The 144,179-nt window shown below is 44.1% G+C and overlaps 2 protein-coding genes across 2 annotated transcripts; both read right to left on the reverse strand.

Annotated features, from left to right (window-relative positions):
- Positions 1 to 7,538: 7,538 nt before the first annotated feature.
- Positions 7,539 to 61,172, reverse strand: sp4 (sp4 transcription factor; the record flags this gene model as incomplete). Its single annotated transcript, XM_079522949.1, has 17 exons — positions 61,074 to 61,172; positions 60,546 to 60,628; positions 58,244 to 58,642; positions 50,340 to 50,537; positions 49,472 to 49,703; positions 48,568 to 48,845; positions 48,368 to 48,433; positions 45,075 to 45,125; positions 41,292 to 41,655; positions 39,952 to 40,153; positions 24,654 to 24,853; positions 23,769 to 24,022; positions 22,831 to 23,173; positions 22,252 to 22,332; positions 8,726 to 9,851; positions 8,242 to 8,344; positions 7,539 to 7,691 (listed from the first exon to the last, which is right to left on the reverse strand). The coding sequence occupies exons 1-17, from the start codon at positions 61,078 to 61,080 to the stop codon at positions 7,539 to 7,541; spliced, it is 4,140 nt and encodes a 1,379-aa protein (XP_079379075.1). The 5' UTR covers positions 61,081 to 61,172.
- A 13,528-nt stretch (positions 61,173 to 74,700) lies between these two features.
- LOC306938684 (protein transport protein Sec24B-like) lies at positions 74,701 to 77,907 on the reverse strand (the record flags this gene model as incomplete). The annotated part of the gene is made up of 1 exon (XM_079522950.1): positions 74,701 to 77,907. One exon carries the CDS (start codon positions 77,905 to 77,907, stop codon positions 74,701 to 74,703), a length of 3,207 nt encoding a protein of 1,068 aa, XP_079379076.1.
- Positions 77,908 to 144,179: the final 66,272 nt, after the last annotated feature.

The following is a 144,179-nucleotide window of genomic DNA, read 5'->3' on the forward strand; positions in this document are numbered from 1 at the left end:
TCTGCCTCAGGGCCACGCACGGTAGAGTGGATTTAGAGAGCCGAATCTTTGTGATGCTCGGAGCGCGTTCAAAGCCTCTTCAAAGGAGCTGAGCGACGCGCCTGTGAAGGTATGCTTTGCGTCTGGAGAGAGCTAGACTTTGAAGGTATTGTAATGCGTCGAACACTCGCTGATCCCGTGACCTCCTATGTAGGCCACGAATGTGCTTCAGAAGTCCCACATTTTGAAACCTGTTGGATAATCGATGGCATGCATTTTTTTTATGTCTTTCCGTGGTCGCATCAAACGTCTTCATCCACTGAAGTCGCTGGTATGTGTGGCCGTTTATATAAGACATGAAGATTTGGAAGACATTTTTAGAATCGGCAGTTTTAAGTAAGACCTATGTTTCTATATATATATATATTCGTGGTTCTCAAACCTTTTTATGTCAAGGACTTCCAAAATTATATATAGTATTTGGTCGCGGACCCCCATCGGACCCCCATCAGACCCCACATCGGACCCCGCATCTCAAAATCCGGTATTTTGTTCCAGGGACCCCCAGAAGCAAAAAAAAACGATAAATATAATCTTTAAAAAAAATACACATCGAAAGATTTGCAAAATGTTCACAAAAAAAGAAGAACCGGATCTACAAGCTCGTATAGCATGGCACGAAGTGATGCTCTATGAGCTTGTAGATCTGCTATTTTTGTATAGCCAAAGTATACGGTAAAATAATGCTTTTTTGATAAAAATCTAAAATGACACGGATGCATTCCCGGTCTAAATGACACGGATGCATTCCCGGGTCTAAATGACACGGATGCATTCCTGGGTCTAAATGACACGGATGCATTCCTGGGTCTAAATGACAAGGATGCATTCCTGGTCTAAATGACACGGATGCATTCCTGGGTCTAAATGACACGGATGCATTCCTGGGTCTAAATGACACGGATGCATTCCTGGGTCTAAATGACACGGATGCATTCCTGGTCTAAATGACACGGATGCATTCCTGGTCTAAATGACACGTTTGCATTCCCGGTCTAAATGATACGGATGCATTCCCGGTCTAAATGACACGGATGCATTCCCGGTCTAAATGACACGGATGCATTCCCGGTCTAAATGACACGGATGCATTCCCGGTCTAAATGACACGGATGCATTCCCGGTCTAAATGACACGGATGCATTCCTGGGTCTAAATGACACGGATGCATTCCTGGTCTAAATGACACGGATGCATTCCTGGGTCTAAATGACACGGATGCATTCCTGGGTCTAAATGACACGGATGCATTCCTGGGTCTAAATGACACGGATGCATTCCTGGTCTAAATGACACGGATGCATTCCTGGTCTAAATGACACGGATGCATTCCTGGGTCTAAATGACATGGATGCATTCCCGGTCTAAATGACACGGATGCATTCCCGGTCTAAATGACACGGATGCATTCCCGGTCTAAATGACACGGATGCATTCCTGGTCTAAATGACACGGATGCATTCCTGGTCTAAATGACACGGATGCATTCCTGGGTCTAAATGACACGGATGCATTCCTGGGTCTAAATGACACGGATGCATTCCTGGGTCTAAATGACACGGATGCATTCCTGGTCTAAATGACACGGATGCATTCCTGGTCTAAATGACACGGATGCATTCCTGGTCTAAATGACACGGATGCATTCCTGGGTCTAAATGACACGGATGCATTCCTGGGTCTAAATGACACGGATGCATTCCTGGGTCTAAATGACACGGATGCATTCCTGGTCTAAATGACACGGATGCATTCCTGGTCTAAATTACACGGATGCATTCCTGGTCTAAATGACACGGATGCATTCCTGGGTCTAAATGACATGGATGCATTCCCGGTCTAAATGACACGGATGCATTCCCGGTCTAAATGACACGGATGCATTCCCGGTCTAAATGACACGGATGCATTCCTGGTCTAAATGACACGGATGCATTCCTGGTCTAAATGACACGGATGCATTCCTGGGTCTAAATGACACGGATGCATTCCTGGGTCTAAATGACACGGATGCATTCCTGGGTCTAAATGACACGGATGCATTCCTGGGTCTAAATGACACGGATGCATTCCTGGTCGAAATGACACGGATGCATTCCTGGTTCAAATGACACGGATGCATTCCCGGTCTAAATGACACGGATGCATTCCCGGTCTAAATGACACGGATGCATTCCTGGTCTAAATGACACGGATGCATTCCTGGTCTAAATGATACGGATGCATTCCCGGTCTAAATGACACGGATGCATTCCCGGTCTAAATGACACGGATGCATTCCTGGGTCTAAATGACACGGATGCATTCCCGGTCTAAATGACACGGATGCATTCCTGGGTCTAAATGATACGGATGCGGTCCCTAAATGTATAAATACTGGGACTGAATCACAATGCAAGGTGATGCAGTTTCAATCACTTTATTGTCAATAGTGCGGCGGTTAAGCTCATATATGGAAGGTATTGTGCATTTTATGACTAAAGCATGAAACTTTCAGAATATCATCTACACACCCCAAGGTTTGATTTCAGACGTGGAACCACTTTCTGACTGACCTCTGGTGACCTTGAGGGGTAATTGACCTCAGAATTGCATTTTTGCACGTTTTGCTCCATTATTTTCCACTATAATAATTATTTATGTTTGTTAAATGGAAGTTTTGTTCTAATGAATGACAACTTAAACCCCAATAGTCTACAGAGATGGTGAATCATGTCAACTTTTATCATATAAATGCTATGACATTGTTATAACATTAAAAACATCTAGGAGAGCAGTTAAGCTCATATGGAAGGTATTGTGCATTTTACGACTAAAGCATGACACTTTCTACAGTGAAAGCCCAATAAAATAAAGATGCAGCTCTTCACACAGCTACAAAAAGGACTGTATGAAGAGGTATAAGGAGATGGTCAAAGCCAAGAAAGCTGCACAGGAGCTTGTGGCAGCGAAGAGTAAAAAATGACAAGAACCACAGAAGAGATAGTTGTCGTTATTTTAACATTATTGTATTGGTCTTAATTTTTTTTAATGAAGTTATGGAAGAAACAAATACAGAAAGACTTGATTGATGAGTTTGTTTGGTTTTTATATCCAATGAATATCGTTACAGTATATTCAAAGGTGCTATAGGGCATAGCAGTGGTGGCCATGTTCTGGTTCCATCGCTCTGGATTAAGAGCGTCTGCTAAATGCCTAAATTGTAAATTGTAATCCAGACTCAATTGTAATTCCATCCATCCAGACCCCATTCATTTCATTTCATTTCACATATAGAGATTTCCAAACAATATATATATCAATCATTCTAAGCCTATGTAATCAAGCCATCCAGGATCCTGGTAATTAATGACCATAAATTATGTGAAAAAACAAATGAGAAAACCTCAAAACAAATGCTATTATAAAGGCTAATAGTATATTATATAATTAAATATTTAAAAATAAATCACAGAATCAAATGTTTTATCGTCATGATTCAGTAGGGTCCTGGATGGCTTGATTCTATAGGCTTATTCATTTTTTATATAAATATTCGTAGAAATCTCTATGGGAAAAAAACAATGGGGTCTGGAACGATGGAACCCGAAAATGGCTGCCAATGCTACTGTACGCCCTATTCATCTCATGATTTTGGTTTTGGGGGCAGTATATGGCGAGCGTTCAGGGTTCATACGTTTTGGGGGAAGTAACTGTTGGATACTCTTAAACCTCCTACTAGGTGGCAGGAATTTAAGGAGATGTTGGGAGATAATATGGTACCATTTCTGTCATAACACTTGCTACCAGTGACATCGATGGAGAATCCAAGCTAATATAAACTGAAGACTTTATATTTTTGGAAAGTTAGCTATTCTAGAAGTCATTGTTCTCACATTAATACAAAATCAAATTAAAACTTTTAAATGTTCGAAATGAACAAACCTGCCTACCGACAATATCACCGGTAGGCAAGTCTCTGAACTGTCCACAGCCCTACTCTGAGACACAGACTGAGTGGATAAAAATTGTACCATAATGAGCACTTGTGAGTTCACTTAGAACCACAACCTCACACTCAATGGTCTTTTACCACTATCTTCATCATCTCTCTCCTCATTTGGAGATGAGGAGAGTCCCAGGTTCACTGGAATTGAACCTGGGACCTTCTGTTTCCCAGGTGGCTCATTCAGCTATGGCCATCCTTCTTGTGAATGGGTTGTAGAAGTTCCAACAGGAACTGTATTGAGAGACTAGGTAGGCATGGTACTTTCTCACGGGGTAGGAGAGTAAGGAGACAGTATCACATTGACATCCTAACAGGAAGGAGGACAAGCACAAGCATCTGATAACACTCGATGCCTGCTTTTATCACAGACATGTTCATCAATGTTCCAATGCAGCCAATGCATGACATCAGCGTGTGCATCATGCCGTGCTTTCAGATTCCAAGACGTCCGATCTACCTCATGAGCCACTGCTGCCCCGTCACTCCACTGGATTAGACATGTCATAAAATAGGCCGAAAGACGAATTATTATATACTTTATGCAAATTATGCAAATGAGGAACAATTTCATAATTTAGTTATGGCAAGAGATTAATTTATGTAACATAATATAGATGTAGACTCTAAAACAATCTTGATATGTTGACTAAAAGCAATAACACTGTATAGCTAATTCCTAATTTGTACCTATGTTTTACATACTTTATGCCAATTATGCTAATGAAGAAAGGGTGTATGACTTCACCATAACGACAGATGAATTTCTGGATATCACAAACATAGACTTTGACTCTTAAGTCACCTTTCAAAGTTAAATAGATGCAAAATGATAGCCATTTCCAGTTAATTTGCTCATTAAGCAATTGATTTGCTCATTATGCTAATTACTCAAATTGTCCAACATTTTGCAAACAATCATCATCTGCTAGCATATAGATGACATTTTAATCATAAAAGGAAAGAACATGTATGGGTTTAACATGGGCCCTATGGCGGTTTATAGCATGGTTTGACAGCCCGAAATGTGTACAGCCTCTGACAAGTTCCAGATGTAAATTCAGAAGTGTTTCCATGTCTAAAAACAAACTTCATGATATATAGAAACACTGTAGAAAGTGTCATGCTTTAGTCATAACATGCACAATACCTTCCATATATGAGCTTAACCGCCGCACTCTCTCTCTCTCCGCACTCTCTCTCTCCTAGATGTTTTTAATGTTATAACAATGTCATAACATTTATATCATAAAAGTTTATGTAGCGCCCCCTATCCCACCCCGATGTCAGAGAACAAGAGGCGCCAGACATCTACCTAGGTCCGTTTAGTGGTTACCCTTAAATAAGAGTTGAATGTTTAGTTGAGTTGAACAGTATTGACAGCATTTATTGCCTCAGCATAGTATCTGTCAATTAAACAACAATACACAACATACAGTTGCAGCGCTGCAATATAGAAAATAAGAAAGAGAGCTCTTGAAATAAAAGGAATGATGAAATGTTCTTTAGGGTGTTAAAACCCAAACCCTTGTTCCCTTTTGTTAAGGATGTATGGATCCACTAGTGTGTGTTAGTTTCTCAGTTTCTCAGTTCAAGGTGTGTGTGCGTAGAGACCTCGGGAAGAGGTGTCAGTATACGTGGGTGTATGTAGATAGACCTCGGCGGAGGTATCAGTATACGTGAGTGAGGGGACTGCTGCTCGGGCAGAGACAGCAGTGGTTCTTATCTGTATCTGTCGATGAAACTGTGAACAGACGGATCCTCTGTAGCTGGTCCTGCGGTTGGCCACACCGCTCCACAACCATGCACAGACGTCGATCACTTCACTGGACTAAGCTCGCCATCAGAATTCAGACTGGGGTTTCTCTGGGTTGTCAAAAAACCAATCTACACGAAGTGCAGAATAGCAAATTACTCTGTGTTCTTATGAGACCTCATTAATTTCTCCCAATATCTTTTAGTATACAGTATAACCAATAAGGATATACTTCAAATACAATTAAATGTAATAATGTACAGTATAGCTATTGATCATAGTAATACATACATTGAATGAAATGAAATAGCATACAATGCAAAAACATAAATAACATGACACATTAATTATATACACAATGAATTTCTTATCTTCCCCTTTTAAATGTAACATAACCATTTTTAGGCTTTTTAACCTTTTTAATACTCCATTGTTTATAAATTGTATCATCAACTTTACTGTACTCCAAGAGTGACTTGAACCATTGAAACCAAATGGTTGTAATGTAAACACCATACTGTACAAACTAGTGCTTCTACATGCTACTGCATCACCACAGTCCATGCAGTTAGCTTAATGCTAATTTCCGATTAGCATAGTTAGCTCCTTATTATCCATGCTACTGCATGGTGGATGCAGTTAGCTTAATGCTAATCGCGATTAGCATAGTTAGCTTCTTATACATAATACAATGATACAGAGTGCACCAAAGTATACTCAAACATTAGACACAATAGTTCCAAATCCCTGATTGGTTTTTAAGGAATGCATCTGGACTCAAAAAGAAAGGGAAGTATGGCTAACATGGCTAGCAAGTTTATAGCAACAGGCAGCAGGCTTGAAGCCTGTGTGGCTTCACTCACCAGGGATTTCAACACACTTCACACAATACTTCACTGAATTCTCTCCTTCAGGATCACAGTTGGGACTCAAGAGTTGTCTCTGTAGATTATCATCAAACCATCTTTTTCCAAGAAAACGAGTGGAATGTTCTGGAAGTACCAGGATGTAGCTTTAGTACCAGGATGTAGCTTCTTCTACTAGACTACCACTGCAGGGACAGGGTATAGTGCCCCCTAGTGGAAACGGAATGCAACTACACCTAAACTACATAAATAGGATTATTCTTAGTAGCCCTATAATCCACATGGGTTACACCCTCCCCCCTTGACTCTGCATGAGTCCCTTCATGCACTGCTCCATGGTCCATGGAGGAACCATCATACTCAGTTAGGGTCTCTAGAGCTAGATTAAAACTCTGCAAGAGACTCTGTGCAAAGAAAGCTAAGGGTTTACCCAACTGAAGGTAGTGAAAACGGTCAGGGGGTTTCCGTGTTCGGTCAGATTTACGGTTAGAGTCGTTTGTTTCCCCATCTGTAACGTTTACACTTCCATCTTCTTCTGTGTTTGTTGTTTCAGAGGTTTGTTCAACTTCCACTTCAGTGTTTTGTTGAACTTCGACTTCTCCATCTTCAGGGATAGAAGATACATCATTGTCGTCCTCAGCATCAGCTGGAGTTTCATCAGTTGATTGATCATTGTTGTCCTCAGCAGGAGCTGGGATTTCATTTGTCACATCCGGTAAAGTCACATCCTCTTCCTGACTGTTAGGAAGTTGATTGACCATAATCTCTGGCTCTTCTCCATCAACTGTTTCAGGAGGAGCTTTATCGGCTTCAATAGACAACTCAGCAGAACTGCCCACATCTGGCTCGTCCTGAGGCTGGGGAGTTACAGTGGGTTGCTGTCGTTTTGGCATCAGATACGTTTCAACAAGCATTTCCTCAGGAACATCAGGACAGGAACATGAGTCATCCTCCGAATCAGAGTGTTCCTCAGGAGGATGAGGATGACTACGCCTGGTTCTTGGCCGGGAAACCTTTGGCTTGGCTTGTTCAGTATCCTCTGGTTCTATTAGTTCACCGCAAGGGAGTAAGAGATCCCTATGTAGGGTTCGGTTGGGACCATCCCCGTTCATGGGCTGTACTGTGTACACAGGTAATTCTCCCAACCTTCTCAGGACTTTGTAGATAGTAGATTCCCACTTATCTGCAAGCTTGTGTTTGTTTCGCAAGCGCAAGCTCCTTACTAGCACTTGGTCACCTTCCTCTAGTGTTGACTCTCTGACATTCTTGTCAAAACGGCGTTTGTTTCGGTCAGCTACCTTTTTGGAATTCCTTGTGGCAATCTCATAACTCTCTTGAAGACGGGCTTTCAGGCTTTTCACATACTGGGAGTGAGATTTATGAGAACCGCTTTTAACAGGTAGGCAGAACACAATGTCCACTGGTAGCCTAGGCTGGCGCCCAAACAACAACTCATACGGGCTAAACCCGGTGACCTCGTTCTTGGTGCAGTTATAGGCATGGGCGAGGGGTTTTACATAATCACGCCAATGACTTTTCTGCTTTTCTCTTAGGGTTCCTAACATGCCTAGAAGAGTCCGATTGAACCTTTCAACCGGGTTCCCTCTTGGGTGGTAGGGACTGGTGCGGACTTTGGTGATACCGGCAAGGACGCAGAGCTCTTTGATGAGTTGGGACTCGAAGTCCCGGCCCTGATCACTTAAAAGACGCTCCGGAAACCCGTAATGCACGAAGAACTGCTCCCAAAGACTCTTTGCGACTGTCGTAGCCTTCTGATCTTTTGTTGGTATAGCAACCGCATACTTGGTAAAGTGATCAGTTATGACCAAGATGTCTTTGGTATTATGACTGTCGGGCTCCAGGGAAAGATAATCCATGCATACCAGTTCCATGGGACGAGTTGTGTTGATATTCACAAGTGGTGCTGACTTTTCAGGTGGCGTTTTTCTTCGGACACAACGTCCACATGACTTGATCTTTTTCTCCACTTCTGCAGCCATTTTAGGCCAGTAAAATCTTGTCCTGACTAAGTCGAGAGTTCGTTCCAAACCCATATGCCCCATATCATCGTGGAGGCACCTGAGAATGGTGGATCGTAGAGACTTAGGAGCAACGAACTGGTAGGTGATTTCATCTTCCGATTTGCGTGTTCTATAGAGAAGACCATCTCTCAACTCCAGACGTTTCCATTCTTTGAGCATCAACTTCAACTCTAAGGAGTTGGGATTGAGGTTGGGATTGGCCTCATCTCCAGCCTTCAACAAGTTAATAACATATCCAATGTCTGGGTCAGACCTCTGATGTTGTTGGAGTTCTTCCTCGCTGAAGGTAGGTATTGTAGAACAACCTTGTGCCTCCTCATCGCCATAGATGTCTGGTACCGCATCAGCGGTAAGAGCAAGGGACTCTACCAAGGTGATAGAAGGTAGGTTGTCGTCTGCTTCACCTAAGAGATGGCGGTGGCACAGGACATTAATGGGGTCAGCTGGTAGATCATGTTGGTCGGGAGATGAAGATAGATGGTGAGAGGCAAATCGTTGTATTCGCTCCTGTTCCTCAAGAGAGACATCATCATCGGTGAGAGGATCATGAGGCCGTCTTGAAAGGCCGTCTGCGTCCTGGTTGCTTTTGCCAGCACGGTACTTGATGTTAAAGTCGAAGGTGGAAAGAGCAGCCAACCACCGGTAACTAGCAGCATCCAGTTTGGCGGTCGTCAAGACGTATGTCAATGGGTTGTTATCGGTTACTACCGTGAATGTGTTTCCGTAAAGGTAGTCTTGAAATTTCTCCACAATGGACCACTTCATGGCTAGAAACTCTAGCTTATGTGCTGGGTACCGCTTTTCACTGGACGAGAGCCCTCGGCTAGCATAGGCGATAACTCGCATCTCGCCATCCTGTTCTTGATATAGGGCAGCCCCTAGACCAAATGTGCTTGCATCCGTGTGGAGAATATACGGTAACGCTGCATTAGCGAATCCAAGTACTGGTGCTGTGGTGAGTTTGTCTATGATTGCCTCAAAGGCTTCTTGGCAGGCAGGGGTCCACCGTTCGGTAAGGGGTTCTTTGGGGTTAAAGTACTTTCCGGGGCAAGGTGGTACTTTCCGACCTTTCCTGTACGGTGGGTAGCCTCCGGTTAGATCATTCAAGGGCTTTACTATCTTGGAGTAGTTCTTCACGTACCGGCGATAGTACCCGGCGAAACCTAAGAATGATTTAAGATCACTGAGAGTTTGGGGTACTGGCCAGGTGCGGAGGGCACTAACCTTCTCATGGTCTGTTTGTACACCTTTGCTAGAAACAATATGGCCTAGATAACGGACTGAGCTTTGGAAGAAACGACACTTGGATGGGGAGAGTTTCAACCCATATTCTCTCAACTGCTGGAGGACATGGAGAAGCCTGGTTTCGTGCTCTTCTAACGTACTTGAGAAAACGATGACATCATCCAAAAAGACCAGTACTTCCTTAAGATTAAGACTGCCCATACATCGCTCCATTAATCGCTGGAAAGTACTGGGTGCATTGGTAATGCCCTGGGGCATGCGATTGAACTCGTAGAACCCCAAGGGACATACGAAGGCGGTCTTAGGCTTGTCACGTTCCTCCATCTCTATCTGGTAATAACCAGACTTTAGGTCCATTACTGAGAACCACTTGGATCCCGCAAGGGCTGAGAAAGTTTCTTCCAAATTGGGAAGTGCATATGCGTCGCGTATTGTCAGTGCATTAAGCTTGCGATAGTCGACGCATAGACGGACGTCACCATTTTTCTTTTTAACCACCACGATTGGTGAAGAGTAAGGTGATTCTGATTCGCGAATCACTCCTGCCTCCAGGAGTGTTTGCAGATGTTTCCTAACTGCTTCATAATCTTTTGGGTGAATTGGTCTTGACCTTTGTTTGAAGGGGGTTTCATCCTTTACGTTTATGTGATGTTTCACTTTGGATGCATGCCCAAATTCCAGATCATGCAGGGCAAAAACATCGGAATAAGCATTTAGACTTTTTGTTACTCTGTCTTGCCATTCTTTTGGAAGAAGGGAATCACTGAAGTCGAATGTCAGGTTGGACTTGGCTGACTGAGCAGTGACAGGGCAACATTTCACAGGATCAGCCATTTTGGTTGAGGCAGTTAAATTGTCATAGATTTCATCGGGAGTGTGAAGCTCGGCAATGACACAGGTTGGAGGAAGTGTTATGTCATGCTCAGTTTCATTCCTGACCCATACAGGTAACTTATAAGGACACTGCTTAGGCAGGGTGACAAGGCAGCACTCTACAAGGATTCCACCAGGCAAGGTTGATGTTGTTGGCTGTTCAACAACTGCACATTCGCTGGTGGTGTCAGCATTAACATAGCCCTCCAGGAGGACTCTCTCCTTAGCAGGTACTACTTGCTGCACTTTGCTTTTGAGAGTCATTAAGCCCATCTTCCCTGTAGAACTGACCTCATTTCGGAGCTTAAGCGTACGGAGTATCTGTCTATAGCCATAGACAGAAGACAAGTCGTTTGGATTTTTACCATGACAGTGTTCATCGTACAACACATCAAGTGCATTGGTTCCAATCAGTACAGGTAGGTCACAGCTACTGCGTAAGTCTGGGACTACTAACGCTAAGGTAGAAACTTCAGGCTCTGTTTCGATAAAGTTTTTGGGAAACTTAAGACTGAGGGGCACATAGCCTAAGTATGGGACATTTTGGCCATTAGCGCCTTCAACCTCTAGGGTATCGATGGGTTGGATGGGTGTCTCTGAGAGATTAGTCTTGTAGAACGAAGCAGAGATGGTGGTCACTTGTGAACCGGTGTCAAGGAGACAATTACAATTAACCCCTGCCACCGTGACATTAGCTGTATACTTCTGTCCTACAAGCCCCTTAGGTAGTTTAATCTGGTGTACTGCATCATGAGATTGAATGGATGCCTTAGTCTGAGTTTTAGTTTTGGGACATCCCTTCGGTTCAGTTCCTGGCTGTCCCTCGTCAGGAACTGATGTCAGTTTAAATATTGCTGATTTTGTTCCTCCCAGGCCTTTTGTTTTTGTTTGAACTCTGTGCGCTTCACTGCGACTAGTTCGGGGTTTGCTTCGTTGGGGCAAGAGGGTGCGATATGGCCATCTTCGCCACAGCTGAAACAATACCATGGTCGAGGCTTCTTTGTGACTTTGGCCCAGCCGGTGGATGAACCCTTTTCCTCAGTGAAGGCCTTGGCTGTAGACTTTGTTTTTTTATTTGGCTTAGCAGATGTCTGGTTTGAACCTTTATCAAATGCTGCTTTCAGGGAAGCCATTTGGGATTGTAACTTTGCAAGTTGCTTTTCCAATTTCTGGGCATTTAGAGGAGATGCGCCATCTGCAGCAGTTGCCGTGTCAGTATCATCAGTGTCATACTCTTCCACTCTAAGAGAGTTTGACTGGGCTTTGGTTTTATGGATGCCTAAATGCTGTTTCATCCGGCTGGACTTAGCAGCTTGCCTGTCCTCTTCAGTGCGTAACATGAGGAGAAACTCGGCGAATGACGGTGGATCAAGTTTGATTTTATGCTCAAGCTGGAGGTTGGTAATCAAGTCGTTATTCCAACAACCTCTGCAGAATTGTTTAAGCAGCTGGCGTTCTGAATCACTGGCAACGATGCCACCTCTTTTAACAACTTTACTGAGGGCTGTCTGTAATCGTTGTAAATATGCTGAAGGCTTTTCGGCAAGGTCCTGATTCATATGCAAGAATTTAGCAAAAAGCTCGTCTCCGTCATCCACAGTGCCATACGCTGAGTCGAGTAGGTGGAGATAGTCATGGGTAGTAGACTTAGATCCAAGGTGCTTTACAATGTTAGCAGCAGGTGGAAGAAGACTTTCTACTATTCTTCGGACTGCGTGTTTGTCAGACACTGTAGCATCTGTGAGCTGGAACTCTACATTACTGCGCCATGTATCATAATCAGACTCGTATTGGGGACATGGGCTTTTTCCTGAGAACGGTCTAAGCTTAGAATGACCATGCCACTGTGAAGACATTTCATTGCTCTTAATGATGTGTTCAACCACTACCTTTTGGACATCAGGTGTGGTGAGTTGTTCAGGGGATAAGTACAGGGCGTGCTTCCTATGTAGGGAGGATGCTTCTGCAGCTACAGCGGATGGGAGTGAGTCGGATGAGTCGGAGCCTATATTAATAGGAGTTTGTTTGTCAGTAGTTATTGATTCAGTTTGGGCTGTGCTGCTAGCAGACTGTTTTTCCTGGTTAATTGTTGCACCAAGTTCTGATTCAGTTGTGCTACTTTTAGTTGACTTTTGAATTTTAGCCAGCTCTTCTAGCAAAACCTTCTCAAAATCTGCTCCACTTAGTTTAGCAATACCTTTAAGATCAGTTAAGTAACTATCAGTTAAGCTTGCGCTTCTGTTAGCAGTATACCACTCTGACAAAAGCTGAATGTCGTAAATCACATTTGGTTGACGACCAGGTGTTTTGCAGGGCAATTCATCTTTTAGTAGCTCGATGGGAGCACCTGTTTTGAATTCCACAATGAGTGTGGTTCTATCCTTCCCTGTGACACTGGGCACATCAATTACCCTCTCAACAGAACCAAATTGCGATAAATGTTCAACAACTTCAGAATCGTCACCAATTACACCGCTTACTATGACAGAATTGGGTATTTTTACGTTTTCAGCCTGAATCACATCCATGGCTATGGTAACAGTATTCACCAAAGAGTGCAATAAAAGTGTCAATCTGTTCAACTTTCAAGTGGAAATCAATTAAAACCAGTCCTGGCTGGCTCGCCACTTTTGTGTAGCGCCCCCTATCCCACCCCGATGTCAGAGAACAAGAGGCGCCAGACATCTACCTAGGTCCGTTTAGTGGTTACCCTTAAATAAGAGTTGAATGTTTAGTTGAGTTGAACAGTATTGACAGCATTTATTGCCTCAGCATAGTATCTGTCAATTAAACAACAATACACAACATACAGTTGCAGCGCTGCAATATAGAAAATAAGAAAGAGAGCTCTTGAAATAAAATGGATGATGAAATGTTCTTTAGGGTGTTAAAACCCAAACCCTTGTTCCCTTTTGTTAAGGATGTATGGATCCACTAGTGTGTGTTAGTTTCTCAGTTTCTCAGTTCAAGGTGTGTGTGCGTAGAGACCTCGGGAAGAGGTGTCAGTATACGTGGGTGTATGTAGATAGACCTCGGCGGAGGTATCAGTATACGTGAGTGAGGGGACTGCTGCTCGGGCAGAGACAGCAGTGGTTCTTATCTGTATCTGTCGATGAAACTGTGAACAGACGGATCCTCTGTAGCTGGTCCTGCGGTTGGCCACACCGCTCCACAACCATGCACAGACGTCGATCACTTCACTGGACTAAGCTCGCCATCAGAATTCAGACTGGGGTTTCTCTGGGTTGTCAAAAAACCAATCTACACGAAGTGCAGAATAGCAAATTACTCTGTGTTCTTATGAGACCTCATTAATTTCTCCCAATATCTTTTAGTATACAGTATAACCAATAAGGATATACTTCAAATACAATTAAATGTAATAATGTACAGTATAGCTATTGATCATAGTAATACATACATTGAATGAAATGAAATAGCATACAATGCAAAAACATAAATAACATGACACATTAATTATATACACAATGAATTTCTTATCTTCCCCTTTTAAATGTAACATAACCATTTTTAGGCTTTTTAACCTTTTTAATACTCCATTGTTTATAAATTGTATCATCAACTTTACTGTACTCCAAGAGTGACTTGAACCATTGAAACCAAATGGTTGTAATGTAAACACCATACTGTACAAACTAGTGCTTCTACATGCTACTGCATCACCACAGTCCATGCAGTTAGCTTAATGCTAATTTCCGATTAGCATAGTTAGCTCCTTATTATCCATGCTACTGCATGGTGGATGCAGTTAGCTTAATGCTAATCGCGATTAGCATAGTTAGCTTCTTATACATAATACAATGATACAGAGTGCACCAAAGTATACTCAAACATTAGACACAATAGTTCCAAATCCCTGATTGGTTTTTAAGGAATGCATCTGGACTCAAAAAGAAAGGGAAGTATGGCTAACATGGCTAGCAAGTTTATAGCAACAGGCAGCAGGCTTGAAGCCTGTGTGGCTTCACTCACCAGGGATTTCAACACACTTCACACAATACTTCACTGAATTCTCTCCTTCAGGATCACAGTTGGGACTCAAGAGTTGTCTCTGTAGATTATCATCAAACCATCTTTTTCCAAGAAAACGAGTGGAATGTTCTGGAAGTACCAGGATGTAGCTTTAGTACCAGGATGTAGCTTCTTCTACTAGACTACCACTGCAGGGACAGGGTATAGTGCCCCCTAGTGGAAACGGAATGCAACTACACCTAAACTACATAAATAGGATTATTCTTAGTAGCCCTATAATCCACATGGGTTACATTTACATGATTCACCATCTCTGTAGACTATTGGGGTTTAAGTTGTCATTCATTAGAACAAAACTTCCATTTAACAAACATAAATCATTATTATAGTGGAAAATAATGGAGCAAAACGTGCAAAAATGCAATTTTGAGGTCAATGACCCCTCAAGGTCACCAGATGTCAGTCAGAAAGTGGTTCCACGTCTGAAATCAAACCTTGGGGTGTGTAGATGATATTCTGAAAGTTTCATGCTTTAGTCATAAAATGCACAATTGGTTTGGTTATCCGCCGCACTACAAGTGTTATGCAGGAAAATCATCTTTTCCATTTTGAAGTGTTTTATTTTCAGGCAAATCATCTTTTCCATTTTGAAGTGTTTTATTTTCAGGCAAATCATCTTTTCCATTTTGAAGTGTTTTATTTTTTATTCTCTTCTCGTTGACACATTTTGTACAAACTGTCTTTTCTTTTTAAAAATATCAACCAGAGCCTTTGAGGCCAACCTGGCAAAAAACATGATCAAATGTCATGGAGACCAACAAACATCTTAGAAAAAGATTTACAAATGAGATGTCACTAGAAAATATCAAAGAAAAGGTAAAAGTCGGTTTGTCACCACAAAATATTACCGAAAAACATCTAAATTCATTTGGTATCAACCATTTTTCATTTTGTGAACAATAATCTTCATTATTATTATTACATTTTTTGTATTTATATTTTCAAAGCTTTCTTCTTGTTACTTTTATTTTTTTAATGTTTTGAAACGTTATGGCGCAAAGAGAAAGAAGAAAAGGAACGGCGTTGGGCAGACGTAGAAAAAAATAAATGAAAACTAGCACCAGGGTTCCCACTTCCCCAGGGTTCACCAGGGTTCCCCAGGGTTCACCAGGGTTCACCCCCCAGCACCAGGGTTCCCACTTCCCCAGGGTTCCCCAGGGTTTCCCAGGGTTCACCAGGGTTCACCAGGGTTCCCACTCACACTTAATGTTTAAACTTGTAACCATAACTTTTCCAAAGTATTTTATCCCCTCTCCAGGCCTATTATAATCGCTAAGCCCCAAACCACACAAAACAGTTTTAAGGACATGTCACACCAGTGCAACTCCTTGCAACAAAACAGTTTTAAGGACATGTCACACCAATGCAACTTCTTGTAACAAAACAGTTTTAAGGACATGTCACACCAGTGCAACTCCTTGCAACAAAACAGTTTTAAGGACATGTCACACCAATGCAACTCCTTGCAACAAAACAGTTTTAAGGACATGTCACACCAATGCAACTCCTTGCAACAAAACTGAGCAGCGACTCTACTCTCAGTAGAGTTCAGTCACGCGAGTCTCTCTCGCGTGACTGAACTTCTCACCCGATCTCTTAAGGGAAATGGGGCCAGCCACCCGTCGAAGAAAACAAATTTTGGCCGCTTGTATTCGTGACCTTATTCTTTCGGTCATGACCCAAGGCATGAGAGTAGGAACGAAGATTGCTCGGTAGACTGAGAGCCTTTCCTTCTGGCTCGACTTGACTGTTTTGGTGTCACACCAAATGCAAGTCCTTGCAACTGCCATCGGGATAATGGTTTCGTGCAACTACATGCAACTACTCGCAGCCGTTTCGTTGCAAGGAGTTGTATGGCGATTCATTGGTGTGGTTCGGGCCTTAGACCAGTGTGCTATCAATGCACCCAAGACAGATTCATTGGTGTGGTTCGGGCCTTAGACCAGTCTGCTATCAATGCACCCAAGACAGATTCATTGGTGTGGTTCGGGCCTTAGACCAGTGTGCTATCAATGCACCCAAGACAGATTCATTGGTGTGGTTCGGGCCTTAGACCAGTGTGCTATCAATGCACCCAAGACAGATTCATTGGTGTGGTTCGGGCCTTAGACCAGTGTGCTATCAATGCACCCAAGACAGATTCATTGGTGTGGTTCGGGCCTTAGACCAGTGTGCTATCAATGCACCCAAGACAGATTCATTGGTGTGGTTCAGGCCTTAGACCAGTCTGCTATCTATGCACCCAAGACAGATTCATTGGTGTGGTTCGGGCCTTAGACCAGTCTGCTATCAATGCACCCAAGACAGATTCATTGGTGTGGTTCGGGCCTTAGACCAGTCTGCTATCAATGCACCGAGACAGACTCGAGCGAAGGCGTCGGGTCTCTCGTGACGAAAAGATCTACAACAAGCTAACGTATAATTAATTATACCATGTTTTCACGTAATATTGGATAAAAACAATGTATTTTGTCGCTTCTGAGCAGAACCCTATTATCTCCATTTTCTTTTTTTTTTAACAGCCGTAATTTGATCGCGATACCGGGGCACATAAAAGTATCAAAAGTAGCAGATCCGCAATCTCGGAACGCGGATCTGAGCTTGTAGATCTGGGCTTTTAGATCTGAGCTTGTAGATCTGAGCTTTTAGATCTGAGCTTGTAGATCTGAGCTTGTAGATCTGAGCTTGTAGATCTGCAACTTTTGCTATTTTTTTTTATTTGAATGTTGAAAAGTAACCGTTTTTGGACATATGTGGTTTCCACCTGACCGAGACGATAAGTGACCAGATTTGACTGAGAGACGCCATCGCACAAATTCCAGCTTTTCAACAGAGAAACTTTGTTTTCTTTTTTTTTTAAATGAGTTAATAGCACAGGCTCTTCACATACTAGAGCATGTCTGAAATAAGTGTCAGAGGTGAAATCGACATGTAAATATGAAATAAATGTAGCTAGGTGTAATGTTAGAGACCACAGAAGACATGTAAATATGAAATACATGCTTAAACATGTAGCTAGGTGTAATGTTAAGAGTCCACAGAAGTGAACCTTTCAACCCTGTTTTCTCAACTCGCTGTTTCTCTGCAAGACATTACTCTATAAGCCATATCTCCTAAACTGGTGGGTCAAACTGAACAACCAAAATGTCAAATTGAAGCTATGATTCCCTGCTTTCATATGACATGAAAAAACGAAAATTCTAAAAAAAAATCCAATGGCAGACCCTCAGTCAAATTTGGACACAGTAAATATACAGACATTTTCCAAAACATTTGATTGATTAATTTCCAAACCTTTTTTCCAGGACTATAGGACTTCTAGGACCTTCATGAGGGGAACCCTGAAGCACGGAAAGTTAAAACAATATAAAATAAAAATAACGCAGCAACTACGGCAAAAATAACACATGCTGTACACGATCAATCAAATGCGCACGAATAACAACTCCAGCAAAAACAAAAGAAGGCAAATATTAACAAGTCATGGATAAATAATAAATTAGCTGTACTGTACGTACTGTTGGTACGCAGACTGTGGGCCCTGTGCGGTAATAATAATAATTAATAACGTACTCGTCGGGAGGGGCCATAATAAAAAAAACAATTCAACGAAATATAACAATCAAATCAAAATTAAAATTAAACCGAAGTATATTTTAATAATAAACATATTATGCACTGAACTAACACGGAGCAACACCAGCAGAACACGTCATAACATCGACATAGCTAAACGGGACCCCCCCCCCCCATGCTCCCCCCCCCCCCCCCCTTTATGTTCCCCATTCCAGCTCTCGTTGCTATGGCCTGCCCTCCAGAGTCGTTCCCCCCCCCCCCCTGACACCACATAGAACGGTCGTTCTCAAACTTTTTCCATGTCAAGGACCCCCTAAATTAAATTCATATGCATTTGGCCGCGGCAGACCCCCACCTGAAAATAGGTTTTGTGCCAGGGACCCCCCCCCCCGCCCCAAAGGGAGATTTTTGAGATTAAGAAAATATAATCTTTAAAAAATAGCAGATGTATGAGCTTGCGGCAAGAACTGACGAGCTGTGAGCTTGTAGATCTTTGAATAGCCAATAAATTAATAAGGTGGTTAAAATGATTCTGATGCTATGCTATGGATACGCCTAGGGGGCTGTGACTCTGGGACGATATTGGATTTGGAAGTGTCTAGCCTCTTGTTTTGAGCGTGAGTCACACTGGGCCGTGCACTGGAAATTTGGCAAATTTTGGTGCAAGACACCGGCGCCACACACTGATGTGGTCGTCCCAATATCATAAATACAGTGCTACCTCGCACCTATGCACACACGCACGCACATGCGTGCGTGCGTGCGTGTGCACGCACGCACGCATTCCCCTTTCTCAATCCACTCCGACACCCCTTCCCCATGGGACACTGTAGTACGGCAGCTTGTGTTAAGGCATTGCAGCACATCGGTCACGTCCCACAGATAGGTGGAGCATGGTGGGGAGAGGGGAGGAGGGGGGTTGCGAGTTGAGGGTGACGGGTGGTGGGATGGGGCGGGGGGGCGTCTCTGGAGAATTCGCCATAGCAACAACATCGCAGACATGGAACAAGAGCCAGGCGGGTTGTGTGACCTATCAAAATACCATGCAATGGTAACCAACTTACTATAAACCACTCATATTATAAACCTTACCCCCCCGTCCCCCCAAAAAAAAATAGTTTACAGACTCGTATTTCACGTACAGATGACAAAAATAGATTCTGAGCCAGTTAACGGTGGGCTCAAAGCCCGGGACACAGGAGGAAGCCACCCTAGGGTGGTGGTTTTAGTATTTTTTTGGGGAGAACAGATAAAGCGTGCGTTCAGAGTAGACCATATTAGCACTTGTTTCGGGGGACGTTCGACCCCGCCTTAACCTTTTCCCCTCGAACCTGTGGACAGCTATAAACTGGCTTTTTTTTTTCTTTTTTTCCATTTCGTTTTTAGTATCGAAACAACAAACTAAAGATCTCCCCCTCCCTCCCCCAGACTAAAGATCTCCCCCTCCCTCCCCCAGCAATGATCTCCCCCTCCCTCCCCCAGCAATGTAAAGATCTCCCCCTCCCTCCCCCAGCAGGGATCTCCCCCTCCCTCCCCCAGCAATGTAAACATGGTTTCACTAGGATTGTCGTTAATTATAGTATTGCTTTCACTACACAAACCAAGTTGTAGAAAGCTAAGATTGTATCGTTCTATTAGAAACCTTTTTTTTTAAACCCCCCCACCCCAACACACGTACAAACATACACGACCGCTGCGTCTCAATAGGAATGCATCATTTACGTAGAAATCCTTTCGGTTTTTTTAATATGTGCTTTTTTCCCCCCCGCAACTTAGTCCCCTCCCCCCCTCCCTCCCTCCTCCTTCTTCTTCGTCTTCTTCTTCTTCTTCTTAGATTTATCCCATTGTTTTGTTATTGTCTTCTTCTCAGTCCTTCAATAACAGTTTAATGCATTTTCTGGTCTCTTAAGAAAACGTCAACAACAACAACAACCTGAAACTGAACCTGAACGGTGGTGGGCACACAGTTTCTTCTGGACCACTTCGCTGCAGCGCCAGGACGCTCTCTCTCTCTCTCTCTCTCTCTCTCTCTCTCTCTGTCGATCGATCACATGTATTTTTTTTGCCCGCAGAGAAACCATATTAATGTACGGTATTACATAATCGCTTTAATCCAGTGGTCCCCAAGGACCCCCAAATTGACACTTATCAGCCCGCGGACCCCCTATTTGAAAAGATATGCCCCTCATAAGAGAAGATTTGTAACGGCTCTAGCGGTGATTTTCAACCCGTTTTATTTCAAGGACCCCCAGTTTGACATGCATTAGTCTACGGACCCCCCCATTTAATGGCATTTCTATCTCTGGGGTCGACCCCCAATTTATATTGTAAAATCAATGTTAATTTAACTCAGAGAGTTACAGACCCATAAGGGTCCATCCCCACTGTAACTCAGAGTGTACACTCTGAGAGTTACAGACCCATAAGGGTCCATCCCCACTGTAACTCTGAGAGTGTACACTCTCAGAGTTACAGACCCATAAGGGTCCATCCCCACTGTAACTCTGAGAGTGTTCACTCTCAGAGTTACAGACCCATAAGGGTCCATCCCCACTGTAACTCTGAGAGTGTTCACTCTCAGAGTTACAGACCCATAAGGGTCCATCCCCACTGTAACTCTGAGAGTGTACACTCTCAGAGTTACAGACCCATAAGGGTCCATCCCCACTTTGGGAACCACTGCTTTAATCATATATGGATCATAATCGATCATAATCGATTTCAAATGTTTGAGATCATCGGGGGCAGAAACCTCTTCTCCATGTTTTTGTAGTTTGTTGAAATGAAATGATTACTATATTTACCCAGGGTATCTGGGCTAAGCTCAAGAACTTGTTTCCAGCCAGGCCCTGCTCATAGAACACATTTCATCGTAGTGGTTCAATGCCTTGTTCAAGGGCACTTCAGCGGTGGTAATTTTAACGTGTCGGACCGCTGATTCGAACTGGCGACCTTCCGGTATCAAGACCGCTCCGCAATCCGTTCGGCCACCGCTGCCACGGTTTCGTAAACAAAATGTGATTACAAGATTATTTAGGGATGTCCCGATACACCTTTTTTCGTCCCCGATCCGATCCCGATACCACAATGTCTGTGTCAGCCGATACCGAGACTGAACAAAGAATTATTTTTATCTCATGTTGTTTATAGCAGACTCATCACTCTAATGTGCACTTGTAGTTTGGGGCAACTCCAAAGCAAACTCCACATGCCCCCAACATTTTATTTACCTGCCATAGTGTCAACCCCCTTACCTACCCCTGTGTCGGATCGGTGGTTAGACTGGCTTATTCACCGATACCCGATATGACAAAAAGGGCCGATACCGATACTTTTCCGATACAGTATCGGGACATCTCTAATGATTATACTACAGCGTCATAGCAGCGTGTTTTTTGCTTGTGGATCTGCGATTTCTTTTTTTATCTGAATGCCGACGAGGTACAGATTTGGACATGAGAGGTTTCCACGCGACGATAATCGTGTTTCCACTCTCTCTGTTGACAAAAATGTTCCACACATTTTCAAACGTTGTCAAAATCAGGCAGAAATATGATCTATTAGATCTAACGGATCAGCCGTTTCCACTATTGTAAAACATTTAAAAAATATATATATATTTAAATTATTATGAAGTGACTTTCTTTCTATATTTGGCACATCTTCCCCCGTGCAGTTATTGTTTAAAAAAGCCTTAAAGACTAGACCGGAAATGTTATTTGGAATTTTGTGATCGTGACAGGCACACACACACACACGCACACACACACACACACACAGACACACACAAACACGCACGCACACACACACACACACCGTCCCAGCGCTGCCGCCTCTGTCCCCTTGCCTGATCAGCGCCGCCAAGCCTCTCCAGCATGATTGACCGTTCAGCGCCGACTGTCCCAAACAGGAATATGTCATTGTGCATAGAGAGAGAACGCTTCAATTAAGGTCTGGTAAAACAAACAAACAAAAGAAAGAAATCATCTCTGTGTGTGTGTTGGGTTTGTTTCCTTTTTAGCCCCGAATGTATACTCTTGTCTGTAGCACGCCCGTGTCTGTAGCACGCCCGTGTCTGTAGCACGCCCGTGTCTGTAGCACGCCCGTGTCTGTAGCACGCCCGTGTCTGTAGCACGCCCGTGTCTGTAGCACGCCCGTGTCGGGCACCGAAAACAGGAGAACTTAAAGCTGCTATAAGCAATAATATGTCACATTTTTAACACAATCGGTGCTGACCGTAGTCTGACCGATTTCGATATTATACAGAGGACCACAATGGAAACAAGCCTATAGGCCCTATTTATCTTGGCCCAAAAAGCCTGTTAACACTATCGGTGCCGGGGATGCCTTCAAAATAGGAGCTCTGGGGTGCCGGAAAGACATGTCCGCTTTTACTCATATTATTGCTTCTAGCAGCTTTATCAAGCTGGAGCCTGTAGAACTGCTGTTCCCGGGACGCCACGCCCACGTGGAGCCTGTAGAACTGCTGTTCCCGGGACGCCACGCCCACGTGGAGCCTGTAGAACTGCTGTTCCCGGGACGCCACGCCCACGTGGAGCCTGTAGAACTGCTGTTCCCGGGACGCCACGCCCACGTGGAGCCTGTAGAACTGCTGTTCCCGGGACGCCACGCCCACGTGGAGCCTGTAGAACTGCTGTTCCCGGGACGCCACGCCCACGTGGAGCCTGTAGAACTGCTGTTCCCGGTACGCCACGCCCACGTGGAGCCTGTAGAACTGCTGTTCCCGGGACGCCACGCCCACGTGAAACGCTACGTATAATTTGGGGCTTTCATGAAACCAGCAGGAACCCCTTCGACTTATTGTGCTAGTCTACAACATTGTTGCCCCTCCCCCCACTTCGTGTTTCTGTTATCATTGATTGATTTATTCTCATAAATGCCGAGCTAATCTTTCATGGTACGCGTAGTTAGGCTAGATCTCTGCTGTTATGTATATGTTAGTCCTATTCATTTATTTACTTAGATTCTGAAGTGTATTATATATATATATATATTTATATATATATATATATATATATTTTTTTTTTAAAGATTTCAGTTCAGAACGAGTCTCTCTGTCTCTGTCTCCGCTCTCGTCAAAGAACGGCAAAAAAAAAAAAAAATCAAATCAAATCAACCTGTCCTTGCGGTGTTGCCACGGCGATTTCACGAGCGCAACAAACAAACAAACAAAAGAAATGCGCCTTCCGGACAACCAATCAAAATCTCTACTCAAACTCCTCTGGCTCCTCCTCCTCCTCCTCTTCCCCCTCCCCCTCCAGGTGATTGGAGGAGGCGGCGGCGGTGGGTGTGGGCGTGGCTGGGCCGGACACCTCCCCCTCCTCGCCCTCCTCCCCCTCCTCGCGGGACAGGGTCGCCACGGTGATGATGCGGGGGGAGGAGCTTAGAGGGTCGTCGTCGTTGACCACGTCGTCGTCGTCCACGTCCTCCTCCAGGTCGTCGGTGGTGATGATGGCCACGGAGGCTCCGCCCCCCTTCTTGTTCTGGTGCGTCTTGATGTGCTTGGAGAGATGGTCGCTGCGCATGAAGCGTTTGGAGCACTCGGGACACTCGAAGCGCTTCTCCCCTGGGGGGGGGGGGGGGGGGGGGGGAGAGAGAGAGAGAGAGAGAGACGTTATGAACATGAAGCACTTCTCCCCTGGGGGGGGGGGGGAGAGACATTATGAACATGAAGCACTTCTCCCCTCCCTAGTACCTGTGTGTGTGTTGTGCTGTGTGTGTGTGTGTGTGTGTGTGTGTTGTGCTCTCTCCACAGCTCCCTCCCTACCTGTGTGTGTGTGTGTGTGTGTTGTGCTCTCTCCACAGCTCCCTCCCTACCTGTGTGTGTGTGTGTGTGTGTGTTGTGCTCTCTCCACAGCTCCCTCCCTACCTGTGTGTGTGTGTGTGTGTGTTGTGCTCTCTCCACAGCTCCCTCCCTACCTGTGTGTGTGTGTGTGTTGTGCTCTCTCCACAGCTCCCTCCCTACCTGTGTGTGTGTGTGTGTTGTGCTCTCTCCACAGCTCCCTCCCTACCTGTGTGTGTGTGTGTGTTGTGCTCTCTCCACAGCTCCCTCCCTACCTGTGTGTGTGTGTGTTGTGCTCTCTCCACAGCTCCCTCCCTACCTGTGTGTGTGTGTTGTGCTCTCTCCACAGCTCCCTCCCTACCTGTGTGTGTGTGTGTGTATGTGTGTTGTGCTCTCTCCACAGCTCCCTCCCTACCCGTGTGTGTCCTGCGGTGTCTCTGCAGCTCGTCGCTGCGCGTGAATCGCTTGCCGCAGAAGATCCAGTTGCAGACGAAGGGCCGCTCCCCGGTGTGCCAGCGCAGGTGCGCCCTCAGGTGGGACGTCTTGCCGTAGACCTTCCCGCAGCCCTCCATGTGGCAGATGTGCTGCTTCTTCTTGGACGGGTCGCCACTGTTCCTGCAACCAGGTCGTTATAGTCAACTGTCTGATAGGGCGTTAAGCCATTCTGGGGCGGGAACCCCTTTTGGTGTTTTAAAGCATTACGTTATACTTTAGGTATTGAAAAATAGCAGATCTACAAGCTCGTAGCGCGGCACCGAGTGGCGCGCTATGAGCTTGTAGATCTGCTATTTTTGAAATATCGTGAAAATGAGGAACACATCTTTGAAAATATATTCTTTCAGAAGAATAAATGGGATAAGGAACTATTCGACTATTAAATCCACTAGTCAACCTTGTTCGAAATTTAAAAAATGTCTTCAAAATCCTGGCAGTTTTGTCAAGGGCCCCAAAAATGATATGTAATATGCCTCCGCCCCCCCATCTGAAAATATGTTGTTCCAGGGACCTCCCCAGAAGCAAAGATTTGAGTTAAAATGTTCACTCTGTAACAATATATATTCAAAGATTTGAGGCACATTTTCATGATTTTTCAAAAATAGCAGACCTACAAGTTGTACTACTGAACTTGTAAATCTGCTATTTTTCAATAGCTAAAGTATAACAATGCTTAAAAACACCAAAAGGGGTTCGCGCCCAAAATGGGTTAAACAACTAGTCAACTCGTCGACTAGTAAACTATAGGCAACTAGTAAACATGACTAGAAGTGAAACCCTACTGTCTGAAACTAAACGAAATAACGACACGCGTTTCTTCTTCTTCTGTTCCAGTGTTGTTTTGGGCAGCAAATTTAGACTTTTTAGTTTTAGTCATTAGTCTCTTGAATATAGTTTTCATTTAGTTTGTCATATTTTAGTCACCTGGAATGCATGTCTTAGTGTTAGTGTTTTGCGGCCTTGATGCCGTCGTAATGATGTTTTTTTTCACTTGGTGAAAATAGCCGATCTACAAGGCTATTTTCGGCTATTTTCAGCATGCAACTAATTGTAAAATGACGAAATTGTCAGTATATCTGGTCAAAGTTTTAGTCATCATAGCTTAGTTTTTATTTAGTTTCCATTTAGTTTTCGTCAGTGGAAAAAGGTAGTCGACGAACATTTTTGCGTCTTAGTTTTTAGTCGACGAAATCAACACTGCACTGTTCCTGCAACTGTTCTCTAAATCAACACTGCACTGTTCCTGCAACTGTTCTCTAAATCAACACTGCACTGTTCCTGCAACTGTTCTCTCATAAATGTTCGCTTATAAACAGTGGCGTGCACAGACATTTAGAGGGGCAGGTGCTCAAGTTAAAAAAGGGCACCTTGTGCAGCGCGTGGAACCGGCCGGATGCCTTAATCTATTTTGGGCGGGAACCCCTTTTGGTGTTAGCATTATGTTATGCTTTAGCTATTGAAAAATAGCAGATCTACAAGCTCATAGCGCGCCACCGAGTGGCGCGCTATGAGCTTGTAGGTCTGCTATTTTTGAAAAATCAAAAAAAAAAAAGAAATAAAAAAGTTTTTTTCTTTTTTTCAAAAGGGCACATTGCCAAAAGGGCAGGGGGTGCTCTAGCACCCCCTAGTGTCTATCTGTGCACGCCACTGCTTATAAATGCACGTAGGTTGGAGCTATAGCGCACTGTCCGGGGTGTACAGGATTAGCATAGCGTTGCACGCTAATATAAGATGCTTTGTACTCTGTCCACCCGTTTCGACTGGTATCAATGGACAAGACCGCAGCTATCAGTTAGGATCAGGACGATTGTTTCCGACGAGTATGGGCATGCCTGAGTATGGGCATGCCCGAGTATGGGCATGCCCGAGTATGGGCATGCCCGAGTATGGGCATGCCCGAGTATGGGCATGCCCGAGTATGGGCATGCCCGAGTATGGGCATGCCCGAGTATGGGCATGCCCGAGTATGGGCATGCCCGAGTATGGGCATGCCCGAGTATGGGCATGCCCGAGTATGGGCATGCCCGAGCATGGGCATGCCCGAGTATGGGCATGCCCGAGTATGGGCATGCCCGAGTATGGGCATGGGCATGCCTGAGTATGGGCATGCCTGAGTATGGGCATGGGCATGCCCGAGTATGGGCATGCCTGAGTATGGGCATGCCCATACTCGGGCATACTGCATACTGCTGACTGAAAAGGTTGGCGTACATGCGTCAATATTAGGACCGCGCTGCGACATGCTTGCGCTTAAGTTTAGGGGAGGGTATGAGGAGGCTTGTCGTTTTCAGTAGGCTCCCAGCATGTCCAGTAGACCTGAATAGACCGATAAGATCGGTTAACGTGTCATCAACGCCAGTAGGCCCCAGACGAGCCGATCGGCTAGATAAGATCGGCGTAATAAGTAACCTACTGGGAATTATCGCTTGATTTTCGGTCGAACCGGCTACTCTGTCCCTAGTCTCACGGACCACACTGTTGCCTCCCACCATTCAAATGCTTCCGTCATACTGACAACAGACAACATGATCGAGCGATAAATCGCATGTGACGCCTCCTCTCCGCTTCCGTTTAGTCTTTACCGTGGCGCAAATCATGTATCGGAATATGAATCAAAATCTATCTATATAGCTTGCTTCTGCTTAGCAGAAATTGTAATAATTATTAAAAAAATATATATGTAAAGAGATGTTAACCCATTTTGACCTGAGATCAGATTCTAAAAATGTCTTCTACATCCTGACAGTTTTCTGAAAAAGCTATGTTTCTATGTCAGTCGTTCTAAGATTTTTCAAAAAATAGCAGACCTACAAGCTTGTAGCGCGCCACTCGGTGGCGCGCTATGAGCTTGTAGATCTGCTATTTTTCAATAGCTAAAGCATAACATAATGCTAACACCAAAAGGGGTTCCCGCCCAAAATGGGTTAAGACGTATTTTCATTAACGGAAATGATGGAGCAGATGTCGGCTTCCGGTCTCGGGAGGTGTAGTATACCAGGCTCTATATATAGCATTCAGAGATTGTGGAGTGTAGTTGTCTGTCCCTAAAACTCCTCTTTACGATGTCTGGATAGATTGTGGAGTGTAGTTGTCTGTCCCTAAAACTCCTCTTTACGATGTCTGGATAGATTGTGGAGTGTAGTTGTCTGTCCCTAAAACTCCTCTTTACGATGTCTGGATAGATTGTGGAGTGTAGTTGTCTGTCCCTAAAACTCCTCTTTACGATGTCTGGATAGATTGTGGAGTGTAGTTGTCTGTCCCTAAAACTCCTCTTTGCGATGTCTGGATAGATTGTGGAGTGTAGTTGTCTGTCCCTAAAACTCCTCTTTACGATGTCTGGATAGATTGTGGAGTGTAGTTGTCTGTCCCTAAAACTCCTCTTTACGATGTCTGGATAGCTTGTGGAGTGTAGTTGTCTGTCCCTAAAACTTCTCTTTACGATGTCTGGATAGATTGTGGAGTGTAGTTGTCTGTCCCTAAAACTCCTCTTTACGATGTCTGGATAGATTTTGGAGTGTAGTTGTCTGTCCCTAAAACTCCTCTTTGCGATGTCTGGATAGATTGTGGAATGTAGTTGTCTGTCCCTAAAACTCCTCTTTACGATGTCTGGATAGATTGTGGAGTGTAGTTGTCTGTCCCTAAACTCCTCTTTACGATGTCTGGATAGATTGTGGAGTGTAGTTGTCTGTCCCTAAAACTCCTCTTTACGATGTCTGGATAGATTGTGGAGTGTAGTTGTCTGTCCCTAAAACTCCTCTTTACGATGTCTGGATAGATTGTGGAGTGTAGTTGTCTGTCCCTAAAACTCCTCTTTACGATGTCTGGATAGATTGTGGAGTGTAGTTGTCTGTCCCTAAAACTCCTCTTTACGATGTCTGGATAGATTGTGGAGTGTAGTTGTCTGTCCCTAAAACTCCTCTTTACGATGTCTGGATAGATTGTGGAGTGTAGTTGTCTGTCCCTAAAACTCCTCTTTACGATGTCTGGATAGATTGTGGAGTGTAGTTGTCTGTCCCTAAAACTCCTCTTTACGATGTCTGGATAGATTGTGGAGTGTAGTTGTCTGTCCCTAAAACTCCTCTTTGCGATGTCTGGATAGATTGTGGAGTGTAGTTGTCTGTCCCTAAAACTCCTCTTTACGATGTCTGGATAGATTGTGGAGTGTAGTTGTCTGTCCCTAAAACTCCTCTTTGCGATGTCTGGATAGATTGTGGAGTGTAGTTGTCTGTCCCTAAAACTCCTCTTTACGATGTCTGGATAGATTGTGGAGTGTAGTTGTCTGTCCCTAAAACTCCTCTTTACGATGTCTGGATAGATTGTGGAGTGTAGTTGTCTGTCCCTAAAACTCCTCTTTACGATGTCTGGATAGATTGTGGAGTGTAGTTGTCTGTCCCTAAAACTCCTCTTTGCGATGTCTGGATAGATTGTGGAGTGTAGTTGTCTGTCCCTAAAACTCCTCTTTACGATGTCTGGATAGATTGTGGAGTGTAGTTGTCTGTCCCTAAAACTCCTCTTTACGATGTCTGGATAGATTGTGGAGTGTAGTTGTCTGTCCCTAAAACTCCTCTTTACGATGTCTGGATAGCTTGTGGAGTGTAGTTGTCTGTCCCTAAAACTTCTCTTTACGATGTCTGGATAGATTGTGGAGTGTAGTTGTCTGTCCCTAAAACTCCTCTTTACGATGTCTGGATAGATTTTGGAGTGTAGTTGTCTGTCCCTAAAACTCCTCTTTGCGATGTCTGGATAGATTGTGGAATGTAGTTGTCTGTCCCTAAAACTCCTCTTTACGATGTCTGGATAGATTGTGGAGTGTAGTTGTCTGTCCCTAAACTCCTCTTTACGATGTCTGGATAGATTGTGGAGTGTAGTTGTCTGTCCCTAAAACTCCTCTTTACGATGTCTGGATAGATTGTGGAGTGTAGTTGTCTGTCCCTAAAACTCCTCTTTACGATGTCTGGATAGATTGTGGAGTGTAGTTGTCTGTCCCTAAAACTCCTCTTTACGATGTCTGGATAGATTGTGGAGTGTAGTTGTCTGTCCCTAAAACTCCTCTTTACGATGTCTGGATAGATTGTGGAGTGTAGTTGTCTGTCCCTAAAACTCCTCTTTACGATGTCTGGATAGATTGTGGAGTGTAGTTGTCTGTCCCTAAAACTCCTCTTTACGATGTCTGGATAGATTGTGGAGTGTAGTTGTCTGTCCCTAAAACTCCTCTTTACGATGTCTGGATAGATTGTGGAGTGTAGTTGTCTGTCCCTAAAACTCCTCTTTGCGATGTCTGGATAGATTGTGGAGTGTAGTTGTCTGTCCCTAAAACTCCTCTTTACGATGTCTGGATAGATTGTGGAGTGTAGTTGTCTGTCCCTAAAACTCCTCTTTGCGATGTCTGGATAGATTGTGGAGTGTAGTTGTCTGTCCCTAAAACTCCTCTTTACGATGTCTGGATAGATTGTGGAGTGTAGTTGTCTGTCCCTAAAACTCCTCTTTACGATGTCTGGATAGATTGTGGAGTGTAGTTGTCTGTCCCTAAAACTCCTCTTTACGATGTCTGGATAGATTGTGGAGTGTAGTTGTCTGTCCCTAAAACTCCTCTTTGCGATGTCTGGATAGCTTTAGGGCGATGCAGCCACTGCCTCGAGGCCAGCCAAGAGAGCTTTCCACTGCAGGAACAGGTGATCTGTAGTGTGTCAGTGTGTTGCAAACCAGTTGATGTGCCAACACTAGATTAGTAGAAAGTTATTAGTGTACAGGTGCCTCTAGAGGGCACTGTGGGACTGTGGGGGTTTTGGGAGACAGAATGAGAATGACTTGTTCAGATGACGTTTGTCAATAAAGTTGTATGTGATCCTGACGTGGTTGTCTCTATACATGATCACAAGAATAGAGTAACTACACATGGTGACAGAAGTGATATACTCACGGCAGATAAGAGTCTAAAGCCAGTGATGACCAGTTCAACCACTCGGGAAAAGTTTGGTGAATGAAGGTGAATATCACGAAGCTAAAAAGACGAGAGGCTAACAGTTAGCACGGAGGCTACGTCTACTCTACAGAGTCAACACTGTAAACATGGAGCAGGCGTTTGCTGTCACGCCACCGGGACCATTCGATTTCGAACCTAGCTCATGGCCCGCCTGGATCAGAAGATTTGAACGCTTCAGGATGGTCTCAGGACTGGTGGCAAAAGAAGGAGAATACCAGGTAAACTCTCTAATCTACACAATGGGAGACAAGGCGGACGACATATTGAGCTCACTGCGTCTGACTGCAGATGAGTTGAAAGACTATAAAAAAGTGAAAGAAGCTTTCGATGTGCACTTTGTTGGAGTACATAATGTCATATTTGAACGTGCAAAGTTTAACAGAAGATGCCAGGAAGCAGGAGAGACTGCAGAGCAGTTTATCACTGATGTGCATAAGTTGGCGGAGCATTGCAAATATGAGGAATTACATGACCCGAAATCCGAAATGATCCGAGATAGGATTGTTGTTGGCATACGTGATGCTAGACTGTCAGAGAGGTTACAGTTGGACTCCAAACTGAATCTAGCCTCATGCATTGCACAAGTCAGACAGCATGAAGAAGTAAAAAAACAACAAGCTGTTTTACGACCAGAGCAAGAGGATTCCCCTGCCCACATGGATGCGGTGGGTTATCAAAAATCCAAGAAAAACTTTGTGAAGCAGAGAACAAATCAGCGGTATGCTCAGGCCACACATCAGTTTTCCCCGAATACAGCCATGCCCTGTGGAAAGTGTGGCAGGACCCCAAATCACTCATGGAGTGAATGCCCAGCGAAAGATGTTGAATGCAGGAAGTGCCACAAAAAGGGACACTTTGCTGTTGTCTGCAGGTCAGCTCAAACCCTTAATGCTATAGAGACAGAGTCAGAGGCAGCATATTTGGGAATATTGACACTGCAGAATCCCCAGATGTCCGTATGGAAGGAAATGGTGACTGTGAATGGTGGATCTCTGTGTTTCAAAGTGGACACAGGGGCATCTGTAACTGCACTGCCTGAAACGGAGTACATGGAGGACAGAGATGGTCCACTCTCACCCCCTAGCAGACCGTTGTTTGGCCCTGATAATCAGCCACTGGATGCCATGGGTCAAATAGATGCTGTGCTCCAGAAGGGAAACACAGCGATTGAGGATCAAGTTTTCATTGTCAGAGGATTAACTACACCGTTGCTGGGCCTCCCTGCAATACTAAGGCTACACATGATTCCCCAGCTCCATAACATTGAAGATGCTGGGACACATTTCCGTGGAAAATACCCAGAGGTGTTTACGGGCTTGGGCCTACTGAAGGGAGAATACAAAATTAAGCTTAAAACGTCAGCACTGCCATATGCCCTCTCTGTCCCCAGACGGGTGGCCATTCCTCTTAGGAGCAAAGTGAAGGAGGAGCTGGCTCGGATGGAGGAGATGGGAGTTATAGCCCGTGTGGAGGAGCCAACAGAATGGTGTGCGGGTATGGTACCAATTGTGAAACCTTCAGGCAAAATACGCATCTGTGTGGATTTAACACGTCTCAATGAATGCGTGGAAAGAGAGCGACTCATCTTACCAGCAGTGGATGAGACACTGGCGAGATTGGAAGGAGCAAGGATCTTCACAAAACTTGATGCAACGTCAGGGTTTTGGCAGGTGCCACTACACGAAGACTCCATGCCTCTCACAACATTCATTACCCCAGAAGGCAGGTACTACTTCAAAAGACTGCCATTTGGAATAGCATCAGCACCAGAGCATTTCCAGAAGAGGATCTCTCAGCTCGTTGAAGGAATGGAAGGAGTGCTCTGTCATGCTGATGATGTCCTGGTGACTGGAAGAGACCGTGCAGAACACGACACCAGGCTGTACAGTGTGCTGACACGATTCAAAGAGGCGGGACTTACTCTTAATGAGAAGTGTCAGTTTGCCATGACAGAAATCAAGTTCCTCGGACATGTCATCAATGCACAAGGTATCAGGGCGGATCCTGATAAAATCAGGGCAATTGTGGACATGCCAGAACCAAAGGATGTGGCTGATGTTCGCCGTTTCATGGGCCTAGTGAATTTTGTAGGGAAATTTTCCCCACACTTACCGGACCTGACAAAGCCTATCAGGGACCTGCTGAAAAGTGACAGCAGCTGCATATGGGACACACCGCAAAGAAAAGCGTTTCAAGACACAAAGAAAGAGCTCAGCTCAGAGACTGTTTTGGCTCAGTATAGCCCAACACGAGAGACAGTCGTATCGGCAGATGCTTCCTCCTATGGGCTGGGAGGAGTTTTGACGCAGAAACAGCCAGATGGCGCGTGGAGACCAGTCGTCTTCATCTCCAGGAGTCTCACTAAAACGGAGTCAAGATATGCACAAATTGAAAAAGAAGCCCTTGCAGTGACTTGGGCATGTGAGCGGCTCACTGGATATTTATGTGGCATGGACTTCTTAATACGAACAGATCACAAACCGCTCATTACGCTCCTCAAATCAAGGGCGTTAGATGACCTACCTCCCAGGATACTCCGATTCAGACTGCGGCTTCTCAGGTTCACCTTTGACATCATACACGTGCCAGGCAAGAACCTGGTAGCAGCAGATGCGCTGTCAAGAGCACCCCTGCCGGAGAAACTCACCAGGGCTGAGGAAGAACTGGAGAGAGAATGCAAAGCATACGTTGCCAGTGTGATAGCTCATCTGCCAGCATCACAAGCAAAACTGGAGCACATTGAGGTGGCACAAAACAGTGACGACACATGCATACGCCTAAGAAACCTCATGAAAAGGGGCTGGCCTGCTAACAGAAGAGAAGTCCATGAAACGCTGCTTCCCTATTGGCCAGAACGGGCAGACTTGCATGAGGGGGAAGGCCTGATTATGAAAGGAGAGAGAATGGTTATCCCAGACCACCTGAGGCCAGAGATTCTACAAAAGATCCACCAGGGGCATCAAGGGATCAACAAATGCCTCGCTAGAGCAAGAGAATCTGTCTGGTGGCCAGGTATCACATCTCAGATTAAACAGATGGTGGAAAGGTGTGAGACCTGTGCACGTGAAACCCCGACACCAGTCGAACCACTAATCACAACAGAGTTGCCGAGCGGACCATGGCAGAGAGTGGGCGCTGACCTTTTCCATTGGAATAATGGTGATTATCTAGTCCTGGTTGATTATTTCTCCAGATATATAGAAGTTTGCAACCTACCTAGTAGCACTGCAGCAAAACAGGTTATTGAGAGGTGCAAGGCTGTCTTCTCCAGGTTTGGCAGCCCTCATTATTTTTTTAGCGACAATGGGCCCCCGTTCTCCAGCCATGAGTTTGCCCAGTTTGCTAAAGACTTTGATTTCACGCATGTGACGAGCAGCCCCAGATATCCCCGTAGCAACGGGGAGGCGGAAAGAGCGGTTCAGACTGTCAAGTCGCTCCTCGCAAAGGGAGGGGACTTCCACGCGGCTCTGATGGCATACAGGGCCACACCACTTGTTCACGGGAGTTCCCCAGCACAGCTGCTGATGGGGAGGAGGATCAGGACACCGGTGCCCGTTTCATCAGGACAGCTACGACCACAATGGCCGGATCTCGAGGACTTCAGGGAGAAGGACGCTGCTCTGAAAGTACAGCAACAGCAAACCTACAATCGCAGACACCGCACGCAGACTCTGCCACCTTTACCAGTGGGACAGAAGGTATGGGTCATGCCAACAAAGACACAAGGGACTGTTCTGGGTCCTGCACCCACACCACGCTCCTATGTGGTGGACACGCCTGGAGGACAGCTTCGCCGCAACCGTTCTCATCTGAGGGTGGTGCCTATACCGCAAGTATCCACAAACACTACCAAGTCAGGGCGAGTGTCTAAGCCTCCAGATAGACTTGACCTTTGAAAGAGGGGTAGGGTCAGATAGACAGGGGGAAATGACAATGGACAGCTTTGCATGTGAAAAAAAAAAAGGAAATAGGTACTTGTGTGTTTATTTGTGTAAAAAGAAAAGAAAAAAGAAAATATGAATGGAAAAGAAAAGGTGGTGCAACACAAGAGTGATATCTTATTGCAGTTTAAATGCATGTTCAAGAAAAGTATATAATGTTGCTTTTGAGTAATAGATTATAATGCTCTGTTGATGTTGTTCTAAATGTGCAAATCATAAAATGCAACATGTTCTGTTGACAGTTCCAAAGAGTCTAACCTTCAGCTACAAGGGGGAGATGTACAGGTGCCTCTAGAGGGCACTGTGGGACTGTGGGGGTTTTGGGAGACAGAATGAGAATGACTTGTTCAGATGACGTTTGTCAATAAAGTTGTATGTGATCCTGACGTGGTTGTCTCTATACATGATCACAAGAATAGAGTAACTACACAATTAGTATAACCCGTTTAGGCCCCGTGGACGATTATACAAATGTCTTCTAAAATCATGACATTTTTCTGAAAAACCCTCATGTTTCTACGTTGGTGGTTCTCAAACATTTTCAATGTCAAGGACCCCCAAACATTACATGAAATTGGGCCGCCCCAATTGGGCCCCCCCACCCCGGGCCCCCCCACCCCGGGCCCCCGGGGTGTCGTTCTTGGGACCCCCCCGCCCTCAGAAGCAAAGATATGAGTTAAAAACGTTCACTCAGAAAAATAAATAAAAACGTGCGCCACATTTTCACGATGTGTCAAAAAATAGCAGATCTACAAGCTCATAGCGCGGCATGAGCTTGTAGATCTGCTATTTTTTGTAGATCTGCTATTTTTCAATAGCTAAAGTATAACGCTCTAAAACACAAAAAAAGCGGGTTCCCGTCCTGGATGGGATAATGGAGCTGGAACGCTCACTAACTGATTGATTTGGGTACAGCATTTGATACAACAGACTTGTTTGTCTTTGCCCCCCCCCCCCGTTGGTAAGAACCAGAGGTCATCTATACTAGCCAGGGGCTTTCACTGTCTCCTACCATAATCAGCATGGCGTTTTGAAACACTCGGACCATTCATGTCTGATGACGTTGTAATGTCTACGGTCTATGAGGTTGAAACCGGGGCGAAGGATATCAGCATACCGTCTGGGGTGGTTCTAAATGTGGCACAGTGACTGCAGGGGAAAACATTCGTAGTAGCTCAGGAAAAAAGGCTTTTTGATTTTTAGTTCAGCATTTGTGACCAAATTTGACTGAGGGACTGCCATTGGATTTTTTTTTTCATGTCATATGAACGCGGGGAATCGTAGCTTCAAATTGACATATTGGTTGTTCAGTTTGACCCACCAGTTTAGGAGATATGGCTTATAGAGTAATGTCTTGCAGAGAAACGGCGAGTTGAGAAAACAGGCTTGAAAGGTTCACTTCTGTGGTCTCTAACATTACACCTATAGCTACATGTTTAAGCATTTATTTCATATTTAAATGTCGATTTCAGCTCTGACACTTATTTCAGACATGCTCTAATCGTACAAATGTGGCTCAAATCTTTGAATATATATATTCTTTCACAGTGAAGGTTTTTGAGTGGTACAAGCAATGAACCACCACTCCAAGGAACAGCTTTGTCCTATGGGACTATGTTACTATGTTTAGAGTACCAATAGGGGGTGCTGTTGCACCGCTCGCTTCATACTGGTCTGATTTTTAACTCATATCTTTGCTTCTGGGGGGTCCCTGGAACAACATATTTTCAGATGGGGGTCGACAGCCAAATACATACAATTCTGGGGGTCCTTAACGTGAAAAAGGTTGAGAACCACTGACATAGAAACATGAGGTTTTTCAGAAAACTGTCAGGATTTAGAAGACATTTATGAGTGGTGTAAACCACTCCTACAACTGGCTTTGTTAGTTTACGTGTCTGTCTGTCTGTCTGTCTGTCTGTCTGTCTGTCTGTCTGTCTGTTCGTACCAAAAAATGAGCATGGTTGCTATGGTCACCCAGTTCACACGGGTGTGATTTCATTACGTCAGACATTACGTCAGACCACAGCTGATCAGTCTATATAAGACCTTACACCACTCAGTTCACACGGGTGTGATTTTTTAAATATCGACGTCTAATCGAGGTCTAATTGATTCACATGGGTTAAATGGGTTAAACATGGGTTAACCCATTCTGGGCGGGAACCCCTTTTGGTGTTAGCATCATGTTATGCTTTAGCTATTGAAAAATAGCAGATCTACAAGCTCGTAGCGTGCCACCGAGTGGCGCGCTACGAGCTTGTAGGTCTGCTATTTTTGAAAAATCGAAGAACGGCTGACATATAAAAACATAGCTTTTTCAGAAAACTGTCAGGATTTAGAAGACTTTTATTTATTTATTTCAACGTCAGGTCTAAATGGGTTAAACAAACAAAACTTAGAAAACATGTTTCAGGGATTCTCTCTCTCTACCTCTCTCTCTCTACCTCTCTCTACCTCTCTCTACCTCTCTCTCTCTACCTCTCTCTCTCTACCTCTCTCTACCTCTCTCTACCTCTCTCTCTCTACCGCCCTCTCTCTACATCTCTCTCTACCTCTCTCTCTACCTCTCTCTACCTCTCTCTCTACCTCTCTCTACCTCTCTCTACATCTCTCTCTACCTCCCTCTCTCTACATCTCTCTCTACCTCTCTCTCTCTACCTCTCTCTCTACCTCTCTCTACCTCTCTCTACATCTCTCTCTACCTCCCTCTCTCTACATCTCTCTCTACCTCTCTCTCTCTACCTCTCTCTCTCTACCTCTCTCTCTCTACCTCCCTCTCTCTACATCTCTCTCTACCTCTCTACCTCTCTCTCTCTACCTCTCTCTCTCTACCTCTCTCTCTCTCTACCTCTCTCTCTCTACCTCTCTCTCTACCTCTCTCTCTCTACCTCTCTCTACCTCTCTCTCTCTACCTCTCTCTCTCTACCTCCCTCTCTCTACATCTCTCTCTACCTCTCTCTCTACCTCTCTCTACCTCTCTCTCTCTACCTCTCTCTACCTCCCTCTCTCTACCTCTCTCCACCTCCCTCTCTCTACCTCTCTCCACCTCCCTCTCTCTACCTCTCTCTACCTCCCTCTCTCTACCTCTCTACCTCCCTCTCTCTACCTCCCTCTCTCTACCTCTCTCTACCTCTCTCTCTCTACCTCCCTCTCTCTACCTCCCTCTCTCTACCTCTCTCTCTCTACCTCTCTCTACCTCTCTCTACCTCCCTCTCTCTACCTCCCTCTCTCTACCTCTCTCTCTCTCTACCTCTCTCTCTACCTCTACCTCTCTCTCTCTACCTCCCTCTCTCTACCTCTCTCTACCTCTCTCTCTCTACCTCTCTCTCTCTCTACCTCCCTCTCTCTCTCTACCTCTCTCTCTCTACCTCCCTCTCTCTACCTCTCTCTACCTCTCTCTCTCTACCTCTCTCTCTCTACCTCTCTCTACCTCTGTCTCTACCTCTCTCTCTCTACCTCTCTCTACCTCTGTCTCTACCTCTCTCTCTCTACCTCTCTCTCTCTACCTCTCTCTCTACCTCTCTCTCTCTACCTCTCTCTCTACCTCTCTCTACCTCCCTCTCTCTACCTCTCTCTACCTCTCTCTCTCTACCTCTCTCTACCTCTCTCTACCTCTCTCTCTACCTCCCTCTCTCTACCTCTCTCTCTACCTCTCTCTCTACCTCTCTCTCTCTACCTCTCTCTACCTCCCTCTCTCTACCTCTCTCTCTCTACCTCCCTCTCTCTACCTCTCTCTCTCTACCTCTCTCTCTACCTCTCTCTACCTCCCTCTCTCTACCTCTCTCTACCTCTCTCTCTCTACCTCTCTCTACCTCTCTCTACCTCTCTCTCTAGCTCTCTCTCTCTCTACCTCTCTCTCTCTACCTCTCTCTCTCTACCTCTCTCTACCTCTCTCTCTCTACCTCTCTCTCTCTACCTCTCTCTACCTCTCTCTCTCTACCTCTCTCTCTACCTCTTTGACGGAGCAGCCGTGGTTTGATACAGTAAACGCGCCAGAGGTGTAACATCACGGTGATCACGGCCCCGGTTCAAATTTAATTTGTTGAACCCATTTAGGCCTGAGGACGATTCTGCAAAATGTCTTTTATGAAAAACCCTATGTTTCTATGTCAGTCATTCTCAAACATTTTCATGTCAAGGACCCCCAAGAATATAATGTAATTGACCATCTGATAATATGTTGTTCCAGGGAACCCCTCAGAAGCAAAGATTTTGAGTTAAAAACGGTCGCTCTGAAAGAATATATATTCAAAGATTCACATGTTCACGATCTTTCAAAAATAGCAGATCTACAAGATCTACAAGCTCGTAGCAGATCTACAAGATCTACAAGCTCGTAGCGCGGCACCGAGTGCCGCGCTACGAGCTTGTAGATCTGCTATGGTATTTTTCAACGGCTAAAGTATAACAATGGTTAAAACACCAACAGGGCCTGAATGGGGTTTTTCTGAAAACTCATGATTTAGAACAGGGGTTCTCAACGTTTTTGGCCGGGGACCCCCGGAAATGCTTTGGCAACGTCTCGGGACCCCCGCCCCGCCCCCTCCCGACCCCCAATATAAATTGACTGCTACAATAACCTTAAACCATTTTGGGCGGGAACCCCTTTTGGTGTTTTAAGCATTGTTATAATTTAGCTATTGAAAAATAGCAGACCTACAAGCTCGTAGCGCGCCACCGAGTGGCGCGCTACGAGCTTGTAGGTCTGCTATTTTTGAAAAATCGTGAAAAAAAAATTAAAAAAAAAAAAATATATATATATATATATATTTTTTGAAAATAATTTGGGGACCCCCTAAAATAATTTGGCGACCCCCCCGAGGGGTCGCGACCCACGGGTTGAGAACCCCTGATTTAGAAGACATGGTAGAATCATCCTCGGGTCTAAATGGGTTAACCTCGGGGGAGATGTTAGACTTTTGAGTCCATCAGGCAGAGGCTCTGAGCCACTCTGCTGCGAGCGTGTGTCCATACCTTCCCTCTCAGGCAGAGGCTCTGAGCCACTCTGCTGCGAGCGTGTGTCCATACCTTCCCTCTCCTCTGAGGCTCTGAGCCACTCTGCTATGAGCGTGTGTCCATACCTTCCCTCTCTGAGGCTCTGAGCCACTCTGCTGCGAGGTGTCCATACCTTCCCTCTCCCCATCAGGCTGAGGCTCTGAGCCACTCTGCTGCGAGCGTGTGTCCATACCTTCCCTCTCTGAGGCTCTGAGCCACTCTGCTGCGAGCGTGTGTCCATACCTTCCCTCTCCTCTGAGGCTCTGAGCCACTCTGCTGCGAGCGTGTGTCCATACCTTCCCTCTCCGTCGCGGCAGTTGGGACAGGAGCAGGCCACCCTGCGGAGCCTCTTGCTGGGAGGTCCCTCCTGGTCCGAGGAGCTCTGGACCGAGCCCAGCTGGTCGGGACTCAGCGACGAGCCCGGAGCCACCACGTTGCCCAGGGTGACGGTGACCGGCGACGACTGGACTTTGACCCCGTCCTGACCCTGCGGCTGACCTGAAGGACGGAGGGCAGCGGGTGAACACAACTGAACTTTGACCCCGTCCTGACCCTGCGGTTGACCTGAAGGACGGAGGGCAGCGGGTGAACACAACTGAACTTTGACCCCGTCCTGACCCTGCGGTTGACCTGAAGGACGGAGGGCAGTGGGTGAACACTTAACCTCTCACACTTTTACTGTACATCGTTTTGGTCAATGGTTATTGTTTGTCTCCACCAGGCCGAGAGTATGTTTTGCACTCCGTCCGTGTGTGTGTGCGTGCGTGCGTCCGTCCGTCCGTCCGTGTACAGCTAATCTCCGGCACCGTTAACCCGGTCGGTGCCAAACTTTGCACACACACTCCCTGGATGCCAACGATGAACCTCTGCCCCACATTTTTCAGAGCGGCCTGTTATAGCGCCACCAGGTGGCAGACTTTTGTAAAACACGTTATTTTTTATATTACTCCTCCATATTTTGTCCAAAACAAGATCCCGCAAATCGTTACACACTATCTCTATAGTCATGTGTTCAAGACGGATCTGTCCGATATTTCATATTCCATCCTGATTGGCTAACATTGGCTTTCAAAGTTTACAGGATTGCCCCGTTTTGAACAAAAAGCCTCAAATCATGAACGCAGCGTGTAATTTACGTGCAATCTTTCATGGACGTTCCTACTAAGCTGAGGAATATATCCCACCCTTTTCACATTGGCCTGTTATAGCACCACCAACAGGTGGAGTTTTGCAAAAACACATATTTGGAACAAAATGCCTCAAATCATCCACTTGCCATCCAAGGCGTAAGAAGTAATGGCACCCTTTTCACATTGGCCTATTATAGCGCCACCAGGAGGCCACAACCTGACCTGCCCTGGTGGAGACGTCAGGTGGACACCTCATATGTATTGGTTGCATGCTGCAAATAGCCGATCTACAAGCTCTGCCACGCGTTGTGAGCTTGTAGATCGGCTATTTTCAGCAAGTGTAAAATCAGTCATTACGACGGCATCAAGGCCCGCCAAAATGCATTTTAGTCGGCTAAATCAACCGTAGATTTAGTCGACTAAAATCGCATGAAAATTGCTTACCCTGTAGACTGGTGATGGTGTATAGACTGTCTGTCTGCGTCACGCTGACAGTGTGACCTTACCCTGTAGACTGGTGATGGTGAGCGGAACGCCTTGCATCTGGACCGTGCCGCCCGCGCCCAGGCCCGCGATGCTGACCGTCTGCACGCCCGAGCCCGGGTTGATCTGGGCGGCGCTCAGCGTGAGCGGCGTCCCGCCCAGGGAGAGCAGCTGGCCGCCCCCCAAGCCGCCGACGCCCCCCAACGTGGCCGTGCCCCCGATCCCCATGGGCGCGGCGGACAGGGTGAGCTGCTGGGGCAGACCGGCGGTGGTGTGGTGGCCCTGCAGGGACATGCCGCCCGGCAGCTGCAGCGTCTGCCAGGTGATGGCGCCGGAGGGCGACAGGGTGGGCGTGCGGATGAGGACCTGCGCCGGGTTCTGGAACGCCTGGATGTTTGGGTGTGGTGGGGGGGGAGGGGGAGGGGGAGGGGGGAGATATGGACAAATATAATATCACAATGTTTTTTACAAGCAGTATCACGATACACTATGGACATCATTTATCACCGCGGCGTACGCTAGGGCACTAACCCATTCTGACCTGAGATCAGATTCTAAAAATGTCTTCTACATCCTGACAGTTTTCTGATAAAGCTATGTTTCTATGTCAGTCGTTCTTCCATTTTTCAAAAATAGCAGACCTACAAGCTCGTAGCGCGCCACTCGGTGGCGCACTACGAGCTTGTAGATCTGATATTTTTCAATAGCTAAAGCATAACATAATGCTAACACCAAAAAGGGGTTCCCACCCAAAATGGGTTAAGCGACTAGTCGACTAGTAAATCCACTAGTCGACATTGTTGGTAGTAGTTGACTAGTTGATTTATTTTTATTTATTTTCCGATTGTTTTTTAGGCCTCAAGATCAGGTAGATTATAGTTATAGTCACCAATGTACACGTTCTTTTTAGAAAAACAAAATAAATACATAAATATATATATTTTTTTTACATAATTAAACTAGTCCACTATAAACTAGTCAACTAGTCAAGTTATGCCGGAATCACCGCAATTTTATCTGCATTCATTATTCCCGCGAGAGGGGGGGGGGGGTGAGGCGAGGCGAGCAACAAGGCAAGCGGGGGAAACTTTTTTTTATTGGCTTTTTCCATCATGTAACTATGGTTTCCATATACGTTGTTTGGTCGTATTGCAAACTTGTTCATGTCGCAAAAAACGAGGGTGAGGCTTGATTTCATAGGGCGTCACATTTATTAACGCTCGTAAACAAAATTAAGGAAGGATCAGCTGTTTGGGATCACGTCATAAATGCCGTGCCATGTTTAAACCGACGCTCGAATTTGAGGCAGATTTTACACTAATATAGGCCCTCATTGATAAATGAGGGCCTATATTATCACAATATTGTTTTCATGCAGTTTTTATGGTTGGTTTTACGGTACAAGCACCTACAAGGTAACAACAAACTAAAAGAACAAGGAATTAGAGACCATTGAAGACCAAAATGCGTATTATTATTTTTTTGGGCGAACAACTGAAAAATCATTAGGATGTCACGATTTAGACGATATCTCCGCAAAGACATATCCTGGGTGTTGTCACGGGAACGTTTGACAGCGTGACGTTAGGCCATATATGGCGTCACGTCGATATACTGTATAAAGTATGGCACATGGAAGCAGTGTTTAATACTATAACTAAGTATCTCATACTACAGGTCTGTATTTGGAATTATATAAGAAGGAGGTACCTAGCTAAGCTAATACTGGGCTAAAGCTACTGACTAGTTCATACAGCTCCCTCCCCCTAGCATCTAAAACTACAAGGTCTCCTTAACCCATACTGGGCGGGAACCCCTTTTGGTGTTTTAAGCATTATGTTACACTTTAGCTATTGAAAAATAGCAGATCTACAAGCTCATAGCGTGGCACCGAGTGCCGCGCTACGAGCTTGTAGGTGAAAATGTGGCGCAAATCTTTGAATGTATATTCTTTCAGAGTGAACGTTTTTAACTGAAATCTTTGCTTCTGAGGGTGTTCCTGGAACAACATATTTTCAGATGGGGGGTCGGCGGCCAATTACATATCATTTTTGGGGTCCTTGTCTTGACATGAAATGTTGAGCACCACTGATATAGAAACATTTCTTTTTTAATTTCGACGTCATGCCTGACCTGAGAACAGATTCTAATGTCTTTTAAATCACAACAGTTTTCAGAAAAAAATCTATGTTTCTATGTCGAGCGGTTCTCAAACAACTTCATGTCAAGGAGCCCCAGAATTAGATGTATTCGGCCGCCGACCCCCATCTGAAAATATGTTGTTCCAGGCACTCATATTATATAGAATATAGAAGCAAATATTTGAGTTCAAAACGTTCAAATCTCTGAAATAATATACAGTCAAAGATGTTTGCCACATTTTCACGATTTTTCAAAAAAATAGCAGACCTACAAGCTCGTAGCGCGGCACTCGGTGCCGCGCTACGAGCTTGTAGATCTGCTATTTTTATTCAATAGCCAAAAGGGGTTCCCCAATCCCCGCCCCCTGAATGGGGTTAAATAGGAGCCTCTCTCTATATAGACTTCACTGACAGCTCTCCGCTAGTACGGGGAATCTCGGTTACAGTGGAGACATTGTATCGTCTGGAGTCAGGGGTGCCCAAAATAAGGTAGATCGGACGCGCAGGTAGATCACATGACATGCCCCTAAAGAATAGTTAATTTAACCCATTTAGGCCTGATGTCGACATTTTTAAAATGTCTTCTAAATGCTGACAGTTTTCTGAAATACCTCATGTTTCTGTATCAGTGGTGCTCAATATTTCATGTCAAGGACCCCAAAAAGTATATGTAATATGCCTCCAACCCCCATCTGAAAATATGTTGTTCCAGGGACCTCCTCCCCAGTAGCAAAGATTGGAGTTAAAAACTCGCACTGTAACGATATATATTCAAAGATTTCAGGCACATTTTCACGATTTTTCAAAAATAGCAGACCTACAAGAGTGCCGCGCTATGAGCTTGTAGATCTGCTATTTTTCAATAGCTAAAGTATAACATAATGGTTAAATATAAACTATTTTTGGCATCTGCCACTTGAATTAAGTTGACTTGATTCATTGACATAAAAAAAGCCAGCTGTCAGCTCAAACCCACAACAATACTTTATTTTCAAGAGTGTTGCGCCCAAATGTCAGAATTACAAAAGTAAATACAAAATCTCTACCTATTCCATTTCTCCCTTATTCCCATTCCAATTGTATTTGTTTTACATGTAATGCCAGCGATTCCAAAGCCATTTTCAGCAATTAACCCATTCTAGACGGGAACCCCTTTTTGTGTTTTAACTAAGCGTTGTTATACTTTAGCTATTGAAAAACAGCAGATCTACAAGCTCATAGCGCGGCACCGAGTGGCGCGCTACGAGCTTGTAGATCTGCTATTTTTGAAAAATCGTGAAAATGTGCCTCAAATCTTTGAATATATATTCTTTCAGAATACTTTTGTTTTTTATTTGGGTTAAATGGTATTGTAATTTTTTCGGTGGGTAGATCTTGTTGAGTTTGGTCATTTTGAAAGTAGCTCTCAAGTCAAAAAAAAAAATCACACTTGTGTGAACTGAGTGGTGTAAGGTCTTATATAGCCTGATCAGCTGTGGTCTGACGTAATGTCTGACGTAATGAAATCACACCCGTGTGAACTGGGTTACCATAGCAACCATGCTCATTTTTTTACGGACAGACACGTAAACTAACAAAGCCAGTTGTAGGAGTGGTTTACACCACTCAAAAAAGTGTGGTAACCCCTGGTCTGGATGATATTTATCACCGTATGGCCCCCCTTACCTGGATGGGCTGCAGCGTCTGGCCCGGGCCCAGCTGGAAGGTCTGGATGTGCTGCTGGCCTGTGTTGGCCTGAGTTTAGTGGTGCACAATTATTAATCGGGGAAAAGAAAGATTGAGATCTAGATTCAAAGACACATATGCAATCTCATTTCTAAAAGAATTGTGCAGCACTAGTTGGCTGTCCAGTCCAATTAGCCCTTCACTAAATCCCACCCCAAAAAGCGATTGTCCAATGCCAATCCAAATAGCTTAGCAACAGTTGCTATGCAGGTCAAGCTTTCTTGGCTGCTAACGTGCCTATTGGACAAGGATGGGTTGGGGAGGGACTTAGTGAAGGGCTAATTAATTTAAATGTTATTGCTACGAGAGAGGATTTTAAGAGGTTTAAGTCAAGCACTTTGATGTCTGTTTAAAGCTGCTATAAGCAATAATATGTCAAATTTTTAATTACCTTTTTTTTTTTAATTAATCTTTTTGGTATTCAGACAGCCAGCAATGGGTAGAACGCTCCCGAAACAAATGTAGTCTCTGTGACACATCTAGGGGCCGCAATCTGCATTCAAAGATGTTCCTAGAAGCTTTGTCATTGGTCGAGAAAAAAACCCTGGGTTGCAATGACTAACCAATCAGGATGTAGACAGGCAAATCGACCGATGACAAAGCTTCTAGGAACATCTTTGAATGCAGATTGTTGTCACAGAGACAACATTTTATTTTGGGAGCGTTCTACCCATTGCTGGCTGTCATTAACATTTTGACATATTAATGCTTATAGCAGCTTTTAAAGCCACAGTAGTTATGGCGCCAGGTGACACATTTTGAAAGTAGTAATGTTCAGCAACTGAAGACAATAAATATGTTCATGGGAAAGACATGAGAATGGTGTGAGAATGAGAATGAGAACATGAGAATGAGACATGAGAATGAGACATGAGAATGAGACATGAGAATGAGACATGAGACATGAGAATGAGACATGAGAATGAGACATGAGAATGAGACATGAGAATGAGAATGAGAACATGAGAACATGAGAATGGTGTGAGAATGAGAACATGAGAATGAGAACATGAGAATGAGACATGAGAATGGTGTGAGAATGAGAATGAGACATGAGAATGAGACATGAGAATGGTGTGAGAATGAGAATGAGAACATGAGAATGAGACATGAGAATGGTGTGAGAATGAGAATGAGAACATGAGAATGGTGTGAGAATGAGAATGAGAATGAGACATGAGAATGAGACATGAGAATGAGACATGAGAATGAGAACATGAGAATGAGAACATGAGAATGAGACATGAGAATGAGACATGAGAATGAGAACATGAGAATGAGACATGAGAATGAGAACATGAGAATGAGAACATGAGAATGAGAACATGAGAATGAGACATGAGAATGAGAACATGAGAATGAGACATGAGAACATGAGAATGAGAACATGAGAATGAGACATGAGAATGGTGTGAGAATGAGACATGAGAATGAGAATGAGACATGAGAATGAGACATGAGAATGAGACATGAGAATGAGAACATGAGAATGAGACATGAGAATGAGACATGAGAATGAGAACATGAGAATGAGAATGGTGTGAGAATGAGAATGAGAACATGAGAATGAGAATGGTGTGAGAATGAGAATGAGAACATGAGAATGAGAACATGAGAATGAGACATGAGAATGGTGTGAGAATGAGAATGAGACATGAGAATGAGAATGAGACATGAGAATGAGACATGAGAATGAGACATGAGAATGAGAACATGAGAATGAGACATGAGAATGAGACATGAGAATGAGAACATGAGAATGAGAACATGAGAATGAGAATGGTGTGAGAATGAGAATGAGAACATGAGAATGAGAACATGAGAATGAGAACATGAGAATGAGAATGAGAACATGAGAATGAGAACATGAGAATGAGAACATGAGAATGAGAACATGAGAATGAGAATGAGAACATGAGAATGAGACATGAGAACATGAGAATGAGACATGAGAATGAGAACATGAGAATGAGAATGAGAACATGAGAATGAGAACATGAGAATGAGAACATGAGAATGAGAATGAGAACATGAGAATGAGAACATGAGAATGAGAACATGAGAATGAGAATGGTGTGAGAATGAGAATGAGAATGAGAACATGAGAATGAGAACATGAGAATGAGACATGAGAACATGAGAATGAGACATGAGAATGAGAACATGAGAATGAGAACATGAGAATGAGAACATGAGAATGAGAATGGTGTGAGAATGAGAATGAGAACATGAGAATGAGACATGAGAACATGAGAATGAGAATGAGAACATGAGAATGAGAACATGAGAATGAGAATGAGAACATGAGAATGAGAACATGAGAATGAGAACATGAGAATGAGAACATGAGAATGAGAATGAGAACATGAGAATGAGAACATGAGAATGAGAACATGAGAATGAGAACATGAGAATGAGAATGAGAACATGAGAATGAGAACATGAGAATGAGAACATGAGAATGAGAATGAGAACATGAGAATGAGAATGAGAACATGAGAATGAGAACATGAGAATGGTGTAAGACGTGATCTCAGCAATTATTGTGGAGGAAATAGTCCGGCAGCCGACAGGCTTCTTTGGTTTAAAGTGGGACATTTGGTATATAGTCTTTTTTTATTGGCCTAAAAATATTGTTTATATACATACATTCATGAATACACTTGCTGACCGGCTGTTAGTATTGGGCAATTTTTTTGTCATTAACATCCTACGGCAGGCGAAATTGTCAAACTTTCCTTATGCTTTAAGTAGCATGTTAGTCTGTGACGTGTCAAACTATAGGGGTTTTCATGATTCTGAATCCATTCCAAGCATTAGTTTTGCACAAAAAAGCACTACTTGGGCTAAAAAAACGGCCATAGACCTCATGACAAAAGTAATGAGGTCAGCACATTTTGGGCAAGTGGCTATGGCTGTTTTTAGCCCAAGGAGTGTATTTTGTGCAAAACTAATGCTAAACTAAAGTTTGACATTGTTGCCTGCCATAGGATGTTAATGGTAGGGTCACAAGAAACCCCTATAAAAATGTGCCCAATACCGACAGCCGGTCCGCAAGTTGATTCATGAATATATGTATATAGACAATATTTTAGGCCAATACAAAAATACTATATACCAAATGTCCCACCCGTCCACCTCGACTGCCGGACTAAAACATTATTGACCAGGAATGGTGCAGCGCTACCTGGTTCTGGTTAAAACATTATTGAACAGGAATGGTGCAGCGCTACCTGGTTCTGGTTCTGCTGGATCTGGATCTGTTGCACCACCTGGTGCCCCATCTGGCCCACGATCACCTAGACGGCAAGTTGTTTCATTTAGTTTTATAGTATCATGAGTCAAATTTAAAATAGTTTCAGTCATATCTTGTGAAAGGTTTTTAGTAAACTAGTCAACTAGTAAAAGTGACTAGAAGTGAAAGCCCGGTCACCTGCTGTATGGTGCCGGCCGGGTCATTCTGACCCTGCAGCCCGTTGGCCTGGTTGTGGGAGGAGTCCGCCTCGCCACCCTGGGCCTCGGCCCCGCCCTGCTCCGCCGAGCCCGCCTGCTGCGTCCCGTCCAAGGACGACAGGCCGATGTCGCCGCCCGTCGTCATCGTGGCGACGGTGGTCACCGGCGTGGTGGTGGTGGCGGTGGTCATCAGCTGGTTGCCGTTGGCGATGGAGAAGGTTCCGTCCGCCGCCTGGATGAGCTGCACGGCTCCGCCTCCTAGTGCTGGGCACCGGTATTACAACGTTTAAGTTGACGATTAGTTTTCACAAAAATTATTAGCGATTAATGATTTAACTGTTATTTTTTTTTATTTTTTAACACTTTAATTGCCCAGGGTTATTTAATCCATTACATTATAGCGCCCATTCGATTTATAAACACGGACCCCTTTTCCGGACGGACCGGCGGAAGTTGTTGATGTGTGTGTAGCAGCTAACAATAGCCACACCACTCTAGAGTCGATCGACGGGAGACAAGAATAAATCTATCGAGACTAGCGACTGGTCTAACACAGGATCTTTTTTCATGAAAAGACGGGATGATTTAGATCGCGAGTTATGAACGTTTTAAGATTTTCGTTTTCATCAGCTAAACAGGGGAGGGAGTTTTTCGATGACGTCTCACGCAGCTCTCTGCCTGCCTGCCTGCCTCAGTACGGACAATACGCCTGCCTGCCTGCCTGCCTGCCTGCCTGCCTGCCTCACTAAGTGACGTGTTGTAAGCTTGTAGATCAGCTGTTTTTTTTTCAGCTATTTCTGCTATTTAAAAAACAATGTATGGACATTTCTCAAAAACGATTATGCAAATTGCGATCAGACGTAACAATTGCGACAATGGCCTACCCCCGCCGCCGATGCTGTTGATGACGGGCAGCGCCAGCGTCATGCCGCCGAGGTTTATGGGTACTGTAGTCATGCCCTGCAGCGTCTGCAGCTGCATGGGGAAGGACTGGGCGGGGCGGATCTGCAGCGGGACGCCCTGATTGGCCGAGCTGGTCAGGATGGCCTGCTGCTGGTTGGCCTGCTGGAGGACGGCCTGCGTCTGGCCCTGGTTTGACGTCTGGATGAGCTGGACCTGATCCCATCGGTGGAAAGGAAACCAAGTACATTTACTGGACCTGATCCCATTGGTGGAAAGGAAACCAAGTACATTTACTGGACCTGATCCCATTGGTGGAAAGGAAACCCAAGTACATTTACTGGACCTTCTCCCATTGGTGGAAAGGAAACCCAAGTACATTTACTGGACCTTCTCCCATTGGTGGAAAGGAAACCAAGTACATTTACTGGACCTTCTCCCATTGGTGGAAAGGAAACCAAGTACATTTACTGGACCTTCTCCCATTGGTGGAAAGGAAACCAAGTACATTTACTGGACCTTCTCCCATTGGTGGAAAAGAAACCAAGTACATTTACTGGACCTTCTCCCATTGGTGGAAAGGAAACCAAGTACATTTACTGGACCTGATCCCATTGGTGGAAAGGAAACCGAGTACATTTACTGGACCTGATCCCATCGGTGGAGAGGAAACCGAGTACATTTACTGGACCTGATCCCATCGGTGGAAAGGAAACCAAGTACATTTACTGGACCTGATCCCATTGGTGGAAAGGAACTAAGTACATTTACTCGTACTGTATATAAGCTGTTATGTCTAACCAATGACTAGTCTAAACTCTAAACTAAGTATTCACCCTGTCTTATACTGACCTGCTCCGACAGACCCCCGATGGAGGCGGTCCCGGCGGGGCTGATGTGGATCTGCTGTCCGTCTGCGGTCTGCAGGTGGGGGATGACCTGGTACTGGACCCCCCCGGCCCCGGCGCTGGGCATGTTCTGGACCTGGATGATCTGGAACTGCTGCTGCTGCTGGTGGTGGTTGAGGTTAGTCCCGCCCACCATCTTCACCTGGCGGGACACAAGGACACGGGGGGGGGGGGGGGGGGGGTAAAGATTTACTGTTACATCAAATCAAGCGTTATTTGGGGCCACGGTGGCACAGTCGATAGTGCTGTCGCCTCACAGCTAGAAGGTCCTGGGTTCGATTCCCGCTCGGGACGCTGGCGGCGTGTCCTCTCCTCCGCGTCATCAGTGCCCATACCCGAGGTGGGGTTGGCGAAAGGGCCTTTCTGTGTGGAGTTTGCATGTTCTCCCGTGCCCCCTAGGGTATAGGTACCCTCACAAAAAAACATGCAGTAATCCTGGTCTCTAAACTGCCTCCCCTGGCCAGCCGGGGCGATGGAGGGGAAAGGAACTGGTTGGGATAACGTGTTCCTTCCACGCACTGGATGTTTTTTGTGAGGGTACCTACTCTAGGGGGACACGGGGAGAACATGTGAGGGTACCTACCCTAGGGGACACGGGGAGACCATGTGAGGGTACCTACCCTAGGGGACACGGGGAGAACATGTGAGGGTACCTACCCTAGGGGACACGGGGAGAACATGTGAGGGTACCTACTCTAGGGGGACACGGGGAGAACATGTGAGGGTACCTACCCTAGGGGACACATGGAGAACATGTGAGGGTACCTACTCTAGGGGACACATGGAGAACATGTGAGGGTACCTACTCTAGGGGGACACGGGGAGAACATGTGAGGGTACCTACCCTAGGGGACACGGGGAGAACATGTGAGGGTACCTACCCTAGGGGACACGGGGAGAACATGTGAGGGTACCTACCCTAGGGGACACGGGGAGAACATGTGAGGGTACCTACTCTAGGGGGACACGGGGAGAACATGTGAGGGTACCTACTCTAGGGGACACATGGAGAACATGTGAGGGTACCTACTCTAGGGGACACGGGGAGAACATGTGAGGGTACCTACTCTAGGGGACACGGGGAGAACATGTGAGGGTACCTACTCTAGGGGACACGGGGAGAACATGTGAGGGTACCTACCCTAGGGGACACGGGGAGAACATGTGAGGGTACCTACTCTAGGGGGACACGGGGAGAACATGTGAGGGTACCTACCCTAGGGGACACGGGGAGAACATGTGAGGGTACCTACTCTAGGGGGACACGGGGAGAACATGTGAGGGTACCTACTCTAGGGGGACACGGGGAGAACATGTGAGGGTACCTACCCTAGGGGACACGGGGAGAACATGTGAGGGTACCTACCCTAGGGGACACGGGGAGAACATGTGAGGGTACCTACTCTAGGGGGACACGGGGAGAACATGTGAGGGTAACTACCCTAGGGGACACGGGGAGAACATGTGAGGGTACCTACCCTAGGGGACACGGGGAGAACATGCAAACTCCACACAGAAAGGAAATCAAATTTCACAAGTAAGGGTTTGCAAACGTTTGCCCAACGCATATTATTGTGTGTTCCGCCCGTGACGGCATGAATATGGCCAAGTCTATGGACTTTTTGTTCGGAATTTGTTCCGTACTAACCTTCAGGCCAGGTCGATGGCAAATGACGTCACGTGACGTCTTTGTGTGGTGTCATAATAATAATAATAATAAAACTTTATTTGTATAGCACCTTTCAAGTGCTTTACAGAGCAATGGAGAAAAACAAAGAAAAGGAAAGCAAGGCATAAACATTAAAAAACAAGAGCAGTAATGCAATACAGTGAGGACATGAATAACAAAAAATTAAAAGATCAATTAAAAGCAAGAGTGTAGAAGTGGGTCTTGAGCTGCGCTTTAAAAATGTCTACAGAGGCTGCCTGTCGAAGGTACAGTGGGAGTTTGTTCCACGCCGTCGGCCCGTAGAAGCAAAACGCTGCTTCCCCGTATTTTTTAGTTGCCATTTTTTTAGGCAAAGCGAGCAGGCCAGCAGTGGAAGACCTTAGGGGGCGTTTTGGGACATATTTAGGCAGGCAGTCATGTAGGTAGGAAGGTGTGAGACCTTTGAGAGCTTTATAAAACGCAAATCAGATTTTTATAAAGCACATATAAACGCAACTCCCTGTTGACTTAACCCATTTTGGGCGGGAACCCCTTTTGGTGTTTATGTTATACTTTAGCTATGAAAAAATAGCAGACCTACAAGTTCATAGCGCGGCACTTGGTGCCGCGCTATGAGCTTGTAGGTCTGCACATTTTTTGAAAAATCGTGAAAATTCTGCCTCAATTCTTTGAATATATATTATTACAGAGTGAACATTTTAACTCAAATCTTTGCTTCTGGGGGGGGGGGGGGGGGTCCGTGGAACAACTTATTTTCAGATGGGGGTCGGCGGCCAATTACAGATATTTCTAGGGGTCCTTGACATGAACATGTTTGAGCATCACTGACACAGAAACGATTTAGAAGACATTTGTAGAATCGAGCTCAGGTCGAAATTACTTTTAGTGCTGTACAGAAGAACATGACGTAATAGTCATGGTCATAAACGAGACTTAACAAAGGGCACAAATAAAACAATCATTAATAAAAACGCAAATAAAGCATAAAATGATCCATATCGGGGGAAGTGGAAGGCTGGCTTGGATACGAGACTCTTGGGGGAAATCTCTCACTAACCACCATTACAAACAAATGCTTGTGCATTTCCATTATGGTAAACTGAGCCTGATGCATGCTCCAGTGACAATGTGTCAGCCTGAGCCCACACGGCTTTGGCAGCAAAACGTCTCCGTTCACAAAAAAACAAAAACAAACCGAGCAGGCCTAGTAGTAAGCTAAGCATCGTTGCCATAGCAACATAGCTGGCCAGGGGGAGGTCGTTTAGAGACCAGGCAGGGCTCCATTTTCGTCACCGCTAAACCCCTTATCCCTAAACTTCTTTGCAAAAACATTTTTGAATAGTTAAAATGGCCAGTATACAAGCTCACAACGTGTCAATGTAGATTGGCTAGTTGAACTATTCAAATATGTTTTTCAAAATAGTAAAACAAAAAGGGCAAACGCGGACAAAGCCATGCTTACGCCGCGGACAAAGCCAACTGGAGTTGTGACAAATCATGACAACAAACGCAATGTTTTGGGCCGATCAAATAATTTGTAAGAAGAAAAACAAAACAAAAAGTGTTGTAACCTGCCTTTTTTTCTTCTTCTTTCTAATTATTCGATCGGCCCCAAAACATTGTGTTTACTGTCATGATTTGTCACAACTCGAGTTGTCTTTGTCCGCAGCGTAAGCGTCTTTCAATAAATACTTTTTGAAAAGTCTGAGGAAAATGAACGGGGGGATTTTTTTCCGGGTCTCTCGTTGTCATGAATGGGGGCGGGACTGCGGCGCTCTATGGGCACTGATGACGCGGAGGAGAGAACACGCCCCCCCAGCGCCCACAGCGTCCCCAGCGGGAGTCGAACCCAGGACCTTCTAGCTGTGAGGAGACAGCGCTATACCGACTGCACCACCGTGCCCCTCACAGATTGAGGATTTAATGTAACCTTTGCGTTGATATGAAATATCCCAGACTATTAAGATTTTATGGAAGATGCTTCTGAACATGTTGCTAGTTTGACCACTTTGAATATGCTCCAATCGTAAAATAACAAGCTGTCACGCATCGACAGCTTGTAGATCGGCTACAACATTGTTCCGTAGACCAGTGGTTCCATCGACAGCTTGTAGATCGGCTACAACATTGTTCCGTAGACCAGTGGTTCCATCGACAGCTTGTAGATCGGCTACAACATTGTTCCGTAGACCAGTGGTTCCATCGACAGCTTGTAGATCGGCTACAACATTGTTCCATAGACCAGTGGTTCCATCGACAGCTTGTAGATCGGCTACAACATTGTTCCATAGACCAGTGGTTCCATCGACAGCTTGTAGATCGGCTACAACATTGTTCCATAGACCAGGGGTTCTATAGACCAGGGGTTCCATAGACCAGGGGTTCCATAGACCAGGGGTTCCATAGACCAGGGGTTCCATAGACCAGTGGTTCCATCGAGAGCTTGTAGATCGGCTACAACATTGTTCCATAGACCAGGGGTTCCATAGACCAGGGGTTCCATAGACCAGGGGTTCCATAGACCAGTGGTTCCATAGACCAGGGGTTCCATAGACCAGGGGTTCCATAGACCAGGGGTTCCATAGACCAGGGGTTCCCAAACTTTTTCATGTCAAGGACCCCAAAATTGACACTAATTATCCCGCGGACCCCCGTTTGAAAAGACATGCCATACAGGGACCCCCATAAGAGAAGATCTTTACGGCTCTAGCAGTGATTCATTTCAAGGACCCCCAGTTTGACATGCATTAGGCTACAGACCCCCATTTAATGGAATTCCTATCTCTGGGACCACAATTTATATTATGTTAATTTAACTCTTGAGAGTGTACAAATGGAACCAAATGGACCCGTTAGGATCCATTTGGTTCCATTTGTACACTCTCAGAGTTACAGACCCATAAGGGTCCATTTGGTTCCATTTGTACACTCTCAGAGTTACAGACCCATAAGGGTCAATTTGGTTCTATTTGTACACTCTTCAGAGTTACAGACCCATAAGGGTCCATTTGGTTCCATTTGTACTCTCAGAGTTACAGACCCATAAGGGTCCATTTGGTTCCATTTGTACACTCTCAGAGTTACAGACCCATAAGGGTCCATTTGGTTCCATTTGTACACTCTCAGAGTTACAGACCCATAAGGGTCCATTTGGTTCCATTTTTACACTCTCAGAGTTACAGACCCATAAGGGTCCATTTGGTTCCATTTGTACCCTCTCAGAGTTACAGACCCATAAGGGTCCATTTGGTTCCATTTGTACACTCTCAGAGTTACAGACCCATAAGGGTCCATTTGGTTCCATTTGTACACTCTCAGAGTTACAGACCCATAAGGGTCAATTTGGTTCCATTTGTACACTCTTCAGAGTTACAGACCCATAAGGGTCCATTAGGTTCCATTTGTACACTCTCAGAGTTACAGACCCATAAGGGTCCATTTGGTTCCATTTGTACACTCTCAGAGTTACAGACCCATAAGGGTCCATTTGGTTCCATTTGTACACTCTCAGAGTTACAGACCCATAAGGGTCCATTTGGTTCCATTTGTACACTCTCTGAGTTACAGACCCATAAGGGTCCATTTGGTTCCATTTGTACACTCTCAGAGTTACAGACCCATAAGGGTCCATTTGGTTCCATTTGTACACTCTCAGAGTTACATACCCATAAGGGTCCATTTGGTTCCATTTGTACACTCTCAGAGTGACAGACCCATAAGGGTCCATTTGGTTCCATTTGTACACTCTCAGAGTTACAGACCCATAAGGGTCCATTTGTACACTCTCAGAGTTACAGACCCATAAGGGTCCATTTGGTTCCATTTGTACACTCTCAGAGTTACAGACCCATAAGGGTCCATTTGTACACTCTCAGAGTTACAGACCCATAAGGGTCCATTTGGTTCCATTTGTAGACTTTCATAGTTACAGACCCATAAGGGTCCATTTGGTTCCATTTGTACACTCTCAGAGTTACAGACCCATAAGGGTCCATTTGTACACTCTCAGAGTTACAGACCCATAAGGGTCCATTTGGTTCCATGTGTACACTCTCTGAGTTACAGACCCATAAGGGTCCATTTGTACACTCTCAGAGTTACAGACCCATAAGGGTCCATTTGGTTCCAAACTATCATTTAGCTGGGGACCCCCTGGAACTTCCTCAAGGACCCCCTGGGGGTCCCTGGACCCCACTTTGAGAACCACTGCCATAGAAGACACTAGTGTTGTTTTTGGCAGCAAGTTTTAGTTTTAGTCGTAGTTTTAATTTAGTTTTAGTCGTAGTCTCTTACTCTCTTGAATATTTTTAATTTAGTTTTAGTCACATTTTAGTCACCTGGAATGTCTTAGTGTTAGTCTGGTTTTAGTCGACTAAATATCATAGGATTTTAGTCGACTAAATCTACAGTTGATTTAGTCGGCTAAAATGTATTTTGGCAGGCCTTAGTTAGTAATGATTGTTTTTCCACTTGCTGAAAATATCCGATCTACAAGCTCACAACGCGTCGCAGCGCGACGCGTTGTGAGCTTGTAGATCTGCTATTTTCAGCATGCAACCAAGTGTAAAATGACTTATACTGGATCTCTTGTCCACTAGTCCCTTCCTAACATTTTTGTCTAGTTTTTATTTGTTGACAAAATTGTCAGTATATTTAGTCTTCGTTTTAGTCATCATAGCTTAGTTTTCATTTAGTTTCCATTTAGTTTTCGTCAGTGGAAAAAGGTAGTCGACGAACATTTTTCGTCTTAGTTTTAGTCGACGAAAACAACACTGGAAGACACTAGAAGCTTCTATGGAATGAATCCACATGACTGAAATCTGTCTGAGAACTTTAATCCATGCGTCTCGCTCCAGTCTCACCTCGCCTTAGGGTGACCAGATCCAAACTGTTCGTTTGAGGGACAGAAGTATCGCTTGTGACGGGGTGGTTAGAAACGTATTACTCACTGACGTCGACCCCCATTTGAAAATATGTTGTTCCAGGAACCCCCACCCCCCCAGATTTGAGTTAAAAACGTTCACTCTGAAAGAATATATATTCAAAGATTTGAGGCACATTTTCACGATTTTTCAAAAATAGCAGACCGAGTGCCGTGCTATGAGCTTGTATGTAGATCTTGTAGATCTGCTATTTTTCAATAGCTAAAGTATAACGTAATGCTTGAAACACCAAAAGGGGTTCCCGCCCAGAATGTGTTAAGCATGTGACATGTCAAACTAGGGGCTTTTCATGATTCTGAATCCATTCCAAGCATTAGTTTTGCACAAAAAACACTCCTTGGGCTAAAAACGGCCATATAGATGTCATGACAAATGTGATGAGGTCACCACATTTTGGGCAAGTGGCTATGGCTGTGGAGGAATGTATTTTGTGCAAAACTAATGCTTGCATGAATTCAGAATAATGAAAAGCCCCTAGTTTGACATGTCACATGCTATACTTAAAGCAAAAGGAAGGACATTTTTGCCTGCCATAGGATGTTAATGGTAGTGTAGGGTCACAAGAAACCCCTATAAAATAAATTGCCCAATACTAACAGCCCGTCAGCAAGTGGATTCATGAATATATACATGTATATAGACAATATTTTCGGCCAATAAAAAAAGACTATATACCAAATTTCCCACCCGTGCCGGACTATATAATTTAGTTGTTAAACCCCTCTGGTGTCTAACATAACAGCAGCGCAAATATCTGCGAGTAACCAAAGGGCTTTGATGCCGTCGTAATGGCTGATTTTACACTTGCTGAAAATAGCAGATCTACAAGCTCGCTGCAACCAAGTGTAAAGTGACTTACACTGGATCTCTTGTCCACTATAGTCACTTCCTAACCTTTTAGTCTAGTTTTTATTTCTTGACGAAATTGTCGATATATCTAGTCTTAGTTTTAGTCGCCATAGCTTAGTTTTCATTTAGTTTCTATTTGGTTTTCATCAGTGAAAAAAGGTAGTCGACGAACATTTTTCGTCTTAGTTTTAGTCGAACGAAAACAACACTGGAGAATTGTGCCGGGGGGGAGGGGAGGGGGAGAACAAGCCGGGGGGGAAAATGAGGCCAGCATACCAGGTGGTATTTACCACCCGGTGAAGCCGGTTTTGTCTTTTACACGATGGGACGGAGTCCTGTGCAAAAAGGGGGTGACGGACGGACATCTGCGGTCACCCTATATATTACCTTGCGTCCGCCCGGCGAGCCGTCGTTGGCCACGCTGGAGGTGGCGGCGGCGACGGAGACGGTCACGGGCTGGTTGGCGTTGTTCTCCTTGGCCATGACGGTGGCGGTGGGCGGCGCCGATGTGGTGATGATCTGCCAGCCGTTGCCCGTGAACTGGGCCGGCACCAGCTCCAGCTGCTGGGACTGCAAATGCAGCGCCTGGCCCCCCGACGTGTCCACCACAAACTGACCCCCCTGGAACTGCAGCTGCCCCGCCTGGACCTGGATCTGCTGCTGCTGCTGCTGCTGGGCCCCCCCTCCTACGCCACCACCGGACACCTGGAGGCCCCCCTCGGTGGCGCCGCCCTGCTGCCCTCCGATCTTACTGCAGGTGGCCGCTAGCAGGGCCAGTGGAGAGGGCTGGGAGGAGTCCTACAGATGAGAGGGCAGAGAGGTGGACGGGGTGAAGAGGAGGAGGGGGGGGGGGGGGGGGGGGGGGCAGGCGGAAGCAGCGTGCACGCACGCACACACACGTGCGCATGCACGCACACAAGAGAGAGAGATCACATGTGCACAAATAGAGAACAGCATGACATGCAAGGGGAAAGAGCCCAGTGGAGGACACACACACACACACACACACACACACACACACACACACACACACGCCCACAGGTCACATTATGCACACATACAAGTACGCGCGCGCACGCACGCACGCACGCACGTCACACACGTCACGCTTACACACACACACACACACGCACGCGCACACAATATACATTCAAAGTCAGGAAAAGCAAGAGAGAGAGAGAGAGAGAGGGGGGGAGGGGGAGAGGGCGAGAGAGAGAGAGAGAGAGCTAGCTGTCAGTGTAAGTGGGCGGTGAAACAGGAAGCGAGTGGGTGGGTGTGTGAGAACCACATTTTCTGTGTTCTCAGAGAGAGAGCGCGCTAAGAAGAGAAAATGCCTCCTCTCTCTCTCCCTCTCTCCCTCTCTCTCTCTCTCCCTCTCTCCCTCTCTCTCTCTCTCTCTCCCTCTCTCCCTCTCTCTCCCTCCCTCTCTCTGTCTGTCTCTTTCACTCCTTCTCGGTAACCTCCCTTTTCAAAAGAAGTAGGTCGCAGGCAAATATTTAATGCCCCACACCTCTCTCAGCGGCGCGCCGTATTTAATGCCCCACACCTCTCTCAGCGGCGCGCCGTATCTAATGCCCCACACCTCTCTCAGCGGCACGCCGTATCTAATGCCCCACACCTCTCTCAGCGGCGCGCCGTATCTCGGCACGCCGACGTGGAACACCACCAGGCAAAACACGGGAAACCATCAGGTGTAGCAGCTATTGGGGGGGGGGGGGGGGGGGGGGGGGGAAATTCAGACTCAATCGTACACGCGGCGTGGGCGCCAGACCCTGAGAATTAAATCTCAAAGCTTGTGTGTGTGTGTGTGTGTGTGTGTGTGTGTGTGTGTGTGTGTGTGTGTGTGTGTGTGTGTGTGTGTGTGTGTGTGTGTGTGTGTGTGTGTGTGTGTGTGTGTGTGTGTGTGTGTGTGTGTGTGTGTGTGTGTGTGTGTGTGTGTGCAATCGTTGGAACAGGATAATGCCATTGTCGTGTTTTATTTATTTAAAAGGACATATACCAAAGCCGCTGTGGGCCTTTCCTCTTTAGCATAGATTCATGAGGCGAAAGAAAAAGGGAAACGTTCTCTTAACGCAAGCTAAGATTCACAGTATACAGTGACAGCCGTGTATAACCCATCTTGACATCTTCTACAAATGTCTTCTAAATCCGTCGTTCTCAAACATTTTCATGTCAAGGACCCCCAAGATTATATGTAATTGGCCGCCGACCGTCCCCCATCTGAATATATGTAGTTCCAGGAACCCCCCCCCAGCTCATAGCGCGGCACTCGGTGCCGCGCTATGAGCTTGTAGATCTGCTATTTTTCAATAGCTAAAGTATAACATAATGCTTAGAACACCAAAAAGGGATTCCCGCCCAGAATGGGATAAAGTAAAGCCCCAGCATGCATTCACAACGACACACAGCGACCGGGGGCTGGCTTTCTCAGTCAGTCAGTCAGTCAGTCAGTCAGTCAGTCAGCCAGCCAGTCAGTCAGTCAGTCAGTCAGTCGGTCTCAGCTGGCCTGCAACAGAAGCAGGAAGTGGAATTCACCAGAGAAACGCCCCCCCCCCCCCCCCCAGTGCCCGCCCGCCCGCCCGCCCGGGAGGGAGGGAGGCAGTAACATGTTTGGCCTATACAGGCAAAGCAGGCGCATGCAGGGCAGAACGACTGTAGGGAAAGGGAACCCCTTTTTCTTCCCATCTACCTGCTGCTGCTGCTGCGATCCAGAACTTTTCCCCTTTTTAGATGCTTTCCCTCCTTCGGTTCCTGATGAGTCCTTCTTCGAGTCTGCGAAGAAGAAGAATGAAGAAAACAAACCCAAACATGTCAATGTTGTCATTACGTCTAGTTATAGTAAGGCTCCTTATTGCCCATTACGTCTAGTTATAGTAAGGCTCCTTATTGCCCAGTGTCGTCATGTCAACACAATGTGTGTCTTTTAATAGCAGCAGGTGGAAGTAAATAGCAAAATATAACAACATTATGACCATGCATGCGAGGTACACTTAAGTGGACTGAGGGGGCAAAAAAGGGGTTACATTACAACGCAGATATTAAACAAAGGTGATCGATAAGGGAGATATAATAAGAAAAAACCTCCCAATAATAAACTCATTGATCATCATAATCGGCATCAATTAGAGGGCTTGCCCTGAAGACAAGTCTTATCTGTCACAACACGGGTTCGAGAGGGGTGGAGACCACGGGGGGGAGGGGGGAGGGGGGTACCTACCACTCATAACGCATTCATACACCGGGGAGGAGAGGTGTTGTAGTTCAACCGTACGGTAGGAAACAGGGAAGGCCGGCCCGGGCGGGTATAGCTAGCGACGATATGATGACGGGAGGACGGCCTATATATTTTTCCGCGAATGGTTGGCGCTGGGGGTATATCCGTGGCGTATCTTCCCCGCTCGACGACACCACCCACCCGCCAGGAAGGGCGGTGCTATACCAAAAAGGCAGGCAGCCCCACAATCACACACACACACACTCACTCACACACACACACAAGCCTTTAGTTGAAGAATATAACGGCGGTGTTGGAGATCGAGAAAGAAAGACAAAAAAACCGTTACGCCTCACTCACACACACACGCACACATACACACACACGCAGCCCCGGCGAGGATCGTTTGGTCGTCGTTAGAGAGCGACAGAGCGTCCATGTTAAGGCGACACCTTTTTGCGTTTTGCAGAATTATTATTAAATCCACAGCGGCGGCGGAGTTGTTGGCAATGTGCGATGAGCACAGGCCCACCCACTTCCATTTAAGCACCACCAGGCCAACACCCCTATAGTCCTCCTCGACTCCCTCTCTCTCTCTCTCTCCTTAATGTCGACAGTGTCTCTCTCTCCCTCCTCCAGTCGGGACAGTCCGCCGTCGCTGCCCCTTCATGCAAAAACCAAAAAAGCCGTTTATCAATATCTCTCACTTCATGCGTATGGTTTTATTCTTGCAACAATTTCATTTGGAAGCTAACAGAGAGAGTAAGATAGCTGTGGCTTTTTTTTTTTTTTTTTTGTGGGCGGACTCTGCTCCTCCCACATATTCAGATTGGACAGGCAGCGTTCAGCGTGCGAGGGTCGAGATGGGAGTTGTATTCTGGCGAAGCCTCGCCTTCACCGAGTGCGCTCCGGTCGGCCGGGACTACGAGTCCCAGGGTGCACCGCGGCGGGTCGCTTTTAGAACGGTGGAGAGGTGTAGTCATGTTGGGCTGAGAGGGAGACAGAGACAGAGAGGGAGGGGTATGGAGAAGGGCGGTGACTAGTGTGTTGTGGGGGTTGGGCTGAACGCGCACGGGAGGCGCGTGTGTGCGTGCGCGCGCGCCCTCTTGGCGGGCTCTTCATCACGAGGGTCAGTCTCTCTAGGAGCCTTTATAAACAGAGCACTGTCTAAAACTAATCATAATCACTGATTATGATTAGTTTGTGAGATTAATGAATTAATCGTAGATATTAACCTGTTTTAATTTTACGGTAACTTCTCATGTCGGGTAGCCTATACAGCTCAGAGGGCCCCAGTCCCAGAGAACACCAAAGCAATTATATTTTATAATTTATATTTTGATTTAATGTATATGTTTATTTTCCAAATGAGTGGCCAAATACGTATACATCTTATTAGTGTGGTTGCAACCAGAATATAGAGCGTCGCAGTCAGAGGCGTATCTACAATAAGGCGAGGGCAGGCGTCCGCCTGTCCAAATCCATTTCTGCCTGTTGGCCAAAATCCATACAATGAGAAAAAAAATCACACCCGTGTGAACTGAGTGGTGCAAGGTCATATAGTCTGATCTGATCAGCTATGTCAGTGACGTCACACACTAACCATAGCAACCATTCTCGTTTTTTTGGTACGAACAAACACGGGTACATGGGGCCACGGGTACAAAGCCAGTTGTTGGAGTGGTTTGCACCACTCAAAAAGATGACAAAAACAAGACGTGAGAACTTTTAATGGACAGCTGATTGGCCGTCGCGGTAGAGCGCAACCCTCAATCACCCATTGGAATGTAAATGCAAGCCTTTCAGCCTTTGTATCCTACTCGTCTGGCAGGTATATCTCTTTGAAAACCTTTAGTGCTACGATTGTGTGCGGGGAGACGACAATTAACACATCTTGCCTGTCCAAAATATAATTATTGCCTGCCCAAAATGTAATTCCTGGAAACGCCACTGGTCGCAGTCCCGCCCCCTGTCATGACGACGCCAGGGCCCACGAAATGAATCCCAATGCATTTTTCCTCATAGACATTTCAAAAAGTATTTATTTAAAGACGGTTACGCCGCGGACAAAGCCAACTCGAGTCGTGACAAATCATGACGATAAACACAATATTTTGGACCAAACAAATAATTTAAATTACAAAGATGAAAAAAATTGTGTTGGTTGTCATGATTTGTCACGACAAGAGTTGGCTTTGTACGAGGCTTAAAAGGTCTTTAAATAAATACTTTTTGAAAAGTCTATGAGGAAAATGAACGGAGAATCATTTCCTGGGCCCTGATGGTAGGGGGCGCTACTCCCACCGTTTTGACGGTACGCACTTGAGCCATATCTCAAATTGACCGGCTTCACCGGGAATGGTGTGCTGGCTCGTTGCTAAGAGAAATGTTGTATAGTTTAATTGATATGAATTAATTGTCGTCAATGGAAATCTCATGTTAACGAAAAAGTGTCAGGGTCGCTCCGAAACTTTTTCTACCCCCCATAACAGGCCACTGCGAACCCATGTAGTAACCTTCGTTTTTCTCTAAAATGCCCAGAAGGGGGCGCAACAGTGAACGAACTGTTTGTTTCCTGATTACGGGGCGATAAGGGGGCGTGGCAAACCTGAAATGACCACGCCTATCCCCCCTAAGTCAAGGCTTCCGCATCTTTTGGTATATAAAGCTCGTTGTCTGTACGACCTCGGGGAGTGGTACTTTGGATGGTGGGCGGAGCCACGGGTTTAAAGGACATTTACAAAACAATTCCGACTCACTAACGCTGGTCCCGTCTCTCTACCAGTGTTGTTTTTGGCAGAGAAAAATTATTTTAGTCTCTTCAATAGTTTTCATTTAGTTTAAGTCACGTTTTAGTCACCTCAAATGTTTTAGTGTTTAGTCTAGTTTTAGTCGACTAAATCTAGAGTTGATTTAGTCGAACAAAATGTATTTTGGCGGGCCTTGATGCCGTCGTAATGACGTATTTTTTTCACTTGCTGAAAATAGCTGATCTACAAGCTACAAGATCACAAGCGACGTGTTGTGATCTTGTAGATCTTCTATTTTCAGCATGCAACCAAGTGTAAAATGACGTATACTGGATCTCTTGTCCACTAGTCCTTTCCTAACATGTTAACGACATTGTAAGAAAGAAAATCACACCCGTGTGAACTGAGTGGTGCAGTGACGTCACACACTAACCATAGCAACCATGCTCACCTGTACATGGCCCCATGTACACACACCTGGTACACAGGTACAGACACGGGTACAGACAAAGCTGGTTATTGGAGTGGTTTGCACCACTCAAAAAACAAACTAATAAATTAAACTAAACTTAGGCCCGCTTAAAGACCAGAGGCGACCAAGCCTTCTCTGTTGTAGCCCCCAAATGATGGAATTTGCATTCCCCTCCCACGTCAAATTGGCCCCTTCTATCGAGACGTTTACATCTCGCCTAAAGACCCACCTCTATTGAGCGTCGCAATCCCGCCCCTTTCATGACGACGCCAGGCCCAGGAAATGATTCCCAATGCATTTTTCCCATAGACATTTCTATTAGTATTTATTTAAAGACGGTTACGCCGCGGACAAAGCCAACTCGAGTCGTGACAACTCATGACAACAAACACAATATTTTGGACCAAACAAATAATTACAAAGAAGAAAAACAACAAAAAAACCTGCCGTTTTTTTCTTCTTTCTAATTATTTGTTCGGCCCAAAAGATTGTGTTTGTTGTCATGAGTTGCCACGACTCGAGTTGGCTTTGTCCGCGGCGTAAACGTCTTTAAATAAATACTTTCTGAAATGTCTGAGGAAAATGAACGGAGAATCATTTCCTGGGCCCTGGTAGGGGGCGGGACTGGGCCCTGGTAGGGGGCGGGACTGGGCCCTGGTAGGGGGCGGGACTGGGCCCTGGTAGGGGGCGGGACTGGGCCCTGGTAGGGGGCGGGACTGGGCCCTGGTAGGGGGCGGGACTGCGACGCTCTATATAGCTTGGCTTTTAACCCCACTTGAGTTTCTTTGGTCCTTGTTATTAGGGACTTTAACCCTTAGACAGATTACTACTGGAAAACACGTGGAGTTTTGCATTAGTCTTTTCTGCCCTGTACGTGATTTTCCGTAGTTCTCTTTTTTTATTAATACCAATATATTAATTCGGTCCGCACCTCTGTATATAGTATTGAGCATAAATATCAACTACATTTCCCAGAATTCCCGTGTCACGTGACACACGTGTATGCTTTCCTATTGGAAACTGACGCCCAGCCCCCAGTGAACAGGGGGGTTGGTTGACTCCTCCGAGGTGGGCACTGGAGGAAGAGTTTTTCAGCCAGGTTTGCAGTCGCCGCAAAAAAAACAATCTGAAAAATGATCCATCCGTGTCCAGTGGCATTCTCCAGTCCCAGACCGTTGGCCGGGCTGCAACATCCACCCTCGCGGATTACACGTGTGCAATGTTTTTTCTTCTCCCCACCGGAGTTACCACCAAGGCTGATGCCTTCGCTAAAAGGTAATTTTATTGTATTCGAAAATGCCCTAATATGACATGTCTAGTAAGACGATCCCTATATTTGGCCCGAGCCGACCTAGTGCTGATATCAGATAGATGTGGTAGAACCATATATGGATAGATCTAACTGGTTTAGTCATCGTGACATGCATAGTCGGAGAATATATAACAAGGGTCGGTACTATAGGTGATCGACGTAGCTAACAAAAACATCTGATCAAATGAATGTATTGTACTGTGTCTTTGTGGGCCGAATCGTGGCATCGTGGCATACAAATAGATGTTTGTATAATTAGTATCACGATAAAATAATATGGCGACGTTAGAATGACACCACCAATGAGTGATCGCGTGTAATGTAGCTGCCCAGCGTATATCCAGCACCATCATAGGTGATCGACGTAGCTAACAAAAACATCTGATCAAATGAATGTATTGTACTGTGTCTTTGTGGGCCGAATCGTGGCATCGTGGCATACAAATAGATGTTTGTATAATTAGTATCACGATAAAATAATATGGCGACGTTAGAATGACACCACCAATGAGTGATCGCGTGTAATGTAGCTGCCCAGCGTATATCCAGCACCATCACGTCACCACATTCCACTGGCTGTTGGCTAGTAGTAGTTGCTAACAAACACTGCACAAATGGTACTGGCTATTGGCCGGGCCACAAGCCCGGGCAATAGCCAGTACCAATGTTGCTGGATGATTGCGACGCAATGGTGCTGGATATACCCTGGGCAGCTAGCTACATTACCACCGATCACTCATTGGTGTTTCATTCTAACGTTGCCATATTATTTTATCGTGATACTACTTATACAAGCATCTATTTGTATTTGTCATGCCACGACTCGGCCCACAAAGACACTGCACAATAAAATCATTGATCGCCAGCAGCCGGGTAAAACGCCATGTAATAGTAGCGTGCACTGACTACAGCTAAAATGTTTATTTCTTTTTATATATTTAGAACTGGCATCAGATGAGGAGGAGGAGGAGGAGGATGAAGAGTCAAGACTGCGATGGCGTTCTCCGACACTGAACCGGATTCATTCATTCATTCATTTCAGGGGGGGCAGTTTTTGGGTGTTTTTTTTATTTAGCCTACTCACACATAACCTGACTCCGCCAGATGGGGCAGCAGAGAGTACACTGGGTTCCCCCCTCCTGCTCCCATCTGGGAACTCTCAGGCAGACTTGATGCCCGGCCACAAAACGGCCTGGCCAATCAGCAGCAGCTAGAAGCGAAGTTGCTCACAAAACGGCCTGGCCAATCAGCAGCAGCTAGTAGAAGCTAGAAGCTGCTGCTAGAAGTTGCTAGAAGCTGCTGCTGATTGGCCAGGCCGTTTTGTGGCCGGGCATCAAGTCTGCCTGAGAGTTCCCAGATGGGAGCAGGAGGGGGGAACACAGTGTACACTCTGCTGCCCCATATGGCGGAGTCAGGTTAACTCACACACACACACCGTCAAGGACTGGGTTTGGGGACATTTGGGAGGAGTAGCTCTGATCCATAGCTCTAAATGCGCATTTAGAGCTATGGATCAGAGCTAGGGGAGGAGTAACTGTTTTGTATATTGTAGGCCTATTTATTTTCTGTAATATTTATCATTTTATTATGTTAGTAGTCGTAAAAAATAAAAGACGCTTTTACAATGAGTTAGACCTGTCATGACTATTTTGTTCACTATTGTGAGGTTTATTGTATATGACTAAGCAAGTTTCAACTGTGATTTACTCTGTAACGGTAGATGGTAATAACTCAATTTCTTTTTTATAATACAGTATACATTCAAGTCTATATTTTGATACATATCATGGGCACCAAGTCATATCAAAACAATGTCCTTGGATGTGTTTTTTATCAAAACTGTGTTTCTTCATAACAGGTTTTTGAGATACATGCATGAATAGACAAGGTACTGGTAAGACTATGTAAACATGGTATATATCAAAATGTGCGTTAGAATGTCTAATTTTACCCCAAAAAAGAATTGAGTTTATATGATGTTCCAATTTCAGAGCTATGGGGACTTTTAGCTGGATAGGTCAGATTGATCATGACTGACCATGCTATTTATAGATGGCAAAATATCTACAGTGGTACATGTGAGAAACTTTTTATTTTATTTTAATTGAACTAGACAACTCACCCTTTAAAATGAGATATTGCATGGCTATGTATGCCCAGCAGAAAAAAAGTTATTTAGAAAATAAAACTTCAACCGGGCATAACTTTTTTTGGTTGTCCTAGAAACAGAAACAGTGTAAATGCAGGCTCTTTTAAATGGCTTCCAACACAAGAACTAAACATTTTATCAACTCAGTTCATTTTTTTCCTGGAAGCAGACAAGTCAAGCTTTCTCTGAAGGTCTTTCGTTGTCACACATTCACAACAGAGAATTTTCAATAAATCATTCAAAAACGCCATTCTGGCCATAGAGAAGTCTACCTACTATATAGAAATCCTTGAAACGCTCAAAGAGTTAAGCAACGACTGTTTCAGGACGGCGACGCTATGCGGAAGTACGGCGGCTATGACGCCGTCGCCGTAGCTCTCAAAATCGTTAAGCAAACAGCCGTCGGCGACGGCGACATTGGTTCCCATGGTGACGCGTCTATGCAGCATGTGTCAAACATAAACACTTTTTTTTAAAACACCCCGTCGCGCGTCAGCTAACTTGCCGATATTGCTTAATTCTTACATGCGCTGGACATGATCAGCAGTGGAAAGAGGAAGGTGTTGGAGCAATCTGTGTTGTTCTAAAACCGTTTTAATAAACGTGGTTAATATGACATATGGTATTAGTGTTATTTCTTCATTCAGAGCATGTCAACACACAGCATAAGAGAGGTGATGGAGCAATCGGTGTAAATGTATGACAGCTATAATTTCAATAAACATGGTTATGACATGGCGTTGTAGACACTACGTGTAAGTGTAGGTTCTGCCGTAGTAGAAAGGGCTGTGACGGAGAGCAGGTTTATGTATCGAGCACTGATCCATTTCCGGTCGTCGTAGCCGACTGCCGTATCCGTCGTCGCTTAAAGTCACTATTGTCTGACGCTGCTGCGTCTTGTACTTTTCAGTCACGAGTTGTTTCAGTGTTTTGTACTGTGTTTTTCTGTATTTCAGCTATAGTGTAATCCGTAGTTGAGGAGCGCCAGCCCCTCTTATATACATGGTTTAATGTTTGTCTTTAGTTCAATGTTTGTTTTGTAAACGCCATTGACAATGAAGGGAAAATTTACGTCATAATGTGCCATTTACGTCACATTGTCTCTTTATTGTTAATGGCGTTTAATGTTTGTGTTGGCACCGTTTGTTTTACATCACCAGACCTAATCAACATGAGTTAGACTTTAATATATTTGCGCCCCTCACTTCACACGGGTGTGATTTTTATTTTCCTGTACAGCACTTTGTAAACCTTGCTATATAAGCGTGCTATATAAATAATGTGTATTGGATTGCATTGGATTGACATTATCATCATACATCATGCAGATGTATGATGATAAGAGCGCCCCTCACTTCACACAGGTGTGATTTTTTTTAACTGATTCTCTTATCAAGTAATATTTAACATGGTACCACAACGTGGCTGGCATCTCCCTTAGAGACCTGCCCGTCCTTGCCTCATCTGAAACATTTTCATCATAGTTTTGTGGTGGTATATCTTCTGAAGTTAGGCAACTTTTAATGACGGGGCTTGCCCACCACACCACATGCCTCATTTTGGTTCATTCGGGTGGCATCAAACGTGTTCTGCACACCTACATACAGTCTTTGTTACATGTGTGTTGGTGGAGTACAGTATACACGTACACAGAGATCAAATGATAATAACAAAAAAAACACAGCACACTTCTCTTCACTTGGTCAATAAAGAAATAATTTCGGTCAAGAACCTTTCTTGATAAACAGTAAATGAAAGACTGTCTAGACGTCTGTTGACAAGTGGGGAGATAGTCAGTTGGGCCCTATTTTCACTGGTGCTTCACCCCTATCCCTCTTTGCCTTTAGTTTTTACTTTTTACTATATTTTTTGAGTGGTGCAAACCACTCCAACAACCAGCTTTGTCTGTATCTATGTGTCTATGTATGTGTGCACCTGTACGTGTGTGTACCTGTACGTGGGACCCAATAAAATGAGCATGGTTACTATGGTCACTGACATTACGTCAGACCACAGCTGATCAGGCTATATATAAGACCTTGCACCACTCAGTTCACACGGGTGTGATTTTTAACTATGTTGATAAACATTTCTGAGTGGTGTAAACCACTCCTACAACTGGCTTTGTTAGTTTACGTGTCTGTCTGTCTGTTCGTACCAAAAAATGAGCATGGTTGCTATGGTCACCCAGTTCACACGGGTGTGATTTCATTACGTCAGACATTACGTCAGACCACAGCTGATCTGAGTGGTGACCTTACACCACTCAGTTCACACGGGTGTGATTTTTACTATATTTCTTAACTATGTTGATAAACATTTTTAAATAGTTCAAATAGCCAATCTACAAGCTCACGGCTATTTGAAGTGTTGTAAAACGTTCTTTCAAAATGGTAAAAGGCAAAGACGTTCAGGGGTCCCTTAGGCGGATAACCAAACCAATTGTGCATTTTATGACTAAAGCATGAAACTTTCAGAATATCATCTACACACCCCAAGGTTTGATTTCAGACGTGGAACCACTTTCTGACTGACCTCTGGTGACCTTGAGGGGTCATTGACCTCAGAATTTCATTTTTGCACGTTTTGCTCCATTATTTTCCACTATAATAATTATTTATGTTTGTTAAATGGAAGTTTTGTTCTAATGAATGACAACTTAAACCCCAATATTCTACATAAATGGTGAATCATGTCAACTTTTATGATATAAATGTTATGACATTGTTATAACATTAAAAACATCTAGGAGAGAGATAGTGCGGAGAGAGAGAGTGCGGCGGTTAAGCTCATATATGGAAGGTATTGTGCATGTTATGACTAAAGCATGGCACTTTCTACAGTGTTTCTATATACCATTAAGTTTGTTTTTAGACGTGGAAACACTTCTGAATTTACATCTGGAAATTGTCAGAGGCTGTACACATTTCGGGCTGTCAAACCATGCTGTAAACTGCCCATGTTAAACCCAGAAATGTTTTTTCCTTTAAACTTTTATGATTAAAATGTCATCTATAGGCTGGCAGATGATGATTGTTTGCTAAAAGTTATATGTTGGACAATTTGAGTAATTAGCATAATGAGCAAATCAATTGCTTAATGAGCAAATTAACTGGAAATGGCTATCATTTTGCATCCATTTAACTTTGAAAGGTGACTTAAGAGTCAAAGTCTATGTTTGTGATATCCAGAAATGCATCTGTTATTATGGTGAAGTCATACACCCTTTCTTCATTAGCATAATTGGCATAAATTATGTAAAACATAGGTACAAATTAGGAATTAGCTATAGTGTTATTGCTTTTAGTCAACATATCAAGGTTGTTTTAGAGTCTACATCTATATTATGTTACATAAATTAATCTCTTGCCATAACTAAATTATGAAATTGTTCCCCATTTGCATAATTTGCATAAAGTATATAATAATTCGTCTTTCGGTCAATTTTATGACATGTCTAATCCAGTGGAGTGACGGGGCAGCAGTGGCTCATGAGGTAGATGATCGGACGTCTTGGAATCTGAAAGCACGGCATGATGCACACTCTGCATTGGAACATTGATGAACATGTCTGTGATAAAAGCAGGCATCGAGTGTTATCAGATGCTTGTGCTTGTGATACTGTCTCCTTACTCTCCTACCCTGTGAGAAAGTACCATGCCTAGTCTCTCAATACAGTTCCTGTTGGAACTTCTACAACCCATTCACAAGAAGGATGGCCATAGCTGAATGAGCCACCTGGGAAACAGATGGTCCCAGGTTCAATTCCAGGCCCCGGCAATGTGTCGAGGTATACATAAGCAAGACCCTTAATCCCCAACTACCCCTGACCTCAAAGGTCTGACGGCCTTGAGCAGCAATAACCTAATTGAAGCAGAAAACAGAATTTTCCAATATGGTTAATATAAGGTCTAATACACAAAGATGAAGACAAAGAAGATGTAGAGGCTGAAGGGAATGAGGAGAGAGATGATGAAGATAGTGGAAAAAGACCATTGAGTGTGAGGTTGTGGTTCTAAGTGAACTCACTAGTGCTCATTATGGTACATTTTTTGTCCACTCAGTCTGTCTCTCAGAGTAGGGCTGTGGACAGTTCAGAGACTTGCCTACCGGTGACATTGTCGGTAGGCAGGTTTTTCATTTCGAACATTTAAATGTTTTAATTTGATTTTGTATTAATGTGAGAACAATGACTTCTATAATAGCTAACTTTCCAAAAATATAGTCTTCAGTTTATATTAGCTTGGATTCTCCATCGATGTCACTGGTAGCAAGTGTTATGACAGAAATGGTACCATATTATCTCCCAACATCTCCTTAAATTCCTGCCACCTGGTATAGAAGGCTTAAGAGTATCCAACAGTTACTTCCCCCAAAACGTATGAACCCTGAAAGCTCGCCATGCTGCCCCCAAAACCAAAATCATGAGATGAATAGGGCATACAATAGCAGTGGCAGCCATTTTCGGGTTCCATCGTTCCAGACCCCATTGTTTTTTCCCCCATAGAGATTTCTACGAATATTTATATACAAAAAATAATAAGCCTATAGAATCAAGCCATCCAGGACCGTACTGAATCATGACGTTAAAACATTTGATTCTGTGATTTATTTTTAAATATTTAATTATATAATATACAATAGCCTTTGTTTTTCACAGCATTTATGGATCCTGGATTGATATATATATTGTTTGGAAATCTCTATATGTGAAAAATGAATGGAGTCTGGATGGATGGAACCATAAAATAGCCACCACTGCTATGCCCTATAGCACCTTTGAATATACTGTAACGATATTCATTGGATATAAAAACCAAAAAAAATCATCAATCAAGTCTTTCTGTATTTTTTTCTTCCATAACTTCATTAAAAAAGATTAAGACCAATACAATAATGTTAAAATAACAACAACTATCTCTTCTGTGGTTCTTGTCATTTTTTACTCTTCGCTGCCACAAGCTCCTGTGCAGCTTTCTTGGCTTTGACCATCTCCTTATACCTCTTCATACAGTCCTTTTTGTAGCTCTATGAAGAGCTGCATCTTTATTTTATTTTGCTAGCACTGTAGAAAGTGTCATGCTTTAGTCATAAAATGCACAATACCTTCCATATATGAGCTTAACCGCTCTCTATAGATGTTTTTAATGTTATTACAATGTCATAACATTTATATCATAAAAGTTGACATGATTCACCATCTCTGTAGACTATTGGGCTTTAAGTTGTCATTCATTAGAACAAAACTTCCATTTAACAAACATAAATAATTATTATAGTGGAAAATAATGGAGCAAAACGTGCAAAAATGCAATTCTGAGGTCAATGAACCCTCAAGGTCACCAGAGGTCAGTCAGAAAGTGGTTCCACGTCTGAAATCAAACCTTGGGGTGTGTAGATGATATTCTGAAAGTTTCATGCTTTAGTCATAAAATGCACAATACTTTCCATATATGAGCTTAACCGCCGCACTATGTGTAAAATAGGGCCCGGCGTTGTCTCTTCATGCCTCAAAGCTTAAAGGGATAGTTCAGATTTTTTTAACTTAAGTTGTATGAAATACTTGCCATTAATATAGTGGTTGCAACTGTATTAATTGATTGCCCGAATCCCGTGGTGGGAATTCTGCTCTGGTTTTGGTCAATATTAAGTAGTTCCAGTCATTTTGTGGGGGGCACTGGGGTCACGCAGTAAAAGTAAATGAATCCACAAAACGAACGTAATTTGTATTGTTGACCTATTTCTAAAATATTAGCGCGACTTTCGTTCAACTTTGACCCCTCTATCACATGGAACTATTTTTTGGGCGTAGTGATATGGACACAAAAAACATAGTTCTGTGTGATAGAGGGGTAAAAAAAGAACAGAAGTTGCACTAATATTTTAGAAATAGGTCAACAATACAAATGACGTTAGTTTTGTGGATTCATTTACTTTTACTGCGTGGCCCCCAGTGCACCCCACAAAATGACCAAAACCAGAGCAGAACTCCCACCACAGGACTCGGGCAATCAATTAATACAGTTGCAACCACTATATTAATGGCAAGTATTTCATACAACTTAAGTTAAAAAAATCTGAACTATCCCTTTAATTGTGCGTACTGTACATGAAAGCAATCAAACGCTATGCGACGTTTTTGATAGATCACTTTATGAAGGTTAATCATTCGTTATTCCTGCAGCCCGTAACCAACATTCTGTCTATGTTTTGTGGCGTTGCATGAATATGTCTGTAAGTTATGCACCTTTTTGTGATAGGCCACGTCGTACGGCCTCCCCTTTGGCCAACAATGTCATCAGTTCTTTGGTCTTATATGTCTGAGAAACCTTTCCACAACAGCCTGTGTAAATCCATCAACCCATCGAATATATATATATATATATATATATATATATATATATATATATATATATATATATATATAATTTATTTATTTTTTGAGTGGTGCAAACCACTCCAATAACCAGCTTTGTCTGTATCTATGTGTCTATGTATGTGTGTACAGGGCCACGTACAGGTGAGCATGGTTGCTATGGTTAGTGTGTGACGTAGTGTGTGAACAGTTGCACCACTCGGTTCACACGGTTGTGATTTTTTTTATATGGGTTGATATATATATATATATATATATATATATATATAGTATATATATATATATATATATATATATATATATATATATATATATATATATATATCTTTTTGTGGAATGCCACAGCCAAATCAAACAAGTTCTTCCATAGAGCGTCGCAGTCCCGCCACCCTTTCATGACGACAAAATAATTCCCCATGCAAGCGTTTTTATTTCTAATTATTTGTTCGGGGTTCGGCCCAGAATATTGTGTTTGTTGTCATGTTGGCTTTGTTCGAGGCTTACAGATCTTTAAATAAATACTTTACTTTACGGGACTGCGACGCTCTACATTCCCACGTTAAAATGTATCCTATTTGGATATTTGCCTCTCGATGTGCTGGAGGAACTCGAGGTAGGAGAAGGTTGCCTCAGAGCGGTCCTCCACCAGGTGTTGGAGGAACACGGTCTTGGCCGAAGCGCCGTCCTTGATGACGTGGAGCGTGGAGCTGAACGCTCTGCGCTCCTGCAGCCAGCCGAGGAACGCACGCACCCTCGCGGACGGAGCGGTGCGTAACTCGGGAAGGTGGCTCATGGCGGGGGGTATGGAAGCGTAGTCGGGGCACCCGAGCACGTCTCTGATGAACGTCTCGTTGCAGCATTTGCCGATCCACAGGTAGAACACGTCCCCGCAGTCCATGAGGAAGGCTCCGTCTCTGCTCAGCCACTCCGCCGACAGGCGCAGCGGGCGGGGCTGAGGAACCACCGCACGGCCATTCAGACGGAACGCCCCCTGGTCGGACATGTCGTCGTCCAGGCGGTACAGGTCGGGGTGAACCGTGTCGTCGTCCAGGCGGTACAGGTCGGGGTGAACCGTGCGCATCGTCTGCTGCAGCGGCTGCGTCTTCAAGTCGCACATGGCGAAGACCCTCTCGTCCAGCCGCACGCCGGAGCCCGCCCGCAGGGCTTTCTGTTTGAGGAGCGCGAGGACGTAGAGGGGGAAGAGGCGGAGGGACGCGGGGGCGACGAGTCCCGACTGCTGCGTCGTGTTGGACATGGAGACCCTGTAGGCGTCCAGGAAGTCCACCACCGCGTTCACCAGGCCGTCCCGCGCGTCCGACAGGCCAGAAGACACTGACCGTTCGACGGCCATGTTGGCCAGCAGACAGGTGATGGCCTGGACGTCGGCTCCAGCGTACACGTCACTCAGCTGGCTCACCACGGGCAGACACAGCGTGTGGACGCGGATGCGCCTCGTCCCTTTGCTACACGTATAGAGCAGCGCAGCCTGGAAGCAGGCCTGTGAGTAGTCTGCCAGGCTGTCGTCGAGCGATACCTGGACGGCGAGGGCAGAGTCTGGGTTCACGTTGGCGAGGGACAGCCGGTCGGTGGAACGCACAAAGAAGTTCCCGTGGAATGTGTGGACGGACAGACCTTTGGTGCAGCGCACTCTTATGTCGGCTTCAAAGCCGATGGCTCTGGTGAGGTAGTGCGCCACGTCCTTCTGGAACTTCTCCAGCTGGACCGCATTCTGGACGTGGTGGAAGGACGGGTAGTAGAAGATACTGCCGGCCGAGTACTTGGACACGCACGCCAGAGAGGCCAGGTCGGCGTACTGGGAGCTGAGCAGGAAGAGGTCCACGCATATCTGTTGACCGGAGCAATCCAGGGCCAAGTTCTTATAGAAGTCTGTGGCTGGACCCAGGTGCTGAACACTGCTGGTGCCGGACCCCTGTTCTCTGGACCGCAGCAGGCCGGCCCCCAGCGCCGGCAGCTGGGTCTGGAACACGGACACTCGCCCCCCGGTGGAGTACATGAGTTTGTAGGCCGCCTGCAACGCCGGGCCGAGGGCGCTGTGGGTCTCCCTGTTGTGACCGAACGTGGACGGGAGGGATTTCAGCAGGTCTCTCACAAGCTCCTTGCTTTCCTTCAGATTGACCATTAGGCCGTCGTGCGACGGAACGAACACGTCGTCGATGTCCGAGACCACCAGCATCTGCGGCCGCGACAGGCCCTCCTGGAAGTGGTAGAAGTGGATGGTGCTGTCGAACGTCACGAATCCCACCCTCGTCCGCGTGTCCCCGGGCAGCTTGTCGAGGTTTTCCAGCAGCGATTCACAGACGTACGTCAGATAACCGACCTCCGCCGCGTTGTGGGACACGTCGAGCACAAACAGGTAGACCGCCGGCTGTGGGGGCCTCGACACGAAGCCCGGCGTGGCGATGAACTCCACAGTGGAGCTCAGCACCTCGGGTCTCTTGCGCAGCTCGCCGTACGAGGAGCGAGTCTCTGGGTTGTACTGATGCACCACCTCGTCTTGAACACAGTTTACACGGCTGCAGATGTTACACTTCCACCTGCGCTCGTCCAGGAAGGAGACAAACGGATTGAGGTAAGTTAAGCACGAGAGACAGCGGACTATTGTGTTTGACGTCGGTACCTGCTGCTGGACATCCCTGAAGGGCTGGAGGAGGAGCCCCAGGGGAAGGCCGGCCTTGCTGAGCAGGGCCTGGTTCTGGGGAACCCCGGTCAGGGTGCACCTGAACGTCTGTGGGCTGCAGTTGGCCGCCTTGAGCTCAGGGCTGAGGTTGGGCTCGGGAGCCTCCAGGGGCCTGGGGGGCAGCAGGCTCCTCTCCTGCTGCAGGTTCACTGGCCTCAAGACATCCGACACCGAGGGCTGGGACAGGTTAGGTAATGGCTGGGAATGCTGCTGGTAGCCGGATTGGTCATAACCTCCAGAAGAAGGGGAGGAGTCAACGCGGGTGACCGGATGCTGCTGATAGGTCACCTGCATATTCTGGTAGCCATGGTTACTACACGGCAGGGCCTGGCTTGCCATGCCATTGGAGGGAGGCATGGAGTCTGGGTAGCCGCCTCGTTCTAAAGAATTGTAGCTGTTGGGCATCCAGGGGGCACTAGTCGTAGAGGAGGAAGTATCACCAGCATCATCAGTGTTGGGTGATGAGGGGGCTGATGATGCTGCTGCTACCTGGACAGAGGGGCTGGTGGCAATGCCTGAGCTAGCTCCAACATTAGCAACATGTCCGTGGAGTGGGGTATTCATTAGGTTGGGAATGGTCCTGGCAACAGTGGTCTTGGAAGCCTTCAACGTACCATACTGGCTACTTCCCGGAGCTGATGGGTAGGAAACGATGGGGTGGACAGGAGCGCCAGGACAACTGTGTGGTGCTGGAGCCATACTCGGATGCTGCTGTGGGTGCTGTGTTTGGGAAGCATGGTGTTGTTGCTGTCCACAGTAAGGAGTGCCATTGGGGTGCGGCTGCTGGAATGACTGTGGGTTACCATGAGCATTGTCTGTTGGCGGTGGGGGAGCAGAACCATGGAAGGTGGCTGGGATGGTACCATACAGATTGGTGGTGAAGCTTAGGGGTTCCCCAGAGGGTGCTGTTGGTGCTACTTGGTGCTGAGCTAGGTGACGGTGTTGCTGGTTGTTATGGTCGTAGTTAGCAATGTAGACATTGTTTGTGAAAGGCGCTTTGTTGGGGGCAGGGGTACAGAGCGCAGGGAAGGCGGGCTGGCTTTGCTGCAGCGGCTGTATTTTATAGAAGCCTGGATACATGGATGAGTACAGTCTCTGTAACCGAGAGCGGTGCGCTGGTTTGTAACACCCGGCGGTGGTGATATGTCGAGGGATTGTTCCGTTCCTTTATAGCCACCGATGCACGTTTGCAAAAAGACACATCCGAGGCTGCATGAGGTTGAATTCCCAAAGATGTGTTGGACGATTTATTGAAAGAAACCTCTACTACAGGGAGCCCCTTCCCTTGTGTCGCAGTTGGCTTAAGGTGACTCGGATGTTGAGGAGCGTTGAGAGTGTGCATGAATGATTGTGTCTACCGTATCTCTGCTGAAACAGGACTGCCAGGCCGCTCTGGTCTCCGTCTTGCTAATGATTCTCACGCTCTGTGTAGGCAGCTTTCAAGCCTCCAATCTCATATTATTATTATATATATAGATATATATATATATGACGCAACCCTTACCCCAATATGGAGTTCCACAGGCTTTCAGGCTGTACCACACGGGGACGTATGACATCATCAACTTGCGACAGTAGCAGCCTCTATTTAGTGACAAACAGATTATTTCTAAGATAAATGAAACATTAAAGGTGGTTTTTAAGCTTTGAGTGGTGCAGCCGCTCCAATGTACAGCTATGAAAAACTGCAAAACCTGTCAGTCAGTCATTCAGTCCATCCTCCGTCACACCTCGTGACACGCTCCATACAGTATCTCACGAAAGTGAGTACACACTCCTCGCATTTCTGCAAATATTTCATTATATCTCTTCATGAGACAACACTGACTACTTTACATTGTATCAGTGTGTCATTTCTTCATAGTTTTATCCTGTAGTTTTATCCTATAGTTTTATCCTGTAGTTTTATCCTATGGTCAGTTTTATCCTGTAGTTTTATCCTATGGTCAGTTTTATCCTGTAGTTTTATCCTGTAGTTTTATCCTATAGTTTTATCCTGTAGTTTTATCCTGTAGTCAGTTTTATCCTGTAGTTTTATCCTATAGTTTTATCCTGTAGTTTTATCCTGTAGTCAGTTTTATCCTGTAGTTTTATCCTATAGTTTTATCCTGTAGTTTTATCCTGTAGTCAGTTTTATCCTGTAGTTTTATCCTATAGTTGTATCCTGTAGTTTTATCCTATAGTTTTATCCTGTAGTTTTATCCTGTAGTTTTATCCTTTAGTTTTATCCTATAGTCAGTTTTATCCTATAGTCAGTTTTATCCTGTAGTTTTATCCTAGAGTTTTATTAGAGTTTTATCCTATAGTTTTATCCTATAGTTTTATTAGAGTTTTATCATATAGTTTTAATAGAGTTTTATCCTATAGTTTTATTAGTTTTATTAGAGTTTTATCCTAAAGTTGCATTAGAGTTTTATTAGAGTTTTATCCTATAGTTTTATTAGAGTTTTATCCTAGAGTTTTATTATAGTTTTATCCTATAGTTTTATTAGAGTTTTATCCTATAGTTTTATTAGAGTTGTATTAGTTTTATTAGAGTTTTATCCTAGAGTTTTATTAGAGTTTTATCCTATAGTTTTATCCTATAGTTTTATTAGAGTTTTATCATATAGTTTTATTAGAGTTTTATCCTAGAGTTGTATTAGAGTTTTATTAGAGTTTTATCCTATAGTTTTATTAGAGTTTTATCCTAGAGTTTTATTAGAGTTTTATAAGAGTTTTATCCTAGAGTTTCATCCTGTAGTTTTATAACTACGACTCCTCTAGCATTATGAGAACCAGGTACTGTATTATAACTGTAACTATGACTCCTCTAGCATTATGAGAACCAGGTACTGTATTATAACTGTAACTACGACTCCTCTAGCATTATGAGAACCAGGTACTGTATTATAACTGTAACTACGACTCCTCTAGCATTATGAGAACCAGGTACTGTATTATAACTGTAACTACGACTCCTCTAGCATTATGAGATCCAGGTACTGTATTATAACTGTAACTATGACTCCTCTAGCATTATGAGAACCAGGTACTGTATTATAACTGTAACTACGACTCCTCTAGCATTATGAGAACCAGGTACTGTATTATAACTGTAACTATGACTCCTCTAGCATTATGAGAACCAGGTACTGTATTATAACTGTAACTACGACTCCTCTAGCATTATGAGATCCAGGTACTGTATTATAACTGTAACTATGACTCCTCTAGCATTATGAGAACCAGGTACTGTATTATAACTGTAACTACGACTCCTCTAGCATTATGAGAACCAGGTACTGTATTATAACTGTAACTATGACTCCTCTAGCATTATGAGAACCAGGTACTGTATTATAACTGTAACTACGACTCCTCTAGCATTATGAGAACCAGGTACTGTATTATAACTGTAACTACGACTCCTCTAGCATTATGAGATCCAGGTACTGTATTATAACTGTAACTATGACTCCTCTAGCATTATGAGAACCAGGTACTGTATTATAACTGTAACTAAGACTCCTCTAGTATTATGAGAACCAGGTACTGTATTATAACTGTAACTATGACTCCTCTAGCATTATGAGAACCAGGTACTGTATTATAACTGTAACTACGACTCCTCTAGCATTATGAGAACCAGGTACTGTATTATAACTGTAACTATGACTCCTCTAGCATTATGAGAACCAGGTACTGTATTATAACTGTAACTACGACTCCTCTAGCATTATGAGAACCAGGTACTGTATTATAACTGTAACTACGACTCCTCTAGCATTATGAGAACCAGGTACTGTATTATAACTGTAACTATGACTCCTCTAGCATTATGAGAACCAGGTACTGTATTATAACTGTAACTACGACTCCTCTAGCATTATGAGAACCAGGTACTGTATTATAACTGTAACTATGACTCCTCTAGCATTATGAGAACCAGGTACTGTATTATAACTGTAACTACGACTCCTCTAGCATTATGAGAACCAGGTACTGTATTATAACTGTAACTACGACTCCTCTAGCATTATGAGATCCAGGTACTGTATTATAACTGTAACTATGACTCCTCTAGCATTATGAGAACCAGGTACTGTATTATAACTGTAACTATGACTCCTCTAGCATTATGAGAACCAGGTACTGTATTATAACTGTAACTACGACTCCTCTAGCATTATGAGAACCAGGTACTGTATTATAACTGTAACTATGACTCCTCTAGCATTATGAGAACCAGGTACTGTATTATAACTGTAACTACGACTCCTCTAGCATTATGAGAACCAGGTACTGTATTATAACTGTAACTATGACTCCTCTAGCATTATGAGAACCAAGTACTGTATTATAACTGTAACTATGACTCCTCTAGCATTATGAGAACCAGGTACTGTATTATAACTGTAACTACGACTCCTCTAGCATTATGAGAACCAGGTACTGTATTATAACTGTAACTATGACTCCTCTAGCATTATGAGAACCAGGCAGTCATTATTGCCAGACTTAAATGTACATACATTTTATTTTTATTCTGTTAAAACACCGACATTATTCAGGACACAACGTTTGTGCCTTCATCAGGTGACACTACTGTCACCCCCCCCCCCCCCCCCCCCCCCCCCGCGCACGCACGCACGCACATTAACTCATGTCAATATGTCAATTCTGCCCCTCTCAGGACCTGAGAGACTACATCCATCAACTGGAGCAGAAGGTGGAGGTGGTGGTGGAGGAGGAGGAAGCATACACTGACTCTGTTGACGGTGAGTTATGAACACATACACACACGCACACACACATGCACACACACACACACCGGATGGTAACCGCAAGTTTGCCAGGGGGGGATAAGCGGCCCTCCCATGAGACACAGACCGAGTATGGTATTTTATCATGAGCATTAGTGAGGACCAATTATATGAAGATAGGTTGAAAAGTGGTGAAGTGGTCCTTTAATATGAACGCCAAGTTGCTGTATACCCTGCTCTGATCTAGCCTGGATAATAAGCCAGACTAATATCACACAACACTGTCGCGGTCCTGCAGGCAATTATTTTTTGCCAACGGCTGATTCGGTCTGGTTTATTAACCAGGCTAGCTCTGATCCTCTCTCCTCATTGGCTCCTACCTGCTCTGATCCCATCTCCTCATTGGCTCCTCAGCTGTGAAGGAGGCAGAGCCTGTCATCGTGCTCACGCTGTCCTCTCACCGCGAGGTGGACACGCCCCTGGAGTTCATGACGGACGCCATGGATGTACGTATGAGAGAAACCCTGTGATTGTACAGACACCATGGATGTACGTATGAGAGAAACCCTGTGATTGTACAGACGCCGTACGTATGAGAGAAACCCTGTGATTGTACAGACACCATGGATGTACGTATGAGAGAAACCCTGTGATTGTACAGACACCATGGATGTACGTATGAGAGAAACCCTGTGATTGTACAGACACCATGGATGTACGTATGAGAGAAACCCTGTGATTGTACAGACACCATGGATGTACGTATGAGAGAAACCCTGTGATTGTACAGACACCATGGATGTACGTATGAGAGAAACCCTGTGATTGTACAGACGCCGTACGTATGAGACGTGCTACTGTATCTCTGTATAGAGCGCCGCAGTCCCGCCACCTTTCATGACGACGCCAGGCCCAGGAAATAATTCCATAGGCATTTCAAAAAGTATTTATTTAAAGACCCTTTTAAGCGTCGTACGAAGCCAACTCGAGTCGTGACAAATCATGACAACAAACAAAATATTTTGGGCCAAACAAATAATTACAAAGAAGAAAAACAACAAAAAGTGTTTTTTCCCCTTTCTAATTATTTGTTCATCCCAAAACATTGTGTTTATTGTCATGATTTGTCACGACAAGAGTTGGTTTTGTCCCGCGGCGTAAACGTCTTTAAATAAATACTTTCTCAAAAGTCTATGAGGAAAATGAACGGGGAATTCTTTTCCGGGTCTCTCAAGGGGGCGGGACTGCGACGCTCTATAGTCTTATCTCTCTGTTTCTCTTGTCCAATCAGGAGTGGCAATGCAGTCAGAGCAAGCGCTACGGTCCGCCTCAACGCACTGAGCCCGCCCTCAGGTGAGCACACCTTCATTCACCTGTTTTAAAGCTGACTTTGATTGATTGACTGAAGTGTTTATTAACAGAATTCTAGTACATTTAAAGCACAACAAAAACTGTTAACTGTGAGTGGACGACATCATACAGCATTACATTTGTTTACAAGCGGGTCCACCTTGTTCAATTCATCATAACATTTAGAGACGTACAAATATACAACTACCAAGTTCTGTTCTGTATATATCATGCATGTATGTAAGTATTTATACATGTATGTTCAAGTGATCACCGCTGTGTTCTTGACCAATCACAGTGACAATGATATCTACATGTGGTAGTAACATGGAGGAGCCTGAAGTTGGCGCCGTTGAGACGGATCTTCCAGAGGAACCCCCCCGGGCACGATGCGCTGCCAGGCATCGTCAGGAGTTACATGAAGTGTGCCTTTTGTTTGTTTGTCATTAAACTGGTGTTTTGAAGGATTCAGTAGTGGTTTTCAACCAGTGGTCCTTGAGGGGGTTCCAGGTGGTCCCCAGCTCAATGATGGAGAGCTGCTAACCATCTGGACCCTTGTAGAATAGAGCATTTTGGACCCTAACGGATCCTTTTGTTATTTTGATCAATATTTGCCTGTGGTCTCTCTGGTACCACATTATTACAGCATGGAATTGTGGACAAAAGCTCAGAATTTAAGTTTTGGGTCTAAAGCCCAAACCACACCAAAGGGTTGGGTTGAGACAAAACTGTTTTTAAGGTAGACCACACCAATGCAACTCATTGCGTTGAGAACCTGTGATATAAAAAATAAACAGTTGTACAAAAGTACAACTACAGTGTGTGCGTGTGTGTGTGATAAGTTATAGTAAGTTATTATAATATTACTATATTATACTTATATTTGTATATTTGTACAAATGACAATACACTTCCACGTTGTCGGACTGATGCGTGCGTGTCGTAGAGTGCGGTGTCACGCACCAAAAATAACAGATATTCAAGCTCACAGCTTGTTGACGGGCCATACGACGCAGTAGGCTACACGTGGAGACAACAGAGGACTGTAATGAAGTTCTCAAAGTACTTTTTCACTTGTGTAGATTCAGCACTTTGAACTGAGAGAATAGATCTTGTCGATATAGACGTAAATTCTATCTATTCGTGATGTATTATTATTTATTGGCCATATAATCTTTGCACAAGTGTGTAGAATAGTTGTTGTATGGCAGGATCAGCCTAAATTGCACTAATTTAGCGGAAACGAGGAAAGGTCCAAGATGGCGGAAGGATTCTGAGACAGTGGATTAAAACACCTTTTTTTTTATTGAAAGCTACGGACCTCCGGGTTTCAAACGCTTGCCGTATATGAACCAACAGGTGGCGCTCAGGGCCATTCGGGGCGAGTTCGCTTAGACTCTCGTAGATTGAAAATGTCAGAATCGATAAATACATCCACGAGGATCTAAATCTTAGGCTATGATTGATGGAAAGGCCTAAAGTTTATTGTCTGTCAATGTATTGATTTGAACAATTGTTGTTATATGAGAATGTTTTAAAATAAATTAAATAAATTAAAAAGAACAAATCCAGATGTGAAGCTTCTTTCTTGGCCTACTGGGGTTGTACGGTTTCTCGCTGATCGCTCCAGTGGTGGTTGTGACATTTATTTGTGCAAAACACATACAATTTTACATACTAGGCCTATAGTATGCCATTTTTTACATAAAAGGTTGAGCACCACTGACATAGGTTTTTCAGAAAACTGTCATGATTTAGAAGACTGTAGAATCGTCCTCAGGTGGGTTAAACAACTGTTGAAAATTAATTAATTCAATCAATCAATCAAACTGCATTAATTATAACAGAGATGCTACTAACCAAGCTATCCATGTCAACATGCTCTATAGGAGTCTCAATAAAAGGTAGGCTTAAGTAACGTTTAATGTTTAGTAATGTTTAATGTAGCAGAAGAGGCAATTCATTGAGTTTTGCACAATTTTAACGATTTAAATGTGAATCTACTGTGCTGACTACACCATGATATATTAGGAGTAGCCTACAATAACTTTACCACAGTGTGGTTGCAGTGTAATGCTAAAGGTTTAATCGCAGCGCTGTCTGCTTCATGTAATATAATTAAAAGTGCATTCTGGTATTATTGTGAATCAATGGATTGAGTGCTATCCTTACTTTCACCAACTTCAGTTTTTACGGACTGACCTATAATAACATACAATAGGCCTATAGCCTACAATAGCACAGTGAGTCTCAGACTGGTGGGTCCGGGGACCCCCTGCAGTACCTACCTGTCAGTTGCTGGGGTCCGGGGACCCCCAGTAGCCTACCTACCTGTCAGTTGCTGGGGTCTGGGGACCCCCTGCAGTACCTACCTGTCAGTTGCTGGGGGTCCCAGAGATAGAAATGCCACTAAATGAGGGTCCGTCCGTAGCCTAATGCATGTCATTGTCAAACTAGCCCTATCTCCATCGGTTTTCAGAAAAACGTGGCCGGTGTGCCTTTAATAATAATAATAATAATAATAATAATAATGGATTTTATTTATAACGCACTTTATATTCGTCAGAATCTCAAAGTGCTAGAAAGTGCTTTACCTTTACCGTAACCTCACAAAAACAAGTAGTCCATGGTGTTGGAAAATTACCAACGGGGTTCGAACAGGAAAAGTTATGAAGTTAGGACTCTAAATCGGATGACTAGCCCACTAGACCACTGAGGACGTTAGCAGGTTGGAGATCAAGTTCTGTATTGTGTATTTAAGCCGTGACGTCAGCCGCTCTTCCAGAGCCACTTTGGTTCAACCAAGGAAGCTTCCACGTCATATATATTCTTTGTCGTGGAGACTTTACAGTTACATTAATAATTCTACTCGAGTTGGAAACATTAAGACACATTTAACCCTCAATGGCTTCCTTTCTGAAAAATAACGTTATTGTAAAAAAAAGATTCACACGATCATATAGCTATTTAGTATTTACAATGAGAAGCGGACGGGACCCGGATGTAACGTAGGAGGACTACAAAATGACTACAAGAAACTCGCGGGAAGAAACTCGCGGGAAAAACTCGCGGGCGTGGCCTCACACCGGAAGGCAGTGACGCCCCCCTCAAATACGGCGCGATTTTTTCACATCTAGCCGAGGTCCATTATTTATTCAGCATTTGAGCCACGACCACCATTTTATGATAGACTCTCACAATGGTGGTCAGTGGCTCAAATGGGTCTGAGTGAGAGGCTAAATGTCATCAATTGGTGGTCCGTGGCTGAAATGCTGAATACATAATCGACTAGATGTGAAAAGAGTATTATTTGTTTGGTTGGTAAAAGTACAAATATTGTGTGAAATTGGCGGGAAGGAAACAAACAATCTTTGGAATTGGCGGGAACCGAACCCTAGCTCATATTTACAACGTACCGATTCTAACCACTCCACTACAGAAATATATGTGAACATCATCAGCAGGGAACAAATAAAAGCATCATTTCTTCTACTTGTTTATTTCACAGGTGTGGGTGTTGACCTTGGCTTTTGTGTTCTCCAGGTGTTTTTTGAAGGAGTGTGCTGTGTGCTGTCCAGTGTAACTCCAAGTTACATGGGGTCATTGGGGTGGGTATGGTTGGAGAGTTTGTGACCATCCCAAGTGATGCTCAGTTATTTTTTCGCGTCTCGGTTCCTCAGGTGGAAGCTGCATAGTTGGGTTTTTGATGGGTTGGGTTTCAGGTGGTTGTATTGTAGTAGCTTGACATTTCTTGAAGGGCACTTTCAAGGACAGACTCAATCTTCTGGAAGTCTGCTTGTTGGGTAGTAATGCAGAGGTTGTCGGCGTAGATGAAACGCTGGCATTCTGTGGGTAGTGGCTGGTCGTTTGTGTAGATATTGAAAAGGAGGGGGGCGAGCACGCTACCTTGTGGGAGGCCGTTCTTTTGGGCTTTCCATTTACTCCTCTGGTCATTTAACTGGACATAGAAGCGCCTGTTGTTGAGGCTTTTCCTGACCATTGGCACAGTGTTGTTGGACAGTGTCATAGGCAGCAGAGAGATCTCTGAATGCTGCTCCAGTTATTTGTTTTCCCTCAAACCCATCCTCAATGTGTTGGGTGAGGTTGAGCTCTGTCCAGCACAGGAGCGGCCGGGACGGAAACCAGCTTGGTCTTTAGTCAGCTTGGTGTCTGAGTGGCATGAGGCGCTGGAGTAGCAGCCTCTCATAGAGCTTGTAGGTGATGCAGAGGAGGGAAATGGGTCGGTAGCTCTTTGGGGATGATGGGTTTTTGCCAGGTTTGTGGCTTGTAACCACTTTGGCCTTTCTCCAGGCAGAAGGGATGGTTTTCTGTGCCATGCATGTGTTCAGCATCCCCACGAGCCAGGTCTTTGCGTTAGGTCCCAGGTGCTGTATAATGTCTGCCAGTATGTCATCAATCCCTGCTGCTTTTCCGGGTTTCAACTCTCCCATTGCAGTTTCGAGTTCTTCTAGGTCGAGGGGTTTGGTTTGAGGGCTGGCTGATTGTGGTTCGTCTGATACCACTGTGCGATGGTATTCTCCTGTGGGTCGGCGGCAGTGTTGGTTACGACTGTTGGACACCAGTTGTGATGCAACAGAGTTTGCTGTGACCGTTTTGATTATGGGTTGCTCCCTGAGGTCCCTGATGGGTCCCCATGGGGTCCAACAGTGGTCATTGAAGCGTGCACACACACACGTGCACACACACACACGCACGCACACATAACCAAATGTAACTCTTAGAGTGTAACACATGTAACCAAATGGACCATCCATTACATGTCTGTGTTACGGCCCTATGTGGCCTTAGTGTTGTTGTGATTTGTGTGTAATCCACTGTCAGTGTTTTTCAGTGCTACATGGTGATTGGAGGAGTGGCTTGTTTGGAGGCACACCTGGGCCTCATCTCATCAGCCAGCCACCAGCATAAAGGGCTGTTACCATCCGTCACCTGTGCTGATCTTGTTGTAGGCTGTAGCCTGTAGGCTGTGTGCCATATCTGCTTAGTGCTATATTCTTTATTTACTTAGTGTTTAAAGTACAGACCACAGTAGGCTATCTTGTTTCAAACCACCTTCTTGTGTTCCAAAGAGGGAAGCGATTGGTAAGGGTGTGCTGCCATTTCTTTTATTCCCCTTTTTGACTCCGTTTATGTTTAGTCAGGGAGCCTATAATTGTAATTTATTTTTGGTGTAGCTTAGCTCCTTTTTCTTTCCAGTTAGGGTTGGGGTTTTTGTTTGTTGTTTTGGCTTGGCCACCCTGATGATATACACGCTTGCCCCATGTTCTAATTATTGTTAAGCCTTCTTTTCTCAATAAATGTACACATTTTTGCCTGAATGGGTTTGTGATCCTTGTGATAGTCACATATATTACTCCTTTGGAGCCTAGACCCAATATAGGGTCATAAGGTCGTAATAGTCTGTAACTCTGAGAGTGTAACACATGTAACCAAATGGACCATCCAGTACATGTCTGTAACTCTGAGTGTAACACATGTAACCAAATGGACCATCCAGTACATGTCTGTAACTCTGAGTGTAACACATGTAACCAAATGGACCATCCAGTACATGTCTGTAACTCTGAGTGTAACACATGTAACCAAATTGACCCTTACAGGTCTGTCATTCTGAGAGAGTAACACATGTAACCAAATGGACCATCCATTACATGTCTGTAACTCTGAGAGTGTAACACATGTAACCAAATGGACACTTACAGGTCTGTAACTCTGAGAGCGTAACACATTGAACCAAATTGACCCTTACAGGTCTGTCATTCTGAGAGAGTAACACATGTAACCAAATGGACCATCCAATACATGTCTGTAACTCTGAGAGTGTAACACATGTAACCAAATGGACCATCCATTAAATGTCTAACTCTGAGAGTGTAACACATGTAACCAAATGGACCCTTACAGGTCTGTAACTCTGAGAATATATAGGGTGGCCGACTGGCACGTACAGGTCTAGTGTAACCAAATGGACCATTTGGTCCATGTCTGTAAGTCAGAGTGTAACACATGTAACCAAATGGACCCTTACAGGTCCAACACTGGTTATCGAAGCGTGCACACACGCACACACGCACGTGTAACCAAATGGATCCTTACAGGTCCAACACTGTTTTTTGTTAATCATCGAATTAAATGTGGGAGGTCGGCAAAAGCAAGTTTAAAAAATCAAAGCAAATACCGGTAATTCGAAAATGTTATTTTTGTGCTTCTGTGTTTTTCTTCTTTATATATTACTTTACTGTTGAAATGTAAAATTTACATTTCAACGAAAGGACCTGTAAATGACAACACAAAAACTAAGGCACTGGTGTCGTACTTCTGGTTTACCGGAACGGGGTTCAACTCCCTGCAGTGCCCTGCTCAATTTGTTGTATTTACATGGTTCATTGGTCCATGGTCTCAGAGGGCATACAATAGTATGTTGTTTTTTACGATTTTGGAGGATTTGAAAAAAAGGTGAAAATCGCGGAAAAGCGAAAGGCTATAGTCCATGGTCTCGGAGGGCATACTATAGTATGTAGTTTTTCACGATTTCGGAGGATTTGAAAAAAAGGTGAAAATCATTTATGACCATGGTGATAGGCAATAGCCCATGGTCTCGAACGGCATACTATAGCATGCCGTTTTCCATCATTTTTGAGGATTTGAAAAAAAGACGAAAATGACTCCGAGACGATGGGCTATAGCCCATGGTCTCGGAGTGATTTTTGTCTTTTTTTCAAATCCTCGTTTTTCATAATTTATGACCATGGCGATGGGCAATAGCCCATGGTCTCGAACGGCATACTATAGCATGCCGTTTTCCATCATTTTTGAGGATTTGAAAAAAAGACGAAAATGACTCCGAGACCATGGGCTATAGCCCATCGTCTCGGAGTCATTTTCGTGTTTTTTTTCAAATCCTTGTTTTTCATCATTTATGACCATGGCGATGGGCAATAGCCCATGGTCTCGAACGGCATACTATAGCATGCCGTTTTCCATCATTTTTGAGGATTTGAAAAAAAGACGAAAATGACTCCGAGACGATGGGCTATAGCCCATGGTCTCGGAGTGATTTTTGACTTTTTTTCAAATCCTCGTTTTTCTATTATGACCATGGCGATGGGCTATAGCCCATGGTCTCGAACGGCATACTATAGCATGCCGTTTTGCATCATTTTTGAGGATTTGAAAAAAATACGAAAATCACTCTGAGACCATGGGCTATAGCCCATCGTCTCGGAGTCATTTTCGTCTTTTTTTTCAAATCCTCGTTTTTCATCATTTATGACCATGGCGATGGGCAATAGCCCATGGTCTCGAACGGCATACTATAGCATGCCGTTTTCCATAATTTTTGAGGATTTGAAAAAAAGACGAAAATGACTCCGAGACGATGGGCTATAGCCCATGGTCTCGGAGTGATTTTTGTCTTTTTTTCAAATCCTCGTTTTTCATAATTTATGACCTTGGCGATGGGCTATAGCCCATGGTCTCGAACGGCATACTATAGCATGCCGTTTTGCATCATTTTTGAGGATTTGAAAAAAAGACGAAAATCACTCCGAGACCATGGGCTATAGCTCATCGTCTCGGAGTGATTTTTGTCTTTTTTTCAAATCCTCGTTTTTCATCATTTATGACCATTGCGATGGGCTATAGCCCATGGTCTCGAACGGCATACTATAGCATGCCGTTTTGCATCATTTTTGAGGATTTGAAAAAAAGACGAAAATCACTCCGAGACCATGGGCTATAGCCCATCGCCTCGGAGTCATTTTCGTCTTTTTTTTTTAAATCCTCGTTTTTCATCATTTATGACCATGGCGATGGGCAATAGCCCATGATCTCGAACGGCATACTATAGCATGCCGTTTTCCATCATTTTTGAGGATTTGAAAAGAAGACGAAAATGACTCCGAGACGATGGGCTATAGCCCATGGTCTCGGAGTGATTTTTGTCTTTTTTTCAAATCCTCGTTTTTCATTATTTATGACCATGGCGATGGGCTATAGCCCATGGTCTCGAACGGCATACTATAGCATGCCGTTTGGCATAATTTTTGAGGATTTGAAAAAAAGACGAAAATCACTCCGAGACCATGGGCTATAGCCCATCGTCTCGGAGTCATTTTCGTCTTTTTTTCAAATCCTCGTTTTTCATAATTTATGACCATGGCGATGGGCTATAGCCCATGGCCTCGAACGGCATACTATAGCATGCCGTTTTGCATCATTTTTGAGGATTTGAAAAAAAGACGAAAATCACTCCGAGACCATGGGCTATAGCCCATCGTCTCGGAGTCATTTTCGTCTTTTTTTTCAAATCCTCGTTTTTCATCATTTATGACCATGGCGATGGGCAATAGCCCATGGTCTCGAACGGCATACTATAGCATGCCGTTTTCCATCATTTTTGAGGATTTGAAAAAAAGACGAAAATGACTCCGAGACGATGGGCTATAGCCCATGGTCTCGGAGTGATTTTTGTCTTTTTTTCAAATCCTCGTTTTTCATAATTTATGACCTTGGCGATGGGCTATAGCCCATGGTCTCGAACGGCATACTATAGCATGCCGTTTTGCATCATTTTTGAGGATTTGAAAAAAAGACGAAAATCACTCCGAGACCATGGGCTATAGCTCATCGTCTCGGAGTGATTTTTGTCTTTTTTTCAAATCCTCGTTTTTCATCATTTATGACCATTGCGATGGGCTATAGCCCATGGTCTCGAACGGCATACTATAGCATGCCGTTTTGCATCATTTTTGAGGATTTGAAAAAAAGACGAAAATCACTCCGAGACCATGGGCTATAGCCCATCGCCTCGGAGTCATTTTCGTCTTTTTTTTTAAAAATCCTCGTTTTTCATCATTTATGACCATGGCGATGGGCAATAGCCCATGATCTCGAACGGCATACTATAGCATGCCGTTTTCCATCATTTTTGAGGATTTGAAAAGAAGACGAAAATGACTCCGAGACGATGGGCTATAGCCCATGGTCTCGGAGTGATTTTTGTCTTTTTTTCAAATCCTCGTTTTTCATTATTTATGACCATGGCGATGGGCTATAGCCCATGGTCTCGAACGGCATACTATAGCATGCCGTTTGGCATAATTTTTGAGGATTTGAAAAAAAGACGAAAATCACTCCGAGACCATGGGCTATAGCCCATCGTCTCGGAGTCATTTTCGTCTTTTTTTCAAATCCTCGTTTTTCATAATTTATGACCATGGCGATGGGCTATAGCCCATGGCCTCGAACGGCATACTATAGCATGCCGTTTTGCATCATTTTTGAGGATTTGAAAAAAAGACGAAAATCACTCCGAGACCATGGGCTATAGCCCATCGTCTCGGAGTCATTTTCGTCTTTTTTTCAAATCCTTGTTTTTCATAATTTATGACCATGGCGATGGGCTATAGCCCATGGTCTCGAACGGCATACTATAGCATGCCGTTTTCCATCATTTTTGAGGATTTGAAAAAAAGACGAAAATCACTCCGAGTCGATGGGCTATAGCCCATGGTCTCGAACGGCATACTATAGCATGCCGTTTTCCATCATTTTTGAGGATTTGAAAAAAAGACGAAATTCACTCCGAGACCATGGGCTATAGCCCATCGTCTCGGAGTCATTTTCTTCTTTTTTTCAAATCCTCGTTTTTCATCATTTATGACCATGGCGATGGGCTATAGCCCATGGTCTCGGACGGCATACTATAGCATGCCGTTTTCCATCATTTTTGAGGATTTGAAAAAAAGACGAAAATCACTCCGAGACGATGGGCTATAGCCCATGGTCTCGAACGGCATACTATAGCATGCCGTTTTCCATCATTTTTGAGGATTTGAAAAAAAGACGAAAATCACTCCGAGACCATGGGCTATAGCCCATCGTCTCGGAGTCATTTTCGTCTTTTTTTCAAATCCTCGTTTTTCATCATTTATGACCATGGCGATGGGCAATAGCCCATGGTCTCGAACGGCATACTATAGCATGCCGTTTTCCATCATTTTTGAGGATTTGAAAAAAAGACGAAAATGACTCCGAGACGATGGGCTATAGCCCATGGTCTCGGAGTGATTTTTGTCTTTTTTTCAAATCCTCGTTTTTCATAATTTATGACCATGGCGATGGGCAATAGCCCATGGTCTCGAACGGCATACTATAGCATGCCGTTTTCCATCATTTTTGAGGATTTGAAAAAAAGACGAAAATGACTCCGAGACCATGGGCTATAGCCCATCGTCTCGGAGTGATTTTTGTCTTTTTTTCAAATCCTCGTTTTTCATAATTTATGACCATGGCGATGGGCAATAGCCCATGGTCTCGAACGGCATACTATAGCATGCCGTTTTCCATCATTTTTGAGGATTTGAAAAAAAGACGAAAATGACTCCGAGACCATGGGCTATAGCCCATCGTCTCGGAGTCATTTTCGTGTTTTTTTCAAATCCTCGTTTTTCATCATTTATGACCATGGCGATGGGCAATAGCCCATGGTCTCGAACGGCATACTATAGCATGCCGTTTTCCATCATTTTTGAGGATTTGAAAAAAAGACGAAAATGACTCCGAGACGATGGGCTATAGCCCATGGTCTCGGAGTGATTTTTGACTTTTTTTCAAATCCTCGTTTTTCTATTATGACCATGGCGATGGGCTATAGCCCATGGTCTCGAACGGCATACTATAGCATGCCGTTTTGCATCATTTTTGAGGATTTGAAAAAAATACGAAAATCACTCTGAGACCATGGGCTATAGCCCATCGTCTCGGAGTCATTTTCGTCTTTTTTTCAAATCCTCGTTTTTCATCATTTATGACCATGGCGATGGGCAATAGCCCATGGTCTCGAACGGCATACTATAGCATGCCGTTTTCCATCATTTTTGAGGATTTGAAAAAAAGACGAAAATGACTCCGAGACGATGGGCTATAGCCCATGGTCTCGGAGTGATTTTTGTCTTTTTTTCAAATCCTCGTTTTTCATAATTTATGACCTTGGCGATGGCGATGGGCTATAGCCCATGGTCTCGAACGGCATACTATAGCATGCCGTTTTGCATCATTTTTGAGGATTTGAAAAAAATACGAAAATCACTCTGAGACCATGGGCTATAGCCCATCGTCTCGGAGTCATTTTCGTCTTTTTTTCAAATCCTCGTTTTTCATCATTTATGACCATGGCGATGGGCAATAGCCCATGGTCTCGAACGGCATACTATAGCATGCCGTTTTCCATCATTTTTGAGGATTTGAAAAAAAGACGAAAATGACTCCGAGACGATGGGCTATAGCCCATGGTCTCGGAGTGATTTTTGTCTTTTTTTCAAATCCTCGTTTTTCATAATTTATGACCTTGGCGATGGGCTATAGCCCATGGTCTCGAACGGCATACTATAGCATGCCGTTTTGCATCATTTTTGAGGATTTGAAAAAACGACGAAAATCACTCCGAGACCATGGGCTATAGCTCATCGTCTCGGAGTGATTTTTGTCTTTTTTTCAAATCCTCGTTTTTCATCATTTATGACCATTGCGATGGGCTATAGCCCATGGTCTCGAACGGCATACTATAGCATGCCGTTTTGCATCATTTTTGAGGATTTGAAAAAAAGACGAAAATCACTCCGAGACCATGGGCTATAGCCCATCGCCTCGGAGTCATTTTCGTCTTTTTTTTTTAAATCCTCGTTTTTCATCATTTATGACCATGGCGATGGGCAATAGCCCATGATCTCGAACGGCATACTATAGCATGCCGTTTTCCATCATTTTTGAGGATTTGAAAAGAAGACGAAAATGACTCCGAGACGATGGGCTATAGCCCATGGTCTCGGAGTGATTTTTGTCTTTTTTTCAAATCCTCGTTTTTCATAATTTATGACCATGGCGATGGGCTATAGCCCATGGTCTCGAACGGCATACTATAGCATGCCGTTTGGCATAATTTTTGAGGATTTGAAAAAAAGACGAAAATCACTCCGAGACCATGGGCTATAGCCCATCGTCTCGGAGTCATTTTCGTCTTTTTTTCAAATCCTCGTTTTTCATAATTTATGACCATGGCGATGGGCTATAGCCCATGGTCTCGAACGGCATACTATAGCATGCCGTTTTGCATCATTTTTGAGGATTTGAAAAAAATACGAAAATCACTCTGAGACCATGGGCTATAGCCCATCGTCTCGGAGTCATTTTCGTCTTTTTTTCAAATCCTCGTTTTTCATCATTTATGACCATGGCGATGGGCAATAGCCCATGGTCTCGAACGGCATACTATAGCATGCCGTTTTCCATCATTTTTGAGGATTTGAAAAAAAGACGAAAATGACTCCGAGACGATGGGCTATAGCCCATGGTCTCGGAGTGATTTTTGTCTTTTTTTCAAATCCTCGTTTTTCATAATTTATGACCATGGCGATGGGCTATAGCCCATGGTCTCGAACGGCATACTATAGCATGCCGTTTTGCATCATTTTTGAGGATTTGAAAAAAAGACGAAAATCACTCCGAGACCATGGGCTATAGCTCATCGTCTCGGAGTGATTTTTGTCTTTTTTTCAAATCCTCGTTTTTCATCATTTATGACCATTGCGATGGGCTATAGCCCATGGTCTCGAACGGCATACTATAGCATGCCGTTTTGCATCATTTTTGAGGATTTGAAAAAAAGACGAAAATCACTCCGAGACCATGGGCTATAGCCCATCGCCTCGGAGTCATTTTCGTCTTTTTTTTCAAATCCTCGTTTTTCATCATTTATGACCATGGCGATGGGCTATAGCCCATGGTCTCGGACGGCATACTATAGCATGCCGTTTTCCATCATTTTTGAGGATTTGAAAAAAAGACGAAAATCACTCCGAGACGATGGGCTATAGCCCATGGTCTCGAACGGCATACTATAGCATGCCGTTTTCCATCATTTTTGAGGATTTGAAAAAAAGACGAAAATCACTCCGAGACCATGGGCTATAGCCCATCGTCTCGGAGTCATTTTCGTCTTTTTTTCAAATCCTCGTTTTTCATCATTTATGACCATGGCGATGGGCTATAGCCCATGGTCTCGGACGGCATACTATAGCATGCCGTTTTCCATCATTTTTGAGGATTTGAAAAAAAGACGAAAATCACTCCGAGACCATGGGCTATAGCCCATGGTCTCGAACGGCATACTATAGCATGCCGTTTTCCATAATTTTTGAGGATTTGAAAAAAATACGAAATTCACTCCGAGACCATGGGCTATAGCCCATCGTCTCGGAGTCAATTTCGTCTTTTTTTCAAATCCTCGTTTTTCATCATTTATGACCATGGCGATGGGCTATAGCCCATGGTCTCGAACGGCATACTATAGCATGCCGTTTTCCATCATTTTTGAGGATTTGAAAAAAAGACGAAAATCACTCCGAGACCATGGGCTATAGCCCATCGTCTCGGAGTCATTTTCGTCTTTTTTTCAAATCCTTGTTTTTCATCATTTATGACCATGGCGATGGGCTATAGCCCATGGTCTCGAACGGCATACTATAGCATGCCGTTTTGCATCATTTTCGAGGATTTGAAAAAAAGACGAAAATCACTCCGAGACCATGGGCTATAGCCCATCGTCTCGGAGTCATTTTCGTCGTTTTTTCAAATCCTTGTTTTTCATCATTTATGACCATGGCGATGGGCTATAGCCCATGGTCTCGAACGGCATACTATAGCATGCCGTTTTCCATCATTTTTGAGGATTTGAAAAAAAGACGAAAATAAATCCGAGACGATGGGCTATAGCCCATGGTCTCGAACGGCATACTATAGCATGCCGTTTTCCATAATTTTCGAGGATTTGAAAAAAAGACGAAAATCACTCCGAGACCATGGGCTATAGCCCATCGTCTCGGAGTCATTTTCGTCTTTTTTTCAAATCCTCGTTTTTCATCATTTATGACCATGGCGATGGGCTATAGCACATGGTCTCGAACGGCATACTATAGCATGCCGTTTTCCATCATTTTTGAGGATTTGAAAAAAAGACGAAAATCACTCCGAGACCATGGGCTATAGCCCATGGTCTCGGAGTCATTTTCGTCTTTTTTTCAAATCCTTGTTTTTCATCATTTATGACCATGGCGATGGGCAGCCCATGGTCTCGAACGGCATACTATAGCATGCCGTTTTCCATCATTTTTGAGGATTTGAAAAAAAGACGAAAATTACTGGAAGACGATGGGCTATAGCCCATGGTCTCGGAGTGATTTTTGTCTTTTTTTCAAATCCTCGTTTTTCATAATTTATGACCATGGCGATGGGCTATAGCCCATGGTCTCGAACGGCATACTATAGCATGCCGTTTTCCATCATTTTTGAGGATTTGAAAAAAAGACGAAAATCACTCCGAGACCATGGGCTATAGCCCATCGTCTCGGAGTCATTTTCGTCTTTTTTTCAAATCCTTGTTTTTCATCATTTATGACCATGGCGATGGGCTATAGCCCATGGTCTCGAACGGCATACTATAGCATGCCGTTTTGCATCATTTTTGAGGATTTGAAAAAAAGACGAAAATCACTCCGAGACCATGGGCTATAGCCCATCGCCTCGGAGTCATTTTCGTCTTTTTTTTCAAATCCTCGTTTTTCATCATTTATGACCATGGCGATGGGCAATAGCCCATGATCTCGAACGGCATACTATAGCATGCCGTTTTCCATCATTTTTGAGGATTTGAAAAGAAGACGAAAATGACTCCGAGACGATGGGCTATAGCCCATGGTCTCGGAGTGATTTTTGTCTTTTTTTCAAATCCTCGTTTTTCATAATTTATGACCATGGCGATGGGCTATAGCCCATGGTCTCGAACGGCATACTATAGCATGCCGTTTGGCATCATTTTTGAGGATTTGAAAAAAAGACGAAAATCACTCCGAGACCATGGGCTATAGCCCATCGTCTCGGAGTCATTTTCGTCTTTTTTTCAAATCCTCGTTTTTCATAATTTATGACCATGGCGATGGGCTATAGTCCATGGCCTCGAACGGCATACTATAGCATGCCGTTTTGCATCATTTTTGAGGATTTGAAAAAAAGACGAAAATCACTCCGAGTCGATGGGCTATAGCCCATGGTCTCGAACGGCATACTATAGCGTGCCGTTTTCCATCATTTTTGAGGATTTGAAAAAAAGACGAAATTCACTCCGAGACCATGGGCTATAGCCCATCGTCTCGGAGTCATTTTCGTCTTTTTTTCAAATCCTCGTTTTTCATCATTTATGACCATGGCGATGGGCTATAGCACATGGTCTCGAACGGCATACTATAGCATGCCGTTTTCCATCATTTTTGAGGATTTGAAAAAAAGACGAAAATCACTCCGAGACCATGGGCTATAGCCCATGGTCTCGGAGTCATTTTCGTCTTTTTTTCAAATCCTTGTTTTTCATCATTTATGACCATGGCGATGGGCAGCCCATGGTCTCGAACGGCATACTATAGCATGCCGTTTTCCATAATTTTTGAGGATTTGAAAAAAAGACGAAAATTACTGGAAGACGATGGGCTATAGCCCATGGTCTCGGAGTGATTTTTGTCTTTTTTTCAAATCCTCGTTTTTCATAATTTATGACCATGGCGATGGGCTATAGCCCATGGTCTCGAACGGCATACTATAGCATGTAGCCTCGGTCCCAGGCTCACTTAACTGCGAAAAAGAAGAGCCTGGTCACAACCTAAGGCAGAGAGGCTATCGAAATGCGGGACTTCCGCCGTGTAACCCCCCCCCGGAAGTTTACGTTTTTTTGACCAATCGCAGCGTTGTGTTCCCGAAAATGTATTCCCGCTGAAATGATCATTGGGTGGGGACTAGTAAACACAGCCGCACCGCGTGACGTAGTTATCTTACACGCAACACTTCCGCCACTTCCGCTGATAGTCTTTTCAGCGTAAGTCTTGCCCAGGGTGATAGCATGCCGTTTTGCATCATTTTTGAGGATTTGAAAAAAATACGAAAATCACTCCGAGACCATGGTCTCGGAGTCATTTTCGTCTTTTTTTCAAATCCTCGTTTTTCATCATTTATGACCATGGCGATGGGCAATAGCCCATGGTCTCGAACGGCATACTATAGCATGCCGTTTTCCATCATTTTTGAGGATTTGAAAAAAAGACGAAAATGACTCCGAGACGATGGGCTATAGCCCATGGTCTCGGAGTGATTTTTGTCTTTTTTTCAAATCCTCGTTTTTCATAATTTATGACCATGGCGATGGGCTATAGCCCATGGTCTCGAACGGCATACTATAGCATGCCGTTTTGCATCATTTTTGAGGATTTGAAAAAAAGACGAAAATCACTCCGAGACCATGGGCTATAGCTCATCGTCTCGGAGTGATTTTTGTCTTTTTTTCAAATCCTCGTTTTTCATCATTTATGACCATTGTGATGGGCTATAGCCCATGGTCTCGAACGGCATACTATAGCATGCCGTTTTGCATCATTTTTGAGGATTTGAAAAAAAGACGAAAATCACTCCGAGACCATGGGCTATAGCCCATCGTCTCGGAGTCATTTTCGTCTTTTTTTCAAATCCTCGTTTTTCATCATTTATGACCATGGCAATGGGCTATAGCCCATGGTCTCGAACGGCATACTATAGCATGCCGTTTGGCATCATTTTTGAGGATTTGAAAAAAAGTCGAAAATCACTCCGAGACCATGGGCTATAGCCCATCGTCTCGGAGTCATTTTCGTCTTTTTTTCAAATCCTCGTTTTTCATAATTTATGACCATGGCGATGGGCTATAGCCCATGGCCTCGAACGGCATACTATAGCATGCCGTTTTCCATAATTTTTGAGGATTTGAAAAAAAGACGAAAATCACTCCGAGACCATGGGCTATAGCCCATCGTCTCGGAGTCATTTTCGTCTTTTTTTCAAATCCTCGTTTTTCATAATTTATGACCATGGCGATGGGCTATAGCCCATAGTCTCGGACGGCATACTATAGCATGCCGTTTTCCATCATTTTTGAGGATTTGAAAAAAAGACGAAAATCACTCCGAGACGATGGGCTATAGCCCATGGTCTCGAACGGCATACTATAGCATGCCGTTTTCCATCATTTTTGAGGATTTGAAAAAAAGACGAAAATCACTCCGAGACCATGGGCTATAGCCCATCGTCTCGGAGTCATTTTCGTCTTTTTTTCAAATCCTCGTTTTTCATCATTTATGACCATGGCAATGGGCTATAGCCCATGGTCTCGAACGGCATACTATAGCATGCCGTTTTCCATCATTTTTGAGGATTTGAAAAAAAGACGAAAATCACTCCGAGACTATGGGCTATAGCCCATCGTCTTGGAGTCATTTTCGTCTTTTTTTCAAATCCTCGTTTTTCATCATTTATGACCATGGCGATGGGCTATAGCCCATGGTCTCGGACGGCATACTATAGCATGCCGTTTTCCATCATTTTTGAGGATTTGAAAAAAAGACGAAAATCACTCCGAGACGATGGGCTATAGCCCATGGTCTCGAACGGCATACTATAGCATGCCGTTTTCCATCATTTTTGAGGATTTGAAAAAAAGACGAAATTCACTCCGAGACCATGGGCTATAGCCCATCGTCTCGGAGTCATTTTCGTCTTTTTTTCAAATCCTCGTTTTTCATCATTTATGACCATGGCGATGGGCTATAGCCCATGGTCTCGAACGGCATACTATAGCATGCCGTTTTCCATCATTTTTGAGGATTTGAAAAAAAGACGAAAATCACTCCGAGACCATGGGCTATAGCCCATCGTCTCGGAGTCATTTTCTTCTTTTTTTCAAATCCTTGTTTTTCATCATTTATGACCATGGCGATGGGCTATAGCCCATGGTCTCGAACGGCATACTATAGCATGCCGTTTTCCATCATTTTTGAGGATTTGAAAAAAAGACGAAAATAACTCCGAGACCATGGGCTATAGCCCATCGTCTCGGAGTCATTTTCGTCGTTTTTTCAAATCCTTGTTTTTCATCATTTATGACCATGGCGATGGGCTATAGCCCATGGTCTCGAACGGCATACTATAGCATGCCGTTTTCCATCATTTTTGAGGATTTGAAAAAAAGACGAAAATAACTCCGAGACGATGGGCTATAGCCCATGGTCTCGAACGGCATACTATAGCATACCGTTTTCCATCATTTTTGAGGATTTGAAAAAAAGACGAAAATCACTCCGAGACCATGGGCTATAGCCCATGGTCTCGGAGTCATTTTCGTCTTTTTTTCAAATCCTTGTTTTTCATCATTTATGACCATGGCGATGGGCTATAGCCCATGGCCTCGAACGGCATACTATAGCATGCCGTTTTGCATCATTTTTGAGGATTTGAAAAAAAGACGAAAATCACTCCGAGACCATGGGCTATAGCTCATCGTCTCGGAGTGATTTTTGTCTTTTTTTCAAATCCTCGTTTTTCATCATTTATGACCATTGTGATGGGCTATAGCCCATGGTCTCGAACGGCATACTATAGCATGCCGTTTTGCATCATTTTTGAGGATTTGAAAAAAAGACGAAAATCACTCCGAGACCATGGGCTATAGCCCATCGCCTCGGAGTCATTTTCGTCTTTTTTTTCAAATCCTCGTTTTTCATCATTTATGACCATGGCGATGGGCAATAGCCCATGATCTCGAACGGCATACTATAGCATGCCGTTTTCCATCATTTTTGAGGATTTGAAAAAAAGACGAAAATGACTCCGAGACGATGGGCTATAGCCCATGGTCTCGGAGTGATTTTGGTCTTTTTTTCAAATCCTCGTTTTTCATAATTTATGACCATGGCGATGGGCTATAGCCCATGGTCTCAAACGGCATACTATAGCATGCCGTTTGGCATCATTTTTGAGGATTTGAAAAAAAGTCGAAAATCACTCCGAGACCATGGGCTATAGCCCATCGTCTCGGAGTCATTTTCGTCTTTTTTTCAAATCCTCGTTTTTCATAATTTATGACCATGGCGATGGGCTATAGCCCATGGCCTCGAACGGCATACTATAGCATGCCGTTTTCCATAATTTTTGAGGATTTGAAAAAAAGACGAAAATCACTCCGAGACCATGGGCTATAGCCCATCGTCTCGGAGTCATTTTCGTCTTTTTTTCAAATCCTCGTTTTTCATCATTTATGACCATGGCGATGGGCTATAGCCCATGGTCTCGAACGGCATACTATAGCATGCCGTTTTCCATCATTTTTGAGGATTTGAAAAAAAGACGAAAATCACTCCGAGACTATGGGCTATAGCCCATCGTCTTGGAGTCATTTTCGTCTTTTTTTCAAATCCTCGTTTTTCATCATTTATGACCATGGCGATGGGCTATAGCCCATAGTCTCGGACGGCATACTATAGCATGCCGTTTTCCATCATTTTTGAGGATTTGAAAAAAAGACGAAAATCACTCCGAGACGATGGGCTATAGCCCATGGTCTCGAACGGCATACTATAGCATACCGTTTTCCATCATTTTTGAGGATTTGAAAAAAAGACGAAAATCACTCCGAGACCATGGGCTATAGCCCATCGTCTCGGAGTAATTTTCGTCTTTTTTTCAAATCCTTGTTTTTCATCATTTATGACCATGGCGATGGGCTATAGCCCATGGTCTCGAACGGCATACTATAGCATGCCGTTTTCCATCATTTTTGAGGATTTGAAAAAAAGACGAAAATCACTCCGAGACCATGGGCTATAGCCCATCGTCTCGGAGTAATTTTCGTCTTTTTTTCAAATCCTCGTTTTTCATCATTTATGACCATGGCGATGGGCTATAGCCCATGGTCTCGGACGGCATACTATAGCATGCCGTTTTCCATCATTTTTGAGGATTTGAAAAAAAGACGAAAATCACTCCGAGACTATGGGCTATAGCCCATCGTCTTGGAGTCATTTTCGTCTTTTTTTCAAATCCTCGTTTTTCATCATTTATGACCATGGCGATGGGCTATAGCCCATGGTCTCGGACGGCATACTATAGCATGCCGTTTTCCATCATTTTTGAGGATTTGAAAAAAAGACGAAAATCACTCCGAGACGATGGGCTATAGCCCATGGTCTCGAACGGCATACTATAGCATGCCGTTTTCCATCATTTTTGAGGATTTGAAAAAAAGACGAAAATCACTCCGAGACCATGGGCTATAGCCCATTGTCTCGGAGTCATTTTCTTCTTTTTTTCAAATCCTTGTTTTTCATCATTTATGACCATGGCGATGGGCTATAGCCCATGGTCTCGAACGGCATACTATAGCATGCCGTTTTCCATCATTTTTGAGGATTTGAAAAAAAGACGAAAATCACTCCGAGACCATGGGCTATAGCCCATCGTCTCGGAGTCATTTTCGTCGTTTTTTCAAATCCTTGTTTTTCATCATTTATGACCATGGCGATGGGCTATAGCCCATGGTCTCGAACGGCATACTATAGCATGCCGTTTTCCATCATTTTTGAGGATTTGAAAAAAAGACGAAAATAACTCCGAGACGATGGGCTATAGCCCATGGTCTCGAACGGCATACTATAGCATACCGTTTTCCATCATTTTTGAGGATTTGAAAAAAAGACGAAAATCACTCCGAGACCATGGGCTATAGCCCATGGTCTCGGAGTCATTTTCGTCTTTTTTTCAAATCCTTGTTTTTCATCATTTATGACCATGGCGATGGGCTATAGCCCATGGCCTCGAACGGCATACTATAGCATGCCGTTTTCCATCATTTTTGAGGATTTGAAAAAAAGACGAAAATCACTCCGAGACCATGGGCTATAGCCCATCGTCTCGGAGTCATTTTCGTCTTTTTTTCAAATCCTCGTTTTTCATCATTTATGACCATGGCGATGGGCTATAGCCCATGGTCTCGAACGGCATACTATAGCATGCCGTTTTCCATCATTTTTGAGGATTTGAAAAAAAGACGAAAATCACTCCGAGACCATGGGCTATAGCCCATCGTCTCGGAGTCATTTTCTTCTTTTTTTCAAATCCTTGTTTTTCATCATTTATGACCATGGCGATGGGCTATAGCCCATGGTCTCGAACGGCATACTATAGCATGCCGTTTTCCATCATTTTTGAGGATTTGAAAAAAAGACGAAAATCACTCCGAGACCATGGGCTATAGCCCATCGTCTCGGAGTCATTTTCGTCGTTTTTTCAAATCCTTGTTTTTCATCATTTATGACCATGGCGATGGGCTATAGCCCATGGTCTCGAACGGCATACTATAGCATGCCGTTTTCCATCATTTTTGAGGATTTGAAAAAAAGACGAAAATAACTCCGAGACGATGGGCTATAGCCCATGGTCTCGAACGGCATACTATAGCATACCGTTTTCCATAATTTTTGAGGATTTGAAAAAAAGACGAAAATCACTCCGAGACCATGGGCTATAGCCCATGGTCTCGGAGTCATTTTCGTCTTTTTTTCAAATCCTTGTTTTTCATCATTTATGACCATGGCGATGGGCTATAGCCCATGGCCTCGAACGGCATACTATAGCATGCCGTTTTCCATCATTTTTGAGGATTTGAAAAAAAGACGAAAATTACTGGAAGACGATGGGCTATAGCCCATGGTCTCGGAGTGATTTTTGTCTTTTTTTCAAATCCTTGTTTTTCATCATTTATGACCATGGCGATGGGCTATAGCCCATGGTCTCGAACGGCATACTATAGCATGCCGTTTTCCATCATTTTTGAGGATTTGAAAAAAAGACGAAAATGACTCCGAGACGATGGGCTATAGCCCATCGTCTCGGAGTCATTTTCGCCTTTTTTTCAAATCCTCGTTTTTCATCATTTATGACCATGGCGATGGGCTATAGCCCATGGTCTCGGACGGCATACTATAGCATGCCGTTTTCCATCATTTTTGAGGATTTGAAAAAAAGACGAAAATCACTCCGAGACGATGGGCTGAAGCCCATCGTCTCGGAGTCATTTTCGTCTTTTTTTCAAATCCTCGTTTTTCATCATTTATGACCATGGCGATGGGCTATAGCCCATGGTCTCGAACGGCATACTATAGCATGCCGTTTTCCATCATTTTTGAGGATTTGAAAAAAAGACGAAAATCACTCCGAGACCATGGGCTATAGCCCATCGTCTCGGAGTCTTTTTCGTCTTTTTTTCAAATCCTCGTTTTTCATAATTTATGACCATGGCGATGGGCTATAGCCCATGGCCTCGAACGGCATACTATAGCATGCCGTTTTGCATCATTTTTGAGGATTTGAAAAAAAGACGAAAATCACTCCGAGACCATGGGCTATAGCCCATCGTCTCGGAGTCATTTTCGTCGTTTTTTCAAATCCTTGTTTTTCATCATTTATGACCATGGCGATGGGCTATAGCCCATGGTCTCGAACGGCATACTATAGCATGCCGTTTTCCATCATTTTTGAGGATTTGAAAAAAAGACGAAATTCACTCCGAGACCATGGGCTATAGCCCATCGTCTCGGAGTCATTTTCGTCGTCTTTTCAAATCCTTGTTTTTCATCATTTATGACCATGGCGATGGGCTATAGCCCATGGTCTCGAACGGCATACTATAGCATGCCGTTTTCCATCATTTTTGAGGATTTGAAAAAAAGACGAAAATAACTCCGAGACGATGGGCTATAGCCCATGGTCTCGAACGGCATACTATAGCATGCCGTTTTCCATAATTTTTGAGGATTTGAAAAAAAGACGAAAATCACTCCGAGACGATGGGCTATAGCCCATCGTCTCGGAGTCATTTTCGTCTTTTTTTCAAATCCTCGTTTTTCATAATTTATGACGATGGCGATGGGCTATAGCCCATGGCCTCGAACGGCATACTATAGCATGCCGTTTTGCATCATTTTTGAGGATTTGAAAAAAAGACGAAAATCACTCCGAGACCATGGGCTATAGCCCATCGTCTCGGAGTCATTTTCGTCTTTTTTTCAAATCCTTGTTTTTCATAATTTATGACCATGGCGATGGGCTATAGCCCATGGTCTCGAACGGCATACTATAGCATGCCGTTTTCCATCATTTTTGAGGATTTGAAAAAAAGACGAAAATCACTCCGAGACCATGGGCTATAGCCCATGGTCTCGAACGGCATACTATAGCATGCCGTTTTCCATCATTTTTGAGGATTTGAAAAAAAGACGAAATTCACTCCGAGACCATGGGCTATAGCCCATCGTCTCGGAGTCATTTTCGTCGTTTTTTCAAATCCTTGTTTTTCATCATTTATGACCATGGCGATGGGCTATAGCCCATGGTCTCGAACGGCATACTATAGCATGCCGTTTTCCATCATTTTTGAGGATTTGAAAAAAAGACGAAAATAACTCCGAGACGATGGGCTATAGCCCATGGTCTCGAACGGCATACTATAGCATGCCGTTTTCCATAATTTTTGAGGATTTGAAAAAAAGACGAAAATCACTCCGAGACCATGGGCTATAGCCCATGGTCTCGAACGGCATACTATAGCATGCCGTTTTCCATCATTTTTGAGGATTTGAAAAAAAGACGAAATTCACTCCGAGACCATGGGCTATAGGCCATCGTCTCGGAGTCATTTTCGTCGTTTTTTCAAATCCTTGTTTCTCATCATTTATGACCATGGCGATGGGCTATAGCCCATGGTCTCGAACGGCATACTATAGCATGCCGTTTTCCATCATTTTTGAGGATTTGAAAAAAAGACGAAAATGACTCCGAGACGATGGGCTATAGCCCATCGTCTCGGAGTCATTTTCGTCTTTTTTTCAAATCCTTGTTTTTCATCATTTATGACCATGGCGATGGGCTATAGCCCATGGCCTCGAACGGCATACTATAGCATGCCGTTTTCCATCATTTTTGAGGATTTGAAAAAAAGACGAAAATTACTGGAAGACGATGGGCTATAGCCCATGGTCTCGGAGTGATTTTTGTCTTTTTTTCAAATCCTTGTTTTTCATCATTTATGACCATGGCGATGGGCTATAGCCCATGGTCTCGAACGGCATACTATAGCATGCCGTTTTCCATCATTTTTGAGGATTTGAAAAAAAGACGAAAATGACTCCGAGACGATGGGCTATAGCCCATCGTCTCGGAGTCATTTTCGCCTTTTTTTCAAATCCTCGTTTTTCATCATTTATGACCATGGCGATGGGCTATAGCCCATGGTCTCGGACGGCATACTATAGCATGCCGTTTTCCATCATTTTTGAGGATTTGAAAAAAGACGAAAATCACTCCGAGACGATGGGCTATAGCCCATCGTCTCGGAGTCATTTTCGTCTTTTTTTCAAATCCTCGTTTTTCATAATTTATGACCATGGCGATGGGCTATAGCCCATGGCCTCGGACGGCATACTATAGCATGCCGTTTTGCATCATTTTTGAGGATTTGAAAAAAAGACGAAAATCACTCCGAGACCATGGGCTATAGCCCATCGTCTCGGAGTCATTTTCGTCTTTTTTTCAAATCCTTGTTTTTCATAATTTATGACCATGGCGATGGGCTATAGCCCATGGTCTCGAACGGCATACTATAGCATGCCGTTTTCCATCATTTTTGAGGATTTGAAAAAAAGACGAAAATCACTCCGAGTCCATGGGCTATAGCCCATGGTCTCGAACGGCATACTATCGCATGCCGTTTTCCATCATTTTTGAGGATTTGAAAAAAAGACGAAATTCACTCCGAGACCATGGGCTATAGCCCATCGTCTCGGAGTCATTTTCGTCGTTTTTTCAAATCCTTGTTTTTCATCATTTATGACCATGGCGATGGGCTATAGCCCATGGTCTCGAACGGCATACTATAGCATGCCGTTTTCCATCATTTTTGAGGATTTGAAAAAAAGACGAAAATAACTCCGAGACGATGGGCTATAGCCCATGGTCTCGAACGGCATACTATAGCATGCCGTTTTCCATAATTTTTGAGGATTTGAAAAAAAGACGAAAATCACTCCGAGACCATGGGCTATAGCCCATCGTCTCGGAGTCATTTTCGTCTTTTTTTCAAATCCTTGTTTTTCATCATTTATGACCATGGCGATGGGCTATAGCCCATGGCCTCGAACGGCATACTATAGCATGCCGTTTTCCATCATTTTTGAGGATTTGAAAAAAAGACGAAAATTACTGGAAGACGATGGGCTATAGCCCATGGTCTCGGAGTGATTTTTGTCTTTTTTCCAAATCCTTGTTTTTCATCATTTATGACCATGGCGATGGGCTATAGCCCATGGTCTCGAACGGCATACTATAGCATGCCGTTTTCCATCATTTTTGAGGATTTGAAAAAAAGACGAAAATGACTCCGAGACGATGGGCTATAGCCCATCGTCTCGGAGTCATTTTCGCCTTTTTTTCAAATCCTCGTTTTTCATCATTTATGACCATGGCGATGGGCTATAGCCCATGGTCTCGGACGGCATACTATAGCATGCCGTTTTCCATCATTTTTGAGGATTTGAAAAAAAGACGAAAATGACTCCGAGACGATGGGCTATAGCCCATCGTCTCGGAGTCATTTTCGTCTTTTTTTCAAATCCTCGTTTTTCATAATTTATGACCATGGCGATGGGCTATAGCCCATGGCCTCGAACGGCATACTATAGCATGACGTTTTGCATCATTTTTGAGGATTTGAAAAAAAGACGAAAATCACTCCGAGACCATGGGCTATAGCCCATCGTCTCGGAGTCATTTTCGTCTTTTTTTCAAATCCTTGTTTTTCATAATTTATGACCATGGCGATGGGCTATAGCCCATGGTCTCGAACGGCATACTATAGCATGCCGTTTTCCATCATTTTTGAGGATTTGAAAAAAAGACGAAAATCACTCCGAGTCCATGGGCTATAGCCCATGGTCTCGAACGGCATACTATAGCATGCCGTTTTCCATCATTTTTGAGGATTTGAAAAAAAGACGAAATTCACTCCGAGACCATGGGCTATAGCCCATCTCGTCTCGGAGTCATTTTCGTCTTTTTTTCAAATCCTCGTTTTTCATCATTTATGACCATGGCGATGGGCTATAGCCCATGGTCTCGAACGGCATACTATAGCATGCCGTTTTCCATCATTTTTGAGGATTTGAAAAAAAGACGAAAATCACTCCGAGTCCATGGGCTATAGCCCATGGTCTCGAACGGCATACTATAGCATGCCGTTTTCCATCATTTTTGAGGATTTGAAAAAAAGACGAAATTCACTCCGAGACCATGGGCTATAGCCCATCGTCTCGGAGACATTTTCGTCTTTTTTTCAAATCCTCGTTTTTCATCATTTATGACCATGGCGATGGGCTATAGCCCATGGTCTCGGACGGCATACTATAGCATGCCGTTTTCCATCATTTTTGAGGATTTGAAAAAAAGACGAAAATCACTCCGAGACGATGGGCTATAGCCCATGGTCTCGAACGGCATACTATAGCATGCCGTTTTCCATCATTTTTGAGGATTTGAAAAAAAGACGAAAATCACTCCGAGACCATGGGCTATATAGCCCATCGTCTCGGAGTCATTTTCGTCTTTTTTTCAAATCCTCGTTTTTCATCATTTATGACCATGGCGATGGGCTATAGCCCATGGTCTCGAACGGCATACTATAGCATGCCGTTTTCCATCATTTTTGAGGATTTGAAAAAAAGACGAAAATCACTCCGAGTCCATGGGCTATAGCCCATGGTCTCGAACGGCATACTATAGCATGCCGTTTTCCATCATTTTTGAGGATTTGAAAAAAAGACGAAATTCACTCCGAGTCCATGGGCTATAGCCCATCGTCTCGGAGTCATTTTCGTCTTTTTTTCAAATCCTCGTTTTTCATCATTTATGACCATGGCGATGGGCTATAGCCCATGGTCTCGGACGGCATACTATAGCATGCCGTTTTCCATCATTTTTGAGGATTTGAAAAAAAGACGAAAATCACTCCGAGACGATGGGCTATAGCCCATGGTCTCGAACGGCATACTATAGCATGCCGTTTTCCATCATTTTTGAGGATTTGAAAAAAAGACGAAAATCCCATCGTCTCGGAGTCATTTTCGTCTTTTTTTCAAATCCTTGTTTTTCATCATTTATGACCATGGCGATGGGCTATAGCCCATGGCCTCGAACGGCATACTATAGCATGCCGTTTTCCATCATTTTTGAGGATTTGAAAAAAAGACGAAAATTACTGGAAGACGATGGGCTATAGCCCATCGTCACGGAGTCATTTTCGTCTTTTTTTCAAATCCTCGTTTTTCATAATTTATGACCATGGCGATGGGCTATAGCCCATGGCCTCGAACGGCATACTATAGCATGCCGTTTTGCATCATTTTTGAGGATTTGAAAAAAAGACGAAAATCACTCCGAGACCATGGGCTATAGCCCATCGTCTCGGAGTCATTTTCGTCTTTTTTTCAAATCCTTGTTTTTCATAATTTATGACCATGGCGATGGGCTATAGCCCATGGTCTCGAACGGCATACTATAGCATGCCGTTTTCCATCATTTTTGAGGATTTGAAAAAAAGACGAAAATCACTCCGAGTCCATGGGCTATAGCCCATGGTCTCGAACGGCATACTATAGCATGCCGTTTTCCATCATTTTTGAGGATTTGAAAAAAAGACGAAATTCACTCCGAGACCATGGGCTATAGCCCATCGTCTCGGAGTCATTTTCGTCGTTTTTTCAAATCCTTGTTTTTCATCATTTATGACCATGGCGATGGGCTATAGCCCATGGTCTCGAAGGGCATACTATAGCATGCCGTTTTCCATCATTTTTGAGGATTTGAAAAAAAGACGAAAATAACTCCGAGACGATGGGCTATAGCCCATGGTCTCGAACGGCATACTATAGCATGCCGTTTTCCATAATTTTTGAGGATTTGAAAAAAAGACGAAAATCACTCCGAGACCATGGGCTATAGCCCATGGTCTCGGAGTCATTTTCGTCTTTTTTTCAAATCCTTGTTTTTCATCATTTATGACCATGGCGATGGGCTATAGCCCATGGCCTCGAACGGCATACTATATAGCATGCCGTTTTCCATCATTTTTGAGGATTTGAAAAAAAGACGAAAATTACTGGAAGACGATGGGCTATAGCCCATGGTCTCGGAGTGATTTTTGTCTTTTTTTCAAATCCTTGTTTTTCATCATTTATGACCATGGCGATGGGCTATAGCCCATGGTCTCGAACGGCATACTATAGCATGCCGTTTTCCATCATTTTTGAGGATTTGAAAAAAAGACGAAAATGACTCCGAGACGATGGGCTATAGCCCATCGTCTCGGAGTCATTTTCGCCTTTTTTTCAAATCCTCGTTTTTCATCAGTTATGACCATGGCGATGGGCTATAGCCCATGGTCTCGGACGGCATACTATAGCATGCCGTTTTCCATCATTTTTGAGGATTTGAAAAAAAGACGAAAATCACTCCGAGACGATGGGCTGAAGCCCATCGTCTCGGAGTCATTTTCGTCTTTTTTTCAAATCCTCGTTTTTCATCATTTATGACCATGGCGATGGGCTATAGCCCATGGTCTCGAACGGCATACTATAGCATGCCGTTTTCCATCATTTTTGAGGATTTGAAAAAAAGACGAAAATCACTCCGAGACCATGGGCTATAGCCCATCGTCTCGGAGTCATTTTCGTCTTTTTTTCAAATCCTCGTTTTTCATAATTTATGACCATGGCGATGGGCTATAGCCCATGGACTCGAACGGCATACTATAGCATGCCGTTTTGCATCATTTTTGAGGATTTGAAAAAAAGACGAAAATCACTCCGAGACCATGGGCTATAGCCCATCGTCTCGGAGTCATTTTCGTCTTTTTTTCAAATCCTTGTTTTTCATAATTTATGACCATGGCGATGGGCTATAGCCCATGGTCTCAGACGGCATACTATAGCATGCCGTTTTCCATCATTTTTGAGGATTTGAAAAAAAGACGAAAATCACTCCGAGACGATGGGCTATAGCCCATGGTCTCGAACGGCATACTATAGCATGCCGTTTTCCATCATTTTTGAGGATTTGAAAAAAAGACGTAAATCACTCCGAGTCCATGGGCTATAGCCCATCGTCTCGGAGTCATTTTCGTCTTTTTTTCAAATCCTCGTTTTTCATCATTTATGACCATGGCGATGGGCTATAGCCCATGGTCTCGGACGGCATACTATAGCATGCCGTTTTCCATCATTTTTGAGGATTTGAAAAAAAGACGAAAATCACTCCGAGACGATGGGCTATAGCCCATGGTCTCGGAGTCATTTTCGTCTTTTTTTCAAATCCTCGTTTTTCATCATTTATGACCATGGCGATGGGCTATAGCCCATGGTCTCGAACGGCATACTATAGCATGCCGTTTTCCATCATTTTTGAGGATTTGAAAAAAAGACGAAAATCACTCCGAGTCCATGGGCTATAGCCCATGGTCTCGAACGGCATACTATAGCATGCCGTTTTCCATCATTTTTGAGGATTTGAAAAAAAGACGAAAATCACTCCGAGACCATGGGCTATAGCCCATGGTCTCGGAGTCATTTTCGTCTTTTTTTCAAATCCTTGTTTTTCATCATTTATGACCATGGCGATGGGCTATAGCCCATGGCCTCGAACGGCATACTATAGCATGCCGTTTTCCATCATTTTTGAGGATTTGAAAAAAAGACGAAAATCACTCCGAGACGATGGGCTGAAGCCCATCGTCTCGGAGTCATTTTCGTCTTTTTTTCAAATCCTCGTTTTTCATCATTTATGACCATGGCGATGGGCTATAGCCCATGGTCTCGAACGGCATACTATAGCATGCCGTTTTCCATCATTTTTGAGGATTTGAAAAAAAGACGAAAATCACTCCGAGACGATGGGCTATAGCCCATGGTCTCGAACGGCATACTATAGCATGCCGTTTTGCATCATTTTTGAGGATTTGAAAAAAAGACGTAAATCACTCCGAGTCCATGGGCTATAGCCCATCGTCTCGGAGTCATTTTCGTCTTTTTTTCAAATCCTCGTTTTTCATCATTTATGACCATGGCGATGGGCTATAGCCCATGGTCTCGGACGGCATACTATAGCATGCCGTTTTCCATCATTTTTGAGGATTTAAAAAAAAGACGAAAATCACTCCGAGACGATGGGCTATAGCCCATGGTCTCGAACGGCATACTATAGCATGCCGTTTTCCATCATTTTTGAGGATTTGAAAAAAAGACGAAAATCACTCCGAGACCATGGGCTATAGCCCATCGTCTCGGAGTCATTTTCGTCTTTTTTTCAAATCCTCGTTTTTCATCATTTATGACCATGGCGATGGGCTATAGCCCATGGTCTCGAACGGCATACTATAGCATGCCGTTTTCCATCATTTTTGAGGATTTGAAAAAAAGACGAAAATCACTCCGAGACCATGGGCTATAGCCCATGGTCTCGGAGTCATTTTCGTCTTTTTTTCAAATCCTTGTTTTTCATCATTTATGACCATGGCGATGGGCTATAGCCCATGGCCTCGAACGGCATACTATAGCATGCCGTTTTCCATCATTTTTGAGGATTTGAAAAAAAGACGAAAATCACTCCGAGACGATGGGCTATAGCCCATGGTCTCGAACGGCATACTATAGCATGCCGTTTTCCATCATTTTTGAGGATTTGAAAAAAAGACGAAAATCACTCCGAGACGATGGGCTATAGCCCATCGTCTCGGAGTCATTTTCGTCCTTTTTTCAAATCCTCGTTTTTCATAATTTATGACCATGGCGATGGGCTTTGATGAATTCCTGTTCTGTCTATAGAAGTGTCTATTTGTACGTCTCTAAATGTTTTGATGATTTGAACATGGTGGACCCTGTTGGAAACAAGTGTAATGCTTAATTGGGTCGTCCACTCACAGTTAACAGCCTTTGTATTGAGTTTGTGCTTGAAATGTACTGTAATTCTGCAAACTGTTAATAAATTCTTCAATCAATCAATCAATCTATAGCCCATGGCCTCGAACGGCATACTATAGCATGACGTTTTGCATCATTTTTGAGGATTTGAAAAAAAGACGAAAATCACTCCGAGACCATGGGCTATAGCCCATCGTCTCGGAGACATTTTCGTCTTTTTTTCAAATCCTCGTTTTTCATCATTTATGACCATGGCGATGGGCTATAGCCCATGGTCTCGGACGGCATACTATAGCATGCCGTTTTCCATCATTTTTGAGGTATTTGAAAAAAAGACGAAAATCACTCCGAGACGATGGGCTATAGCCCATGGTCTCGAACGGCATACTATAGCATACCGTTTTCCATCATTTTTGAGGATTTGAAAAAAAGACGAAAATCACTCCGAGACCATGGGCTATAGCCCATCGTCTCGGAGTCATTTTCGTCTTTTTTTCAAATCCTCGTTTTTCATCATTTATGACCATGGCGATGGGCTATAGCCCATGGTCTCGAACGGCATACTATAGCATGCCGTTTTCCATCATTTTTGAGGATTTGAAAAAAAGACGAAAATCACTCCGAGTCCATGGGCTATAGCCCATGGTCTCGAACGGCATACTATAGCATGCCGTTTTCCATCATTTTTGAGGATTTGAAAAAAAGACGAAAATCACTCCGAGACCATGGGCTATAGCCCATCGTCTCGGAGTCATTTTCGTCTTTTTTTCAAATCCTCGTTTTTCATAATTTATGACCATGGCGATGGGCTATAGCCCATGGACTCGAACGGCATACTATAGCATGCCGTTTTGCATCATTTTTGAGGATTTGAAAAAAAGACGAAAATCACTCCGAGACCATGGGCTATAGCCCATCGTCTCGGAGTCATTTTCGTCTTTTTTTCAAATCCTTGTTTTTCATAATTTATGACCATGGCGATGGGCTATAGCCCATGGTCTCAGACGGCATACTATAGCATGCCGTTTTCCATCATTTTTGAGGATTTGAAAAAAAGACGAAAATCACTCCGAGACGATGGGCTATAGCCCATGGTCTCGAACGGCATACTATAGCATGCCGTTTTCCATCATTTTTGAGGATTTGAAAAAAAGACGTAAATCACTCCGAGTCCATGGGCTATAGCCCATCGTCTCGGAGTCATTTTCGTCTTTTTTTCAAATCCTCGTTTTTCATCATTTATGACCATGGCGATGGGCTATAGCCCATGGTCTCGGACGGCATACTATAGCATGCCGTTTTCCATCATTTTTGAGGATTTGAAAAAAAGACGAAAATCACTCCGAGACGATGGGCTATAGCCCATGGTCTCGGAGTCATTTTCGTCTTTTTTTCAAATCCTCGTTTTTCATCATTTATGACCATGGCGATGGGCTATAGCCCATGGTCTCGAACGGCATACTATAGCATGCCGTTTTCCATCATTTTTGAGGATTTGAAAAAAAGACGAAAATCACTCCGAGTCCATGGGCTATAGCCCATGGTCTCGAACGGCATACTATAGCATGCCGTTTTCCATCATTTTTGAGGATTTGAAAAAAAGACGAAAATCACTCCGAGACCATGGGCTATAGCCCATGGTCTCGGAGTCATTTTCGTCTTTTTTTCAAATCCTTGTTTTTCATCATTTATGACCATGGCGATGGGCTATAGCCCATGGCCTCGAACGGCATACTATAGCATGCCGTTTTCCATCATTTTTGAGGATTTGAAAAAAAGACGAAAATCACTCCGAGACGATGGGCTGAAGCCCATCGTCTCGGAGTCATTTTCGTCTTTTTTTCAAATCCTCGTTTTTCATCATTTATGACCATGGCGATGGGCTATAGCCCATGGTCTCGAACGGCATACTATAGCATGCCGTTTTCCATCATTTTTGAGGATTTGAAAAAAAGACGAAAATCACTCCGAGACGATGGGCTATAGCCCATGGTCTCGAACGGCATACTATAGCATGCCGTTTTGCATCATTTTTGAGGATTTGAAAAAAAGACGTAAATCACTCCGAGTCCATGGGCTATAGCCCATCGTCTCGGAGTCATTTTCGTCTTTTTTTCAAATCCTCGTTTTTCATCATTTATGACCATGGCGATGGGCTATAGCCCATGGTCTCGGACGGCATACTATAGCATGCCGTTTTCCATCATTTTTGAGGATTTAAAAAAAAGACGAAAATCACTCCGAGACGATGGGCTATAGCCCATGGTCTCGAACGGCATACTATAGCATGCCGTTTTCCATCATTTTTGAGGATTTGAAAAAAAGACGAAAATCACTCCGAGACCATGGGCTATAGCCCATCGTCTCGGAGTCATTTTCGTCTTTTTTTCAAATCCTCGTTTTTCATCATTTATGACCATGGCGATGGGCTATAGCCCATGGTCTCGAACGGCATACTATAGCATGCCGTTTTCCATCATTTTTGAGGATTTGAAAAAAAGACGAAAATCACTCCGAGACCATGGGCTATAGCCCATGGTCTCGGAGTCATTTTCGTCTTTTTTTCAAATCCTTGTTTTTCATCATTTATGACCATGGCGATGGGCTATAGCCCATGGCCTCGAACGGCATACTATAGCATGCCGTTTTCCATCATTTTTGAGGATTTGAAAAAAAGACGAAAATCACTCCGAGACGATGGGCTATAGCCCATGGTCTCGAACGGCATACTATAGCATGCCGTTTTCCATCATTTTTGAGGATTTGAAAAAAAGACGAAAATCACTCCGAGACGATGGGCTATAGCCCATCGTCTCGGAGTCATTTTCGTCCTTTTTTCAAATCCTCGTTTTTCATAATTTATGACCATGGCGATGGGCTTTGATGAATTCCTGTTCTGTCTATAGAAGTGTCTATTTGTACGTCTCTAAATGTTTTGATGATTTGAACATGGTGGACCCTGTTGGAAACAAGTGTAATGCTTAATTGGGTCGTCCACTCACAGTTAACAGCCTTTGTATTGAGTTTGTGCTTGAAATGTACTGTAATTCTGCAAACTGTTAATAAATTCTTCAATCAATCAATCAATCTATAGCCCATGGCCTCGAACGGCATACTATAGCATGACGTTTTGCATCATTTTTGAGGATTTGAAAAAAAGACGAAAATCACTCCGAGACCATGGGCTATAGCCCATCGTCTCGGAGACATTTTCGTCTTTTTTTCAAATCCTCGTTTTTCATCATTTATGACCATGGCGATGGGCTATAGCCCATGGTCTCGGACGGCATACTATAGCATGCCGTTTTCCATCATTTTTGAGGTATTTGAAAAAAAGACGAAAATCACTCCGAGACGATGGGCTATAGCCCATGGTCTCGAACGGCATACTATAGCATACCGTTTTCCATCATTTTTGAGGATTTGAAAAAAAGACGAAAATCACTCCGAGACCATGGGCTATAGCCCATCGTCTCGGAGTCATTTTCGTCTTTTTTTCAAATCCTCGTTTTTCATCATTTATGACCATGGCGATGGGCTATAGCCCATGGTCTCGAACGGCATACTATAGCATGCCGTTTTCCATCATTTTTGAGGATTTGAAAAAAAGACGAAAATCACTCCGAGTCCATGGGCTATAGCCCATGGTCTCGAACGGCATACTATAGCATGCCGTTTTCCATCATTTTTGAGGATTTGAAAAAAAGACGAAATTCACTCCGAGTCCATGGGCTATAGCCCATCGTCTCGGAGTCATTTTCGTCTTTTTTTCAAATCCTCGTTTTTCATCATTTATGACCATGGCGATGGGCTATAGCCCATGGTCTCGGACGGCATACTATAGCATGCCGTTTTCCATCATTTTTGAGGATTTGAAAAAAAGACGAAAATCACTCCGAGACGATGGGCTATAGCCCATGGTCTCGAACGGCATACTATAGCATGCCGTTTTCCATCATTTTTGAGGATTTGAAAAAAAGACGAAAATCACTCCGAGACGATGGGCTATAGCCCATCGTCTCGGAGTCATTTTCGTCTTTTTTTCAAATCCTCGTTTTTCATCATTTATGACCATGGCGATGGGCTATAGCCCATGGTCTCGAACGGCATACTATAGCATGCCGTTTTCCATCATTTTTGAGGATTTGAAAAAAAGACGAAAATCACTCCGAGACCATGGGCTATAGCCCATGGTCTCGGAGTCATTTTCGTCTTTTTTTCAAATCCTTGTTTTTCATCATTTATGACCATGGCGATGGGCTATAGCCCATGGCCTCGAACGGCATACTATAGCATGCCGTTTTCCATCATTTTTGAGGATTTGAAAAAAAGACGAAAATTACTGGAAGACGATGGGCTATAGCCCATCGTCTCGGAGTCATTTTCGTCTTTTTTTCAAATCCTCGTTTTTCATCATTTATGACCATGGCGATGGGCTATAGCCCATGGTCTCGGACGGCATACTATAGCATGCCGTTTTCCATCATTTTTGAGGATTTGAAAAAAAGACGAAAATCACTCCGAGACGATGGGCTATAGCCCATGGTCTCGAACGGCATACTATAGCATGCCGTTTTCCATCATTTTTGAGGATTTGAAAAAAAGACGAAAATCACTCCGAGACCATGGGCTATAGCCCATCGTCTCGGAGTCATTTTCGTCTTTTTTTCAAATCCTCGTTTTTCATCATTTATGACCATGGCGATGGGCTATAGCCCATGGTCTCGAACGGCATACTATAGCATGCCGTTTTCCATCATTTTTGAGGATTTGAAAAAAAGACGAAAATCACTCCGAGTCCATGGGCTATAGCCCATGGTCTCGAACGGCATACTATAGCATGCCGTTTTCCATCATTTTTGAGGATTTGAAAAAAAGACGAAATTCACTCCGAGTCCATGGGCTATAGCCCATCGTCTCGGAGTCATTTTCGTCTTTTTTTCAAATCCTCGTTTTTCATCATTTATGACCATGGCGATGGGCTATAGCCCATGGTCTCGGACGGCATACTATAGCATGCCGTTTTCCATCATTTTTGAGGATTTGAAAAAAAGACGAAAATCACTCCGAGACGATGGGCTATAGCCCATGGTCTCGAACGGCATACTATAGCATGCCGTTTTCCATCATTTTTGAGGATTTGAAAAAAAGACGAAAATCACTCCGAGACGATGGGCTATAGCCCATCGTCTCGGAGTCATTTTCGTCTTTTTTTCAAATCCTCGTTTTTCATCATTTATGACCATGGCGATGGGCTATAGCCCATGGTCTCGAACGGCATACTATAGCATGCCGTTTTCCATCATTTTTGAGGATTTGAAAAAAAGACGAAAATCACTCCGAGACCATGGGCTATAGCCCATGGTCTCGGAGTCATTTTCGTCTTTTTTTCAAATCCTTGTTTTTCATCATTTATGACCATGGCGATGGGCTATAGCCCATGGCCTCGAACGGCATACTATAGCATGCCGTTTTCCATCATTTTTGAGGATTTGAAAAAAAGACGAAAATTACTGGAAGACGATGGGCTATAGCCCATCGTCTCGGAGTCATTTTCGTCTTTTTTTCAAATCCTCGTTTTTCATAATTTATGACCATGGCGATGGGCTATAGCCCATGGCCTCGAACGGCATACTATAGCATGCCGTTTTGCATCATTTTTGAGGATTTGAAAAAAAGACGAAAATCACTCCGAGACCATGGGCTATAGCCCATCGTCTCGGAGTCATTTTCGTCTTTTTTTCAAATCCTTGTTTTTCATAATTTATGACCATGGCGATGGGCTATAGCCCATGGTCTCGAACGGCATACTATAGCATGCCGTTTTCCATCATTTTTGAGGATTTGAAAAAAAGACGAAAATCACTCCGAGTCCATGGGCTATAGCCCATGGTCTCGAACGGCATACTATAGCATGCCGTTTTCCATCATTTTTGAGGATTTGAAAAAAAGACGAAATTCACTCCGAGACCATGGGCTATAGCCCATCGTCTCGGAGTCATTTTCGTCGTTTTTTCAAATCCTTGTTTTTCATCATTTATGACCATGGCGATGGGCTATAGCCCATGGTCTCGAACGGCATACTATAGTATGCCGTTTTCCATCATTTTTGAGGATTTGAAAAAAAGACGAAAATAACTCCGAGACGATGGGCTATAGCCCATGGTCTCGAACGGCATACTATAGCATGCCGTTTTCCATCATTTTTGAGGATTTGAAAAAAAGACGAAATTCACTCCGAGTCCATGGGCTATAGCCCATCGTCTCGGAGTCATTTTCGTCTTTTTTTCAAATCCTCGTTTTTCATCATTTATGACCATGGCGATGGGCTATAGCCCATGGTCTCGGACGGCATACTATAGCATGCCGTTTTCCATCATTTTTGAGGATTTGAAAAAAAGACGAAAATCACTCCGAGACGATGGGCTATAGCCCATGGTCTCGAACGGCATACTATAGCATGCCGTTTTCCATCATTTTTGAGGATTTGAAAAAAAGACGAAAATCACTCCGAGACCATGGGCTATAGCCCATCGTCTCGGAGTCATTTTCGTCTTTTTTTCAAATCCTCGTTTTTCATCATTTATGACCATGGCGATGGGCTATAGCCCATGGTCTCGAACGGCATACTATAGCATGCCGTTTTCCATCATTTTTGAGGATTTGAAAAAAAGACGAAAATCACTCCGAGTCCATGGGCTATAGCCCATGGTCTCGAACGGCATACTATAGCATGCCGTTTTCCATCATTTTTGAGGATTTGAAAAAAAGACGAAAATCACTCCGAGACCATGGGCTATGGTCTCGGAGTCATTTTCGTCTTTTTTTCAAATCCTTGTTTTTCATCATTTATGACCATGGCGATGGGCTATAGCCCATGGCCTCGAACGGCATACTATAGCATGCCGTTTTCCATCATTTTTGAGGATTTGAAAAAAAGACGAAAATTACTGGAAGACGATGGGCTATAGCCCATCGTCTCGGAGTCATTTTCGTCTTTTTTTCAAATCCTCGTTTTTCATAATTTATGACCATGGCGATGGGCTATAGCCCATGGCCTCGAACGGCATACTATAGCATGCCGTTTTGCATCATTTTTGAGGATTTGAAAAAAAGACGAAAATTACTGGAAGACGATGGGCTATAGCCCATCGTCTCGGAGTCATTTTCGTCTTTTTTTCAAATCCTCGTTTTTCATAATTTATGACCATGGCGATGGGCTATAGCCCATGGCCTCGAACGGCATACTATAGCATGCCGTTTTGCATCATTTTTGAGGATTTGAAAAAAAGACGAAAATCACTCCGAGACCATGGGCTATAGCCCATCGTCTCGGAGTCATTTTCGTCTTTTTTTCAAATCCTTGTTTTTCATAATTTATGACCATGGCGATGGGCTATAGCCCATGGTCTCGAACGGCATACAATAGCATGCCGTTTTCCATCATTTTTGAGGATTTGAAAAAAAGACGAAAATCACTCCGAGTCCATGGGCTATAGCCCATGGTCTCGAACGGCATACTATAGCATGCCGTTTTCCATCATTTTTGAGGATTTGAAAAAAAGACGAAAATAACTCCGAGACGATGGGCTATAGCCCATGGTCTCGAACGGCATACTATAGCATGCCGTTTTCCATAATTTTTGAGGATTTGAAAAAAAGACGAAAATCACTCCGAGACCATGGGCTATAGCCCATGGTCTCGGAGTCATTTTCGTCTTTTTTTCAAATCCTTGTTTTTCATCATTTATGACCATGGCGATGGGCTATAGCCCATGGCCTCGAACGGCATACTATATAGCATGCCGTTTTCCATCATTTTTGAGGATTTGAAAAAAAGACGAAAATTACTGGAAGACGATGGGCTATAGCCCATGGTCTCGGAGTGATTTTTGTCTTTTTTTCAAATCCTTGTTTTTCATCATTTATGACCATGGCGATGGGCTATAGCCCATGGTCTCGAACGGCATACTATAGCATGCCGTTTTCCATCATTTTTGAGGATTTGAAAAAAAGACGAAAATGACGGAGTCATTTTCGCCTTTTTTTCAAATCCTCGTTTTTCATCATTTATGACCATGGCGATGGGCTATAGCCCATGGTCTCGGACGGCATACTATAGCATGCCGTTTTCCATCATTTTTGAGGATTTGAAAAAAAGACGAAAATCACTCCGAGACGATGGGCTGAAGCCCATCGTCTCGGAGTCATTTTCGTCTTTTTTTCAAATCCTCGTTTTTCATCATTTATGACCATGGCGATGGGCTATAGCCCATGGTCTCGAACGGCATACTATAGCATGCCGTTTTCCATCATTTTTGAGGATTTGAAAAAAAGACGAAAATCACTCCGAGACCATGGGCTATAGCCCATCGTCTCGGAGTCATTTTCGTCTTTTTTTCAAATCCTCGTTTTTCATAATTTATGACCATGGCGATGGGCTATAGCCCATGGCCTCGAACGGCATACTATAGCATGCCGTTTTGCATCATTTTTGAGGATTTGAAAAAAAGACGAAAATCACTCCGAGACCATGGGCTATAGCCCATCGTCTCGGAGTCATTTTCGTCTTTTTTTCAAATCCTTGTTTTTCATAATTTATGACCATGGCGATGGGCTATAGCCCATGGTCTCAGACGGCATACTATAGCATGCCGTTTTCCATCATTTTTGAGGATTTGAAAAAAAGACGAAAATCACTCCGAGACGATGGGCTATAGCCCATGGTCTCGAACGGCATACTATAGCATGCCGTTTTCCATCATTTTTGAGGATTTGAAAAAAAGACGTAAATCACTCCGAGACCATGGGCTATAGCCCATCGTCTCGGAGTCATTTTCGTCTTTTTTTCAAATCCTCGTTTTTCATCATTTATGACCATGGCGATGGGCTATAGCCCATGGTCTCGAACGGCATACTATAGCATGCCGTTTTCCATCATTTTTGAGGATTTGAAAAAAAGACGAAAATCACTCCGAGTCCATGGGCTATAGCCCATGGTCTCGAACGGCATACTATAGCATGCCGTTTTCCATCATTTTTGAGGATTTGAAAAAAAGACGAAATTCACTCCGAGACCATGGGCTATAGCCCATCGTCTCGGAGTCATTTTCGTCGTTTTTTCAAATCCTTGTTTTTCATCATTTATGACCATGGCGATGGGCTATAGCCCATGGTCTCGAACGGCATACTATAGCATGCCGTTTTCCATCATTTTTGAGGATTTGAAAAAAAGACGAAAATCACTCCGAGACGATGGGCTATAGCCCATGGTCTCGAACGGCATACTATAGCATGCCGTTTTCCATCATTTTTGAGGATTTGAAAAAAAGACGAAAATCACTCCGAGACCATGGGCTATAGCCCATCGTCTCGGAGTCATTTTCGTCTTTTTTTCAAATCCTCGTTTTTCATCATTTATGACCATGGCGATGGGCTATAGCCCATGGTCTCGAACGGCATACTATAGCATGCCGTTTTCCATCATTTTTGAGGATTTGAAAAAAAGACGAAAATCACTCCGAGTCCATGGGCTATAGCCCATGGTCTCGAACGGCATACTATAGCATGCCGTTTTCCATCATTTTTGAGGATTTGAAAAAAAGACGAAAATCACTCCGAGACCATGGGCTATGGTCTCGGAGTCATTTTCGTCTTTTTTTCAAATCCTTGTTTTTCATCATTTATGACCATGGCGATGGGCTATAGCCCATGGCCTCGAACGGCATACTATAGCATGCCGTTTTCCATCATTTTTGAGGATTTGAAAAAAAGACGAAAATTACTGGAAGACGATGGGCTATAGCCCATCGTCTCGGAGTCATTTTCGTCTTTTTTTCAAATCCTCGTTTTTCATAATTTATGACCATGGCGATGGGCTATAGCCCATGGCCTCGAACGGCATACTATAGCATGCCGTTTTGCATCATTTTTGAGGATTTGAAAAAAAGACGAAAATCACTCCGAGACCATGGGCTATAGCCCATCGTCTCGGAGTCATTTTCGTCTTTTTTTCAAATCCTTGTTTTTCATAATTTATGACCATGGCGATGGGCTATAGCCCATGGTCTCGAACGGCATACTATAGCATGCCGTTTTCCATCATTTTTGAGGATTTGAAAAAAAGACTAAAATCACTCCGAGTCCATGGGCTATAGCCCATGGTCTCGAACGGCATACTATAGCATGCCGTTTTCCATCATTTTTGAGGATTTGAAAAAAAGACGAAATTCACTCCGAGACCATGGGCTATAGCCCATCGTCTCGGAGTCATTTTCGTCGTTTTTTCAAATCCTTGTTTTTCATCATTTATGACCATGGCGATGGGCTATAGCCCATGGTCTCGAACGGCATACTATAGCATGCCGTTTTCCATCATTTTTGAGGATTTGAAAAAAAGACGAAAATAACTCCGAGACGATGGGCTATAGCCCATGGTCTCGAACGGCATACTATAGCATGCCGTTTTCCATAATTTTTGAGGATTTGAAAAAAAGACGAAAATCACTCCGAGACCATGGGCTATAGCCCATGGTCTCGGAGTCATTTTCGTCTTTTTTTCAAATCCTTGTTTTTCATAATTTATGACCATGGCGATGGGCTATAGCCCATGGCCTCGAACGGCATACTATATAGCATGCCGTTTTCCATCATTTTTGAGGATTTGAAAAAAAGACGAAAATTACTGGAAGACGATGGGCTATAGCCCATGGTCTCGGAGTGATTTTTGTCTTTTTTTCAAATCCTTGTTTTTCATCATTTATGACCATGGCGATGGGCTATAGCCCATGGTCTCGAACGGCATACTATAGCATGCCGTTTTCCATCATTTTTGAGGATTTGAAAAAAAGACGAAAATGACGGAGTCATTTTCGCCTTTTTTTCAAATCCTCGTTTTTCATCATTTATGACCATGGCGATGGGCTATAGCCCATGGTCTCGGACGGCATACTATAGCATGCCGTTTTCCATCATTTTTGAGGATTTGAAAAAAAGACGAAAATCACTCCGAGACGATGGGCTGAAGCCCATCGTCTCGGAGTCATTTTCGTCTTTTTTTCAAATCCTCGTTTTTCATCATTTATGACCATGGCGATGGGCTATAGCCCATGGTCTCGAACGGCATACTATAGCATGCCGTTTTCCATCATTTTTGAGGATTTGAAAAAAAGACGAAAATCACTCCGAGACCATGGGCTATAGCCCATCGTCTCGGAGTCATTTTCGTCTTTTTTTCAAATCCTCGTTTTTCATAATTTATGACCATGGCGATGGGCTATAGCCCATGGCCTCGAACGGCATACTATAGCATGCCGTTTTGCATCATTTTTGAGGATTTGAAAAAAAGACGAAAATCACTCCGAGACCATGGGCCCATCGTCTCGGAGTCATTTTCGTCTTTTTTTCAAATCCTTGTTTTTCATAATTTATGACCATGGCGATGGGCTATAGCCCATGGTCTCAGACGGCATACTATAGCATGCCGTTTTCCATCATTTTTGAGGATTTGAAAAAAAGACGAAAATCACTCCGAGACGATGGGCTATAGCCCATGGTCTCGAACGGCATACTATAGCATGCCGTTTTCCATCATTTTTGAGGATTTGAAAAAAAGACGTAAATCACTCCGAGACCATGGGCTATAGCCCATCGTCTCGGAGTCATTTTCGTCTTTTTTTCAAATCCTCGTTTTTCATCATTTATGACCATGGCGATGGGCTATAGCCCATGGTCTCGAACGGCATACTATAGCATGCCGTTTTCCATCATTTTTGAGGATTTGAAAAAAAGACGAAAATCACTCCGAGTCCATGGGCTATAGCCCATGGTCTCGAACGGCATACTATAGCATGCCGTTTTCCATCATTTTTGAGGATTTGAAAAAAAGACGAAAATTACTGGAAGACGATGGGCTATAGCCCATGGTCTCGGAGTGATTTTTGTCTTTTTTTCAAATCCTTGTTTTTCATCATTTATGACCATGGCGATGGGCTATAGCCCATGGTCTCGAACGGCATACTATAGCATGCCGTTTTCCATCATTTTTGAGGATTTGAAAAAAAGACGAAAATCACTCCGAGACGATGGGCTGAAGCCCATCGTCTCGGAGTCATTTTCGTCTTTTTTTCAAATCCTCGTTTTTCATAATTTATGACCATGGCGATGGGCTATAGCCCATGGCCTCGAACGGCATACTATAGCATGCCGTTTTGCATCATTTTTGAGGATTTGAAAAAAAGACGAAAATCACTCCGAGACCATGGGCTATAGCCCATCGTCTCGGAGTCATTTTCGTCTTTTTTTCAAATCCTTGTTTTTCATAATTTATGACCATGGCGATGGGCTATAGCCCATGGTCTCGAACGGCATACTATAGCATGCCGTTTTCCATCATTTTTGAGGATTTGAAAAAAAGACGAAAATCACTCCGAGTCCATGGGCTATAGCCCATGGTCTCGAACGGCATACTATAGCATGCCGTTTTCCATCATTTTTGAGGATTTGAAAAAAAGACGAAAATCACTCCGAGACGATGGGCTATAGCCCATGGTCTCGAACGGCATACTATAGCATGCCGTTTTCCATCATTTTTGAGGATTTGAAAAAAAGACGAAAATCACTCCGAGACCATGGGCTATAGGCCATCGTCTCGGAGTCATTTTCGTCTTTTTTTCAAATCCTCGTTTTTCATCATTTATGACCATGGCGATGGGCTATAGCCCATGGTCTCGAACGGCATACTATAGCATGCCGTTTTCCATCATTTTTGAGGATTTGAAAAAAAGACGAAAATCACTCCGAGTCCATGGGCTATAGCCCATGGTCTCGAACGGCATACTATAGCATGCCGTTTTCCATCATTTTTGAGGATTTGAAAAAAAGACGAAATTCACTCCGAGACCATGGGCTATAGCCCATCGTCTCGGAGTCATTTTCGTCTTTTTTTCAAATCCTCGTTTTTCATCATTTATGACCATGGCGATGGGCTATAGCCCATGGTCTCGGACGGCATACCGTTTTCCATCATTTTTGAGGATTTGAAAAAAAGACGAAAATCACTCCGAGACGATGGGCTATAGCTCATGGTCTCGAACGGCATACTATAGCATGCCGTTTTCCATCATTTTTGAGGATTTGAAAAAAAGACGAAATTCACTCCGAGACCATGGGCTATAGCCCATCGTCTCGGAGTCATTTTCATCTTTTTTTCAAATCCTCGTTTTTCATCATTTATGACCATGGCGATGGGCTATAGCCCATGGTCTCGAACGGCATACTATAGCATGCCGTTTTCCATCATTTTTGAGGATTTGAAAAAAAGACGAAAATCACTCCGAGACCATGGGCTATAGCCCATCGTCTCGGAGTCATTTTCGTCTTTTTTTCAAATCCTTGTTTTTCATCATTTATGACCATGGCGATGGGCTATAGCCCATGGTCTCGAACGGCATACTATAGCATGCCGTTTTGCATCATTTTCGAGGATTTGAAAAAAAGACGAAAATCACTCCGAGACCATGGGCTATAGCCCATCGTCTCGGAGTCATTTTCTTCTTTTTTGCAAATCCTTGTTTTTCATCATTTATGACCATGGCGATGGGCTATAGCCCATGGTCTCGAACGGCATACTATAGCATGCCGTTTTCCATCATTTTTGAGGATTTGAAAAAAAGACGAAAATCACTCCGAGACGATGGGCTATAGCCCATCGTCTCGGAGTCATTTTCATCTTTTTTTCAAATCCTCGTTTTTCATCATTTATGACCATGGCGATGGGCTATAGCCCATGGTCTCGAACGGCATACTATAGCATGCCGTTTTCCATCATTTTTGAGGATTTGAAAAAAAGACGAAAATCACTCCGAGACCATGGGCTATAGCCCATCGTCTCGGAGTCATTTTCGTCTTTTTTTCAAATCCTCGTTTTTCATCATTTATGACCATGGCGATGGGCTATAGCCCATGTTCTCGGATGGCATACTATAGCATGCCGTTTTCCATCATTTTTGAGGATTTGAAAAAAAGACGAAAATCACTCCGAGACCATGAGCTATAGCCCATCGTCTCGGAGTCATTTTCGTCTTTTTTTCAAATCCTCGTTTTTCATCATTTATGACCATGGCGATGGGCTATAGCCCATGTTCTCGGATGGCATACTATAGCATGCCGTTTTCCATCATTTTTGAGGATTTGAAAAAAAGACGAAATTCACTCCGAGACCATGGTCTATAGCCCATCGTCTCGGAGTCATTTTCATCTTTTTTTCAAATCCTCGTTTTTCATCATTTATGACCATGGCGATGGGCTATAGCCCATGGTCTCGAACGGCATACTATAGCATGCCGTTTTCCATCATTTTTGAGGATTTGAAAAAAAGACGAAAATCACTCCGAGACGATGGGCTATAGCCCATGGTCTCGAACGGCATACTATAGCATGCCGTTTTCCATCATTTTTGAGGATTTGAAAAAAAGACGAAATTCACTCCGAGACCATGGTCTATAGCCCATCGTCTCGGAGTCATTTTCATCTTTTTTTCAAATCCTCGTTTTTCATCATTTATGACCATGGCGATGGGCTATAGCCCATGGTCTCGAACGGCATACTATAGCATGCCGTTTTCCATCATTTTTGAGGATTTGAAAAAAAGACGAAAATCACTCCGAGACCATGGGCTATAGCCCATCGTCTCGGAGTCATTTTCGTCTTTTTTTCAAATCCTTGTTTTTCATCATTTATGACCATGGCGATGGGCTATAGCCCATGGTCTCGAACGGCATACTATAGCATGCCGTTTTGCATCATTTTCGAGGATTTGAAAAAAAGACGAAAATCACTCCGAGACCATGGGCTATAGCCCATCGTCTCGGAGTCATTTTCTTCTTTTTTGCAAATCCTTGTTTTTCATCATTTATGACCATGGCGATGGGCTATAGCCCATGGTCTCGAACGGCATACTATAGCATGCCGTTTTCCATCATTTTTGAGGATTTGAAAAAAAGACGAAAATCACTCCGAGACCATGGGCTATAGCCCATCGTCTCGGAGTCATTTTCGTCTTTTTTTCAAATCCTCGTTTTTCATCATTTATGACCATGGCGATGGGCTATAGCCCATGTTCTCGGATGGCATACTATAGCATGCCGTTTTCCATCATTTTTGAGGATTTGAAAAAAAGACGAAAATCACTCCGAGACCATGAGCTATAGCCCATCGTCTCGGAGTCATTTTCGTCTTTTTTTCAAATCCTCGTTTTTCATCATTTATGACCATGGCGATGGGCTATAGCCCATGTTCTCGGATGGCATACTATAGCATGCCGTTTTCCATCATTTTTGAGGATTTGAAAAAAAGACGAAAATCACTCCGAGACCATGAGCTATAGCCCATCGTCTCGGAGTCATTTTCGTCTTTTTTTCAAATCCTCGTTTTTCATCATTTATGACCATGGCGATGGGCTATAGCCCATGGTCTCGGACGGCATACTATAGCATGCCGTTTTCCATCATTTTTGAGGATTTGAAAAAAAGACGAAAATCACTCCGAGACGATGGGCTATAGCCCATGGTCTCGAACGGCATACTATAGCATGCCGTTTTCCATCATTTTTGAGGATTTGAAAAAAAGACGAAAATCACTCCGAGACCATGGGCTATAGGCCATCGTCTCGGAGTCATTTTCGTCTTTTTTTCAAATCCTCGTTTTTCATCATTTATGACCATGGCGATGGGCTATAGCCCAAGGTCTCGGACGGCATACTATAGCATGCCGTTTTCCATCATTTTTGAGGATTTGAAAAAAAGACGAAAATCACTCCGAGACGATGGGCTATAGCCCATGGTCTCGAACGGCATACTATAGCATGCCGTTTTCCATCATTTTTGAGGATTTGAAAAAAAGACGAAATTCACTCCGAGACCATGGTCTATAGCCCATCGTCTCGGAGTCATTTTCATCTTTTTTTCAAATCCTCGTTTTTCATCATTTATGACCATGGCGATGGGCTATAGCCCATGGTCTCGAACGGCATACTATAGCATGCCGTTTTCCATCATTTTTGAGGATTTGAAAAAAAGACGAAAATCACTCCGAGACCATGGGCTATAGCCCATCGTCTCGGAGTCATTTTCGTCTTTTTTTCAAATCCTTGTTTTTCATCATTTATGACCATGGCGATGGGCTATAGCCCATGGTCTCGAACGGCATACTATAGCATGCCGTTTTGCATCATTTTCGAGGATTTGAAAAAAAGACGAAAATCACTCCGAGACCATGGGCTATAGCCCATCGTCTCGGAGTCATTTTCTTCTTTTTTGCAAATCCTTGTTTTTCATCATTTATGACCATGGCGATGGGCTATAGCCCATGGTCTCGAACGGCATACTATAGCATGCCGTTTTCCATCATTTTTGAGGATTTGAAAAAAAGACGAAAATCACTCCGAGACGATGGGCTATAGCCCATCGTCTCGGAGTCATTTTCGTCTTTTTTTCAAATCCTCGTTTTTCATCATTTATGACCATGGCGATGGGCTATAGCCCATGGTCTCGAACGGCATACTATAGCATGCCGTTTTCCATCATTTTTGAGGATTTGAAAAAAAGACGAAAATCACTCCGAGACTATGGGCTATAGCCCATCGTCTCGGAGTCATTTTCGTCTTTTTTTCAAATCCTCGTTTTTCATCATTTATGACCATGGCGATGGGCTATAGCCCATGTTCTCGGATGGCATACTATAGCATGCCGTTTTCCATCATTTTTGAGGATTTGAAAAAAAGACGAAAATCACTCCGAGACCATGAGCTATAGCCCATCGTCTCGGAGTCATTTTCGTCTTTTTTTCAAATCCTCGTTTTTCATCATTTATGACCATGGCGATGGGCTATAGCCCATGGTCTCGAACGGCATACTATAGCATGCCGTTTTCCATAATTTTTGAGGATTTGAAAAAAAGACGAAAATCACTCCGAGACGATGGGCTATAGCCCATGGTCTCGAACGGCATACTATAGCATGCCGTTTTCCATCATTTTTGAGGATTTGAAAAAAAGACGAAATTCACTCCGAGACCATGGGCTATAGCCCATCGTCTCGGAGTCATTTTCGTCTTTTTTTCAAATCCTCGTTTTTCATCATTTATGACCATGGCGATGGGCTATAGCCCATGGTCTCGAACGGCATACTATAGCATGCCGTTTTCCATCATTTTTGAGGATTTGAAAAAAAAGACGAAAATCACTCCGAGACGATGGGCTATAGCCCATGGTCTCGAACGGCATACTATAGCATGCCGTTTTCCATCATTTTTGAGGATTTGAAAAAAAGACGAAAATCACTCCGAGACCATGGGCTATAGCCCATCGTCTCGGAGTCATTTTCGTCTTTTTTTCAAATCCTCGTTTTTCATCATTTATGACCATGGCGATGGGCTATAGCCCATGGTCTCGAACGGCATACTATAGCATGCCGTTTTCCATCATTTTAGAGGATTTGAAAAAAAGACGAAAATCACTCCGAGACCATGAGCTATAGCCCATCGTCTCGGAGTCATTTTCGTCTTTTTTTCAAATCCTCGTTTTTCCTCATTTATGACCATGGCGATGGGCTATAGCCCATGGTCTCGAACGGCATACTATAGCATGCCGTTTTCCATCATTTTTGAGGATTTGAAAAAAAGACGAAAATCACTCCGAGACGATGGGCTATAGCCCATGGTCTCGAACGGCATACTATAGCATGCCGTTTTCCATCATTTTTGAGGATTTGAAAAAAAGACGAAATTCACTCCGAGACCATGGGCTATAGCCCATCGTCTCGGAGTCATTTTCGTCTTTTTTTCAAATCCTCGTTTTTCATCATTTATGACCATGGCGATGGGCTATAGCCCATGTTCTCGGATGGCATACTATAGCATGCCGTTTTCCATCATTTTTGAGGATTTGAAAAAAAGACGAAAATCACTCCGAGACCATGAGCTATAGCCCATCGTCTCGGAGTCATTTTCGTCTTTTTTTCAAATCCTCGTTTTTCATCATTTATGACCATGGCGATGGGCTATAGCCCATGGTCTCGAACGGGATACTATAGCATGCCGTTTTCCATCATTTTTGAGGATTTGAAAAAAAGACGAAAATCACTCCGAGACGATGGGCTATAGCCCATGGTCTCGAACGGCATACTATAGCATGCCGTTTTCCATCATTTTTGAGGATTTGAAAAAAAGACGAAAATCACTCCGAGACCATGGGCTATAGCCCATCGTCTCGGAGTCATTTTCGTCTTTTTTTCAAATCCTTGTTTTTCATAATTTATGACCATGGCGATGGGCTATAGCCCATGGTCTCGAACGGCATACTATAGCATGCCGTTTTCCATCATTTTTGAGGATTTGAAAAAAAGACGAAAATCACTCCGAGTCCATGGGCTATAGCCCATGGTCTCGAACGGCATACTATAGCATGCCGTTTTCCATCATTTTTGAGGATTTGAAAAAAAGACGAAATTCACTCCGAGACCATGGGCTATAGCCCATCGTCTCGGAGTCATTTTCGTCTTTTTTTCAAATCCTCGTTTTTCATCATTTATGACCATGGCGATGGGCTATAGCCCATGGTCTCGGACGGCATACTATAGCATGCCGTTTTCCATCATTTTTGAGGATTTGAAAAAAAGACGAAAATCACTCCGAGACGATGGGCTATAGCCCATGTTCTCGAACGGCATACTATAGCATGCCGTTTTGCTACAGGGTGGCATTTTTCACAGTTTCGGAGGATTTGAAAAAAGGTGAAAATCACTGAAAAGCGACAGGCTTTAGTCCATGGTCTCGGAGCACATGCTACAGGGTGGCATTTTTCACGGTTTTCGGAGGATTTGAAAAAAAGGTGAAAAACACTGAAAAGCGACAGGCTATAGTCCATGGTCTCGGAGCACATGCTACAGGGTGGCATTTTTCACGGTTTCGGAGGATTTGAAAAAAAGGTGAAAATCACTGAAAAGCGACAGGCTATAGTCCATGGATTCGGAGCACATGCTACAGGGTGGCATTTTTCACGGTTTCGGAGGATTTGAAAAAAAGGTGAAAATCACTGAAAAGCGACAGGCTATAGTCCATGGTCTCGGAGGACATGCTACAGGGTGGCATTTTTCACGGTTTTCGGAGGATTTGAAAAAAAGGTGAAAATCACTGAAAAGCGACAGGCTATAGTCCATGGTCTCGGAGCACATGCTACAGGGTGGCATTTTTCACGGTTTCGGAGGATTTGAAAAAAAGGTGAAAATCACTGAAAAGTGACAGGCAATAGTCCATGGTCTCGGAGCACATGCTACAGGGCGGCATTTTTCACGGTTTTCGGAGGATTTGAAAAAAAGGTGAAAATCACTGAAAAGCGACAGGTTATAGTCCATGGTCTCGGAGCACATGCTACAGGGTGGCATTTTTCACGGTTTTCGGAGGATTTGAAAAAAAGGTGAAAATCACTGAAAAGCGACAGGCTATAGTCCATGGTCTCGGAGGACATGCTACAGGGTGGCATTTTTCACGGTTTCGGAGGATTTTAAAAAAAGGTGAAAATCACTGAAAAGCGACAGGCTATAGTCCATGGATTCGGAGCACATGCTACAGGGTGGCATTTTTCACGGTTTCGGAGGATTTGAAAAAAAGGTGAAAATCACTGAAAAGCGACAGGCTATAGTCCATGGTCTCGGAGGACATGCTACAGGGTGGCATTTCTCACGGTTTTCGGAGGATTTGAAAAAAAGGTGAAAATCACTGAAAAGCGACAGGCTATAGTCCATGGTCTCGGAGCACATGCTACAGGGTGGCATTTTTCACGGTTTCGGAGGATTTGAAAAAAAGGTGAAAATCACTGAAAAGTGACAGGCAATAGTCCATGGTCTCGGAGCACATGCTACAGGGCGGCATTTTTCACGGTTTTCGGAGGATTTGAAAAAAAGGTGAAAATCACTGAAAAGCGACAGGTTATAGTCCATGGTCTCGGAGCACATGCTACAGGGTGGCATTTTTCACGGTTTTCGGAGGATTTGAAAAAAAGGTGAAAATCACTGAAAAGCGACAGGCTATAGTCCATGGTCTCGGAGGACATGCTACAGGGTGGCATTTTTCACGGTTTCGGAGGATTTGAAAAAAAGGTGAAAATCACTGAAAAGTGACAGGCAATAGTCCATGGTCTTGGAGCACATGCTACAGGGTGGCATTTTTCACGGTTTTCGGAGGATTTGAAAAAAAGGTGAAAATCACTGAAAAGCGACAGGTTATAGTCCATGGTCTCGGAGCACATGCTACAGGGCGGCATTTTTCACGGTTTTCGGAGGATTTGAAAAAAAGGTGAAAATCACTGAAAAGCGACAGGCTATAGTCCATAGTCTCGGAGCACATGCTACAGGGTGGCATTTTTCACGGTTTCGGAGGATTTGAAAAAAAGGTGAAAATCACTGAAAAGTGACAGGCAATAGTCCATGGTCTCGGAGCACATGCTACAGGGTGGCATTTTTCACGGTTTTCGGAGGATTTGAAAAAAAGGTGAAAATCACTGAAAAGTGACAGGCAATAGTCCATGGTCTTGGAGCACATGCTACAGGGTGGCATTTTTCACGGTTTTCGGAGGATTTGAGAAACAAAGGTGAAAATCACTGAAAAGCGACAGGTTATATCTCGGAGCACATGCTACAGGGTGGCATTTTTCACGGTTTCGGAGGATTTGAAAAAAAGGTGAAAATCACTGAAAAGCGACAGGCTATAATCCATGGTCTCGGAGCACATGCTACAGGGTGGCATTTTTCACGGTTTCGGAGGATTTGAAAAAAAGGTGAAAATCAGGCGACAGGCTATATTCCATGGTCTCGGAGCACATGCTACAGGGTGGCATTTTTCACGGTTTCGGAGGATTTTAAAAAAAAGGTGAAAATCACTGAAAAGCGACAGGCTATAGTCCATGGTCTCGGAGCACATGCTACAGGGTGGCATTTTTCACGGTTTTCGGAGGATTTGAAAAAAAGGTGAAAATCACTGAAAAGCGACAGGCTATAGTCCATGGTCTCGGAGGACATGCTACAGGGGGGCATTTTTCACGGTTTCGGAGGATTTGAAAAAAAGGTGAAAATCACTGAAAAGTGACAGGCAATAGTCCATGGTCTCGGAGCACATGCTACAGGGCGGCATTTTTCACGGTTTTCGGAGGATTTGAAAAAAAGGTGAAAATCACTGAAAAGCGACAGGTTATAGTCCATGGTCTCGGAGCACATGCTACAGGGTGGCATTTTTCACGGTTTTCGGAGGATTTGAAAAAAAGGTGAAAATCACTGAAAAGCGACAGGCTATAGTCCATGGTCTCGGAGGACATGCTACAGGGTGGCATTTTTCACGGTTTCGGAGGATTTGAAAAAAAGGTGAAAATCACTGAAAAGTGACAGGCAATAGTCCATGGTCTTGGAGCACATGCTACAGGGTGGCATTTTTCACGGTTTTCGGAGGAATTGAAAAAAAGGTGAAAATCACTGAAAAGCGACAGGTTATAGTCCATGGTCTCGGAGCACATGCTACAGGGTGGCATTTTTCACGGTTTCGGAGGATTTGAAAAAAAGGTGAAAATCACTGAAAAGCGACAGGCTATAATCCATGGTCTCGGAGCACATGCTACAGGGTGGCATTTTTCACGGTTTCGGAGGATTTGAAAAAAAAGGTGAAAATCACTGAAAAGCGACAGGCTATAGTCCATGGTCTCGGAGGACATGCTACAGGGTGGCATTTTTCACGGTTTCGGAGGATTTGAAAAAAAGGTGAAAATCACTGAAAAGCGACAGGCTATAGTCCATGGTCTCGGAGCACATGCTACAGGGTGGCATTTTTCACGGTTTCGGAGGATTTGAAAAAAAGGTGAAAATCACTGAAAAGTGACAGGCAATAGTCCATGGTCTTGGAGCACATGCTACAGGGTGGCATTTTTCACGGTTTTCGGAGGAATTGAAAAAAAGGTGAAAATCACTGAAAAGCGACAGGTTATAGTCCATGGTCTCGGAGCACATGCTACAGGGTGGCATTTTTCACGGTTTCGGAGGATTTGAAAAAAAGGTGAAAATCACTGAAAAGCGACAGGCTATAATCCATGGTCTCGGAGCACATGCTACAGGGTGGCATTTTTCACGGTTTCGGAGGATTTGAAAAAAAGGTGAAAATCACTGAAAAGCGACAGGCTATAGTCCATGGTCTCGGAGGACATGCTACAGGGTGGCATTTTTCACGGTTTCGGAGGATTTGAAAAAAAGGTGAAAATCACTGAAAAGCGACAGGCTATAGTCCATGGTCTCGGAGCACATGCTACAGGGTGGCATTTTTTCACAGTTTTCGGAGGATTTGAAAAAAAGGTGAAAATCACTGAAAAGTGACAGGCTATAGTCCATGGTCTCGGAGCACATGCTACAGGGTGGCATTTTTCACGGTTTCGGAGGATTTGAAAAAAAGGTGAAAATCACTGAAAAGTGACAGGCAATAGTCCATGGTCTCGGAGTGCATGCTATAGCTGTATAGCATGTCGTTTTTCACGATTTCGGAGGATTTGAAAAAAGGTGAAAATCACGGAAAAGAGAAAGGCCATGGTCTCGGAGGGCATGCTATAGCTGTATAGCATGTCGTTAGGCTATAACCCATGGTCTCGGAGGGCATGCTATAGCTGTATAGCACGTCGTTAGGCTATAACCCATGGTCTCGGAGGGCATGCTATAGCATGCCGTTTTTCATCATTTTTGAGGATTTGAAAAAAAGACGAAAATCACTCCGAAACAATGGACTATAGCCCATGGTCTGAGTGATTTTCGTCTTTTTTCAAATCCTCGTTTATCATTTTTGACCATGGGCTATAGCACATATCCGAGACCTTGGAGTATAGCCTTTGTCTTTTCCGTGATTTTCACCTTTTTTCAAATCCTCAATGATGAAGATTCGTGCACTATAGCACGCCGCTCAATGACCTTGACCAGTATAAATGACCTTGACCAGTATAAATGACCTTCATAAGACTAGTAAAATACCTCCACCAGTATAAATGACATTGACCAGTATGCGGTCCGTGACCATGGACTATAGCCTTTCGCTTTTCCGTGATTTGCAGCTTTTTTTTAAATCCTACGAAAACGAGAAAAAATGGCACACTGTAGTATGCGGTCCGAGACAATGGACTAGCCTTTCGCTTTTCCGTGATTTTCACATTTTTTTTTAAATCCACCCGAAATAGAGAAAAAACTGGCACACTGTAGTATGCGGTGCGAGACAATGGACTATAGCCTTTAGCTTTTCGGCGATTTTCCCCTTTTTTAAATCCTCCGAAATCGTAAAAAAAAATGCAACACATTGAGCAGAGAATAAACCATGTAAATACAACACATTGAGCAGAGAATAAACCATGTAAATACAACACATTGAGCAGAGAATAAACCATGTAAATACAACACATTGAGCAGAGAATAAACCATGTAAATACAACACATTGAGCAGAGAATAAACCATGTAAATACAACACATTGAGCAGAGAATAAACCATGTAAATACAACACATTGAGCAGAGAATAAACCATGTAAATACAACACATTGAGCAGAGAATAAACCATGTAAATACAACACATTGAGCAGAGAATAAACCATGTAAATACAACACATTGAGCAGAGAATAAACCATGTAAATACAACACATTGAGCAGAAAATAAACCATGTAAATACAACACATTGAGCAGAGAATAAACCATGTAAATACAACACATTGAGCAGAGCACCGCAGGGAGTTGAACCCCGTTCTGGTAAACCAGGAAGTACCACAACCAGTGCCTTAGTTTGTTTTGTTGTAATTTACAGGTCCAACAGCGTCACATTAATTTACATTTCTTTCAACAGTAAAGTAGTTTCACAATTTACACTGTAGGCAATAATAACAGTATATAGAAAAATAAAGCACAAAGTTAACATTTTAAAATGATTTGGGACACTGGGGATTGACACTGGGGGTAGGACACTGGGGGGACACTGGGGGGGGGGGGGGCACTGGGGGGGGACACACGACTGTGGGGACACCACTATGGGGACACACCACTGTGGACACACCACTATGGGGACACACCACTGTGGGGACACACCACTGTGGGGGACACCACTATGGGGACACCACTATGGGGACACACCACTATGGGGACACACCACTGTGGGGACACACCACTATGGGGACACCACTGTGGGGACACACCACTATGGGGACACCACTGTGGGGACACACCACTATGGGGACACACCACTGTGGGGGACACCACTGTGGGGGACACTGGGGGGGGACACCACTATGGGGACACACCACTGTGGGGACACACCACTATGGGGACACCACTGTGGGGACACACCACTATGGGGACACCACTGTGGGGACACACTACTATGGGGACACCACTGTGGGGGACACTGGGGGGGGACACCACTATGGGGACACCACTGGGGGGGACACTGGGGGGGGACACACCACTGTGGGGACACACCACTATGGGGACACCACTGTGGGGACACACCACTATCGGGACACCACTGTGGGGGACACTGGGGGGGACACACCACTGTGGGGACACACCACTATGGGGACACACCACTGTGGGGACACACCACTGGGGACACACACCACTGGGGACACACACCACTGTGGGGACACACCACTGTGGGGACACACCACTGTGGGACACACCACTGGGGGGGACACTGGGGGGGGACACCACTATGGGGACACACCACTGGGGGGGACACTGGGGGGGGACACCACTATGGGGACACACCACTGTGGGACACCGGCATGAAAATCCCTCCAAGACCATGGGCTATAGTCCATGGTCAGAGTGATGTCTTTTTTTTTCAAATCCTCAAAAAGGATTTAAACAAGAAATGATGACTTTCGTCATATTATTACCAGCAACTTTTATATTTGCGGCGGTGGTGGTCCACAGTAAACTGAGTGGTGTAAGGTATAGCCTGTCTGACGTAATGAAATCATGTCAGACGTAATGAAATCACACCCGGGTGAACAGGGTGAACATAGCAACCATGCTCATTTTTTCTGCACTAACAAAGCCATGTAATGAAATCACACCCGGGTGAACAGGGTGAACATAGCAACCATACTCATTTTTTCTGCACTAACAAAGCCAGTTGTAGGAGTGGTTTACACCACTCAAAAATAGCAGATCTTACAAGCTCCCAACGTGTGAAGATATGAATATGATGCAGTGTGAGCTTGTAGATAGGCTATTTTAACTATTTTAGCATTTTTTATTATTATATATTTTGTAAAGGAATGGTTTTGGTCATACAAGGTTTTCACCTGACAGCAATATATCTGACTATCAGTATCAGTCAGTTTGACCAGATTGCATTCAAATTGGCTACTATGACTATGAGTATGAGGTTTCCACTTGACAGCACTCACGCAGTTGGTTTGATTGACACCCGAACACATTGACGTCAATATTTTCTAAAACGAGTCTAACATTTTGTAGTTAAAACCCATTTACCGCTACCATTGTTTAATCCCTCCGTCGCGTCCTGCCAGGGTTTTATCGCGCGTGACACTTACTTTGAAGTCCAAATATCCGTAATCGCATTTTACTATGAAACCATTCCGTGTGTGTTGACGAAGCTGGTGCTTGTTCTCTCGGTCGGTGGTGGAAAAAGTGGACCGCGAGTATCACAGCGCCTGCTACAGGCCGTTGAAAACGCTTGTCTGGGACAAAGCGTCCTCTGCAATGTCGCTTCTGTGAGATAAAGCCGTCTGAAAACAGAGCCGGCAATGTAAGTGGATGCGCGCGCATTTTCAAAATGGCCGCGCCCATTGGGTCAGAAGCATAACAAAGCTAAAGATTTCGATACGATCGTATTAAAACATGCATTAATGAATACATCGCTGTTAAAACGGCTTTTCCGTTTGTGGCAGGCTACAAGATTCTACGTGTTAATATTCCTATGTTACTGGCGGGCAAACGATTAATATGGGTCCATTTGGTTGCATTTGTACACGTTCAGGTCGCCCATTCTCCAAACCATCATATATATAGCATGATTTGCATCGCTCCGCACGCACAGGCTGTCGGTAGTGTTGACAGGCTTGGCAGGTCTAAAGAAGTCCCGCGGTAGCCTGCGTGGGGGTCCGCGGGTAGAGGCTGTGGGGGTCCCCGAGGAGTTCGGCGCGGGGCGGAGGGGGTCCGCGGTAGTATGCGTGGGAGTCCGCAATTACAGTCACTGAGACTCAAATGTGTTATTGTCCGTTAACCATTAAACCAGCGAGTCTGCTGCCACGTTTTAGCGGCGCTCCGCTGTAATTTGCCCCCTCAATGTCGTAACTGTTGTATTAGTTGGCTCTGGGACCGGTTGAAACCAGTGCGATCATGGCTAATGGCTGGGAAGGTGCACAGTGCGTCACATTGGAAATGGCCAATGCGAACTGTCTAATCGTAATACTTAGGCACAAACCAACTATTGTCGAAGAACAATATTGATGTAATTAAGATTCGCTGAGTGAGCTATATTTTATATACAAAGATTTAGAAGGAATGAGCAAAAGCGTGATACGGCAATTCCTCCTCCACTCCCTCCGCTGTGTCTCCTGCATGAGTAGGCGAGAGTCGAGATGACACTTTGTGGAGTGGGCAGTGGCTTCCAGGCGCGCATGCGTGTGTGTGAGCCAATGGAGAGGGGAGGCAGTGTTACCATGCGAATTATAAGCATCCTCCTGGGTGACGGCAGACTGCTGGGTGAGTGCACACAACCGTGTGCACTCACACCGCCGCCATCGGTGTGTGAATGTAATGCACAATGTAAAGCGCCTTGGATAAAGGCGCTATATAAATGCACTTTTTTTTTTATGGCATTCTGCTGGGTGAATGCACACATCCACCTGGGTGACGGCAGACTGCTGGGTGAGTGCACACATCCACCTGGGTGACGGCAGACTGCTGGGTGAGTGCACACATCCTCCTGGGTGACGGCAGACTGCTGGGTGAGTGCACACATCCTCCTGGGTGACGGCAGACTGCTGGGTGAGTGCACACATCCTCCTGGGTGACGGCAGACTGCTGGGTGAGTGCACACATCCTCCTGGGTGACAGCAGACTGCTGGGTGAGTGCACACATCCTCCTGGGTGACAGCAGACTGTTGGGTGAGTGCACACATCCTCCTGGGTGACGGCAGACTGCTGGGTGAGTGCACACATCCTCCTGGGTGACAGCAGACTGCTGGGTGAGTGCACACATCCTCCTGGGTGACAGCAGACTGTTGGGTGAGTGCACACATCCTCCTGGGTGACAGCAGACTGTTGGGTGAGTGCACACATCCTCCTGGGTGACGGCAGACTGCTGGGTGAGTGCACACATCCTCCTGGGTGACGGCAGACTGCTGGGTGAGTGCACACATCCTCCTGGGTGACGGCAGACTGTTGGGTGAGTGCACACATCCTCCTGGGTGACGGCAGACTGTTGGGTGAGTGCCGACGCTTTGGCATGGGATGAACTTTGACCAATAAATCACAATGACCTGGACACCATATATGGCGGCTGATGTCACGATGACCAGGGTCTTGCCTGGGGTGACCAGGGGGCTGATGTCACGATGACCAGGGTCTTGCCTGGGGTGACCAGGGGGCTGATGTCACGATGACCAGGGTCTTGCCTGGGGTGACCAGGGGGCTGATGTCACGATGACCAGGGTCTTGCCTGGGGTGACCAGGGGGCTGATGTCACGATGACCAGGGTCTTGCCTGGGGTGACCAGGGGGCTGATGTCACGATGACCAGGGTCTTGCCTGGGGTGACCAGGGGGCTGATGTCACGATGACCAGGGTCTTGCCTGGGGTGACCAGGGGGCTGATGTCACGATGACCAGGGTCTTGCCTGGGGTGACCAGGGGGCTGATGTCACGATGACCAGGGTCTTGCCTGGGGTGACCAGGGGGCTGATGTCACGATGACCAGGGTCTTGCCTGGGGTGACCAGGGGGCTGATCTTGCCTGGGGTGAGCGACAGGGATTTGAGTTAGGCGACGTGTCAGAGTGACAGGGATTGTGGGTTAGGCGTCAAAACGCACATTTCCATAGTTGAAAAGGTGTCAGATAATCCCGTGAGAGATGGGCCACGAGGTGGCATGACATTAAAATAATTAGATCATAGCCCCTTATGTAGACTTAGATAGCATTTTATACAGACTTAGTATGTTACGTAGACAGCACTAGAATTGCATTTTATGTAGTCCTAGCACAGTATGTATCGTTTAATTTGTATGTTCTTAACTTACGCATGTTTCATGACTACTTTTTATGTATGTGATGTATTGCCATGCTTGGTTATTGCTTAATGTAAATCTCTCTGGATTAAGAGCGTCTGATAAATGTCTAAATTGTATCATTCACCAGCATAATGGTAAATAAAATAGCAGATCTACAAAAGGTAATTTTTGGGGCATCCAATGATAGATATATAATCCTCATAATGACTACATGCATGTTCTAAAAAAGTGTGAACAACAGATTCTTCATTAGGTTAAGTTATGACATGAGCACAACGCACAGGCAACGTAACGGGAGTCACCGCCTGACAACTATACAGCCGATACCATAGACCTATATACGTAGCCTTGCCGGCATTCCTTGCAAAGCATTAGCGGAAGCTTGTCAAGCTTCCGCGTGCGTAACATAAGTCCCGGAAAAGACGCGCTGTGATTGGCCAGTAGTCACTTGAGTGACAGCGAGAGACATGGAGAAGTCGCATGAGTGACGTCACTTGGGCAGCGACGCAAATGCCTTCAGCACTTCTAAATAAGAAAGCTGCGGAGAAACTGTTGCTTTGTGTTCACTCTTTAATGTTTTCTGTTAGTAATCTAATCCCCCCTGGCTCTGATGTTGTATTGTTAATAACTGTTGTGTGTGTTTGTCTTGTAATGTATATTATCATGACTGTTAAAGATTTGTTAAAAAAAAAAAAAAAAAAAAAAAAAAGCCTTCAGCACTGCACTTCCGCCTTCATTGGGATACATGTCGCGCCAATGAACTGCAACGGCCAGTGAGGCATCTATTTTTTATAATATCTATGGCTGATACACCGTCTCCATTACGCCTGTCATGAGATGTCATTCATTTGACAGTTTGTAAATGCCAAAACACAATGATTAGAGCGCAGCAGGGAATCGAACCCCATTCCAGTAAACCAGAAGCGCCATGCCTGTGCCTCGTTTTGTGTTTTTTTATTAATTATAATAACCATAAGACCATGAAAGTACTCTTTATACAATTGAAAACTGGAAGACTCACTCCATAAATACCTTAAGGAAAACACCTAGACTTAAACTAAGAAAATATATAAATTTTATTTTTTCATGCTCATAAAGTGCTGCAAAGTGCTAAAAGTGAAAAGTGCAGCAGAAAACGTTTGGGTCATAGGCCCATTGTCAGTGCCTCGCCTACTGACTGGCGTGAATGATGAAGTTAACTGCAAATAGAAGCATAAATAAATCACATCAATACACATCACATACCGGGCCTGTGTTCATATGGTATGTGTACAGACGCGATGACGCTTCACCCGCACATTATAGACATACATCACATCAATCCACATCACATACCTAACCCTAACCTAACCCTGCGTTCATTATGTGATGTGGGGATGACATGAAGCAGCTTTACACAAATCAGATCTGATGATATAGCACAGACAATGGTCTTATGACCTAGATGTTTTCTGCTGCACTGTTGACGTTGAGCACTTCGAGCACTTTATGAACATGAACAATAAAATAGATTTTCTTGGTCTCTGCCCAAGTAGTCGTCATTAAGTTTTTCGTGGCGCGAGTATTTTTTCCAGCCAGTTGTCCCATGTTCCCTACATATCAATTTTAAAATAACATTCACAGAAATCAGTGAATGAGAAAAGTTGGATGATTGACATAATTTATACAAGGTGCAAATTATGCAATGGCAGCAGCATTCTTATTTGTGCCCCTGTATTTGTCAGCAATACAGCAACACTATGAACATTAGTACACAACATACAACACTATGGATGACATCAGAACACAACAGCAATAAACAAAATTCGTATGGCGTGAACGATGCGCCTACATCACTTTATGTTCTGAACGCAACAGTGTGTACCTCGCCTAAATAAAATGAGGCCGACCGACGTGAATGGCGAGCTATCCGCAATTGCTGTGAAATAGTCACATAAAAAATAAATCACATAAATGCACATCACATACCGGGCCTGTGTTCATATGTGATGTGAA

Source organism: Electrona antarctica (assembly GCF_951216825.1).
Source record: "Electrona antarctica genome assembly, chromosome: 15".
NCBI classification, from domain to species: Eukaryota; Metazoa; Chordata; class Actinopteri; order Myctophiformes; family Myctophidae; genus Electrona; species Electrona antarctica.